We start from the raw sequence: 143,014 nt of genomic DNA, 5'->3' as shown, positions 1-143,014 counted from the left end.
GCTATTGAATAGCATCAACCGGGGGCGGCGTCCTGCTAGCTGTTTGTTGAAGCCTCGTTGTTCATATGCGTAGTTTACTTTCCGCTTGATATGATGAATGACGATAACTTAACTGAGAAATATATCAACTGAATTGTTTTGTAGCTGACACCAAGAGACAACGTCGTTGTTTTAGGAGATTTCAATTTGAGCTTGATTTCCTAGAAACAAAATTCTTATGGTTCCCTTTTTCCGATTTCCTCTCGATCCTTCATCAGTCGGTCTCGGACAAATTATGGACATCGAAAACGAGAACAATCGCATTCTCGAATTATGCTTCATGCAATGGACTTTGTACGGAATGCAGAGTTCAACAAGCCCCATCGCCGCTTGGTCAAAACAGCAGACATCATCTTCCTGACATGATAAGTTTGAATATTAGCCCTTGTCAGCATTTTCGAGACTCTTCTGAAAGCGTTTTGTATGAGTTCAATAAGATTGATTTTGTTGACATGAATGAGTATTTATCACATGTTGACTGGGATTACATATTTCAAGACTGCGTGTCTAATGGAACGTACACACGGTCAAGCAGTTTGACTAACATTAACTCCACCTCTCGTTTATTCAAACATTTATCCAGTTTTACCAACAGCGACACGAACAATCAATTTATTCGACCAACAATATCACACACGAACGACCGAAGCACCAACTCGAGCACCAACCATCAAAAAATATATGGGGGTTTGTGCAACTTCACTACAAATGCTCATACATGTTCGGCGAACCTTGACTCCACCCCGACAACTCAAACCAAAATCAAACCGTTTATTTTTTTCCAACCAGGCCGCCAACTGTCAAATGGTTGTTCGAACAACTTCACACACGTTCAAACAAAGCAGCAACCAAGCGTTTTCGTGGGGGCGGAGTCAATGTTCGTCGAACTGCTTGACTGGTGTGTACGTTGCATAATGCTGCGTACACCAGTCAAGCTATTTGACAAGGCGTGACTCCGCCCCAATCGCTTTCAGTTTACTGAACGTAACCATTTATTTAACAAGATAAACGATGATTGTTGAAATTGGATGATTGAATAAACGGAGGGAGTCAATGTTGAGTCGAATTGCTTGACCGATTTCCATAATGCAACGTACACACCAGTCAAGCAGTTTGACGAACATTGACTCCGCCCCCAAGAAAACGCTTCGGTTGCTGGTTTGTTTAAACGTATGTGAAGTTGTTCGAACAACCATTTGACAGTTGGCGACTCGGTTGAAAAAAATTAAAACGGTTTGATTTTGGTTTGAGTTGTCGGAGGCGGAGTCAAGGTTCGCCGAACACGTTTGAGCATTTGTAGTGAAGTTGCACTAACCCCCATATATTTTTTGTTGGTTGGTGCTCAAGTTGGCGCTTCGGTCGTTCGTGTGTGATATTGTTGGTCGAATAAATTGATTGTTCATGCAGCTGTTGGTTACACTTCACGGCATACAAAAAACAAGGCAGGCTCATCACGTATGTAAACATTCAGTTTGAATGTAAACATGTGACGTCACTGCTATCTTCGCACAAGCTGGACCGAGACGATGCTATACGGTCGCAGCATGCTTACTTTTGTACTCCAACATGTGGCGATAAAATATGCGTCACATTCGAAGTGTCATTTTTCTAACGAGCCTACCTTGGTTTCTGTATACCGTGGTTACACTTGATGGATGTTTGAATAAACGAGAGGTGGAGTCAATGTTTATTTATTTATTTATTTATTTGATAAAACATCAACAGGCTGATTTAAGCCCCAATGATGCATGAGATGAAATATTTACAAACTGTTACAACTTTAACGATACACACAAAATAATAACAATTACACTATACAATTAAATTCGTACAACAATATCACAATTCATGTAATGCTTAATTGGATGAAATGAAGTTTGCGTTTTTTTTTTCATATAACTAAGCCCCACTCTAGTAAATATCGATAGATGTGGTTGATATTGTTAATACATACTATCACAAACAAGTTATAGCTAAATAGGCTTCCATGTTCGTCGCGGAAATTCGACAAATTCGCGAAACATAATATCAATAGGCCAAGTATTAGCATTTAGTGCTTTCCATTTGTAGCTTTTTTCCATAACGATTTTATACGATGTATACAGCAAACGATTTTGAAAATTCCTTCTCGGCGTCAGTTTAACAATGTCAATCTGCTCTGAGTTGTTTATTCCGAGCGATTGTTCAACCATATTACAAACATCGTTCTCCTCAACGCTGCTATCGATATTGGACAAGAAGAGTGAAAAAGTATTTTCGTTCTGCATCGTAAAGCTGTGGACACCTGATGATGAATGATTTATACTCGGATCTCTGGAAGAAGCTCCGTCAATTCTGCAGCCATGCTTGAGTTTCGGGGTAGAGTGACGAGATGGGCTAGGCGATTCGGAATTATTACCCTTGTAATAGTTTTGTTTAAAGAAATTTCAATTTTAAGCCACAGTGCAATTTTGCCCATCCTCATTCAAGTAAATAAAAAATACATACGATTCAAACGTTGCCACCGAGCAATGTAGAGCGCATTTTCTCTACCTATGCACTATAAAAGAGCCGCCGTTCGTCACATCGAGTTCAGAAAGTTCCCGTCGATAGGCAAATATCGACCAGCAGCAGCTGCAGCCGAAAACCCAAGCCTGGGTAGGATGGATTCGCATCGGGCGATCATCGCATCGTTTGCCGTCGATCATCTGGCTGATCGCAGCTCGCAGCAGGCCGTGCTCTCGGCATCGTACCGCATACCCGCCCACCACCAACGGTCAGCAGGAGTCGGTTGGGACTTGTAGTTGTCACTACAACCGAAATTTTAAGAGTAATTAAATAATTTTGCAACATGTGGTGTGGCTGAGAGGGGCGAGTGGTATCATACGCACAACTGGAACCGACGTAAGTTAAAGTGAAATTGTGTAAATGCGATCGGAAAATTAGTGTTTGTTATTGATTCGCAGCGCAATGCGGTCTTTGGAGTTGCTGAGTCAACTCAATTTTGTGTATAAATGCCGTGAGATAGTTTGAATCGGAATAGTTTTGAGGAATGAATAAAGTGTTTGTGGCTCGATTATTAAATTGAATGTGTAGAGAACAGATTCCGCAATAACGGTTTTCGGACCACGACGTGGCCGACTAGCAAGCTGGGCAAATTAAAATGAATCTTGGCAATTCCTTTCGAGGAATTGGCGCAAAAGCCAAGTTTTTAAGCGGAATTTGTTCGTCTTCACTATTTTGATAATTTTATGATGACCGGAATAAACCGTTACACCCTGCGGCACTGATTGATTTGATACTTGTGGCACTTGTACTGTAGAGCTTAGCGTAGACAGAGTGTCAGTAATGTCTGTTAGTTTTTCATGTATCCCAGCAATTTCAACATCGAAATTGATTGCTTTAGTATCACTGCATAGTTGACGGGAAAAATGATCGGTGAACGCATCCAAACAAACGTCGCATAGCCATAGGACGTTTTTCAACGTGCAATTTGCAATAGTTTCGCTAACCCCAACACAAAATGCGTGATATGACTTCATGCAGCTACCATCACATACGACGACAACTTCATCCTTACAGTTGACGGGCGCTGAACATTTCGAACAAACCATTTTATTCGCAGCAAAACAATACGGCACAGTAACAATGGCGATGATGTAGATGGTAAAGTTGACGAGTCGTATTGAAGAGATAGCAAAATTTCGGAATCTATCGAAGGTAATCGATACTATGGAGGTGTGCACAGACGGCGACCTAATAATCCCAGGAGTTCAGCCTATGTTTCGATATTATTCCGACAAATATCACAACGTTTCACCGAAAAATTCTAGTTAGCAGCGAGTTACAGCACTTTCGTTTTCACATGTTCACACCTTCCATCCCATTCCTTCCAATGTTGGTCAAACTGCTTGACCGTGTGTACGTTCCATAATGCAACGTACACACCAGTCAAGCAGTTTGACGAACATTGACTCCGCCTCCAAGAAAACGCTTCGGTTGCTGCTTTGTTTACACGTGTGTGAAGTGGTTCGAACAACCATTTGACAGTTGGCGGATCGGTTGGAAAAAATTAAAACGGTTTGATTTTGGTTTGAGTTGTCGGGGGTGGAGTCAAGGTTCGCCGAACATGTTTGAGCATTTGTAGTGAAGTTGCACAATCCCCCATATATTTTTTGATGGTTGGTGCTCAAGTTGGCGCTTCAGTCGTTCGTGTGTGATATTGTTGGTTGAATGAATTGATTGTTCGTGCCGTTGTTGGTAAAACTTGATGGATGTTGGAATAAACGAAAAGTGGAGGTGTGTACGTTCCATAATTTGGCAGCACCGGATTTGTCCAGAATCATGCTCTACGTCTATGCTATCGAACAGCTTGTTCTTAATGGAACGTACACACGGTCAAGCAGTTTGACCAACAATGACTCCACCTCTCGTTTATTCAAACATCCATCAAATTTTACCAACAGCGACACGAACAATCAGTTTATTCGACCAACAATATCACACACGAACGACCGAATTGCCAACTTGAGCACCAACCATCAAAACATATATGGTGTTCTTCGGATGGTCAGCGGAGAAAATCAAAGTGGACTGTAACTTTAAAACTTTATCGAACGAAAATAAAAACACGTCTTAACACCGCGATTTTCAAAACCTTTTTACATTTTATTTCTCTTCTTCTTCTTACCCATTTCCGCTCTAGTCGAGCAAACTTTACACTACACAAATCGCGTACCCAAAACTCTCCAATACGCTGAAATTAGAGAGGGCGCAAATAATATATTGATTTACATTTTCTTATCTTATTTTAGTGTAACATATGGGGTTTGTACAACTTCACTACAAATGCTCAAACATGTTCGGCGAACCTTGACTCCACCCCCGACAACTCAAACCAAAATCAAACCGTTTTAATTTTTTCCAACCGAGCCGCCAACTGTCAAATGGTTGTTCGAACAACTTCACACACGTTCAAACAAAGCAGCAACCGAAGCGTTTTCTTGGGGGCGGAGTCAATGTTCGTCAAACTGCTTGACTGGTGTGTACGTTGCATTAATAAGCTTAAAAGGCTCAAGCAGACACAATTCACAAGTTCGCGACATATGTACTAAGGCTAATGGAACGTACACACGGTCAAGCAGTTTGACCAACATTGACTCCACCTCCCGTTTATTCAAACATCCATCAAGTTTTGCCAACAGCGGCACGAACAATCAGTTTATTCGACCAACAATATCACACACGAACGACCGAAGCGCCAACTTGAGCACCAACCATCAAAAAATATATGGAGGTTTGTGCAACTTCACTACAAATGCTCAAACATGTTCGGCGAACCTTGACCACCCCCGACAACTCAAACCAAAATCAAACCGTTTTAATTTTTTCCAACCGAGCCGCCAACTGTCAAATGGTTGTTCGAACAACTTCACACACGTGCAAACAAAGCAGCAACCGAAGCGTTTTCTTGGGGGCGGAGTCAATGTTCGTCAAACTGCTTGACTGGTGTGTACGTCGCATAATGCAACGTACACACCAGTCAAGCAGTTTGACGAACATTGACTCCGACGACACTGAAATTCTACTCCACAATGATTATATTAATATGTTAAGAAAATTATTTTGAGTTTTTTAGTGGAATGTCTTCAATTGTCATAAGACGAGTTTGTACTATCCCATTTAATTCCAATTAAATGGAATGGTACAAACTCGTCTTATGACAAGTATATTAACATGATTTGTTTTATTTGGCCATTAGGCCTTTCTGTGGTTAGAAAGACAAAGGGAAGGTGTACTTGCCCATTATCGTTGATCTACGTTGGCTAGGATGCTGCTCAATGAGGAGGGTCCTCCGATGGGAACCGGGTTGTTGAGGTCACGGACCGATCGTTGAGATTTTGGTGCTGGACGAAAGCAAGATTGAATCGATGCTGAACGACGGCGTGTCGTGTGGTTCTTCAGGGAAGGGTTCATAAGGTCTTCGGCTGCACAAAAGGATGGTTGGCATGACGCGGGGGTACCACGATGAACGGACAGCTGGGACCGGCTGTCTTACTAAATCAATTCGGAACAGACTAGGCGTTAGGTGCTTACTGGCGTGGGGGTCGAGACATGGGAATGCTTGTGGAGGAGCTAACAAGCTACAAATTTGAATCAACCAACAATGGTGAAACATTTGAAGTGGTAGAAAAATTTGTGTAACTTCGAATATTAGTGACGTGCGATAGTGATGTTACCCGCGACGTGAACATGCGTATTGCAGCTGCAAATAAGGCTTATTACGGACTTCGTAACCAGCTAAAGTCCTGTAGTCTGCAAACGACAACAAAATTCGCGCTGTATACTACTCTGATTCTTCCGGTGGTTTCATACGGCCATGAAACATGGACGTTAAAGAAGACTGATCGGAGAGCTTTTGGAGTGTTTAAGCGTAAGGTGCTGCGGACAGTACTCGGCGGTATCTGGCGGCTTCGCATAAATCACGAGTTGTATCAGGTGTATAAAGGGCTGGATATTGTTAAACGTATATAGCACGGTAGACTACGGTGGGCCGGACACGTTGTTCGTATGCCGGAAGAATGTCAGGCGAAGATAATATTTAGTAGAGAACCCGGAAGAGGTCGTAGGCTTCGTGGAAGGCCTCGTACGCGATGGCTTTTTGCAGTTGAAGAGGTTCTGAGGGCGCTCAACGTTCAGAGCGACTGGAAGCGATTGAGCCAGGGAGGAGGGTACTCCATTCGGCGTAGATTCGCAGAAGAGCTGTAGCCCATCAAGTAAGTAAGCGCTCAACAACTACTACAGCATGGCACATGCGATAATATCAAAATCATAGTTACGTAGTACATAGTTGAAAGATTATGTTAGATTTAGTTTTTTCATGTATACGTTCACTAGATACAATAGTTTTTTTTTTCATAAGTGTATTTACACACATTTATATAAATATTAGAAATAACCATTTGAAGTACACGAACACGAGTTAAAAAAACTGTCATATTTTTTTTGGGTCATACTGAAGTACTACAACAACTAGTTAGTTATGAAATTATTTGAGAGTAACTCTCAGGAATTCATGTATAGGAGGTGAACGACTGTCGTAATATTTTTCAATCTTTCGGATATACACCAAATACCACCACAACATGTTACGGAAAGTGAACACATTTTATTTCTATTTCATGCTTATTGTTATGGGTGTGTGTGTTTAATGATTGTATATCGTACATATGGTTTGTGCAGCGATTGAAAATTTACACAAAACCTTTTTTTCACATTTTATGGTCGAAGACCTTCGCTTTCCTCTATCATTATGGTTTGGACGCCATTTAATAGTTGTCGCCGTTTTTAATTTAGCTTCGTACTCAAATCACAGAGAACAGACGTTCATCTTCATTCGCGTGCTTGTGTAAAAGTTTGTACTGGTCATTTTAAAGTATGTCGTTATGCCCCCGTTGCGCGGTGCTAGTGTGCTGATAAATATGGTTAAAATTTGCCGTGTTTTACTTTTTAGCGCTAGTGTTCATTCCGAATTGCTCATAGGCTCGCTCCTAGGTGGCAGCACTATATTGTTTATGAAGTGTATGCCAACGCCATCACTTAGTGGAATTGAGTTTTTATGTCGGGCAGCCTGCGTTGGCGACGCTGAGGTGCGATTTAAATCTTTACACACGTTTTTAACGAAATTTTGTTCGAGCATCCATGTCTGTTCTCTGTGCTCAAATCGCACAATGCATTTACAGCCAAAAACACAATCACGAAACACACAGCAATGGGATGGCTTTAGTTATTTCTATTGATTATTGTGAGTATTATGTAATAGTGACAGGGTGTATGCGGGGTTTAGTCCGTAGTTTGTATGTGTTCTATTCTAGTACACAGATTTTGGGGGATTCTCTTCATTCGTTTCGGTGTTGAGCTAAAATTCCATCAAAAAAGTCTAATTGCGCGATTCCCTTGTTTTTTTTATGTTTCAAATCAGTAAGTCTAATTAGGTCTAATTATAGGCATTCGAACGATCTGTTTTATTCTCTTTTGGTTTTTTGATTTTAAATGCATCGCCTGAAAAAGTTACGACACATATTATTTATAATGGTAATTAATGTATTGTATTGAACTATTCAAAATCACTTGCTTGTGAATAAGTCATTTTTTTCACATTTAATTATACGATAATGTGTCACTTGTTTTTACGCAATTAGAATCGGTCTATGGCCGTATCCACCTATATAATGGTAATTAATATGAATGCTGTATAGTTTCGGAGGTACAACAAACACGTACTGATTATTATTTCTTTGGAAATTATTCGCTGGCATTCTTTATGTAGTTGTATCTTTAGAATATGCACAAAAACAAATATTTGTCCATAATCCGTAATCAGTTAGTCGTTAGTGAATTTAGTAAAAAGATGTCGTTGATTTTTGAAAACGATAATGGTAGGTAGCCAAATACTTTCATCAAACAATACTTGGTAAACGTTAAACCAAATATCTCGCCGAAAAAAGTGCCTTTGAAGAAATTCGAAGTTTGTAGCGGTTTACGTTTCTCCCATAGCTATAAGCACCTGGATGCTGCCAGCGGTGGGTAGGGAGCTTTTCTGAATTACACAGAATAGCATAGATGATATGAAAGCAGTCTGAAAGAAAAATATTTTGGAGCCAAATTTGACATCGAAGCTCCGAGAGTTCGTGTACATTCTTAGCAATGTGCTGCCTTGTCAACGACGTGATCAAGAATTTAGTTCTTCTAAGGTGCAATCGATCGTTAGTGCCGTTTCTGATCGCATCGAGTCTTTAAGCGCGCGATGTAGAACAGAATTATTGGGAAACTCGTTTCCAGTTCTTGTTAGACCACTATAGATTATTGTATTCGCTATGGTACACTCCTCATACAAATCACCCAATCGTACAGAATCGCATTTACCTGGTAGACTCAGGGCAACTTTATTTATCGTTCCGCCTACGACGAAACCGTATTAGATTATTTAGTTTTTCGCTTCTTGTTGCTACAAACGACTCTCTTCTGCTTGGCAGGGGCCTGTCGTGCAGCGTTGACCGACTGTTGGATGGGATGGTTGCCACTGGCAATGGCGCCACTACCGCTGGCCAATTGCGACTGCAGCTGCTGGTGCTGATGCTGCTGCTGTTGCAATTGGCCAGGGTCTTGCTGCGTGTGTTACCAGTGGTAAACCGGAAATCAATAGGTCTGAAGGGGATCAGCGTCTTGTTCAGAGACGTCGATCTGAATGACTTGATAGTCCTTCAACATGTTACGCAGGATTTCTCGGAATATCGGTAGATAGCCTCGCTCCGAATTACTGTGGTTCAGCAAAATCACGTGAATATTCTGATGGTTCGCATCCAGCACATCGTGGTGAAACATTTCCCCTGAAATGATAATAACTTTATTAAGATATACGTCGAGTTTTCAGCCTACCCAGAACAAACCTGTAATGTACAAATCAGCCTTGACTCCCTTTAGTACGCTGGTGCCCGATCCAGCACATACAGCAAACGTTCGTATCGGCGACTCCAGGTTTCTATTGACCGCAACGGCTACCTTCAAGTCTTTCAACTTCGTGTACGCTTTGATTCTATCGATGGCTGCACCGAGCGTTAGCTCGCCTTGAATGACACAAAGTCTCCCAGCACCTATCGATGGATTTGATAGGTTCTCTAGAACGGGCTGAGCACTTGCCAACGGCAAGGCGGATGCCAACCAATCATTCACACCGTTGGTGACACTGTCCCAGCTGGTGTGCGGAGAGTACAGAGCGATTTTGTTCTCCAGACAAATCGATACAATACGCTCCTTCCATGATTTTTGAGTGATTCGCTTGAGTGGAGCAAATATTGGAGGATGGTAGGAAATGATCATGTCAGATCCTCTTGCCATGGCTTCGCTCATAACGTTTTCGGTGAGATCATTGGTAAGCAGAATTTTGTTAACGTTCCTGTAAAATATTACACATAATAACACACTCAGTAATAATCATTCACACGAACCTACCTCTTAGTAAATGGTTCAATCAATAACCCTACGTTGTCCCACTTTTCTGCAAGATTCTCTGGAGCGAATTCGTTAAGTTTCTCAACAATCACTGACAATGCTATGCCGGCCATCTTACGAATAATTGGAGATGTGGCGACAACTTTGGTTCGATTCTGTACGGTGGAGATGCTTCCAGTGGATTTATATATGTTGAACATTCACGTAGTTTCTATATCATCACCAGTGGGTTGGACCATGACTGTAAAGGTAAAAATAAGGATAAGTTATATATACTTACTTATATACATGCCTGCAGGATTTGTCGAAATTAAATTCAACATAATTCAGCGAGTAATGATTCTTTCTCGCATTTAGCCAAGACACCATCCTTTTATGGAGTTAATATAGTGTGAAGTACCATTTCCTTAATAACTTCCAAATGCAAGGGTCGATGGTTATAACATTCAATAGTGATCAACTAGGATTTTCCTTCTGTCGAATGCAACTTGTTGCGAGGAAATCGGTTAATGATTACTATATGAAAAGTTGTATAATGTTCTGAAAACTCTGATGTGAATATTGTGGCAGATTGTGATTTGAAAAATGTATTGGAGGTAGCCACTTTCCTTCGATGAGACTCGAGCCCACGACCCTCAGTACGCTAGACTGGTGCCTTTAACCAACTAAGCTACGAAGGACCTCCGTCGGCTTTTGCAATTTAGCGGCTACTGAATGAGCCCGAGATTCTCAAATCGGACCCATAGTCGGAGCACTCACAATCCATTTGTCAAGCCAAAACTTCCACATGATACATGATACTTTTATACCCAGGGGAGTCGATAAAATTTCCTAGATCAGGAATCCTGCTCCGGGAATCGAACCCAGCCAGTTTCAGGATGGTTTTACTTTGTAGCCGCGCATCTTACTGCACAGATAAGGAAGACCAAGAAGGGTTGAAAATAATTTTGAAAACAACATCGTCTTCTTCTTCATTGGCATTACATCCCCCATTGGGACATTGCCACCTCGCAACTTAGTGTTCATTAAGCACTTCCACAGTTATTAACCACGAGGTTTCTACTTCAAGTTGCCATTTTTGCATTCTTATATCATGAGCCTAAAACAACACCATGATACTTTTATGCCCAGGGAATTCGAGACGATTTCCAAACCGAAAATTATCTAGACCGGCATCGGGAAACGAACCCAGCCACCCTCAGCATGGTCTAGCTTTGTAGCCGCGCATCTTACCGCACGCTAAGGAGGGCCCCAATACAAACTTTAAATTAGACACTCTTGCTTTATTGAGATTTTATTGGGAATGTTACTATATATTGTACAGATATGTTCCGTTTTTATCAACACGGTAAGTGAGTTTCAGTTGATAAAATCGGAACAGTGACAAAATCGGAATAATTTTCTTAGATGATGTTACGAAAAATTAACTATTTTCAAACCCTCCTCCATTCATTGTCCCACTTTCTGTATGAGATTTCTTATAAATTGATATGAGTAGTCAAGTCAAGTAGGGCCCTCCTTAGCCGTGCGGTAAGACGCGCGGCTACAAAGCAAGACCATGCTGAGGGTGGCTGGGTTCGATTCCCGGTGCTGGTCTAGGCAATTTTCGGATTGGAAATTGTCTCGACTTCCTTGGGCATAAAAGTATCATCGTGCTAGCCTCATGATATACGAATGCAAAAATGGTAACCTGGCTTAGAAACCTCGCAGTTAATAACTGTGGAAGTGCTTAATGAACACTAAGCTGCGAGGCGGCTCTGTCCCAGTGTGGGAATGTAATGCCAATAAGAAGAAGAAGAAGAAGTCAAGTCAAGTAGTTTAGAAACCCTTTCCCTCCCACTAAAAGCGTGACGTATCTTAGGGACGTTCCCTAAGATAAGGTGGCATCCATTGATAACATTTGACCTGGTTAATCATTTCGGGACGGATGGGTCATATATGCCCAGCGTTTGAGATTGCCTGTGGAAAGTCATCAAAGAAAGCTAGGTCCCCAGTTTCTTCAGCAAAAATGTTCATCAGGATGACGGCTACCCAGGAAATTGGAGGTCAAGTTTGACTATATCCTGAAGACCTAGATATCCAAAATCTTGGGAAGATTTTGCTTCTGACAGCTTGCAGATGAATTTTAAATATTTGGATCCTATACCACATTGTTTAATAAATCTGAACACTCAGTCAAGTTTAGTCATCTTGATCGTTGAGACAGTGATAAGCTGCCTGGAATACGAGATGCTCAATGTTCTCCAAAACGTTTTCTTATTCAGCCCACGGTATCTACCGAATCAACCAAGGCTTATGCAAAATCTTCATCATCGGTATGGTATTCCAAAACGTTCCCAAGTTCAACCCAAAGTATCTACCGAACAACCTTACCTTCTAGCAATGTCCTCAACATCGATATATACCCTATCTGGTTCAATAAGCATGTGCGCACCATGCAAACTCAATTCTCTTGAATTCGAGATGTTCAAGGTACTCCAAAACATTCTTGAGTTCAGCTCAAGGTATTTACCAGGTCAATCAATCAAAGTTTTTGCAATGCCTTTGGCATATACTTAAAATATCCAATATGTAATGTAAACTCAATTTTCTGAAATTACGAGGTGTTCACGGTTAGATCCGGTCCGGTCTAGAATATTTTCGGTTGGGAAACATTCTAGATTCCCTGGGCATAGCGTTCCCTTTATACTTGCCTCACAAAATACATACTCATGCATTGGCGCACAAGATCAAGATATTTACTAGATGCACAATAACTAAGGAGGTGTTTGTGTCGAGCAATTTAGCTGCGGACTTGTTGAGGCGTATAACGGACTTGGATGATTACATAAAACAATACGACTTCCAGAATATTTTTGCCAACCGTAAAAGCCTGTAATGACTAGTATAAGTGATGATTGAAGTCATATAAGCTAAGTGGACTCACTGGAATATCATATCTAACATCATTCATAAGTTGGATCATTGGATAGGTCAAAGTCGTTTTGAAAATTCGGTATTGAAATAATCTGAGATCCATGAAGTTTTGAAGAGATGCATTGCATCGGTATTGATATGTGGAACAGAAATACTTGGAAAATGGTCTGGAAAGACTGTCAAAGTAACCGTGAAAATATTTGAGTATGGCATCATTTGTCTCAACGATTCGATATCGAGTCTCAGAACATCAACTCAAGGAGGGTCCACAGTAGCTTGTAATAGAATTAAGTGATATCCTACCAGCTCGATCGAACTGCTGGAATGTTTAGTGATGCACGGATATATAATTTAGGACTTGGTTGATCGGGTAGATCGCATGTTCGGAACTCCAGGACATTTTAGAGAACAGAAAAGACAGTAGTAGCTTGTAAAAGTAATAAATACTATTCTCGGTTAGAACACATGTTCTGAACTCAAGAACGTTTTGGAGAACCGAAAAAGCCTGTAGTAGCTTGTAGACATAATGAGTGAAATCCAATCGACTCAATAGACCTGCTAGGATGTTCAGTGATGCACGGATACATCGTTCAGGACTTGGTTGATCGGGTAGATCACATGTTCTGAACTGATTTGAACTCAAGGATGTTTTGGAGAAACTGAAAGGCCTATACTGCCGCTAACCGCAAGTCGGACTTATCTGGATATGGGGTCCATATACAGATAAGTCTGACTTGCGGTTAGCGGCAGTATAGTTGCATATAAAAGTAATGAGTTAAATCTTATCGGCTCAATGTACCTGCTAAGATCTTCAACGATTCACGAATACGTCGTTCAAGGCTTGGTTGATCGGGTATATCACATGTTCTGAACTCCAGAGCGTTTTGGAGACCCTGAAATAGTTTACGTTTATTCAAAACTCGATCAATTTATGTCTTATGACCACATATAGTTATTTTTGGACATAAATCCCAGGTTAGGAGATTTTGTTTGTAGACATATTTCCTAATGCATTCGAGAATATTTGGAACAGTTTGGACGGCCTCGAACATCCGAAAAAGTTTCTCAACGATTTTCAGTTGTATCGGAACACCAGATAACAATGTCCTTCGTCCTGAAGTAATGAAGCGCAAACAAACCCGCATCTTGTCTCTTTTCTTTCGATGGGAGAAGTCGGTGAAGAGAAACCTTGTCTTGTTAGTTACGGTTAGTAGTGCTTGAAATACTATGATTGAAATAAAATGATTGAATTTTCTTGTTGATAAATACGGAATAATTTTGTTGAAATCGGAGCGTGATAAAATAAGAGCGTGACAAAATCGGAACGTGATAAAATCGGAACATATCTGTACACATATAATAGCTGTCATTGAGTCGTTTAGTATTTATGACTGATAAACCATTTGATGTGGTGAAACACACATCACATGGTTTGTATCGCAATACATTAAAGGTAATGGTTACTATTGATGATAACTAACATACGATATTTATGAACCCACCGACAACACGATTGTTAAAAAATCCGGACTATTGAACTTTATGGAAACAGAGAACTATATCATGTTAGGGAAAAGTGAAACACATTTATGATGGGTCTGCCGATTCTTAATCTTGGAGATGACTTTGTCCCTAATACAGTAGGCAATACTGCCCCAAGTCGACATATATCCAAAGTTTTATATCCTATCGATCATAATTACTCACACTCGTTTCAAATCACTCAGAGACTGAGTGAAATTGTATTGCCGTCTCTTTTTTCCCACGGAAAAGTTACTCAATTTTCGTAAAAAGTTGAACTACTCAAATTTTGAGTAGTTCCACTTTTTACGAAAATTGAGTAACTTTTCAGTGAGGAAAAAGAGACGGCAATACAATTTCACTCAGTCTCTGAGTGATTTGAAACGGGTGTGCTGGTAATCTCTTCGAAATATTGATGTAGATAGGCTATAAAAGCCTTGGTAAATATCACTTTGGTCTGAAAAACGAGAAATTTAGAAATTATGCGTTTTCAGTTGTTCACTTAGGCTTTGGTCCGATTCGAGAATTAAAATCAAATTAAACTTAAAAATGACAGTTCAAAAATTTGCAAATAACCCTGCTCGCAGAGCAAGATTACTTTTGACAGATATTGAATCATTTTTGATAGATGTTTTGTTGGTTTTGGTGGGTAGCACCAGCCATTCTTATGAGCGGGGGATTTCATAATTTCTGAACTGTCACTTTTAAGTTTAATTTGACTTTAATTCACGAATCGGACCAAAGCCTTAAGGTGATACGGGAAGCACGAACAATCATTAAATCGGCACCAACATTTCAAAAGGGCGAAACTGCTTTTGTCAACAAAAGCTTCTGACGTCGCTGGTGGCCTAATTTGAGCCCACCCACAACATCCAGCACCATTGATTGGAAGAAGAGGATTCGCTGCTTCCACCAGTGGCGTTGGATTGCGTGGGTGGGCTCAAATTAGCCCTCCAGCGACGTGAGAAGCTTTTGTTTACCAAAGCAGTTTCGCCCTTTTGAAATGTTGATGCCGAAATATGATTTTGAAAAAGTATCACCGGCGCGTGCATACTCAATACTAGAAAGAGACAAAAGATAGGAAAAATAAGACGGTGTGTAGTGCCTCCCCGAGTCACCTTAAGTCAAAAATCAACGTTGGCTGTCTTGTCTCATATGGCTATCTTGCCCCACTTTCCCCTACAATGCGATTTGGCACCTATAATTCGATGTCCGTATCTGAGACCCGCACCTAAACATTTCCTTGCCTAGATAATGGCTTTCGAGTTTGATTCCAAATACAAAACATTCACAAGTTTAGTCACAAATTCGCGAAGTCGAAGCAAAATTCTTCACACAAACAATGACAGTTCTTTATGGGATTTTACAGTAGAGCAACAGAGAGGAGGAGATGGCGGCCATGTTTCACTCAAACTCTGACAGATAGCAATGGGATTTCCCATAGGAGGGAAGAGCAGAATTTGCTTCGACTTCGCGAATTCTATAGTCTTACTCAAACGTTTACAACTGTACGAACAAAACATTAACTGTGACCTTGTGTCCTTGCTGATAAAAGAATGTAATGAAAGAAAAAGGTTTTATGAAAACAGGCAAACAAACACCTAATAGGAGTATGTGAATGTGACATCTCTACTCCAAGTTTGAGGTTTTCATCATAGTCTCGAAAAATAAAAAAATAAAGTTAAATAATGCACTAATTTCAATTTTTTTATTTTATCTCAAATGAAAAAAAAATATGCGACATTCCGTCATTTTTATTAATGTTAGGATGAATATGGGAAGTAATTTTTTTTTGTCTTCATGCTTTTGCTAGAAACTGATATCACAGCCAATAAACTTTTAAAACCCCTAGGGTGGGGTGGGGTGTGACTGGCTTGTTGGCTAAAATTTTTCTACAGAAACTCGACATCATAAATCATAAATCTAGTATTTACTGCAAATAATGTACCTATATGACGCCTCATGTCAAGATTCTCTATCAAGCGATATAACTCATAATCTGAACGTGGTCTTAGCAGAACTCCGGATATATGGAGATCCAAACAATTAGTCAACGCATTATATATGTAATTGTTAACTCTAATGTGAAATCTGTATTGTTTACAGTGAGACTTGGTGTGTATCAGCAGAGATCAAACAGCAGCTGCAAATGTTCATCGACCAATGTCTACGTTTTACAATTCGGACCTTTTCACAATTGAATCACGAATGGTTAACTCCATCAATGATGCCATTTGTAAGGAAACACTGGACTGTATAATCCGCTAGAATATCGCATCAGTGGCACACCCAGGGGCTCATGGCAACGAAACCTCAATAAAGGAATAAAGAAGCTCGATAGGAATCTGACCTGAGCCCAGGTCAAGGCTGAAGTAATATCACCCAGGATGGAGATCTCTTACGTTAGCCTTATGTACCTCCACGGGTGCTTAGGACACACAAGTGAGTGAAACAATAAGACCATTCCCGAACATTTATTGTTAGCTTATCGGTAATTGGTGAGTTCGAAAAAATTGGCTACGTACATATACACACAGACATTACCTCAACTGGTCGAGCTGAGCCGATTAGTATAAAAACACTTTATTCTCTGAATATATCCTGTTCGAAGTTAGTTTTTCAGTAATCATAGTCTCCTCGTACGAGAAAGGCAAAACTCGTATCTAATGCTTTAATTTTCACAGTCATTTTGTTTTATATACCATATTATGATTAAAAAAGCAAAAAATAAAAAAGACCCAGAAAAAAAAACAGTGGCGGAAGTTTGATATCAAACGCTGAGATAAAACTTGATTTTTATGTTGTTGATTTATTACCACTTACGTATTGAAGACTTCGTCTACAGCTTGGATGCCAATTTCTGAAATTCGAATGATAATTTAATTCACTTTTTAAATTTTCCACCACCATGAGTAGCCGCAACACTCTTTGTTTTTTACAATTTTATTTTCGCATTTTTCTTCATCGTCTTGACATATCTGTCAGACATCGAAAACACATTCTATAGCAAGCAATAAAATTTTCGAACGATGAACCCTATTTTAAAGGATAATAACTGCATTTCCAAATTGACCGTTATTATAGTTTCATAATGATTTCCGATAATTGACAGCGAGAAAGCAAATTTTGATACATTAAGCATTCATTTTTTTCAACAGTTTTTTGGAGAGATGTTTTTTGCCTTTCTTGTATAAAACACCCAATTTAATGCGCCTAGTGCTGATACTGCCTTTCTCGCATTTAGTCAAGGCACTAACTTTGTATCGTTCGATATACTATTTTCTTCATAACTTTTAAACGAAATGCTCGAACGTTTTCAAATTCAATAGTGAATGTCGAATGCAACTTTTTGCGCCAAATTGATTGAGGTTTACTATTTATATGAAAAGTTGGCAAATGTTTTCCTAAGCTTTTGCGCACACACAAAAAATGGAGTGAAATGATAACTTTGTTGTACAAGAAAGGCAACAAGTTGTACCGAATGGCTATCATTTTATGCAGTCTGTGAAACTAATTTTAATGTTAAAATAGGTAATTAATTAGATTTAGGGTAACATACTTCTGTGATACACTATAGTGATCTACTTTTCTAGTTTTAAGCACATTTCACATTAGCTTTAAGCTCAACTGAAAATTAGAATAATAATTAGGAGTAATGTATTGAAATTCGACAATTTCTGCACTACGTGGCATCTATCTCATCTGTCATTCTGACAGTTTATCAGAAACTTCCGTTTCAGGAGCAGTTACACCGTGGGGCAGTGTTGGCAATAACCCCCTCGTAGTCTGTACTAGTGCTTCTCGTACTCTTCCATCTTCTGCTGTCTTGACTTCTTTGATCTTTGCTCGCAGCTACCCATTTCGCCGAGATTCATCCACCACTAGTACAAGATCTCCAACTGTTACGGCCTTCACTTTGCCGAACCACTTCATCCACCTTGTGTGCATCTGTAGGTCTTCTCGAATCCAGCGCTTCCAGAAAACGTCTAACTGATGTTGTATCAGGTTCCAGGAGTTTTCTCAGCCGAAGTTGGATTGATGAACTGTATCCAGTATTTTGCGGTCGGTAATGGCGGCGTGAGTTCCATTCAATTTGACATTCAAGAGGTAGAAAACATTGGAACTCATCACGTATGCCTTGATCGTTTATTTCTTTGTCGTCAATAAACAAATGTCAACTATTTTCTTTGCCGGTTTACAGAAACAAGTTTTCTAATATCACTGAAATTAAAAAAAAAAACAAATTTACTAATATTAATGTTTCATTATATTTTTAGATTTCCTACTGGATATATTGCAAAATGCCGAAAACCAGAAATGACTAGCTATGTCCTTTTACTGCCTGGATAGACAAAATAATGATTGATTCCAGTTCTATTACCAGGTGTTGATGCTCCAATAAAATGCTAACTCTTACGCTAGGTTGGATTGTTAGGAATATGCTAGCTATGCTATGGAACATGCGTTTCAGATACTGGGAACAAAATTACTTTAAATTTTCTGAAAATCAACTTATTCTGCGTGAAATTGTTTATCGAACAAGTTTGTTTGATGGAGCAAGTAATTATTATAATTACAAAAGGTCTGATATAGATGATCAAACATAGCTAAACTATTATATTATTAGGTACTCTATTTCGATGTAGTTCTAGTACAAGTTCGCCGCAAAAAATCTTACATGGGGGATAGAGTTGTCGAAACCCCCAAAAAATCCTTACGTAATCAGAGTATTTTTTAATGATGTAATAACGTTATACACTTCAACGTTCGATTCGAGTACATACCAGATTCATTAAAATGAACTTTCTAATTAGCGAAAATTTAAGTACATAATTATTATATTTATTTCATATTCCATCAATATTATAAGATAGATGCATTATTTCAGGCGCTTTTCTTATGTATCTTTTACAACCCGTCAAACTGGTATCTGAAACGGGAGCTATGCATATTCCTAACAATTCAACCTAACGTAAGAGTAAGCATTTTATTGGAGCATCATCACCTGGTAATAGAGCTGGAATCAATGATTATTTTGTCTATCCAGGCAGTAAAAGGACATAGCTAGTCATTTCTGGTTTTCCTTCTTTTATCCTGTAGGAAATCTAAAAATATAAAGAAACAATAATATTAGTAAATTTGATTTTTTTAAATTTAAGTGATAATAGAAAACTTGTTTCTGTAAACCGGTAAAGAAAATAGTTGACATTTCTCGCTTAACTTTTCAAAAGGTCCTAAGTAACATTTTTTTCATGAATTAATTTGAGTACTGCAATCAAAAGCTTTCATGTTTTTGTGTTTATTGCGCTATTCAAATTAAATCATGAAAAAAATGTTACTTAGGTCCTTTTGAAAAGTTAAGCGAGATTTGTTTGTTGACTACATAAAATAAACGATCAAGGCATACGTGATGAGTTCCAATGTTTTCTACCTCTTGAATGCCAAATTGAAAGGAACTCACGCCGCCATTACCGAGCGCAAAATACTGGATAGCTGGCTGGCGAGCACCCGAGGAGCTTCCTAGCAGGACTTGGTTTGGCGTAAGGGCCTCTCCTTCTTCCGAGTCTAAGGGTAGGTAGGTCAGTGGACGGCTGTTGACGATTCCCTCGGCTTGTACGACTAACGTCTCCAGTCCTTCATCGTTTAGCTTCCTATCGTTGTTGTAAGCTGACTTTACCGAATGCACCATCCTTTCCCACGCTCCTCTTATATGGAATGCTCCTGGTGGGATCCCGATCAATTGGGTGTCAGTATTTGTGAATGTCGCTGACGGCTCGCCGTGAATCTTTTCCAACTGACGTTGTGCACCTTGGAAATTGGTGTCGTTGTCTGTGTAAATCTCTGCCGGCGCCGCTCGATGACAGACAAAACGCTTGATACATTTCACACACGATGACGTAGACAAGCTATGAACAACCCCTACATGAACGGCGCGGGTGGTGAGACAGGTGAACAAACCGATCCAGTGTTTAACAGCACTCCTTCCCACTTTTACCATAAGCAGCCCAAAATAACCTATTCCGGTATATGTGGGTCGTGAGAATGATGACAACCGAGCTATACGGGGAATCTGCGGAATCGCTTTACACCACTGGCACATTGCTGCAACTTGCTTCACTACTTCACTCAATCGGAAGATGAAGTAGACCTGTCGAACTTCGTTCACAACTGTTTCAGAATTTCCGTGATGGAATGCCCGACAAAAGTCATCCAACATCAGTTTTGTCACCAGGTATTTTCCGGGAAGGATCACCGGATACTTGGCATCATATGGAACATGAGGCGCAGCACCTATTCTCCCGTCGACGCGTAGCACTCCATACTCATCGATCTTTGGTGTCAACTTGAACAAACTCCTCGCTTTTGGTAGATCTATTTATTTATTTGCCGTCAATCAAATGTAGACCAATTATACTTTGTTTTCACCTTTTGTGAGCAGAGCCATTTCGTCCGGGTACTTTTCCCACTGTATACTCCGCATTACTGAATTCTTCGCTTTCTGGAATTCCTTTTGGTTCAAATTCAGCAACTCCAGCTTTCCCCCTTGACGTCTACGCTTGCAGTTGTCAACGAAACGATGAACATAAGACATTAGTGCTGTCCAATGAGAGCTTGAAGTAGCTCGAAATTTCTCCCTGTCCTGCTCATGCCCGTTTGTTGACAAAAAAGAACGAGCAGGACGGGAACAACTTCGAGCTACTTCGAGCTGCTCATTGGACAGCACTATTGTTCCTAACAGACGCCGCCACTTGGAAAACCGAGAGAAATCTATTACGCTTTCTGGAATCTGCAGGCTTTGAATCATGAAACATGCACGTAGCTCCTCATCAGGTGCACTAAGGCAATTAGATGGCCGTGACCAATTCTCCTCAGGGTAGCGGAGGAACTGTGGGCCTTTGAACCACTCATCGGTAATTGTAGGACAGACGTTCTTTCCACATTTGGTTGCAGCGTCTGCTGGGTTCAGTTTGCTGGGAAGCTGTCCTGTACCATTGTCATCAAGGGGCTGCCAAGAACTTCCGGTTGTTGTTCCATGCGAGGAATGTACAATGGACTTAACTCGCGACATTTGTCTTCGAGGCGACAATTGTACATTCTGCTTCTCCATCGGCGTTCATAACTCTGAAGTAAGTCACAGCAGAGAAGGCGGCTTGACTGGCATCGACAAAGATGTGCAGTTGCAGTCGATCGTACGTCTGCGCTGTTGCTTTCTGGAAATAGCATTTCGGTATCCTTAGGTGTCCAATTTTAGGAAACAGTCCACTTGACCCATTGTCAGAATATTTCTTCTGGCACCTTTTCGTCCCACTGCACTTCAGTTTTACAAACGTCCTGGAGGAGAATCTTGCCGTGAATCAGGAATACGCTCAGAAGCCCTAATGAATCGAAAATACCCATCAGGCACTTAAGCATTTGACGTTTCGTTGGCTTCTCTCCGCTGTCGATCACCTACTGAACTTCATCTTTCATCTTCATAGAGAACAATAAATCATCTTCAGCGGTTTGCCATAGCATACCAAGCACTCGGTCACTATGACTTGGTTAAGCAGAGGCTCTTGATTGTAGCCGGCTGCCCTTCGTTCAGTCCACGTAAAACTTCTACACTGTTGGACAGCCAATTCCTTAGATGGAAACTGCCTTTTAGGTGTATTCCTGCGACACTCGTTCTGCCTCTTCTTCACTCTCAAAATTATCGAGCAAGTTGGCCACGTAGTGCTTTTTTTTATCCCCTCAACTGCTCGCGGGAATATATCAGAAAATTCTTCGGCATTCTTATTTTCAACGTACTGTGCCGAGGCCGGCGAACACGTGGACCCGAAAGTTGCCACGTTCATAAGATAAAATTCGAAAGGCTTAGAAGGATCACTCCGGTAAAAAAAAATGGTTGAGAATGATGATCTGGCTCCGCTTTGCCGCCATGTTGTAGATGTCAGGAAGCTCGACGTGGTCGTATTTCCACAGAAGATCCGTTTTATATCGCTCGCCAACACATGTAGTCGTCTGCTCCGAGGTGTCCCTGGCATGTTTGTCCTCCTTAGTCTCCCGCTGTACCGGTGGCTTCGCACCCGCATCCTTTATCGCAAAATATGCCTTCACTAAGTTGTGCAGCTCCTGCTGATCGCAGGCATGGTAGTTCAGCGAAGGCCTATGACCTTTAGCGCGACCGTCAAAGACGTACCATCCTAGCCTGATCTTCACCGCAATTGGCTCGTTCTATCTTCCTTCCTTTATTCGTAGAGGAACAGTGAGCCTCGCATTGTTAACGTCTATCAACACGCGCGGAACTGCTTTGTCGTAGCTGACGATCGGTAAACCTTGCATATAGTTGTAGCTTTGCGACTCTGCTCTGGTAAAGTAAGTTCCTTCACGGTTCGAATGTCATTGAGTGTAAATTTATGTTGATCATTCGCTCCTCTGATTGTGACACGGACGTTTTTAGATTCTGACTCGACCTTGGTAACATTTCATGTCGACTTTAGACATAGAGGCTTTTGCTAAATATCTTGGCTGTGCAGCATATGCACAACACATGTTTCGAAATGGACAAATTGATATGAAATTTGCGAAAAAGAATCCACATGTCTTGGAGGGACTCGAACCCTCAACCTACTACTCTCTAGATAGGCGTGATAACCCCTACACAACAATACCACTTAAAGGTCACGTTTGCGGAAAAGCCATCAGAATCCTAGTACCAACCTCCACCGCGGTTAGCTCTTTTTTCAAATTGAATATCTATCGGATGCTTGATTTGTCGCACTTCCGTGCCATCCAGAAAATATCTATACGATGAAGGATGCAAATCAAAGGTTTTCATCGGGTCTCAGACGGAATTTGGTGAGATCAAACCAATGTTGTTGTATATTATTTTTTGTTCTCTATTGAAATTGTATCGGTGGATAGCACTCATCTATATATTTAATCGTACATTCACTATTATACTATTATCCATCATATAATTCAAAATAACTCAAACATTTAAATATATGTTTACCATTCTTTTTCTCTCCTTCATAAGCTGTTTCGGTTCCGAGCGCTTTCTTAAGCAGATGATAGGACTATCAAAAATTAAAAACACTTGTAGATTGTGGCAGATTTACAATGACCGTGGATATGCTTATCTCTGCAACTCCATCTACGATTTGTGCAAGCAGATGATAGGACTATCAAAAATTAAAAACACTTGTAGATTGTGGCAGATTTACAATGACCGTGGATATGCTTATCTCTGCAACTCCATCTACGATTTGTGCAAGGGTTCCATGCTATGCTATTTATGCTATTGAATATCTTTCGGATGCTTGATTTGTCCAATCTTCACATGTGCTTTACTGTTGTATATACACAGTCAAGCGAGTGCACATTGTTGAAGCAACCGACTCTTAACGGATTCGTACGCGGGTCCTTTCAGGCAACGTTGGAGACGGGCGAATTTTCAGCGCCATTGTATCCACAAGCTAGCGAACTGTTTTCAAAACTGCTGATAAGTGATAAATATTGGCCACCTGAAAAAGTCGGTAGATCGCGAGACATCACCTGACGCGCTGCTAACTGCAAGAGAGAGGGAGTAAATTGATTGGCGATCGGTTGTCCCGACGGTGGGGGGACTTTTCCGAAAGATGTAGTAGGATTCACCGATAACGAAAAATTGATGTTCGGCAGTCCCGCTGACGGGAGAATTAATCCGGTGGATAGAATCGGATTTGCCGGTGGCGGGTTGCCAACACTCGTTCCAACTGGTGGAAAGCTATTTGTCTCGCCGGGCTGCCTATTGGCCCCAAAGGAGGAAACTGTGGCAGATGATGCTATAGTTTCAAATCTATTGATGATTTGTTGGAGGGAATTCTCATGTTCGGTTGGTAGTGGTAAATTTAAGAATGGATCACGAAGTGGCTTACCTTGTGGTGCTACGGGGGGCACAATGGAGTCGATTTTACCTCCTCGTTTTAGTCTTTCCTGTTGAATCGGAACCGTTTTAGGAATCGCGCCAGTGTACTGCTGCTGAACCCGTCTAACGATAATGTTGTCATCTTGTAAATCGACCGGATTTGCGGTCGAATTCCATGGTGGCATGCCAAAACTGCGAGGCTCAGCGATGGCGCGTTTCTGTTGTTTCCAAGGAATGTAATTGTTGTGAACTTTTCAAACTTCGATAACTTGTATATTTCAGAGGTAAAAAACAAATCATGTCAACAGATGGTTAAGTTTATGTCTAAGATATGATAACTGATACTTATTTAATCAATAACATCATCGGAAACCTACTACTTCTCTAAATGCGCAGCAGGCGATCATTGTCCTATTCTGTTGCAGTTTGGGACAAACGCTTATTGCGAGTTGAGTTTGTCCCAACATTTACAAGAGAGGACAATGTTGTTGTCATTGGCAATGTTGTTATTTTACATTCCTTGGTTGTTTCACAAAGCTGGCTTGTTTAGGCTTATTTCCGACTGATGATGCGGATTCACTACTTTTTCCAATCCTTTCTGAATACTATTTGCTGTTTGCCTGATTCGTCAGGTTCTCAGGCAAACCACCGTGTGCGCCCTAGCAGTCTATGAAATTCAGCTGCCACTGCTTGACTCGATCGAGACTGACTTCGTTGAGCTCATCTTCCTACAGCTTATACTTTTCTGATAGAATCTATGATGACGTTGTTCCATTGCTTGTTGTTCTTCAAGCTGCTTCTTTTTTAGTGCCAATCGCGCCATTCGAACGCTGGATGTGATTGTTTGGGGGGTCACACTCAGCGGCATGCAGTGGGAACAGGTAAACGATGCCGGTTGGTGTTGCATTGATCGCAATCATCCTCCGACTCTGAACGATCACAACATATACAACTTGTTGTTTGCTCCTTTTCATCGGGTGATGGGGGGCTGTGGACTTTGGCCGACTGATCCGGATTTGACATGTCGAAAATTCTTAAAGAATTTGTTCAGGGGGTGTAAATTACGGATTTAAGCTGAAAGTTTTATTTTTGTTTATATTTCGTTTCTATATAGTAATCCTTAATCGATTTTCTCGCAACAAGTTGCATTCGAATTCGCTATTGAATTTTATAAGGATCGATTATTGCGTTCAGAAATTATGAAGAAAATGCAGTACCAAACCAGAAAGTTTAGTATCTTGGCTAAATGCGAGAAAGGCAGTATCACTACTAGGTGGTTTAATTTGTTGTTAAATATATAGTCTTTTATATATGGAAACCACCTTTTTTCTAAATTTGAACATTGTTCACAAAACATCTCAAGATTTTTTCAAAATTCTTGAGTTGACTCACCTTACTATGTTGTACAACTCTTAAGGTCTGTCTCATTTGGAGAATGAATGAATGTCTATTCTACTGTGTACCTACCTAATTGTATATTCATTAATCATATTGGTAACGTTGCTTTTCAAGAACAATTCTAGCATGCCATCTTATTCAGCGCCTTCAAATTTGAACTAAGCCCTTTTCCTCTGAAAGGTTTTAACGGTCGGGCAACTTGGTGATTAGCCATCTCACTTTAAAGATAAGAGGATCAGTAAGGTTAACAGTTATAAGCTTCAATTCGTTATGGAAATGAATTCAAAAGTTTCTGCATTGCTTGCTGTGCAATATTAATAACCCTTTCCATTAAAAAATTGTACCACTGAAGCTGGGTTGGAGTGTCGTCATATTGTAACAATAACGCTTTCATATGATAGAGTCGAAATTCAACTTTATTCGGAAAACACCAAATGACCAATATTCTTAACTATTTTGTAAAACGTTTTTAATGGTATACTCAAACATCTCTTTGTTGATCGATTTCAAGTGCTGAATCTCTTTCTTCAACTTTATAATTTCGTCTTGCTGATTGGACACGTTCCCGCCGTTAGTATTGCTGCTTGTGTTATCCAGTCCTTTGTACGTCACCGATTCGCGCACATTATCCTTCACGTCAACTTCCACGACAAGATCGTCGATCTTTTCACTCGAATAGACCATCTTTTGAAATGGTTGAAACTGTAGACGAGGCTTTATCTCTTGGTCAAACATTGCTTTTGGCGTTAGCATAAACTGTGCATTTGTGATTACGCCCTTATGGGGAATCATTCGCAATTGTTGGCGGCTTTTGGAGTGCCATAAAAAGACATTTTCGTCAGCACCTCCGGATAGCAGGGTTTCACCGTCTATCGAAACCGAAAGGCAAGTGACGGCTTTTTTGTGACCCAGAAAGACATTTTTATGTTGTTGTTTCCGGTCCACGTGATACTCCTTAGTACGAGGCGGAGATAGAAGGCTAAAACTGTAAATAGGGCCTTCATTTGTTCCAACAAATACATTCGATTCGAGTGTGTCCATTGTGACGGAAGACAGAGGCTCCTGAAAAACCAAATTCAGGAGCATAGAACCGGATGATAAGTCGTATATTTTACATGTGCGATCGGAAGAAACAGAGCAGAACAAAGCTTTCATGCCTCCCTTTCCAACGTATAAATCCGTCACCGGAAGCGCATGATCAGAAAAGGAATAAAATGCACTGAAAGACTGCTTCTGAAACACCCGAACGACTTGCGATAAGCTCCAAACAAGCACCATTCCGTCGTGCCCAGCGCTCAGGAAATGTGTCCCATCATCCGTAAAACGGATAACGTTCACCGTTTGATAATGTCGGGAAATCGTCGCCAGCATAGCTCCCGTGGCCATCTGATACACGTTGATAGTTTCTTGCACTGCCACCACACAGTAAGCACCATCTGGTGAAACCGCTACCGCCGTGGGTCGTCCCGGTAGTATGAATCGTGTAGCGATAGCTTCATGCCTGTTAATCGGCCAAATGTGTAGCATAGGTTTCACCATATTTCCCGTCAGAATATACTGATCGGATATCGTGGCCAGAGTGCGAGCGCCAGCAGCACCCCCGCCTTTGTATGAAATAAGATGCGTCCCCGTGCGGACGTCCCATACGCAACAACTCCATAGTTGGTCACTGGAATCACTGGTTATTGCTACCTCAACACAATCAGACATTTTAGCTCCTAAAAACTAAAATTATAATAAATTCAAACGAATCCGTGTGAAACTGAAACACGTTTTATACTGCACCAAAATTTTGAACTGAATGAAAACAACAAACTCTAATACCAAAACAACGTGCGCCGCGTGAGCTCAAAAATTTGTGTTTGCGTTTTTCGGACATATCTGATGGCACGGTTAGATTATACAACTCAAACGCAAGTACAAATTTACACACAAGGGAAGACCATTAAATACGTAACGTCACACTTTTTGTATGAATCATTCAAAATTTTTGTATGGTTTACCACACTTCGGGCAAGTTGCCCGGAGCAACCCCCTCCCCCTTAGTGTTACGTAAATTATGGATGTAATAGGCCTTTTCACGAGACGTTTGAAAACAGCTGATTTTATCGTCAATTGACATTTCAAGACAAAATTTTCAAAACGACTTATCTGCTTTTGTAAACAAATGTTCAAACGTCGAATTGACGAATATGATAGCACCCCCACGCAAACCAACACCACCGACAGGTAGCAGACATCTTCAGCTACCTATTGATGGTGTTGGTTTGCGTGGGAGTGCTATCAGATTCGTCAAATCGACGTTTGAATATTTGTTTACAATAGCAGATAAGTCGTAGCGAAAATTTTGTTTTGAGTTCTTTTATGAAAGTGACAGCTTCGGGTTTGCGGGCCTGTTCAGCGGATGTAAACAAGAGCAGCCTCTGCAGTGTCACATGAAAAGGCCTATAGGTCAGTTGGGCCAACTGACAGCCATTTGAACACGTATATTTCGAATCCCGACTGTACATGCATGCTGAGGTGCGATCCACCGCATATTACCCCCTGGAGCACTCCCACGAAAACCAACACCACCAACAATAGGCCTTTTCATGAGACGTTTAAAAACAGCTGATTTTATCGTCAATTGACAGTACATATATTAAAGTGACAGCTTCGGGTTTGCGGGCCTGTTCAGCGATTGTAAACAAGTGCAGTCTCGGCAGTGTCACATGATAAGGCCTATACAGACCATCAGCATAAAATATATTTTAGTTACCAGATAAAGATTGTCACTTCGGTTCCCTTTGTTCTACTATCCGAAACATGTGTCAACTGTCGTCAAATCGTATGTTTTTTTACTTCATTGACATTTAGATCCCCTATCCTCGCAAGCAAAAGATGTTCCGGACAGCGACAATCTTTATCTGGTAACTAAAATATTTTATCAGCATGATCAGCATGCTCAAACCTTAGACGTAATATTCAAACGACCCCTCACCAAATATTTTTCTCAGCCCTGAATCTTGATATCGAAAAAAAAATGACACAACACTGTCAGACGAATTCGGATGACATTTTCTTCTGAACAGTTTTCATTTTCCTTTCGCTGTGGATTGAGTTGCTGATTCTTGTACGAGTGCTTGGATTAGGTGAGTGTTATATTCCAAATAGCAAAAATTACATAATCGCGTTGTTAATTTGAGTAATAACTGTTAACGTTAACATTGTAGATTCAATTGCGTGTTTTCAAATTATACTGATAAAAAAGCATCCAAAATGTCCGATCCGGCCCCACGCCCAATGAAGTTCCCGTACACTTTCTCGGCTCAGATTGCCCAGTTCCCGTACCAGCACTACATCAAGAATCAGTGGATTTGGCGATACTACTTCATCGCTTTGGGCGTTTCTCTCCCAGTGTTCTACAAAATCAACAAATTAGGTAAAATGATAAAAAATTTGTTCTTCACCGCGAGAACGTAACCTTGAATTATTTTGTTTTAGCTAACTCGCCCGGCAATGTTGCAAAATGGGCCGAATCGAAGCGTAAGGAACATGAGGAACATCATTAAAAATATAATTCCATGAATATGGTTTACGTCTATAGCAAAACTACCATCATGTTATAGATATAAGAAATTATCTCCAACGTTTGAAGAGCTACAATAAATATTGGATAATATGAGATGCATTATTAAAATTCAATTAATGCGACTATCACAGCGAATTCTGACTCAAAATTCGGGATACCTATAACGTTTATAATAGCATGGTAGGGGAACTGTTCCGTTTTCTATCTCACTGAAGATATTTTCATCTCATCGCAAAACAAAGAAATACAGCACCAATCTCTTCGCTTCTTTTTGCTAACACGCGCACTCACTGGTGAAAAAATCACAAAAATAAGAAACAAACCAAATTCCTTTTCATTGCTTTGGGTTTGATGGGATGGAAATAGGAGGTATGGATGAAGTACCGAACCGTTCCCACATAGGGGGATTAGTACAAAAGGCCAAAAATGTTCAAGCATACCACAAAAGGTTGAAAACCCTGAAGGCCGAATCATTACAAAATTTCCAATCTTTCCATCAAGAGAACTTGGAATAGGGTAGGATGGGGCAAGATGGGTCACCTAAGGCGAACCCTCAATGCCTCAAAATAGAAACATTTTAATGTATCTTTTCAACGTGGATCTATAAGAATAGCTCATAATCTGTAAGCCAGAGGTATGAAATAACAAAAATTCTACTTTTTATTTCATTTTGAGTCATTAAAGTAGAAGTCTATTTTTTTGTCAACCAAAAAATGCCGGGGCAAGATGGGTCAAACAGCGGGGCAAGATGGGTCACCTTTAAATTCTGCAATTAATATTGTTTTTATTCACAATATTAAATTACACGCAGATAGATGAGTTTAATGCCAATGATGTTACTGAATAAAAAAGGGTTATAAAGCCTCGGATTAAGAAATGGCACTACATTTAAAAATGTCTGTAATTTCTTATGAAAACAAGCCGTCCGGGTATTTCTTTTTTAAAGACAAAAAATATACATTTTTAATTAACAAATTAACTTCATTATGCTCAAAAGTAACCTTAAAATGATTACATCAGCAATGAAAAATATGTTTTGAATACGAACTATGTCCTTTAGTATGTGCTGACCCATCTTGCCCCATTTGCAAGTTCGTGTTAGAATGTCTAATTTTCGATCAAATTTATCTATTTCAATGCAGTTAGCACAACATCGCCTACATTACTTATAATACTAACACTATATTACTAAAAATGTTTTAATTTTAGATTGCTCGGTGAGATTACACGTTTTATAGAAAATGTGTTTCGCATAAGAAACAATGCTGAAAAATAATTTACCTTGTCATACTCTACCAAAATGAAATTTTATCATCAAATCGAGTGACAATAAAGAAGAACCAAATTATTTCTCCTACAAAGTCATAATCTCCACATTAAAATGTATACGATGCTTAAAAACGGCCCTGACCCATCTTACCCCGTGACCCATCTTGCCCCGCCTAACCCTACTAAAAAAAATTACGGTTATTTTTATTATGCTGTCCCATAAAGATGGTCTTCTTTTTCACTTAGTATTCTATTTGCATTTCTCAGTTATTAATTGAAAGCTTTTCTATGCCCGCCATTGTGTGGCCATGAGTATGCATCTTGGGAGCCGAGAATGTTTCTCGCCCGAAGATATCCTAGTCCGAGAATCGAACTCGCCATCGGCAGATTGGCAATCCTACACCTTTACGCACATGGCACAGAGTACAGAACACAAGGTAGGCTCGTAAGAAAAATGGCACTTCAAGAGTGAGTGCTGAGACCGTACAGAACAGCATCTCGGTTCAGCTTGTGCGGAGATAGTTTGTTTGCAAAACCGATTACCTCACCAACACCGATTAGCTCAAACCTTTGTAGGGGTATTTGGCCGGACCATCTATTAGGCGAAGGAGGAGCAAGTAATAACTACAACTAGTCCGTCTGGGTGATTAACAATTAATGATTATTTATTCATAACGAGTTCATGGCTAGCTAAGTACTTAATAACAATAATGTAGTTCTTGATGTTGCTAAGCATCGGCATCGCTTCACTCCTCCTCAACGTCATAGAACTTCAAACCAATTAAGCTGCGAAATAATTCTTGCTTAACTTTTGCTAAAGGTTTCGTCAAGATATCCGCCACCATAGATTCTGTTGGACAATAGTGAACTTGTATTATTCCGGTCGACACCAGCTCCTTCACGAAGTTGTATCTGGTATCGATATGTTTTGTTCGTCGGCTTCCTGTAGTAGATGACAGCATGGCAATACAACTTTGATTGTCTTCATGTATAACTACTGGTTTATCGACATCTTCTCCAATATCATGCATAAGTTTCAACAACCAAAGCAGCTCCTGGCTAGCTTCCGAGAGCGCCACGTACTCAGCTTCTGTTGAGGATAAACTGACGCATTGCTGTTTCCTAGCAGACCAGCTTATGGTACCACTTCCAAGTTTGAATATGAACCCAGAGTTAGATTTGCGGTCTACTTTGTCACCGGCCCAGTCAGCATCAACGAAACCTTCAAGATCTCCTGTTCAGCTTCAAATCTGCCGTTGAAGAGAGGTATCGAAGTCTCCTCTTTGCTTCGTTCCAGTCTGCTTCAGTGGGTTGACTAACCTTGCGTCCTAGAATCGATGCCGCTATTGCAATATCAGGTCTGGTGCAAACCGCAATGTACAACAAAGCTCCAACTAAGCTAAGATAATGCTCGCTTTTTGGCATTCTTTCCTCCTCCATTTGTTGCATATTCGGATATCCTGGGTCCATCGGTATTTTTGACGGTTTTGCATCGCTCATGTTGAATCTATTGGTAATATTACGGATGTATGCTGATTGATTCAAAATAAAACTTCCAGAACTAGTCTTTTCTACTTGGATGCCCAGGTAATTGGAAACCTCTCCTAGACATGTGATACTGAAATGATGCGACAGATAGCGTTCGACTCTTTCGTACTCATCGTTGTTCGGACATACTACGAGCATATCGTCAACATACAACAAAATGAATGACATTACTCCTTCGACGTTCCGTATGTATAGACACGGATCTGCTTCGGATTGTTCATACCCGAGCTGCTTAAACTTTTCAGTTATCTTCCGATTCCATGTACGTCCCGCTTGCTTCAGGCCATAAATACTACGCTTCAGAAGACACACGTCCTCTTGAGATCCAGTGTGATACCCTTTCGGTTGCTTCATGTATATGGTCTCCGTGAGTTCTCCGTGTAGATATGCTGACTTCACGTCAATGTGCTTGACTTGCAAGGTTCGACGAGCTGCAACTGTCAACAGGGTCCGAAGCGTGGTGTGTTTTGCTACAGGCGCAAAAACCTCGTCATAATCGACGCCAAACTTTTGACTATAGCCTTGAGCTACAAGTCGTGCTTTGTAGCGGATTACCTGGCCAGATTCGTTGAGCTTCTTCTTAAAGATCCATTTGCATCCTATTGGTTTTCGGTTGTCAGGTTTTGATACTATTTCCCATGTCGAATTTTCTTGAAGAGACGCAAACTCCTCGTCCATTGCTTTCTTCCACTGGTAGCAATCTTGACTGCGCATTGCCTCATCATACGTACGGGGTTCATCTTGGTGTGTAGAGGCCAGTCGGGTAGATTCTCTATAACGCACCGGTGGTATACCAATATTTGAACGATTCGATCTTCTCACATCGTCAACTTCTACTTCATCTTCTTCTACTGCAGTGTCATAATCATCTTCACCATGGAGTATTGTTTCATCAAGCGTATCCTCATCGTTGGAAGGTTTGTCATCTGCCAGGGGAAACTCCTCCTTAAACTGGTTGGTCGGAACATCAGGAACTCCAGTAGATTGTGCAGTAACTGGTTTGAATAGGTAGAATATAATATTTTTCAGCTGATTTTTAGTTTAGCAAACTTCTTCTGCTGGAATGAACCTGGCATCACGTGACACGACGATCTTTTTCGTTGATAGATCCAGGAAACGTTATCCCTTATGCTGTTGTGAATAACCAACAAATGTCATTTTAACCGATTTTGAGTCCAGTTTGAGCGCTTCTCTTTCGGGATCCATACATAAGCTTGTGACCCAAACAACTGCAGATGATCGACGTCAGGCTTCTCTAATGTCCATAGCTCGAAAGGTGTTTTTGAAATAGCGCTTGATGGAAGAAGATTTTGAAGGTAGCATGCTGTATTTATTGCTTCAGCCCAATACTTCTTTGGCATTTTGGCATCAAGTAACAGACATCTTCCCATCTCTACTAAAGAACGGTTCTTTCTTTCCGATACTCCGTTTTGCTGCGGTGTATAGCTGGTGCAAAACTGCTGTCGAATGCCTTCTTGACAACAAAACATTTCTAGATCTTGGTTTTGGAATTCTCCGCCCTGATCGGATCGAATAACTTTCGGCGGTCTCCCAAACATTGTTTTCATCTCTTGCACGTACTGCTTGATATAATTTTTAGCTTCTGATTTCCGTTGAAGAAAATACACCACCGAGTAGCGCGTAAAGTCGTCTGTGATGGCCATGAAGTATCGACACCCGCCTGGAGAAGTTGTGTTCATTGGTCCGCATAGATCTGTGTGAACCAGGTCGAGTGCTTGCTTTGTCCTCTTCTTGGATTTCTTGGGAAATGGTAACCGTGAAAATTTGCCTTCCAAGCAACATTCGCAAACTGCCTTGACTCCACAATTTACAATTTTGAGACCAGTAACCATATTATTCTTCTCCAGCTCACCAACTGCTCCCGGTCTCTATGGCCAAACTTTCTATGCCACGCATGTGGGCAATTCTCTGAATGATTTGGTTTGCTTTGTGCCAAATTTGCGACTTGAATGTGCTGAAGATTGTACAACCCACCAGAAACGATTCCAACTGCTACTACCTTCTCACCCTTGAATATGCGGCAACCTTGTTCGTCGAAAATAACAGTTGCTCCTTTCTTCGTTGCAGATCTTACCGAAAACAGATTTGATTCAAGATCTGGGACAAATAGCGTATTGCTGAGGGTCATTTCGTTGACAAATCCTTCTGGTCCAATGCACTGAATGCGACAAATTCCCTTTCCAGCTGATTTCGTCTTCATGCCGTTTGCCAGTACGATGTCATCTTTAACGGTTTCGTCTAACGATTCGAAATATTCCTTACTAACTGCCATGTGAGAAGTTGCTCCAGAATCAACAATCCATGAACCTTCCTTGTCACCCTTCTTTGCCAAGAAAGCATATTCTTCAGGGCTGTTACGAACTACCTTCGCCTTGCTGCTTTTGCCTTGTGGTTTCGAATCGTTCTTCTTGGGTTCCTTTTCCCGGCCTTGCACCAATGAACGGCAGTCCTTTTGTTTGTGCCCAACTTTATGGCAATTATGGCAAATGATTTGTTTTTTCGTACCCGCTTTTAATACCGATTGCGATCCTCCAGAACAGTTTCGCTTTGCTATCTCGTCGATTAACTTTGACTTGACCAGATCGAAGGTTAGATCAGCATCCGATCTGCTTTCCAAAGCCGTTGTTAGAGGGTTGAAAGAATCCGGCATGCTTCTGAGGACCATGGCAACTTGCAAATTAGCGTCCAATACCTGGCCCGCCACCGAAAGGCGATCGAAGAGATCTTGCATCTCTGTAATGTGCTTCTCGATGTCCTCGCCATCAGTATAACGCATATCGCACAGCTTCTTGAGGATTGAAACCTTAGATGTGAGAGTTGTGCGCTCGTAATTCCTTCTGAGGTTGTCCCACGCTTCCTTTGAAGTGACTGTGTCCTGAATAAGTTTCCGCTGGCTGTCGTCGACCAGAAGGCCAATTGTAGCTCTGGCCTTCTGATCACCCTTCTTCCACGTCGCTACTGCTGCTGCATTCGCTTGATCTTCTGCTGGGCAAATTCCAGTTACAAATTCCCACAGATCTTCTCGAACCAGCAATAATTCAACCTTGAATTTCCAGCTTGCGTAGTTACTTCCATTCAATCGGGGTACACCCAATTTTTCCAGTGACATATTCAATTTCGAGCAGTGATGGAGAAAATCAAAAACGATTCACTCACGGACAGTGTTTTTTCACTTTGTTACTACTGGTTGCTATGCAGGCCCATAACCTATTAGGCGAAGGAGGAGCAAGTAATAACTACAACTAGTCCGTCTGGGTGATTAACAATTAATGATTATTTATTCATAACGAGTTCATGGCTAGCTAAGTACTTAATAACAATAATGTAGTTCTTGATGTTGCTAAGCATCGGCATCGCTTCACCATCATCATCCCCTAGGTGAATATTATGTCGATAAAACAAATCAATTTTTTTAATTTATTTTACAAATATGAATCAGTTTATGACTTGAAAAGGCAAAATGTGTGAACGGTACCCATTATTTTTGCCGAAAAGCTTACAGAATCCTTCACAGGTACTCAGAAGCCATTCATAATAAACCACAGGCGATAGAAATTAATTCATCAAAATCATTGTTGTTTGTGGTATTATTGTACCGGTCATAGAAATATCTACTACGCTTATTTTTAGTCGCAACGAAAAATAAGCGCCAGAAGGTCGCATAACTAGGGTGACCATATGAAATTTTCCCAAAGGAGGACAATTCACCCGAATCGTAGCGAAAAAGGAGGACATTTGATCAAAAAGGAGGACATAAAAACATCGATCGGTTTTTGTTTTAACATGATTTGTTAGACTTATGCACATTAAAGTTTATTGGAAGTAGTTTTTGTAAGTCGAGGCAAATACGGCATATTCTTCTATTTCATTAACATTACATCTCCAGATGGAACATTTCCAACCCTCATTACTCAAGTGCTTTCCAATTATAAACTGCAACCACCATCTTTATAATAGGAAAATGGTAGCTTCAACTAATTTTAAGATCAACAATGAACAAATGTTGAATATCCTTATGCTGGCCTTTTCGGTGATATTACACAGAATTTTAACAGGAAAAGCTCATCGCATCGCACATTCAGCAATAGATAACATGTCAACATTAAGTTATAAAAGAAACAAACACAAAATGTCTAGTAGACCTGTAAATATTTTTTTCAATGCCATTGAGAATCACAATTTAAGGCATGTGAATGGGTATGATACTGATAACTGTACGACCATTCCACAAAGTTCTCAACTAAATAAATTTAAAACTATTTGCATTTAAACAGAAGAAACCCAAAACTGTTTTGATTAGTTCAGATTTCCATTCCATTCTAGGCATAATTTAGCGACTGCCCTTTGCGTCACATATTCAAGAAACATACCGTGCGATGCGTTCAAAGGGCAATTCGATGGGTGAGAAGTATAATGCATTTTTTCCACAATCCATTTTTTACAATTCCGATTCTTTTTGATATCTGCGACACCTGTATTACTGCAAATCACTGATTTATTTAGGATATTTACATTAAATTTATTCGAAAACTTATGAAGGAAAATATGTCTGATTAGAAACCAAAGAATCATTAACGTGTGCAACGTTTTTTTTTTGCTCCGGATGGATCTCTGTTGTAGTATTGTTTATTAATTTAATAATATTAGAGTAGAATTTCTTCAGAAAAGGTTATTCATGCAACTGTTTTCTCAAAATATCTAAAAAGGAGGACATTCTTGTGCAAAAGGAGGACATCTGATTTTTAATGAAAAAGGAGGACATGTCCTCCTTTAGGATACCATATGGTCACCCTACGCATAACAAAAACATAGGGTATCCAATCCGTTTATAGACAAGACAGGTCACTTTTCAATAGCAACAAACGCACTGCAGGAGGGGTTTTGATAGCTGTTCGCTCTAGTTTCAAATCCCGACTAATCAGTCCTCCTAACAATACATCTGTAGAGCAATTATGGATCGCCGTATCTACTGTTGATGGCACTCTCTATGTCTGTGTTGTTTACATCCCCCCCGACCGAATTAACGACGCAGTCCTGGTCGAAAGGCACCTTGATTCACTTAACTGGGTGGTTTCACAATTGGGACCAAGAGACAACCTTATTATCCTGGGTGATTTTAACCTGAGCTCGATCACTTGGCAGCGCCACACGTTGGGGTTTCTGTTTCCGGTCCCTTCAAGGTCCTTGATTGGCCAGACGTCTCGTGGGCTACTCGACGCGTACAGCACAGCAGGATTGAAACAAATGAATGCAGTCAAAAATGAAAACGATCGAATACTTGACCTTTGCTTCGTTAGCGACGAACTGCGCGAGAGCTGTTCGATTATACAGGCTCCATCTCCGCTCGTTAAAATCGGTCGACATCATCCTCCCATACTGACACATCTTAAGATAAATCCGTACTGTCGCTTCTACGAGCCGTCTGAAAGCGTTTCGTACGACTTTAATAAGGCCAATTTCAACGGCATGAATGATTTTCTTGCACACGTTGACTGGGACGCTATTCTTCAAGACTTCGACGCCGATCTCGCTGCATCGACTGTGTCAAGTATATTACTGTACGCTATTGATCAGTTCGTTCCGCTGAAATCCGTATCCAGTTATTTGGCAAACTCTGACTATCAGCAACTCAACGACCACCTTTATAACGTCTTTCAAAATCGTCTACAAAGTCGACTCAAGACTAACCCTAAAAGTTTTTGGCGGTACGTCAACGAACAACGAAAGGAGTCAGGACTGCCCTCTTCGATGACAGATGGTTTATGCGAAGCCGAAACTACCCACGACATGGTCAATTTGCTTCGTTCCCAATTCAGTAGTGTCTTTACAAATGAGCACCTCGACCCTCAGGCTGTAGCCAACGCTACCAGGAATATTCTCCGTTTTGAAGCCGCTGAGCAGCCGTTCATCGTTACCGACGTTAATGTAATAACAACTAGTAAGGAATTAAAAACCTCCATTGGATGCGATCCGGATGGTATTCCGTCTCTTATCGTTAAACGCTGCACGGATACACTTGCAAAGCCGCTAGCTGCAGTATTCAACCTCTCTCTGACTACCGGAGTATTTCCGAACTCCTGGAAACAATCATATTTATTCCCAGTTTTCAAAAAAGGATGCAAGAGGACTGTTTCAAATTACCGGGGAATAGCTGCGCTAAGCGCCATTTCTAAGCTGTTTGAGCTGATTATTCTCAAAGAATTGGTTCAAAAGTATGCACATTACATATATCGAACGACCAACACGGGTTTATGCCTAAAAGATCGACGACTACTAACCTAACGTGTTTCACTTCCTTTGTAATTCGACAAATGGAGAGTGGCCATCAGGTGGATGCCATTTATACAGACCTTTCCGCAGCATTCGACAAGATGAATCATCAGATCGCCATTGCGAAATTTGACAAATTAGGCATTAATAATTCCATGCTCGGTTGACTTCAATACTATTTAACTGGACGGAGTATGGCGGTTAAAATCGGAGATGACATTTCACTGCCCTTTCCGGTTTGTCCTGGCGTTCCACAGGGCAGCCATTTGGGTCCGTTTTTATTCCTGTTGTATATGAACGACGTTAATTTTGTGCTCAAATGCCTTAAACTATCGTATGCCGACGACATGAAGCTATATTACTCTATAAAGCATCCTCAAGATGCAATGTTTCTGCAACAACAATTCAAAGTGTTTGCTGAATGGTGCCGCATAAACCGAATGACATTAAATGTCGCAAAATGTTCTGTCATATCCTTCGGCCGCAAACATTCGCTCTTTCTATTCGACTACGCTTTGGGAGATATTCAGCTTCAACGCGAATCGACAGTCAAGGATCTCGGAGTTTTGATCGACTCGAAAATGACATTCAAGGATCATGTAGCATATATCGTTTCGAAGGCATCTTCACAACTAGGCTTCCTGTTTCGCTTTACCAAGAAATTCCGGGATGTGTACTGTCTGAAATCACTGTTTTGTGCAACCGTTCGCCCAATCTTGGAGTACTCGTCAGTTGTCTGGGCTCCGTATTACCAAAACGAAGCTCAGCGCATCGAAGCTATCCAGAGAAAATTCGTGCGCTTCGCTTCGCTCTGCGACATCTAAGGTGGAGAGATCCGCTCAACCTACCAAGTTACAGTAGCCGTTGTCAGCTTATTAACCTCGACTCTCTTGATGCAAGGCGTAACGTGGCTAAGGCCTGCTTCATCGGTGATCTTCTACAAGGAAACATTGACTGCCCTACGTTGCTCAGCTTGCTGGACATCAACACTCGCCGCCGTAATCTCCGATCGCACTCGTTCATCAATCTCCCTGCAGCCAGAACTAACTATGGACTACATGAGCCGGTCCGAAGCATGTCCCGCTTATTCAATACGTGTTATTCTGTGTTTGATTTTAATGTGTCGCGAGAAACAAATAAGTGTAATTTTCAGCATATTTTTCGCTCTTGACTATAAGCTAACGTATGTACGTAGTTAATGTATTTATTTTAAGATAGCGGTCATTGGGGTGTCTATTTCACCTGTTGACAATAAATAATAATAATAATAATCATGGTTTGAACCAATAGAGGTAATAGAGGATGATTGTCGCTGCGGTTCCCTTTGTTATCGTTCCCAAACATGTTGGGTATCTATCTGTCAAAACGTACTGATGTAAGATGTTTCTCCAAACATGTCGATGCGTTTTGATACATAATTTTAAATATATTATGATTTTAAATACAGAACAAATTTTTTTCTTACCTTGACGTTGTACCTTGTACTCACTGATAAGCTAAGTTTTCTCTCATTTGTTCCGATTCATATAAGGCACGTAAAAATTAAAGATGTTGAAGGCCATTCAATTGCTCTGGGCCGCTTTCCAATTGTCCTCAGTAAAATTTTAAGTGATATGAAAATAGATAAGAGAAAACATCGATTAACGTCATTTCAAAGGTGATATTCTCACGACGGCCATTCAGAATGGTTCGACGGGTGCAGATGAGAGATCATCAAAGAACGCGAGTTAAATTTAAGATCAATCAATTCATAACGATTCGTTTAAAATTATTATGCGGTTGGTACATTTTTTCTACATTTTAGAAAAACTATAGATGCTAAACTATGAACGATCTTGCATTCCACCTTCAAGCGATCCTTACAAGCTTTATATTTCATTCAGGCACTTTTGAACGTCCATAAAAAAACTTGTTCTCGCAAGAATCCTGCCTCGACCAACCTGGCAGAACGCGCCCCATACCCCTTTCTGAACCAACCAGGGGCAGGGGTAAAAAATACTAGGTGTATTCAAAATAAAATATTGCATCACTGAATTCATTAATTGGCCACATCGAACGTGTTCTTGTCAAAACATTTATTTTTTCATTCCTTAACGCTTCATATTAGAAATTTCTCATTTTTTCCATTTTGAGATAGGCTTCTCTGTGTCTTAATGTATGTCATTTTATTATAAATAAAAAATAAATGTACCTAATGGTGAGACAGATGGGAATAAAACATACGTACCGAACGATCAGGGGACTTGCCCATTTTTCATGTGTGTTTGTCAGGTGATCTAATTTGCTCATGAGCAATTAATCAGCCTTTTGGAATACCATTATGTGTTGTCCTTGTATGAAAAAAGTGCTTCAATGATCTTTATCTAATCCCTACGAGCTAGCTTTAAAATAAACGAAACTACTTGAAAGAGTCGAATCTACTCTTAACATATATCAATACTAAGCCAACGTTTCTTTATATCAAAACTAAATTATGTACGATTTGTAGTTCTTACTTTTTTATAGACCTTCTTTTCCCGCTATTACTGTCTTTGGGGGGCGATTTTGACGAAGCCTCACCGTTCCTCACTGGAGTGCCTGAACTGGATGTGCCATTCTTTAGTGCCGAGTCGTGTTTCAGCATATCGCTCGGCTTGAATGGGAGGGCCAGCTCATTCGATCGTTGCAACACAAAACGTTCCAGGCTCTGACCGGTTCTGAAATTAAAGGAATAAATTTGAGCGCATTTTCGAGGGTTGATCAGTTGTAGTCCGAATAGAATGCTATCGAGGCTTGGCTCTCCATGACACATTAATCTAAGAGTTTTCCTTATTTTGATGCGGTTAAGGACGGATGTTTTGTCAATTATCTTTTTTTGTACCGTAGGATTGTTATAGTCGGGGTGGGTGGTTTCTTTTTAATATTAACAAGTGATTATATCGTATGAATTAGTCTACTAAATAAACACCGGACTTTAGAAATCAGCTCACATAAATGGCATTTTCGGCCAAATAACCCTTTCTGCTAAACACTATTTTGGCTAAATGGAATTTTTGACCAACTAGGTCTGATAAATACCTTCGAATGAGTATTTTTTATTATATGTGTAATCGCTATAAATATTATGGTAGCGCTTGGCGAATGTCAAGCGACCAAATGGAGTTCGGATCAATATGTTATTCGGTCAAGTGGCATCCGGCCAAATGGCGTTACTCCGACTGACTTCCGGCCAAACGACCCTTCGCCTTTTAAATAAATTTTTGTGGAATTTCGGAAGAATGACTTATGGACATTAAAAAGAACTTCCCGCAGAAATTTAAAAAAAATCTTTCAAAAATCCAGTTAAAATTCCGTTGGAAACAGTTTTCGTGAAGCTTGAAAATTCCGAGCAATTTTCCATAGAAATTTTCAAAAATCTGTTTAATTCCTATGGAAATTCCGAAAAGTTTCCTATGAAACTCCCGAAGATTTTCTGAACAATGTTGTGAACATTTTTCCGTTCAAATCCAAAGAATTCTTCAGTTGAAATCCTCATTTTGAACAATTATCCACGGAGACACGCAATTTTCTTTGGAAATTCCGACGTATATCTGAACCATTTTCCCTAAAAATTTGGAATAATTTCCCGCGAAAATTCAAAAAAAAAAACTAAAACTAGAAATCCCTATACCCATATTCATATGGATATTTCAAACAACCTGCTTGGGAATTCCAAAGAAATTCTAAAGAATTTTCCATGAAAATTTTGGTTCGATTATCCGGCGGAGTTAAATTTTTTCAACGCTTCTGATAATCGAGTCCGACCTGTATATTAAAAGGTTCTATTATGGTTAATATCTCCGAAGCAGTTAAAAAAAAGTTAAACAACTCGATGGAATGGTTCACTTTCTGAATTTTAGATGTGGCCATGTTCACAAATTCGCGAAAATTTCAACTACCCAGATTATTGATACGACTGATCTGGGTTTAATATAAGGTTAATTTTTACAGTTTGACGGATTCTAACGGTAGATATTGAAGTGGGTACGATTGATTTCACCGCAACCGTACTCTGTTTTCGGGAAAAAAAATAATTTTCAAAAAGCCTTCCACATTTAAGGCGGTCAAACGCAAAAGGGTGTAAGTGACAAAAAGTAAGTTTTGAGATAAAAGAATGCAATGTTTTTCAAAAAAAACAATCGTTTCATACAAATTGTATGGAGGTTAAAAAATTACTTTTTTCTCTGAATTTTTACATTTTTTTAACCAACGTACAAACTATGTCAAAACGTCAGTCCCATATATTAACTGTCAAAGGCTGAGTCAAGTGCCCTGTGGTGTTTTGCTAGTGCGTTTGAATCCGTACGTCAAACAAGACCGAAAATGTCGAGGAAGCATTTTTATCTATTTTTTAATTTCAAATTAAACAATGTTCTTTTCGATTTGAGTTCTAATCTAATCTAATCTAATCTCATACTTGCGTAGCCAATACTTGAAAGAATCCTGGAAAATGACGGTTTCTGAATTCCGTCATTTTTCTTTTCATATGGCCAGGCCCACTACGCAGCATGTACCGCAGAGATGACTCCTAGATATTGAGCGACTTCAGGAATACCTCAAATCACTTAATAGCTAGGAATCGAGGGAAAAGGAAGAAAGCGTGGACCTCCCGTACCAAACGCCTTCAATAATATAGATACCGAATATATAATAAAAATAGTGTGCGTGTTTATGTATGATGTATATGAGTGTATATATGTATGCGTGTATTTTAGTATGTATGTATGTTTATATGTGTACACTGAAAGTCAAAAGTATTCGTCATGATTTAATAGATATTAATATGAAAACATGATGAATATTCATGTCCATCAGTGTATGTCTGTATGTATGTATAAGTGTATTTGTGTATGTATATGTGTGTGTGATTTTGTGTAGGTGCGTGCGTGTTCAAATAAATTAACAGTTTATTGAAACCTTACCTCTCCTCAATAATACTGACGCTGAACATGTTTGAGCATTCACATAAGCTTGATCGCAATATTAGCAAGGGCATTGCCCTTGAGAATAATCGATCAGCCCTTGCTTGCACGAACATGCACGCGTCTTCAGGATCTGAAGCACTTTTTTACACTCCACACATTTTGTTTCGACCGCGGTCACTGCACTGGTTCTATTGTTCTACTTTTAAGCGAATCGCCGCACAAAAGTAGAGCGCAAAAACCAACCGCACTGGAAGACGGTCGAAACGAGACTCAATGTTCTTTTCGATTTGAGTTCAGAGAAAAACTGACACGTTTAGAATGATTACCTTCATCGTTCCCTGAAAGAAAATCGAATATCGATTCTTCATTTTAGGACCCAATTGGCATGTTACTTGAAAATCAATTATTTTCATTCGTCTCCCTTTCCCATGCTTCTTGCTATAGTTTTGACAATGAAATGTCAATCTCCTTTTGACGTCTATTTTTGACGGTTAACTGCTTTTTAGCTGGGCTGTAGCCCAGTTAGCGAACGCCCTGTCAAATTGCAGCCCAGTTAAAGTTAAAGAGCGCCCAGTTAGCGAACGAATATTACGAATAGAATTTTAGCATAAGAATAATACATTTTAGATATTTTTTCAGCCTTTTCCAGGGAATTCCAACTCCGACACTTCAACATAAGTCTGAATCACATAAGGATGAAACTCATAAGGCTGAACACGAAAGGCTGAGAAAGTTAAAATCTTACATAAGGCTGAAAATCGTGAGAATCCGATTTAAGTGGAAGATTTCACATTTGACGTAAATACCGTGCACGCACCATACTTTGCGCAGTTAAGAAAATTCAAATTTTAATCAACTCGCACAACTTACAAAAAGTAGCTATCCGCCTGAAATAGTTTCCATGCTGTTGGATTATTATCATATTAATGTTCGAGAACTAAATTTGGTACAAAAATTTGTAATAAATAGTAAATTGAACTTCAAAGCAGACCCCTTATTATATGCCTAACTTTGCGCACATAGCTTGGAAAATTTCTAACACGAAGCAAGCGTCTATCATAGAATTTTTCAACCAAATTTTATTTTTTCAACTAATACTACTATTACAAATCATGTTCATACCATTTGTAGGCATATATGAGCATATTTAAGAAAATGAGGATGCCCGGCATCATTTTCTCATGATTCGACATACTTAGTATGTTTTCACGTCTGTTGGTGTATGTACAGTCTCATTTATGTACATTGACCACAGCTAACAAAAGTACTTTTCTGTTCAAACCCTTTTCCGACGAGGTATATCATAAATGTTGAAAATATCGAAGAAATACGAGTTGTGCGCAAAATTAGGTACACTGTATTAAAAAACGGTTCCTAACATTGCGCATAATATATTTTAACGAAAAATATAAATAACAAACCAAATTCTCATTAGATGGCTTCAACAATATTATAATTATTCGATCCATGTGTAATAAGATGTCACCGAATGTAAAAATTTACAAAAAATACAATTTTTCGGGTAGACCGTCACTTATCCAATTGTGCTAAGAACACGCCATTTTGATCATTTTCAATGTTTTCAGTACAAATTTCAACTATTAAAATAAAAAATCTGTCTTTTAACAGCGGCAAAATGCATGCGCTGTTATAATAACATGTATATTGTGCTGACTAGTTGTAATTATATTTCGAAAATCAATTTAAAAGCATTCTATAACAAAAATAACCGCAAAATGCGCATAGTTAGGAGCTGCGCAAAGTTAGGTGCGTTCACGGTATGGGTACAAACTAAATAGATCCCATACTTTCTTGTGACTTCTTCTTCTTCGTATTGGCATTACATCCCCACACTGGGACAGAGTTCATTAAGCACTTCCACAGTTATTAACTGCGAGGTTTCTTTCTAACCCAGGTTACCATTTTTGCATTCGTATATCATGAGGCAAGCACGATGATACTTTTACGCCCAGGGAAGTCGAGACAATTTCCCATCCCAAATTTGTCTAGACCGGCACCGGGAATCGAACCCAGCCACACTCAGCATGGTCTTGCTTTGTAGCCGCGCGTCTTACCGCATGGCTAAGGAGGGCCTCTTGTGACTTCTTGTTGCCTTTTAATTTTTATATGGACTTCTCATTTTTAAGTCTGTACATGAGTACAGCTCAAAAAGTTTTGATGTAACATAGAAAGGGAGCGGCCACAAATTACGTAACGCTTAGAGGGGGGGGGGGGTTGAGCAAAGTGTGACGATCCATACAAATTTTTAAGATGTTTCATACAAAAAGTGTGACATAGGGGGGAGGGGGGTTGAAAATGCCCATTTTTTGCGTTACGTAATTAATGGATCTTCCCAAAGGAACAGGACTTTATTTTAACACGAAGCAAGCGTCTATCATAGAATTTTTCAACCAAATTTTATTTTTTCAACTAATACTACTATTACAAATCATGTTCATACCATTTGTAGGTATATATGAGCATATTAAAGAAAATGAGGCATCATTTTCTCATGATTCCACATACTTAGTATGTTTTCACGTATGTTGGTGTATGTACAGCCTCATTTATGTACATTGACCACAGCTAACAAAAGTACTTTTCTGTTCAAACCCTTTTCCGACGAGGTATATCATAAATGTTGAAAATATCGAAGAAATACGAGTTGTGCGCAAAATTAGGTACACTGTATTAAAAAACGGTTCCTAACATTGCGCATAATATATTTTAACGAAAAATATAAATATAAATATTATGCTTCTTGGTTCTTGTATTTGGTTTTGGATTCTTGCCATGAAGACTTTCTTAATTTTTTTATTCTTTATTAATCTCTCTTCTTCCTTCTTTCTTCCTACTTATTCCTACCTTTTCCTTCTTTTTTAATCCTTTTTTCTTTTTTCCTTCCTTTTTCCTTCTTTCTTTTTCAACCCTTCCTATTTCCTTCTTCCTGTTGCTTTCTCCCTTAATCGTTCTAACGTCTTTCTTCTTAGTTCTTCCTCCACCGTTCTTACTTCTTAATTCCTCCTTCCTTGTTCCTATTTCCTTCTTCTGCCTTCCTCGTTCCTTCTTTCTTCTTCTTACTTCTTTTTTTTATTTTTCTTCCTTCATTTTTCTTTGTTCTTCTTCTTCTACCTTCTTCATTCTTTTCTTTCGCTTTATTTCTTCCTTCTTCCTTATTTTTTCTTCCTTCTACCTTCTTCCTTCCTGTCTTCTTTCCTCTACCTTCTTCCTTTTTTCCTTTTTACTTTTTCCTTATTTCATATTCTCTATTCTTTCTTTATTCTACTTTCTTCCTTTTTCATCTTTGCTTTTTTCTTTACTTCCTGCTTCCTTGTCCCTTGTTGATTTATCTTTCTTTCTTCTTTCGTCCTGTTTTTTCTTCCTTCATATTCCTTTCATTTTTTTCCATTTTCCTTCTACCTTCTTTCTTTTCTTTTTTTTTTCTTCATTCTTGTTCCTTCTTCATTCTTCCATATTTATCCTTTCTTCTTGTCTTCCTTGTTTTTTGTTGCTTCATCATTATTCCTTCTTTCATCTTTATCTTACTCACTCTTGTTCTTCTTCTTCCTTCTTCATAATTCCTTTTTTCTTCTTCCATCTTTATCTTGCTTTTCCCTTCTTCCTTCTTCCGTCTTCTTTCCACCTTCTTCCGTCTTGCCCCTCCCTCCTTCCGTCTTCTTTCTTCCTTCTTCCTTATTTCTTCTTGCTTCATCATTATTCCTTCTTTCATCTTTATCTTACTTTTTCCTTCTTCTATGTTCTTTCTTCAATCTTTCATTTTTTTTCTTCTCCCTTCTTCCGTCTTCTTCCTTCTGTTCTCTTCCTTCCTTCTTCCCTGTAGATTTTTTATTCTTTTCAAGTACACTTCAATCTTTATTTTTTATTCTTTATGCTTTATTCTTTATTACTCATTATCTATTCTTTGTTCCTCATTTTCTATTCTTTATTCATTATTCAACCACTCAACATGGTTGGTACAACAACTCGTATGGTTGGGATACATTTCATCCCAACAATTTAATCTTTTCGATACATTTCAGCCTTTCGAGAATTCAACCTTTTGAGTTCAGCCTTTCGTAGGACACCCCCAACTCTAGGGAGCAGCAACAGGCAATACACAATTTGTCGTGAAGTGTGCTTGTTACGCTCATCACAACAAGCGTTTATCAAAATATGATCAGAATATGACGAGAATTATTTGCCATACAAGTACAAATATCCGGAAATTCGTTGTCATTTTGCTGAATTTTCTTTTCTTCAGTCTAGCGTTATACTTATGTTAGGGAACATCCGCATAATCTCCTTTTAATATACCAGACCACAAAATATATAAATCAATCGAAAAAAAGTAGACTCTGCAAACTTACCTGTATATTTCCGTTTCATCCGTGTTGTATAAATCGCAGTTACGAAACACTAGCTGCACGTCGTTCATCATTTGTTCGTTTATCGTGTACTCGCCCATATTTAATTTCGATTTGATCTTTGCAAAATCCATTGGGTTCTTAATGATAGTGTAGTAATCCGGAACCTCCTTAACGGAAACGGGCCTATCAAATGGCCAAGAATCTTGATGTTTGATAATGTCATCAATTAAGGTGTATAACGCTACATTATTCAGTGGCAGATCTTCGCCAGTGCGTCTACCTTTGCGAGAATTCGACGCATTCAGCTCATCATTGGGCGGCGCGGATCGTCGCGATTTGCTGGGAGGTGACGCCGAATCTTCATCCTCATCTTCCTGTTCCTCGTGATGTCCGTTGGTGAGGGATCTTTTTGAACTTGACCGGCGACCCCGTTTCGCTTTGATCGATAACGCCTCGTCATCACTTGAATCTCCTTCATCAGAAGCCTTACGTTTCGAGATTCTTTTCTTGGTCGATTTTGGCGTTTCCGCAGGTTCTTCCTCTTCAGCTTCATCGTTGAATGTGTTGTCCTCCGCGTCGTCCTCATAATTCTCAAAACTATCATCTACAACGGGACCTGCCGCCAATCGAACTGTCACTTTCTTTTTGGATTTTTTACTACTCTTTGATTTTTTCTTCGAACTGCTCGAATTCTTGGACGACTTTTTCTTGCATTTATCACATTTCCAACTTTTCTTCGGTGTACTCGTAAGCGATTTGGTACATTGTGGATGATATGCTGCGTCGCATGTTGAGCAAACAGCGGATGCATCAACTTCATTGCATTTCTTGCAAACGAGAGTATCCTGTTCCATGATCGATTCATCCATTTCTTCATCAACAGCAGTTTCATCCAGTTCTTGTTCCACAACTTCCTCGGGTTCTTCCTCGACGGGTTCTTCTTCCACAAACACCTCTCGTTTTTTGGGTTGTCTCTTACGTTTGTAGTTCTCTGGCCTGCATTTCGGACAGTACCAATCTCCCTCTGGGACTTGTTTCAATTTGGGCTTTAGACAGTACATGTGACAAGCCCGATTACACTCATCGCATAATAGCGTCTGCTCGGGATCACCCTTCCGGCGGCACATCATACAAGCAATACGCTCGGCTGACCTACTCCACTGAATGGTATCGTACAGCACATTGTAATGTAGGAATAGTTGAGAGTAATTTGTAGCGCTCATGAGGGATTCCTCCCAAAGTGCCAGGTTCTTCTGACCCTTGATGATTGATTTCGTAATGGCAGCCTTGTCTTTGATCTTCTTCTTTGCTCCGAATGGGAAACACAGAAATTTAGGATCAATACATTGTTCAATTTGAAGCAGGGCCGTTGCTAAAGATCGAACCTTGTCTTTGACGATTTCAATTTCTTGCGAAAATTTCACCCAAGTTTTGTCTTCGGAATTGGGATCTTCGCAGTCACCAATAGCCATCTCTGGCAAATCGTAGCCCGGATTCTTGTCATAGATAAGTTGCCTGTCAGCTTCATCGTCAGATTCGTCGTTCTCCATGCCTTCGTCTTGATCATCGGCATCTTCTTTTTTCTCTTTCATAGCCGCCAGTCGATTGCGGCCCCATCGTAGCGGCTCAGCAGACAGTTCCTTGAAGTCGAATTGCTCGAGCACACTGCGCCACTCTTCCCGGTCAGTAACCTTCATGCTGCCCAAGTAACCGACGGAAATTTTTGATTCCAGTTCTAAAAGGTTCTCGCGGATGGTGGTTTCAAAAATAATGCTAGGATCCGTTCCCTGTTCGTGCTTGAAGTCAGGAGAATCGTACTTTTTAATGTACTTTGTGATAATGGACGCGAGGATTGTCTCTCGATCTTCTTTCTTCGCCGTTATTTGGTCTACCGGACAATCTGCAATATGTGCCAGTATGAGCTCTTTCTCGTTCTCCAAATTCTCACGAAGGTTTTTTTCACGAACACCTCTTGGGTTAAGACTTTCAATTAGAGCATTAAGTTCTTCTTCGGTATGATAGAAGGTCCAGACGTGACCTGAAGAAGCGTCGCCATGCACTGGGCAAGATTTTGGATCGGCTGTACACATTAAAAGTTCGGCGTTGGAAGGTATTTTTAAAATGTCATCTTTATTCTCTGACGAACTTTCAGGAGTTCCATTGGCAACAGTTTTGTTTTGATCGAACAATGCTTTAACCTTGAGGCTTCCATTAAGTATTAGTTTTTCAATGACTAATTCTTCTTTTTTAGTGGTATGATTTTCCTTATCATTTTCACTTAGTTTGTTGTTCATGATTGTTTGAGTGATGAACTTTTTTCGCATATCTGCTGGGCATAAGGCCAATCCGTGTATATGCGTAGTAGGTTTATCCAAACATTTTCCGGAGAATGTGCGATCGTGCTCTACGAATACCCCAGGCAAGGATTCAAAGAGCCAATAGCTGCGGTGCGCTCGATCGGATCCCAGATAGATCTGATAATCGAAGAAATCGACTTTGCATTTGTCGATATCTTTCTGTAGATCTTTAATGGCTCGTTCAGTTTCGGCATCCATTTTTACAACATCTTGAGCCATTTTTTCCTCCAGCTCCTTACGCAGAGCAAGCTTCTCTTCGACCGTACCCTCATGAGCAGTGACCTATTGAAAAGCGAGAAAATATAAAATAATATAAAATACCTAGTAAGAAGTGTTTGTATCAAAACCGACCCAAGCGCTTGCAGTTTTTTATGCTTACCTTTCTCTTTATTTCATTCTTCATATCCCACTTGGCGGAGTTGTTGCGCGCCTCACACCTTCTCTTTGCTGCATTAGTCGAAATATATTGCTGCTTGGCTATTTTGGCCTTATCCAGACGTTCTTCTATCAAATCTCTCACGCTACTATAGGTTAACAGCTGGTCGATGAGGCATTTCAAAATTTTCAAAATGTCGCCAACTGGAAGCTGGAATACTGTGTGTGAGTTGAGAGCTTTTAAAATGTGCGGACTGTTCAAAATTATCTGGATACCGGGGTCGTCGGAGCTGTTGTATCCTCCTCTCATAGAGTACCGCCACTTTGCTCCTCGATCCTCAATCAACGCACCGGATGAAAGGAAATGCAGTCGCAGTATTTCGGACACGGTGGTCGAATCCATCGGTAATTCATTCAGTTTGGTGCAGTAATGAGTATAACACCATATGCCAGCTTCAGTCGCCTTCTTGTGGAATGGAATACCATTCTTCTTCATTCCAAACTCAGATGCCGTATCGTACCTAATATACACTTCGTTTTCTTCCTCTACTTGATGGGAGAAGATGGTACTCAGCAACACTTGAAGAATGTCGCTCAACGGCCCATTCACTTCTTTCAGCAGCAAAGCTCTTTCCAGCAGATCCATTGATAGACCATTCGCAAACTTGTCTTTGATCGATAATAACTCCGCAAAAGACGTCATAAACTCCAAAATGTACATAAAATCACTGAAGTGCTTCGAATCGATAATGGTGGTCACTGGTTTGGCCTCCGGAATGACTTTTTGATCGACCAATTCTAGATCCTCTTGAGTGCGGTTGAACTTTTTAATGGCAATTGCCACCTGCTCGGCTAGAATCGCTTTTTGCTCTTCCAGCTGTTTCTTCTTCAAAGCCTCTTTCTCTGCTTTCTCCTTCTGCTTTCGTTCCATCTCTTCCTTTAGACTCTTTTCGGATTTCTTTTCGTCTTCCTCTGTTTTCACTTTACTACTACTCGCTTCGTCAGCCGATTTGTTCAAGTATTTTGTCATACTCTGTTGTTTTCCATCGCTGCCCTTCTTAAAACCTGGCTTTGGACCAGGCTTTTTCTTAGTCTTATCGGGCAAATGTTTCTTTTCTTGCTCGATGCGTTTCTTTTCTTCAGCTCGTTGTAAACTTTTTGAGGTTCCAAAATCTGGCGGCTTACCGAAGAAAATCATTGCGTCTGTAATTTTTTCATCGGTTACGTGTTTCTTGATGGAAGCTTCCTTAATCTTGAGCACTCCGCTAACCTGTTCCAGGTGCAACTTTAGGAACACTTTACATTTGTCACGAGTAGCTAAGCTGCGTTCCCGCTTGATATTTTCTGTAACTAAGGTCCACTCCTTAGGCTCACTACCGTCATCCGAACAAACACGATACTTGATTTTTTCCGTCTTCACTGGACTGTTTTTGTTGCTGTAATGAAACAAATAAATAAAACTGAGATTAAACCACCTAGCATTCCACACTTGATGAATTATTGGTAATTATGGAGCTGCTCGATTAAGGCAGCCAATTTGAGCTACCAAAAGGCGGCAAAGGTGCCGACAACTGACTGGATGGTCTCTCTTACAACCAGCGTAATCAAGTCCAGTGAAGGCAGGCTATTGTTGTTGACTACTGCTACCTATAAGTGCAGGCGCAGATAAGTGCAAATATTGTTTCAATATTCTTTTCTATCTGACACATTCTGAGTCTGATTAAAATGATTTGACTTAGTTTTGGAGTTTCCATGATAGGGATACCTAACTCGTTAGTTTTACAACCGATTTTTTTTATTATTTTTTTTAACAAATAAATTAAAAAATTTAGTAAAAATCAATTTTAATTTTTCATGATTTTTATACCGTGAACTGCCCTAATTCCGCGCACTGTCTAATACCGTGGATTTTATCCAAATTGATGAATGTAGAGTGACTGTCTGTCGTACACATCACATTATTTGGTGAAATACACACATATATAAGAGAACAGAAGAGCAAAACTACAGACTACAGGTACATTTGTGTAAAACTTTCAATATCTTTGCTTCTGTTATTGTACGGTGTTCAAAAAACATGTTCATTTGTTGTAATGCTGCTCTATTTTGCATGCTTCGATTTACGAAACGGATGTGGGCTTCGTTACAGATTACAAATGAATTGAACACACAATGAACTTGCCGGTTCCTAAAGTTTCTGCGCGAATGTGTTTCAGAGGTGAGGACTTAAGTCAAGGCTTCATTCGCGTGATATCAAGATCAAGGTCCAATCACCATAAAAAACAGTGTTAGTGTGCCGTCGGCGGAGTCGACGCGAGTCTGCGCATTGAGAGAACTCAAAGAACTCGATGAGTGGAATCGACTGGAGGAGCTTGAAGAGGAGAACCAGCGAAGGATCTTGGAGCTTGAGCGAAAGAAGATGCTGGAAAGAAGATCAGCTCTGAGGCAGATTATAGATCTGGATGGGAACGTTGGCGATTTTGTGCTCGACAATGACGATTTTCCGGAATTAGGAGATGGCGCGAAGGCTGATGTGGCAGAAGGTAAACTGAAAGAACTGTTTCCGAGAAACCTTCAAAGCAACGTGAAGCCATCGAATCCACGCAAGGCAGAAGTAAAGCAGATGTTATGCTGGAATACCCGACGTCAGTCTTCCAAGGCCATTGTTTGAAAGGGAAGTTATTGCTCATTTATCGGAGGATGAGTTCGATGTCATTCAGCAGAGAGTCTCCACGAAAGTGAAAGCGACTTGCCAAAGTTTAACGGTGCCGCCGAAGAGTGGCCAATTTTTCATTAGTGCGTATGAGCAGGCGAACAAGTCGTGTGGTTTTACCAATGCCGAGAACCTAGTCCGTCTGCAAGAAGCTCTCCAAGGCAAAGCGTTGGACGCAGTACGAAACTGCCTTCTCTTACCTGAAAATGTACCGTTGATCATCGAGAAGCTACGGAAGGATTCGGCAAACCAGAGATTCTATCAACAAGATTGGCTAACACTATCCAGGAAATGGAAGGACCTAAAGCTGAAAGCCTAGAGTCAGTGATAGACTTTGGGAGTGCTGTTGAAGAATTCAGACAGCATCTTGAAGCTGTGGGATTAGCTGATCATCTTAAACATCCTATTCTAGAGCTTGATTCAAGTGGGTGGAGTGGGTGGAGCACAAGCGACGCGTGCAGTCGGTTGATTTGGAAATCTTCGGGGGATTTATGGAAGGTCTTGTGGAAGAGGCGCCTAAAGCTACCTTTGAAAAGGCGGAGGTACATGGAAAGGCTGGGAAAAACGATAAGCCGAAAGTAAAAGGATTCGTCCAATCAACAGAAGGAGGAAATATTTCGTTGAGCTGTCAGCCATGTCTGTCGGATGCGGTGAGGAAACCGGAGCAATCGTTTCAACCACGTTATCGGGAGGTAGAATGCTCCGTGTGCCGAAAATCAGGACATTTCGGGCGAAACTGTCCGGAGTTCGTGCTGGGTCAGATTTTAGAACGCTGGAGGTTCAATGCCACAGTCATCGTCAACAGAATCCAACGGTGTTCTTCCGAATGGCTCCAGTGACCCTGTACAACGGATGGATAAAAGTCGATACCTTAGCTTTGATCGACGAAGGATCAGCTGTAACCTTGGTGAGCAGGAATCTAGCGAAATTGTTACGAGCAGATGGACCGATACAACCACTGCAAATGTATTGGACGAATGGCATACAGCAGAAAGAGAAACAATAGAAGATTGTGAAGATTTTCGCCAGTGGCTCCATGAAGCTGTTTGATCTAGTCGATGCTCGGGCAGTCCAGAAGTTAAAGCTTCCCTCCCACCAAGTAAAAACAGAAGATTTTGAAAATTTCGATCATTTGGATGATCTGGAAATTCCTTGCTACGGAGTAGCATCTTCACAGGTGCTCATAGGAATCGAGTCGAAGGTTGGAGGGAGAGCCCGTAGCTATTCGTTCCCAACTCGAGTTGGTCCTCGTCTGAGAGAATAAGAGCAAAGTTTGCGGCGGAGTCGCATTGAAAGGGAGAGCTCGGAGAGTAAAAGATTGCGGCGGAGTCGCATAAAGCCTAATTGATCGTGAGGCGGGGACTGAAATTTTTTTGTGGTGACAAAATTGGGTCGAAAAAGCGCGATAAAATCTGGGGTAGACAAAATTAAGGAGTGACAAAATCAATACTGTATTGTAGGAAAGATCACAAATATATGGCTAAGCGAAAAATCTGCAGCATGCGGAGGATTTTTAGTGTTCCACAAGAGTCAGAGCTTAGGGTGGCGATCTTGCCCCACTTTCCCCTATGCTGTACAAAAATACACTGCACATCAGCTATTCGTTTCGTTACCTACCTTGACGGTATCACCTCGACAATTTTAGCCTCGCGGTAGACGTTTTCATTGGGATCGATGGCGTCGACCGTTTCACCCTTGAAGTAATGATCCTTTACGTAGCCGTACACATCGTCGAGCATTTCGTTGAACGAACTCCGCTTGGTGTGGGATGCCACCAGCAAGAATGGACCCCGAAGTGCAGCAGGAAACAGGCGGATTTGTTTGCGAGCCTGTTTTTCGGATTCCAGCGCTTCCGCATACGTGAGATTCGTTTTTCCAGTGATCTCACACGTCCAAACGATTGATGAGATGAGCACGACGTGGTGGAAATAGTCTCTGTAGAATGGAGAAAAAAAATTAAAATAAATATTTTATATCTATTCTTGAAGTATGTCTTCATTACTCAATCGTATGTCATTCGATTGTAACACGCTTTCTTTTGAATGTAGAATGAAGAATTTGAATGGTTGAGATTTAAATTGAATTACTTTAATAACAATAACATTCGTTATCGCTAGGCTAAGGAGGGCCCTTGTGAACTGATATTCGCCACAAATTACTGAACAATATATCAGTATTTTGATATCACTATATGATCCACATAGGTATCAAAATATTTTGCTCCATATACCTATTATAATGAAAACTCATTATGGAACGTACACACGGTCAAGCAGTTTGACGAACATTTACTCCGCCCCACGAAAACGCTTCGGTTGCTGCTTTGTTTGAACGTGTGTGAAGTTGTTCGAACAATGTTAAAGTTACTAGATAAAGATTGTCGCTTCTGTTCCCTTTGTTCTGCGGTCCGGAACATGTTGGGTACCAAGCTGTCAAATCGTATGGATTTTCCATCTTTGACATTTAGCTCCCCTATCCTCGCCAGCAAAAGATGTTCCGGACAGCGACGACAGCGACAATCTTTATCTGGTAACTAAAATATCTTTTATTAGTGCTGTCCAATAAGCAGCTCGAAGTAGCTCGAAGTTGTTCCCGTCCTGTTCGTTCTTTTTCGTCAACAAACGGGCATGAGCGTGACAGGAACAACTTCGAGCTACTTCGAGCTGCTCATTGGACAGCATTATTAATGCAGGTGGGTGGCACGACGCCATGTTTTTGCAGCCAACATCTCAGTGTAAAATTCCTGATAGTATGTGTTTTGTTTACAAGCATCACATTTGATTCTCATTGAGATACAGAACTGTCAGTGGGATACGGTCGCGTAATGTTGGCTGCAAAACAAACCTATTGTGTGAGATAGGGATGCCACCGGGCTGTATTAATGCTGTCCAATGAGCAGCTCGAAGTAGCTCGAAGTTGTTCCTGTCACGCTCAGGCCCGTTTGTTGACAAAAAAGAACGAGCAGGACGGGAACAACTTCGAGTTGCTCATTGGACAGCACTATTATTTATAATAAGTTTTCTTTTGTTTTCAGTGATATCAAGAAATGTTATCATTTTACTTTTTTCAAACAGCATTCAGTTCTCTTGTCTGATGTGATTACTATTAACTCGACCACAGGGTCATAAAAATTTGATCACGGTGTCTCTGTGGGGAAATGTTAATTAAAAAAAAATCAGTATATATGAAACACCCACCACGCGAAAGCATATGCTCTTTCATGTCGTGGGTAAATTAAAATGTTCTTAAAATGTGATCAGAAATAACAATATCAAAATGAGTTATCAGCTTGTTTTTATTCTCTGCTCGGGACTCCTTTTATGTATCCAGTTGGACTTGCGAGCTAAGGCGTAGGATTGACAATCTGTAGGTGGCGAATTCGATTTTCGGTCCTATCTAGTAGGGTTCCAATGGGAATGTATGGGAAAAAAAACTGTCAAAGGATTTAAAAAAAAAAACAACATTGCTCACAAGTTTCACTGCCCTAAAATATGACCGCATGCAAAATCGGACATGATTTAGGGGTGCCTAAAATTCGTCAAACTTTTGAAATTTTTACCCATGAAAATTTTCCCAATCGATTTTTTGTTTTTGATGCCAAATGACTTAAAAATGCATGAAACGTGGAGATCTGATGCAATTAAAAGAACCCAGATTAATCCACCTAGCGTTGGTGGTGCCTTTCTCGCATTTAGTTACGACACCAACCTTATATGGGGTTTATACTAGGGATCCTATATTAAGAGATGTGCGAATACTTTTCCAGACGATTTAGCAACGCTGTTACTTTCGTAAACAAACGCTGCTAGCACTTGCCGTGGCGCAAAATGTTGTCGAACATGACTTTGTCCATAATGGCATTTCCAGATTTCGTTAGCTAACGTCCAACAGTGCATTATCACTAAAATAAAAGTGCAATACAAATGAACAAAGTACCATGCATAAACTAGACTACTCCAACTTGCCAATGTAAAACAAATTGTTTATTCGATAAAACTTTTCGTAAAATCTTTTTCATAACAATCACAATACCTTTCAATCCGCAACAATAACAATGTTCATTTGGCTCAGATTCTGACAGCTCTCAATGCTCGATTGGCTCAAGATGGCCGCTTTCGCATATCTCTGAATGTAGGATCCCTAGTTTATACGGTCCGATGTACCATTTTCTTCATAACTTTTAAACGCAATGACCGATCGTTATCAAATTCAATAGTGATCAACAAGGCTTTGTCCCCTGTCGAATAAAACTTGTTGCGAGAAAATCGGTTAAGGATTACTACACGAAAAGTTATCTAATGTTTTTTTATAGCTTTTGTGCACACACATACACACACAAATGGGCTGCAAAATGGTAAGTTGACATCTGGGAAAAAGGGACCTACACAGCTCTGGTCCTCACAAGTTCCAATCTCACGCTTCCACAGGTCTTCCGATGACAATTGACCGCCAGCTAAGGGTTGCGTACTTAGCTGGTAGTGCTGCCTGGGCACTGTTGTCTTTCTGACATCAGCTAGAGTGAGTGGGTGCGACCAACGGGACCATCGTCCCTAACCCCTAATCCCAAGGCGTTAAGCGACCCGTGCCGAGGGGATGCATGGCCAGGAGGGTGAAATAATAAGCTAGGCCTTTAACGGAGCCTGTGGGGTACCTGGGCACCCTCCACCCACAGTAATTGTCCCTTACCGCGTCATGCTGGGCTCTGGCGTGGTGGACCTCTTTTCCCGAGCAACTCGTGGGACCAAAATGGAAAACCAAGTCAATTCTTCAATTAGTGGTAGTAGTGTAGGCGACAACCCCTTCGTAAGAGGTGGGTTGTTCAGGTCTCTGCCTAGGAGGCCAGAGGCAATAGTCGGCAGCTCAGTGCGCAGCGCCAGCGTGGGTTGCTTAACCTTCATCTCGGCTAAAAAAAACGCCGGTAGGGGTTATTCACGGCCCATGGCTTGTGGAGGCGATGAACCGCAAACGCGATGGGCTTTCGGCCTTCGAGGTGGCGACGGAACAGCTGGACGTAATCATCGACTTTGCGTCATCGAAGCATAATATCAGTAAGGACCTCAAGAGGAGCTTGCAGGAACTTCGAAAGTCGATGCTGGACGCTAAGCTGGAGAGGGCGGTCGGTACGGCCAAGTGCGAACCCGTGAAATCCGTGGAGTCGAGGTCTACCCAGACTGAGGCCCAAGGATTCGCGGACTCGAGCAAGGTCGAATCGACCGAGGGCGTGCCAGCGAAGACGGTGGTGCCAAAGTCTACCCAGACTGAGGCTCAAGTATTTGCGGGCACGTCGGGGGTGACTGCTCCAACGGAGCAGACACAAAAACGGGGGAGACAGTCTCCAGGGGATGAGTTCCCTGGGGGCCGCTCCAAAACGCGGAGGGTTACTAGCCCGAACAAGGGTAGTGGGGCTGGGAAGCTGAACCCCGGCCAGGTACCTCCAAAACCGGGGGAGGAAGGACCTGGAAAGGTCCGTACACCCAGGAAAGACGGTGGTAAGGGTTTACGGCAGGCTGAGAGCTCTCAGCCGCACCAGACCAGGGAAATAGAGGGGGATGACGCCTCCTGGACCCTGGTCAAGAACAAGAGGAAACCGAAGATGTCAAGGGCAGGAAAAGAAGGCCCAGGCGTATGAGGGTAGCAACAAGTCTAGGGTAGGCGCCAATCGCTCCAGGGGCAAGAAATTGTCGGAGGAAGTCCTAGGCGAGACGGTCAAGGTGAGGGCACTCACGACGGAGGTGAATCTAAGGGTTTAAGACCTGGATGAGATCACCGAAGTCGAAGAGCTCGTCACGGCACTGCGGCGACAGTGTGAAGTGGAGACGCCCACCGCAGCCGTTCGGCTACGGAAAGGTCCGGCAGGGACGCAGGTAGCATTGGTTCGGCTATATGCAGCGGACGCCTCCAAGGTAGTCAAGCTAGGGAGCGTCAAGGTGGGATGGTCGGTGTGCCCAATAGGCATATACGAGCAACCCGCAGTTTGCCTCAAGTGCCTGGAACCGGGGCACAAGCAATGGGACTGCAAAGGCCCTGCCAGAAGCAATCTCTGCCGACGCTGCGGATTGGATGGACATAAGGCACAATGCTGCACGAACCCTCCCAATTGTTTGATTTGTTCCAGCAAAGCTGCGAACAGCAAGCACCCCATGAGGGGTTTGATGTGCCCGGCGTTTAAGCGTGCTGCAAAATCACAGTGCAGGTAACACAGCTGGCTTTTCGCGCAATGCGTGACCACATGCTTGCCACATGTGGTCTGGACACTACCCCGGACAACCTAGTTCGGAGGATGTGTAAAGATGAAGTTGGCTGGAACGCCGTTTTATCGGCTATCGCCCAAATCGTCTCGGAGCTACACAGAAGGTGGCGCGTGGACTCAAGGATGGCTAGTTCAGGCGCAAATAAGTGGTGGTCCAAGGGATCGGAGTCGGCTTCATGGGTCATACCGGTGGTCATGCTCTGTGGTCGAACTCGATCCTTTTGTCGAACAAGTGGCCGCGCGAAGAACAACATGGTATCGTCGCTTTCGCGGCGTCGCTCAACCGGGCGGGTTCCGAGCCCGAGGACGGAAAGGGGTCCTCGTCAAGGCTGGTGCAGGCGTAGGCACCGCGTCGGCAAGTCCCTTTGTGTGTTGTCGAATAGACCCTGTCGCCGAGAGGTCAATTTGGGGTGCACGCGGCATCATCATTCTTGATACCAGTCGTGCAGAGGGAAGCAGGCGCGAAGTCGACCCTTCCCACCTTCCGAGGACATAGGGCGTGGTAAGCCCACTTGGAAAGCCGGCAATGCGCTGGCATGATACCATGGTGTTCTTCTAAAAAAGCGAGTCACGATGTTCGGTGCTGCAAGGACACGCAGCTAACCTCGAGGGTGCGTTGTGCACTGGCCCCCCTTTGAAGCATTACTTTCTGGTTGTACCGAAGGGACTATGGGCTTGGCGGCAATGGGAACGGTTTAGCGGGTCGGGGATGTAGTCCTGCCTCCCTCGTTTGCTGTTGGAGGTGGTCCCTAACCCCGCACTTCCTGGACAACCCAGGATGTCTGTTGAGCAGATTCCCCCTCCATTGCTTAGGAAGAAAAAAAACACACATACATACACACGGACAGACAGACATGTGCTCAGTTTGTCGAGCTGAGTCGATTGGTATATAACACTATGGGTCTCAGAGGCTTCTATAAAAAGTTCGTTTTCGGAGTGAAATGATAGCCTTTCGGTACAACTTCGTTGTACGAGAAAGGCGAAAAAAAAACAATTTGACATATCGATGTTTTCTTTTAGAACACTTTTGGACTTTTGGGAATTTTTTTCATCGAATTTTAACACCGGACAATACGCAAACGTTTTCGTAGCCAAAAATATCCCTCTATGTAAAATTTGAGCTAAATCGGACATGATTTAGAGGTGCTCAAAATTAATCAAAACTTTTTTTCTCACTAGGGTGAAATTTTGTTTTTGTTTTTTTATGCCAAAGGACTCAAAATGCATGAAATTATGAGAATTAATTTTTTGAAAAAAAATCGACTTTGAAAAAAAATCTTATGGCAAAAACAATTTTTAAAAATGACATTAATAGAAAAAACCCAGATTAATCCACCTAGCAGTGATGATGCCTTTCTCGTGCATTTAAAATATATTGAAAAAATCACTTTAAAAAGGTCAAAAAAGCTCTTTGGGTGAATAGATCACATTTTTTCGATCATTTTTAATATTTTTGCCTTGCCACCATTCAAAAACAATTGTTTTTTGATTTTTTTTCCAAGGGGGACCTGTGGGAAAACAATGATTTTTCAATAATTCCGAAAAGCAATGATCGGGCCCATTTTCAATAGCAAACAATTCCCTGTCGAATGCAACTTGTTGCGAGTAAATCGGATAATTCTAAGTTCTAAAACGTGTGTCTACAAAATTTGTACACATACACATATATACACAAAAAAAAACAGACATCACCTCAGTTTGTCGAGCTGAGTAGATCGGTATATAACACTATGGGTCTCCGGGCTTTCTATCAAAAGTTTTTTTGGAGCAATCATATATTGCGCTTTTTGCACTTTATAAGAGTTTTGCGAGATTTTTTTCTCACAGTCATCTTTTTCTCACACTCAATACACTCAAAAAAGTTTGATTTTCCGTGTATAATATTTGTGTGTGAGTGCTCAATCTGAAAACAAATAGACGTCAAATCATGGCGGGAATCGATTTAGTGTACACGCTTACATGTGACTAATTAGTAATGGGTTATAATTGGGTAAATTTCAGTAACAAAAATCGATCAACCCGAAATGAGAGTGAGTGTGAGAAAAAGAAACGGGCAAATCACAATCTACACATAACTCTTCAAATTGGTGAAATCGGCAATAGCCTTTCGGTACAACTTTGTTGTACGAGAAAGGAAAAAATGCATATGTTACAAATATGCGATCGTGGGTAAATAGTACAATAATTAGCGCAGCGGCACGTTTTAAAAAATACATTATAAAATACAATATGGATTAACTGTCCAGACAGCGCGTCTACAATTGTTTTAGGGCCGATTCCCACGTAGTGTTTTTTCACCAATGTAATATTAAAGTTCAATAAAACTAGTTGTATGTCATACATTGATTTTGCATGCCTTTGTGTAATAATTGTACAAGTACATTTGTGAAAATTAACAACACAATTCACATAAATATCGATGGAAAAAAGCTGCATAATATGGAAATAATGAGGTGTATGAAAACGAACGTTAAGTTCAAATCATCCAAATGCCCAAACTACACCATCATTCCACCCAAACCACCCAACCCAATAAGCAGTTAGCCTCAATGACATGCCTCTTCTTTCCTTCCAAAGCAGGAAAAAATGGCAGCAAACGTAACGAGCGCACGAGAAAGCATGTACGAATGCGATTTTTATTTCCAACGATGAAATTTTTACAACTGTGTTGATGCGAGCGGATAAAGTCATCGGCTTCGGTCTCTATAGCGCGTGTGTTAGTTTTCGTGTTCCACATTTGAAGCTTTGGAAAGCTTTGCTTGAGAGGTTAGCACAAGGGTTAGCATCATCAATAAAGCACGAAAGAAGCAACACAAACTTTAATGCTGTCAGTATACACGGTGCGAAATTTATTCATTGAATGTGGAAATGCTACACACTTAATTTGTTTTACTCAATATTGTGCGGTTACTTGCTGAGTTTTTTTTACTTTATTAAACTGTTTTTTTAATGTACAGATTATATTCAACACCATACTTGCTAAATGGACACGGTCGGTTAAAGTGGCTGGTCCTTATTGCCTGATTTTCTCAAAATTGCACGCGGCGAACCTTTCATGAAAGGTACCGCCGCGCTTTCTGCACCCCGTTTACTTGATTCTTATGGATGAGGTGTATCGTTTGTCGCGGCCGTACCTTTCGACAGTCATTCGCCGCGTGAGGTTTTGTGCAAGTACCCATTTGGGAACATTACAAACGCCGCGCAGTGTATCATATCCAGAAAATCTGACAATAAAGTGTTCGTGAAAGTAGTCGTTAGATTATTCGCTGTTGGTTTGAGCGAGACAGAGTATATGACAAAAAATCAACCAGCAACTTGCGGTTTTTGGTTCGAAATGAACGTTTGTCAGCAATGGAATAATCCATCTAGATTTTCTACTAGATGGCTTTTTGCTGTACTATAAATCTCGCATAACTTTTCAAAAGGGCCTAAGTAACATTTTTTTAATGAATTAATTTGAGTACTGCAATCAACAGAACAACATGAAAACTATTGATTGCAGTGTTCAAATTAATTCATGAAAAAAATGTTACTTAGGTGCTTTTGAAAAGTTAAGCGAGAATTCATGAAAAAATGTTACTTAGGTCCTTTTGAAAAGTTATGCGAGAAATGTAATAGAAATGCATGAAGCCAAATAGGACTTTTGGGAACTTGCAAGTGTTCTTATTGTTAAGTTGACTTTTGTCAATTTATTGGTCAATACATAAAAGGTGCTGTAAAAAGAAAAGTGCATACTTAGGTTTTCCAAATCTGATGCAGACTATCTTTTGAAAAGGGTCAAACTTGTTTTACTGATTTTTTCAAATGGATATAATCGATAAACGACGCTTCCTACAAAAAAGTGTTGTATGGGTGACTGTCGCAAAATCATTCAAACTTTCTAATAAAACTTTTTGAAAAACTCTAAATAGAACCCTACACTAAAAAAATCAATTAAAAAAAATAAAAGTCAATTTGCAAAAAAACGCTCTTTTTGATTTGGAAGAAATTTTGTCTCAAGATAGGTGATTATATTCCCTACCAACCGTCCATACATCGCAAGCCGGGCACTTTTAAGGGAAAAAACTTTTTCTTGACGGAATTGATTTTTTCAGTGTCTTTAAGGGGTGGATTTAACATATGTATACATATATACTCATATTAAGTATTCCTGTACAGTCAGGCAGAGTACAATGTTTTGGTCGTAACTGGTCGCAACTAAAGAAGCTAATAATGGAATATAATATTTTTTTGAAGATATAAACCCCTTTTTAATATTACTCTTAATTTAAAAACAAACTATATTTAGTGACTAAATTAGACAATGTATCATAAAATTGATTTGCTTGGGGTTCTATAACGATGGCTTTCATTGGTTTAATTTCAGATGAAAATACACTGAAAATAATTCCGACAAGAAAAGTTTTTGTTAGAAAACTTTTTTCCTTAAGAGTGCCCAGCTTGCGATATATGGACGGTTGGTAGGGAACATAATCACCTATCTTGAGACAAAATTTCATTTAAATAAAAAGGGCGTTTTTCGCAAATCGACTTTAAAATTTTTAAACTGATTTTTTCAGTGTAGGGCTCAATTTGGATTGTTTCCGATATTTTCACTAGAAAGTTTGACTGATTTTGCGATGGTCACCCATACAACACTTTTTGTGGGATGCGTCGTTTTCTAATATATCCATTTGAAAATATTAGCAAAAAAATTTCAGCTCTTTTCAAAGGATAGTCTAGATTAAATTTGGAAAAACATTTTTGTTTTCATTTCGGATCATCTGGTGATTTTTCATTTCTCATTTTTCATTTCTTAGGGTCTGTCTCAATTGGATAATTAAACTGAAATTAAACTTAAAAGTGACATTTCAATAATTACCAAATAACCCTGCTCGCAGAGCAAGATTACTTTTGACAGATATCGAATCATTTTCCATCGATGTCCTATTGGAATTGCTGGGTAGCACCAGCCATTCTTATAACGGGGTGATTTTTTAATTTTCGAACTGTCACTTTTAAGTTTAATTCTCCAAATGAGACAGATCCTTACTTCTTACTTTTCACTCCTCACTTCGCACTTCTCACGTCTCACTTTTCACTTCTCACTGCTCACATCGGCCCATAGGGGAAAGAAATGGCAGAAATGACGCTTAACTTTTAAAAAGAACATATGTCACCTTTTATTCATGAATTAATTTGTGTACTGCAATCAAAAGCTATCATATTGGTCTGTTGATCGCAATATTAAAATTCATTCATGAAAATATGTTTCTTAGGTCATTTTGAAAAAATAAACTAGAATTTTCAGTGTATGCATGAAATCTTAAAATAGGTACTTTTTAACTCATTAATGGGTTTCTATGTTTCTTTGTGAAGTTTTTTCTTCCGTGTAAGCTGTGTATTCTATGCTGTCAGTGTGCCGGTTTCGAATAAATTGTGTCTTGGGAGAACATAACCTAGAAAATCGATAGCTTATTTGTTACGAAATAAGGATGTCTCATAACTCTTTGAATATTTACTATTTTTTGAGAAGTGCCATCATTATGAAACTCAATAGTGAACAAGAAGAAAACATTCCCCATCGAATGCAACTTGTTGTAGTAAAATCGATTCAGGTTTAGTACTAGAAAAATTGGCTAATGTTTCAATGTGCACACACATACGCACACACACACACACGGACACACACACGGACAGACAGACATTTGCTCAGTTTGTCGAGCTGAATCGAATGGTATATAATACTATGGGTCTACAAGCGCTCTATAAAAAGTACGTTTTGGGAGTGAAATGAAAGCCTTTCTGGTACAACTTTGTTGTACGAGAAAGGCAAAAATTGATAACGAATTTGAAATTCATTCGTAGTTGACATTTGAAATGCCAGCATACTAAGAAGCTAATGAGAAGAAATTTGAAATTCAATCTCAGTAGGCTAATGGGAATTCTAGATTATTCGAACGGTGAAAATAAACGATCATTCAGTGTTCTGTTTTTGAGGCGTGAACATGCGAATTATCCTTCGGTGTTCTTCGCTTGTTTTCGTTGGTAAAAAGCAAGGTAAAAAGGCAAACGGAAGACAGATTTGCTTGGCTACGACAATTTGTTTATCGGCTTTTCTATCGGTCGTAGGACAAACCGTAAGATCCACAAATATTAAATGGATTATTGGAATGATTAATACAGATGTGATTTTCGTTGAATGAAAGCTGCGTATTCTCTTGACCTGCAATTAATTGGAGAGCTCTTTAATTTTTATATGAAACATAGAATTTTTATGCAAACTTGAAACGACTAAGCCAGTTTTTATCCAAATCAACTCGAATTATTGGAGAGCACTCAGAACATGAGATACAACCGAATGACCCGTGTAGAGCAAAAGTAGAGCTTTTTTTGATTCACCCTACTGGCCATACACTCTGAAAAATCTTCACTTCATGTTTACCTGAAAACAAATGTGGTTCTCATCCACCACACTTTTCACGTAAGGTACCCCGGGGCAAGTGAAAATACGGGGTAAGTGGGTACTAGAGTGGGGCGTCATGGTCATTTTTTCAAATCAATGGTTTTTCGAAGCCATTCTGGGTCCTGAATAACTGTGCAGAATTTGGGACCGATTGGTTACTTCCTCGCTTTCCGCATCGCGTTTGAAGTTTGTATGGAAATTAGTATGGGAGAACGTATATTTTTGCATTTCTACTTCTAGAGGTTTCAGTTCATCGTAAACCAAATGGCACATTGCGTTAAAGTATAACCCAAAGGATGCCGAAAAACTTTGCCGAAGAAGGCACGTTGCTGGAACGTCCACGAAAAAAGTTATAACGCTTCGAAGATTGAGTGTTCAAACCATATGCAAAAAATGGTTTATTCTGCCAGCACTGCCGAACTACGTAGACCAATAATTTAACTGAGTGTTATTCCAAAATAATTGATCTTATAGGGCTTTAGAGCTAATGGGAGCTATACGGAATCATTTCACAAAGAAAAAATCCGGCAAGAAGGAAGATGGGTTTTGCCCTTCGATAACCATAGGTTGTCCGGTAGTGCTGGCAGGAACATTGATTTTTTGCATATGGTTTGAACAACCAATTTTCGGAACGTAATATTATTTTTTGTAGACCTTCCAGCTACATACCTTCTTCGACAAAGTCTTTTGGCATCTTTCAGACTATATGCTAACGTATTGTAACGCTCCGTTCGGTTTCTATAAGCAAGCGGCTTAAGCGCCACCTTCTGTTTCCGAAGGACCGCTAGCTCGTTTAATTTCGCCCGGATGAGACTGCCTATTCAGGGCAGGTCTTATTTCAACCAGAACCGAAGTTCACACTCCGACACACAAAATAGATCGTAGGCAATTAACCAAGTTCAAATTCTTCGACTTCAATGTCGGACTTAATCTAAGAAAAATATATACAACCCTCGATGTTCTACCAATCAGGGAAAAGCTTAGCTTAAAGTAGGAATAAACCAGTCAGTAAAGAATTCAATTTATTACGTGACGTTTGATTGTGTAGTGTAATTCTAAATTGGAAGTAATTAAAGCAATTTACAATTCCACGATCGCGAATTTCAATCGATCGAATTCATCGAATCCTATTTATTATTGCAGCTAGTTTATTTGATTCAAGAAAACCTAAGCTAACCCTGTGACGTCACGCAATCTCTAAATTTATCCCTTATTTGATAGATCGTGAGCTACTTGGACAGTTCTGACCTGATCGGCGGGGCTTTTGACGGATTCCCGCTGCGGACGTCCCACGGAGTTGAAAAACAGGAGCTCGGCTCGTTTCTAGTGGCAAAATTGGCCCAACAGTACCCTGGTCGTCACCAGAGTTCGTTGCGGGTTACTTCCAAGTAACCGGTCGGAACAACCCACGTGACTCGCGCGCAGGTTCGAATCTCGGGGTATAGATGTCCCTAGCGAAGTGGAGTGCCGCCGGTAGTAATAATTCGGCTATTCCCGCGGCTTATTGGCTAGCGAGATCACAGTCGTACTCTACGACGGGTGTTACTCGACCTTCAAACAACTATGGCCAAGTTTCGCTTGAGCTCCGGACGGATCCTTGATCCCAGACTAACCGCCCACGTTGTTTGGGCTTCACTGTCCTATACAACGCAGATAATCTTATTGATCTTTGCTCACAATGGTGGATTATTTAGGCTTACCTGAATTACAAATTATTTAATGTTCAATTATTCGAACTCGTATCTCAAAACTTTGAGTTTTCGACAAATTCAACCGCTAATAAGAATTAGATAATAGTAGTTAGACATTTTAATCATAATTGATATTTAAGCGACCGAAACTTACTTCAGATTTAGAATAATTTAATTTAGATTTAAAACTTTTGAAATTTCACTCCGACAAATAATCAACTATTTGATTCAAAGCACTCCACAATTGTGAATAGCCCGACGCGATCCCGATTGGTTTTTACCTAATCTCTGCTGCGCAATTTCTACCCATTGGTTGAATAAAGAGAGATATTCTCTAAATCGTCAAACTATTTCAAAAGAAGTCCTTGGAAAATTCTCTACGACGCAATTTAATATTTAATACGCAATAGATTCAAATTTTGAAATCTTGCTACTTGCTGTAATTTACTACTTCACAACTAGGTGGCGTGCCTTCGGTTCTTGTATCGGAATAAACTTAAAGTTCAATTTACAGCATGGCAGAAAAAGTATGATACCGACGGCTTCATGCTTACGCATGAATACAAACGCATAAAACTGGGTTCACACCAGGTATGTTTCATCATTTTTATCATTTTCATCGATTGAGTTGTTACATTTCGCCTATGCTAATATTTAAAAAAAAATTGAAATTTAAAAATTTCAATTTTTTTTTTTTAACGATATTCTTAAAATTTACGTCACTTTTTTTTTTTTTTGAATAAGCCTTTTTTTTTTAATTGAACGGAAAGATTGAAATATGGATATGAATACGCCTAACGGAATAACTATGTTGATCTGTCTCTACACTTTCCTACGATCTGCTACCAACTATCATACTATCCGCCAAACATCTTATAAGCCTAGATACCGATTACTTCAGAAAAATCTGAAAATTAACTTTGACGAAACCGATTTACTTCTGAGATGTCAGAAAAAATATATACTTATCCGAATCACTCCAATTGACGAATTGGAAAAAAAAATATCTTACGAAATAAATGTTATTCCCGGAATCATACGAAACATTCGCGCCCTAATTCTAATCATACCGGTCAACACAGTCATCCTATATCGACGTTTCGTGAACTGTTTACGATGTACTGTGGAATGAATGCTGTCACTAGTGTACAGTATTCAGCAGATGAGATGTATAATCAAAACCGAAAGCATGTGACGGTAAGAACAAATTAATAATTTTCAATTTTACAGGAAAGTTCAACGACGTATGGTGCTTGGTGAAGAAAAAACTGGGCTATGGTTATTTTTACGGCAATATTACAAAAAAAAAGTGATAAACTCGAACGCATAAGATTTAAGTGATAAAATTAGTGATTGATTGTGTTGGGCTATTAACCACAGGATGATGTCCATTATTCTGGGGGAGAACAAAGGGATATCGTGTGGCAGAAATCGAAAGTTGCTTCGGTCTCGGTCAAGGTCATCGTCTGATCGAGCAGACTAGACAGACGTAGAGCATCGAAGTATATTGTGATTGTCACCAATGCGAGGCGACTAGCTCCTCTAGCATTGGGCAATTTGTAGCGGTACCTCTGCAGAGTGTTTGGTAGATGGACAGTGTTTCTGCTTTGTTGTTGTGCATCCAGCAGATGCCTAATTCGAAGCTAGTATTATCGTACCAGCATTAAGCTACCTATTTGGAAGCGATTGGGGTAACACCAAGACCACTACTTTTGGACTGCATCGTCGCCTCACGAATGTGTATTTTATCGTGACAGTAGTGCAGTCATTGCTGGGGTACAGGCATGTTCAATTATTCAGCCTGTCGTCAACGATCGAGGAAACACAAGGACATCTCAGATCGGACTAAACCGTTGCACCACGAAAGTGTGTTTTGTTTGATTACTGGTTTATGCGCTATCCGGTAATAGGGCAATCATAGCTTGTTGTTCATTGTTTTTTTTGTGAGCTCAATCGAAGAATGGATTTCATTTTAATCAGGACTTTTTTAAAAACGACCCGTGATAGGTACCTGGAATTCTTTGTCCGTCTTCATTTTCAAGGACATAGGTGTTGCTTCCAAGTGCGGATTGTACACGAGCTTGGGAGTATTTTGTTCCAAATTTTCCAACGAAGTGTTTTGCTTTGTCCGACAAATGCATGTTTCGTTTGTAGACAAGATCGCCGGGTTTAAAACAGTGTTTTTCGTTAGATCGTAGATTGTACGATTTTGAATAGCGTTTATAGGCATCCTGGAGGTTGTGGCGCACCAGTTCATACAGCTTTCGAGTCTCTTCGCTTTGATGACTCGGTACTCGGTCGGTTTCAGGGTTCAGTTCCCTTAAATGATCATATTCGGTCCCCGAACTGATCATATTGCGACCAAAGTTGATGAAATATGGTGTAAACCCCGCACTCTCATGGACACTCGTTCGGATGGCCGCTGCAATTTGTTGAACGGAGTCATCCCAATTGCGATGATCCACTTGTTTGTTTAACGCACATCTTACGGCCGTTACAATGACACGGTTTACTCGTTCGGCTGGGTTTGGACTCGGATGATATACCGCAAGATTCCAATGTGTTACTCCATATGTATTCAACAGCTTTTTAAACAAGTCACAATGAAAAACCTTAGCATTGTCGGTTATACAGACCGACGGTGCTCCAAAAAGGTTGAACACAAGGTTTTCCATAACCGCACAAACTCCAGGCGCCGTGGCCGCCTTCATGCACTGAACCAGCACAAATTTTGAGAAAAAATCACATATTACGAGTATCCAGACATTCCCTTTCCGTGATTTCGGGTAGGGTCCCAGGAAATCTATAGATATTAATTCCCATGGCCGACTACAAAGCTTCGGCTTTCCACAGGGCGGGCGGACGTTAGTGTTTGGGACCTTCGATTCCTTACAAACCTGGCAACTGCTACAAAATCTTTAATTTCACTTGCCATTCGAGGCCAGTAGTAGCGTTCACGGATCTTCTCGAGTGTCTTGAGGAAGCCTAAGTGAGCAACCTCATGTATTCCGGCAATCATTGGTCTCCTCTCCGGCAAAGGTAAAACCTCTTTCCATCGAAACGCTGGGTCTTCTGGTATTGTAGAATTTGAGATAAACTTAAAGATTCGTCCATTGACTATTTTAAAATCTAGATATTTGTCTGGATGCTGTTCGATTTGCTGTTTTAGGCCTTCTATGTATGGGTCAGGTAGTTGACTTTCCACGAGGAATATGCTGCGGCTGAGCGCATCAGCCGGGATGTTCTCCGATCCCTTTTTATATTGGAGCTCCACATCGTACTTCGATAGCTTCAGTGCCCATCTCGCAATACGAGGACTTTTAGACTCAATACTCATGGTTTGAAGGAATGTTAGTGACATTGCGTCGGTTTGTACGACGAAGCGATTGCCTTCCACAAAATGTCGGAAATTTTCGATGCTTAGCAGTACCGCTAGACATTCTCGCTCGGTGGCGCTATACTTCCTTTGGGTACTCGACAACTTTTTGAAAAGTACGCTATGCACTTTCGTTCACCGTTCTGAATTTGGACCAAGACAGAACCAATGGCCAAATCGGAACTATCCGTCTCAATGATAAAGGGTTGAGAAAAATCAGGGTTCGCCAAAATCGGTGCGGTTACTAAAGCTTCTTTCAGCTGCTGAAGGGCATCGTTGGCTTCGGTGGTCCATTCAAATTTACGTCGTCCCTTTTTGAGCAGGTCTGTGATAGGTACGGTAATTTGCGAATAGTTTTCAATAAACTTTTGGTAAAAGCCTGCAAGTCCGAGTAATCTCCGGACGTCCTTCACGGTACGAGGGACCGGATAATCTAGAACGGGTTGGATTTTCGACGAATCCATCGACAATGCCTCTTCCGTCAACACATATCCGAGATATTTGATACTTATTTGACAGAATTTTGATTTCAGGATGTTTATGGTCAATCCTGCTTTTGATAATCGGTCAGCAACACACTTGATCAGTCTAAGGTGCTCTTCAAAAGATTCCGAGACAATTATAATATCATCCAGGTACACGTAGACGAATGGCTCTAGGTCATGTCCTAAGACCTTCACCATTAAGCGAGCCATGGTGGCTGGGGCATTTGTGAGGCCAAAAGGCATGACCTTAAAACGGTATAAGCCCTTATTAGTTCTGAATGCCGTTTTGCTCTTAGCATCCTCATCCAGTTCAACCTGATAATATGACTCGGTCAAATCTATGACCGAAAAATAGCGTGCACGTTTGATACGCTGCAAGATGACCGCCATATTTGGAATAGGGAAATCGTCCCTTTTGGTCAACGAATTTAACCGTCGGGAATCTAGGCAAATACGCCATTTACCTGTCGACTTTTTGATTGGTAATAATGGATTAACGAAGTCAGCAGCTCCTTGACACTCTTCTATAACGTCGAGGTTGAGTAACCTTTCAATTTCTGTATCGATGACGGCTTCTACAGCCGGAGACCAGCGGTACGTGGGAACGCGTCTCGGTGTTGCCCCAGGTAGAAGTTCTATGGAGTGCTTTAGAATCGGAGTTCTCCCCAGTCGACCTTCTTGTGTCATGGGAAGTTGCTGAATGGCTTGAAATAATTCCTCTTTTTGGTTTCGAGTCAATGGATGTTCTGTTTCGATTTCGGACACATTTTCGATCAGTTTTGTTGGAATTTCAACTGTTGGCATTTCCAGGCTTTCATCTTCTTCTGGAAATGAACCTGCAGACTGATTGGAGCTTGCATCCGGTATCACTTGAAAACAAATGTGGCCATCATCGGCACCGAAATAATTCTCAATGTAGTTCAGGCCGATGTGTGCTTCTGAAGTCGAGTGACATGGCTCACCAACAGAAGGATCGGACACTAATTGGAAATTGAAGGCGGTTAAGAAATCCATTCCGAAGATCAAGACCTTCGATATTTCCGGTACAACTAAAGTGGGGATCACTTTAGTCACGTTCCTGAACATATATGGCACATTCACGTATCCTTCACAGGTATACGATGTCCTGTCCGCTGTAGATATCTTCAAATTGCATTTTGGATCTTTAATCCGAGGCGATTCAGCAAATTATGAGAGCTGATTATGGATGCGCTGGCTCCGGTGTCCGCCAGTCCCTCAACCTGAATATCAAGAATGGTAACTATGAGATGAGGACATCGCCGGAAGCAGGTTTGGATCACAAATGTTTGATTAAATCGTGGAAATGGGGAAATGGAAACCTTTTTTGCAATATTGGTAGGAGCTCGGTTCCCGGAAATCTCCTCCTCTAATCGTTTTTTGGTTTAGGCTCGAAGGCTGAGCGAAGATCATGTTGCTGGGGACAGCGGAACGCCGTTGTTTCTGGATGTCCACATACATGACAAAATATGGTCTTCTTTAGATCACATTCCCTCCATAGATGACCCGTTTTTTTACAATTCCAACAGAGAGCCTTAGCTCGATCATTGTATTCCACGGCTTTCCGTGTCGATGAGTCCTTTGAACCATTTTGGCCTCTGCGTGCTTGAAGAGCCGCTACTTCCAGATCGTCTGGTGTGTCCTCGAAAAAGGCTGAGTCTTCTTCCTCGACCTGGATCTCATGGACGAGTGGGGTTTTATTTTGTCCTCTAGGATGGTATAAGTTTCCTTCTAGTGCATCGAACCTATAACACAACTGGGCCAAATGTTCCAAGGACGTAATTTGTTCCAATGCCAATCGTCGTTTGTAAGACATTTTCATGTTCTCCACGACAACATCAAACTTTTCTTCCTCTGAAATCGCTTTATCCAATCGCTGAGATAAAATTTTTATATCCGTTAGAAACGCACTAAACAGAGTTCATTGGGACGCTGTTTTCAATTTCGCAGATCATCCTTAATAAAACGATCCCTATTGGGATTGTCGTATCTCATACGCAGATAGTACACCAACGTGCCCACGAATCAAATTTCGATTCGTATGCCGAATACCAAACATACGCGTCATCGCGAAAAAGGAGGTGTGCATGGGTCCGCAACTCTTCTTTTGTAATTTGATACGACCGACTCAACAGTTCGACTTGCCGCAGAAAGTCAACCACAGGTGTTGGATTCGCATCTCCGGCAAACTTGGTCCACTTCTCCAAAATATTACAAGTGTGGTGTGGTAGTCTCCCGCGTCTCGATTCGTTTTGCTCACGATTCATGACTAATGGAGCACTCGAGGTTCCATAGAAAGAGTTGTAGTTTGGAAAGTATGGTGTGCCGCATGTTCCTCTTGAGGATACGGGTCTCTGATGAGACGCTGGATTCTGAAAACTGGGCCCTGAATTCCGGAGAACATTCCTAAAAGCCGGAGGCGTTCCAGAGTTAATTGGTCCTTCTCTAATTCCAGATGGATTATTCGATCCTCCTGAACCCTCCAGTTGTAGTGGAGCATGCAATCTCAGTTGTACCTGTTCCTGTGAAACCGTGGCCCCAGAGATTCCCGATACTTCAGGATCGTGAATACCAACATCAGCTATTTGTTGAGCCAGATTGTTCACCACGGTATCACGGACGATATTCCGTTGTGGCTGATTGCTTAAAAGCTCACGAACGTAAGTTTTCACATAGTTTTTAATATCGGAAACGTGTATATAGTTTAGTGACATTTCGGTTTCATTTCCAGGTACTGCATTTCGAGTCACACCTTCCGACTGCATCGATGTCGGTGGCCTGTTTTCGGATCTCATGGCGGACAGTCCATACGAAATGTGCCTGCCTTCCTCCAAGAGCGGATTTGGCATTGGTCCATTCATAGACCGACCTTGATTTGAAGAAGACGAATAGCCAGGTACACTTATTTGGGAAACCCCTGGCTGCTCTGCTGTTGTAGCTAAAGCCCCCATGGTCCGAGGAATAGCTGCCTCCGTCGCCAAATCTGGCTGAACTGTGGAATTCAGCAAGGGTACTCCATCCTCCCTTGGCAACATGGAGAATCCGTTTAAAGCGGCATTCCGAGGCAGGTTCAGACTATCATCCCGACTGTATCCATCTTGTCCATCGTGGTAGTCGTCCCAGAATGGATTCGTCACGCCGAGCGAGGTGACGGTCTCCCTTGGTTCCGAGGGTATTAACGATTCTCCTGGTCCCGTTGTCAGCTGGGAGATCGCAGGTTGATTCTCAGTAACTCGTTCCAACCGTGTGCTGGATTGAATTGTACGGAAAGGTAGCTGAAATCCTTCGGCCGAAAGTTGAATTCTCGCTGCCTGATTCAGCTCCGCTTGAAGATTGTTTCGTGCTGGGAAGCGACTGTCCAACGAAAACCTAGTGTCCGAATTCGGCCAACTGGTGGAGGGATTCGTCGTCAGCTGGTCCGCCCAGACGAGACGCTGCGCCCGAGCAGGGTTGACGTCTTCCATTTCGCGTTGAAGACTGTAATCTTCTCCAGGCCCAGGAGGTGTAACCAGAGTCCTCTGAGAGTCCGAGGTACGATTCATATTCATGAAATTATTCACTCTGTAGTCTCTATCAGACATTTCACCCAATTCACAATCAGTTCACTTCAAATAAAATTAAGAGATATAATATGACACCACTGGTAAAGCAGTATAATAAGAAAATGAAAGAGTATCCTATTTTAGTTACAAATAATCAAATCCAAATTCAAATTACCGTATTGTTTTACCGAATTATTCACACTTTTATACAGTTAACCTAAATTACTACCGACTAAATTCAATTATACCAATTACTTAATCTTACGTTCAATTCCAGTAAGGCTTACCAATTAGTTGAAGAATTGTACAAAAAAAACTTTTTCAACAGTAGTAAGTTGAATTCCACAAAAGGCCTAAGAACCGTTAAACGGCCCCACGTTGGGCGCCAAATGTAACGCTCCGTTCGGTTTCTATAAGCAAGCGGCTTAAGCGCCACCTTCTGTTTCCGAAGGACCGCTAGCTCGTTTAATTTCGCCCGGATGAGACTGCCTATTCAGGGCAGGTCTTATTTCAACCAGAACCGAAGTTCACACTCCGACACACAAAATAGATCGTAGGCAATTAACCAAGTTCAAATTCTTCGACTTCAATGTCGGACTTAATCTAAGAAAAATATATACAACCCTCGATGTTCTACCAATCAGGGAAAAGCTTAGCTTAAAGTAGGAATAAACCAGTCAGTAAAGAATTCAATTTATTACGTGACGTTTGATTGTGTAGTGTAATTCTAAATTGGAAGTAATTAAAGCAATTTACAATTCCACGATCGCGAATTTCAATCGATCGAATTCATCGAATCCTATTTATTATTGCAGCTAGTTTATTTGATTCAAGAAAACCTAAGCTAACCCTGTGACGTCACGCAATCTCTAAATTTATCCCTTATTTGATAGATCGTGAGCTACTTGGACAGTTCTGACCTGATCGGCGGGGCTTTTGACGGATTCCCGCTGCGGACGTCCCACGGAGTTGAAAAAACAGGAGCTCGGCTCGTTTCTCGTGGCAAAATTGGCCCAAAGGTCGTCACCAGAGTTCGTTGCAGGTTACCTTCAAGTAACCGGTCGGACCAACCCTCGTGCCTCGCGCGCGGGTTAGAGACTCGGGGCATAGATATCCCCTAGCGAAGTGGAGTGCCGTCGGTCTTAATAATTCGGCTATTCACCGCGGCTTATTGGCTAGCGAGATCACAGTCGTACTCTACGACGGGTGTTACTCGACCTTCAAACAACTATGGCCAAGTTTCGCTTGAGCTCCGGACGGATCCTTGATCCCAGACTAACCGCCCACGTTGTTTGGGCTTCACTGTCCTATACAACGCAGATAATCTTATTGATCTTTGCTCACAATGGTGGATTATTTAGGCTTACCTGAATTACAAATTATTTAATGTTCAATTATTCGAACTCGTATCTCAAAACTTTGAGTTTTCGACAAATTCAACCGCTAATAAGAATTAGATAATAGTAGTTAGACATTTTAATCATAATTGATATTTAAGCGACCGAAACTTACTTCAGATTTAGAATAATTTAATTTAGATTTAAAACTTTTGAAATTTCACTCCGACAAATAATCAACTATTTGATTCAAAGCACTCCACAATTGTGAATAGCCCGACGCGATCCCGATTGGTTTTTACCTAATCTCTGCTGCGCAATTTCTACCCATTGGTTGAATAAAGAGAGATATTCTCTAAATCGTCAAACTATTTCAAAAGAAGTCCTTGGAAAATTCTCTACGACGCAATTTAATATTTAATACGCAATAGATTCAAATTTTGAAATCTTGCTAGGTAATTTACTACTTCACAACTAGGTGGCGTGCCTTCGGTTCTTGTATCGGAATAAACTTAAAGTTCAATTTACAGCATGGCAGAAAAAGTATGATACCGACGGCTTCATGCTTACGCATGAATACAAACGCATAAAACTGGGTTCACACCAGGTATGTTTCATCATTTTTATCATTTTCATCGATTGAGTTGTTACAGTATTAAGTCACGTGATTGATGATAAATTGAAGCCACTAAGAGCAAAAATGTGAAACAGTGCGTTTTCCCATACTAATCTCCATGTAAATTTAAAACGCGATGCGGCATGCGAGGTTGCAACCAATCGAGCCCATATTTTGCACAGTTGATTGTGGTCCCAAAACGATTCAGAAAAACCTTGATCTCACTTGATCGGATGAAGTTTGCGTTTTTCCATACAACTGCGCCCCACTCTAGTGGGTACTATGGCTGCCGATTAATCGGTGAACGTTTTTAATGGTAACAATGTTCTAGAAAGATGAAGCAGAATTATCAACGAATTCGCCTGACACAAAAAAATTTGGAATCAAAACCATTTGTGGCACCATACTAATGGTATTGTTTAATCATGACTTTAAAGTATCGGCAATATCTATTACTTTTATTTTAATTCAATGGATTTCCAACAAAATAGTCGTTTCTAAATTCATCATTGATGTGGAAAGTGAATATTTTGAGCAATTAAATAATTGTGTGACTTCAAAAACGATTTAAAAGTTTTGATTAAAGCCAAAACGTGTAATTTTCACTTTCCCTTGATTTTTAACATACATGGGGCAAGTGGGACATATTAGAACAACATTTAGGATAGAGCCATTTTATCTGTTTTTAGATTGTTGTCTAGTAAAAAATAACTTCGACAATAATACAGTCAAACCTCAATGAGTCGATGTTCTATGACTCGATATCGACTCATGGAAGCAAATTATTCCATACTAAAAAATATTTTCTGGGTTACTGTGATGGGCCCTCCAAAGAGCTTTCCAAGGTTTTACTACTCTACATTTCGATTTTTCCATGAGTCGATGAGTCGATGAGCCACGTCAATTACGCCTGCAAGCGTGCCTCCACAGCTATAGCGGCATTGTCCCGGATGATGTCCAATAGCTCTGCGGTTTATGCCAGCAAGCGCAAGCTTCTGGCTAGCGTTGCTCTGTCCATACTGAGGTATGGGGGGCCAGCTTGGGGCACGGCCCTGCGTATTAACTGCTACAGAACGAAGTTAGAAAGTACGTATAGGCTCATGTGCCTAAGAGTTGCGAGCGCGTACCGTACCGTGTCGCACGATGCACTTTGCGTCATCACCGGTATGATGCCTATCGACATAGTTATCGGTGAGGACATAGAGTGCTTCGAAATGCGCGGCACGAGAGGCATCCGTAGGACTGTCAGGTTGGCCTCAATGGTCAAATGGCAGCGTGCGTGGGACAGTTCCACTAAGGGTAGATGGACACATAGGTTGATACCGGAGATAGGTACGTGGGTCAAGAGGAGCCATGGGGAAATCACTTTCCACCTGACCCAGGTCCTTACAGGCCATGGTTGCTTCAGACAGTACCTACACCGATTCGGACACTCGGCCTCGCCCGAGTGTCCGGTGTGCGTAGGTTTAGAGGAAACGGCGAAACACGTGTTGTTCGTGTGCCCGCGTTTTCGCACAATGCGTGACCACATGCTTGCCACATGTGGTCTGGACACTACCCCGGACAACCTAGTCCGGAGGATGTGTAAAGATGAAGTTGGCTGGAACGCCGTTTTATCGGCTATCGTCCAAATCGTCTCGGAGCTACACAGAAGGTGGCGCGTGGACTCGAGGAATGGCTAGTTCAGGCGCAAATAAGAGGTGGTCCAAGGGTTCGGAGTCGGCTTCATGGGTCATACCGGTGCCCTGTGGTCGAACTCGATCCTTTTATCGAACAAGTGGCCGCGTGAAGAACAACATGGTATCGTCGCTTTCGCGGCGTCGGTCAACCGGGCGGGTTCCGAGCCCGAGGACGGAAAGGGATCCTCGTCAAGGCTGGGGTAGGCGTAGGCACCGCGTCGGCAAGTCCCTATGTGTGCTGGCGAATAGGCCCTATCGCAGAAAGGTCAATTTGGGGTGCACGTGGCATCATCATTCTTGATACCAGTCGTGCAGAGGGAAGCAGGCGCGAAGTCGACCCTGCCCACCTTCCGAGGACATAGGGCGTGGTAAGGCCACCTGGAAAGCCGGCAATGCGCTGGCACGACACCATGGTGTTCTTCTAAAAAAGCGAGTCACGATGTTCGATGCTGCAAGGACACGCAGCTAACCTCGAGGGTGCGTTATGCACTGGCCCCCTTTGAAGCATTACTTTCTGGTTGTACCGAAGGGACGATGGGCTTGGCGGCAATGGAAACGGTTTAGCTGGTCGGGGATGCAGTCCTGCCTCCCTCATTGGAGGTGGCCCCTAACCCAGCACTTCCTGGTCAACCCAGGATGTCTGTTGAGCAGATTCCCCCTCCATTGTTTAGGAAGAAAAAAAAAAAATGAGTCGATGGTCCCTTCAATATCGACTCATGGAGGTTTGACTGTATATCATATGGATCTGAATCAAATGCAGTTGATATCGTTGGTTTAGTTGTTAAGAAGTAGTGTACAGATTGTGTATTTTACTTTCTGAAAATTATCTCCCTCATGTAAAAGAGCAATGGTTATAACTATGCAAAATTTGCAAACAATCTACCTATTCTACAATAGATCAACAGGTTTTGTCTTGTGTTTTGTTATTTTTAAACTTCGCATCAGATTAACAGATTTTCAGATAAATAAAGTGCTTAAGACATAAATTGGCCATTTCGTTCTATTACAAATTTACAACACCGCCTGAATAAAAACATTCCTTTTGAAGTTTTAATTTATGTAATAATTTGTGTTAAACAGAGAAACATTCATTCGAAAAATGAACAAAGCTTTGCTTATCTCTTCCATCTAACACATTTGGTAAGAAAGTAAGCTAATGTAAAGCCAGACAACAGACAATTAAATGGTAAACCGGCTGTTGTCTTGTTTTTATATCTGCTAACATTGTAATCCCTTTCTCTTGCCAAAAACAAGAGTCTGACAAGCAATAAACCTCCATCCATGATCTGAAAAACTACGACTCAGAAATTACATTAACATTATATCTACATTCTTCAAATTAGTTTCGTTCGATAGTATAGAGCATAATAGGTCCCACTTGCCCCGTTTGAAGGGGTAAGTGAGTCCCACAAGTAAATTTATTTAAGTCACTACCAATATTTTTGTAACTGAATAAACCAGGGGGTAATATGCGGTGCATCGCGCCTCCTCTGCATGTAGTATGAAGCAAATGTAAATAAACAATCTCACATTTTTTTCGTTAGTCAGCAGTAGTGTAGGTTAACCAATATCCTACAAGATTCCAGTTCGAAAAATGTTACACTTGCCAAGCGGGGTGGCCCAGAGTGGCCCGCCTTTCCCAAGCGGCGAGGCCCGGATAATACATCTTAGGTAGGCTCGATTTGTTCGTGGATGACGGGCTTACTCCCCCCCTGGAATAAACGGCTTACAACACGTCTACACTTCAACAATGGAAGCATATAATGATGTGTGGTTAAGGCCACTCCTGACGGAATCCAAGATTAAAAGTGTTCGCGTTTTCGGGGCCACACCACTCGATTCAGTGGCGGCGCAAAACTGTCATTTTTGTTGATTTAGCTTTGCTGCGTCGCAGCATGCGTGAAATAATAAAAATGACAGTTGTGCGTTGCTTCCGTATCGAGTGGTGTGCCCCCGAAAACGCGAGCACTTTTAATTTTGGATTCCGTCAGGAGTGACCTTAATGTCCTGAAATACCCTGTTTTCTAAGTATACTTTAGCGATTTTGCTGAACTAGCGTTTTTTTAGAGTGACCTGAATGGCATGTAACCTGAACAAAACTTAGCTTAGGTGAGTTACGTGATTTATCAAGTGAATCTGACTGGATTTTCCAGTACTAATGACGTGAAGTTTGAAAGTAGTTACGTGTTTGATCAGGTGAACTTTACGTGAATTCTACGTACCGGTTACGTGAACTTTTAGTGAAAGCTACATGATATCAGGTATGCTTTGAAATATATTACAAAATTGTTTTGTTTTAAATGAATGCAAAATAAGTTAGTAACTGCCAGCAGCCGTAAATAGGAAACCTCTTCGCGTTGCTGATGCGCTTGATGCGTTGAAATGCATTTGATGCAAAATGATGTATTTAATATTAGACAAGGAATGCTGTCATTCGGCAATTGCGCTTCGGAGTTATCGCTAAAACACTGTTGGAGAACAAATCAACGAATGTCGAATGAAATTTATCAGATTTGGACAGAAATTTTGAAACTAGATTCTTTCTCAAAAATTGCTGCTATTTCCGATGTTGAACCAATCAAAAAGTAGTCCATCCTTGGACGTTAAAATCTGAAATAAAAATTTTATGCTAACGCTACCGAAAAACTGTAGTTCTAGACTTCATGTAGCTTAAACTTCTTCCAAATCACTTTTCTACGAATCTTCTAAATTTCATGAGATTTCCGTTGATATTTTTTCCAAGGAGGGAACTGCAGGTTCGGAAAATTCTCGCCTAGTTGCACCTAAAATATCCTTTACCTCTGCGAAGCCTAACTATGTTTAGGTTATGTATCATTCATTCTTACGTGATTGTCAAGTCACTTCCACGTGAAAAGTATGGTGGATGATAACCACGTTTGTTTTCAGTTTTCTTCATCTGACGTGAAGATTGTTTACAATGCTGGTTTTCCGTAAATGCCGAAGCTGCAATCACACTAACACAATCTCACTTAAGTTGTTTACGAGTACATACAAACATATTCACCAAGATTTTTAGTAAAAGTTACGTGAATTTCAGGTGAGCATTACTAACGTCACGTAACAATCGTCGTTTGTTCAAGACAGTTCAGTTACGTGATTTTTCACGTGAATATGACGTGATGATTATTTAGAGTGTAGTGTATCCCTTGAGGAGGCAAGTTTCCAATTAATAACTGTAAAAGTTCTAACTTTTAGAACACTTTCAGAACGAAAAGAATAGCAAGAAGAAATATTTCCTTTAAAAACGTTGTTCATTTTCCTATCATTAAAAAAGAAAAAGAAAAAGAAAAACACAAATTTTCAAGAAAATTTGGATTTTTAGCGTTCTTGTAAAAACAAAAAAATCACAAGAGAGTTACGCACTAGGGTTATACCTAATTTCCCTATTAACATTTGAGGAAATTAAAAACCCGACAAAAAATTGCTAATATATATCTTCAAGTGAAGAACTACACGTAAAAAAAAATAATGTTATTTATTATGTAGTAAGATTTCTAATACTTTTTTGCCAAAGCAGTCGCTTAAGGTTCTGTATAAGAAAAAACTTATACATTGCATTACCCACATACATTCCAAAACTTATAATTTTCATTAACTTATGAAAATTATTAGCTTTTTTGTATCGGGTCTTGTATTAGGTTTGTATTAGGTGGCATAATAAAGTGTATTAGTATATTCGAATAGGTTTTTGCTATAACGTATAAGTCTTTTTTGTTAGGGGTCGTTCAACAATGATGTCAAGTTTTAGGGGGGGAGGGGGTCTAAGATTTTGTGACAGTGCACATACTAGGTATACCAAAAAGCGTGACAGAGGGGGGAGGGGGGTCTAGAAATCTCAAAAAGTAGTGGACGTCATACTTGAATCATCCCTTACGTGTAGGCAAGCTGAGATTTGAAATAGTATAAACCTATAAACCTTATTTTCGAAAGAAATACGGTCTCACAACAAACAATTCTCGCGTGATTTTTGAAAACGTCGTAAGTCCAAAAGAGAGGCTCTCTTTATTTACTTTCTCTTTCGATTATTATAAAGCCATACTAACATTTACATTAGATTTTCCAGTACCGATCTGAAGAAAATTTTAACAACAAACAAATTTTAAACTAGCCTAGATATTAGCAAAAGAGAGCGTAATGAAAGAGAGTCTCTCATTTGGACTTACGACGTTTTCAAAAATCACGCGAGAATTGCTCGTTAGGCATTACCTATTTTTCATTTTTTTACTTCGCTAGCCCATATATTCTAACTGAATAAACACGTTTAAATATAATTTAAACTAGCGAAAGAAACCCAGCTTTGCCCGGGTGTTGCAAATGTCACAATGAACTATTTGCAGCACCGCACTCTAGATCAATTTCGATGCGATTGTTATGTTTTCCTCAACAGCTGACCAAAAAGTGTATTCTTAGGATTTTTTATCTTTCCTCGTTAAATTCACCACCTTTTCGTATGTACAAACCTTGCAGATCTCAAAACGAATCGATTAGTGAGAAAATCTTGTAAATCGGTCAACCCGTTCGTGAGTTAACCCTTAAAGGCGCAAAGCGATTTTTTTTAGAAATCGTCGGAAATGTTTTTAACATAAATAACCATTGAAATCATTAACATTAAACGTATTTTCGGTTTGTTGTTTTAAAACAACATTGCGCATTTAAGGGTTAAATCGTCAGGAAGGACACCCAAACTCATTTTTATTATATAGAAGATGTATAGACTTTCATATGATAAACGATGTTGTAAATATTTTTCGATTAATGGCCACCATCCTTTTAATAGTGGGTATGTAACAATCGCGGTTAATACTTGCTACGGCACTCCTACCTTAGCTTAAGCAGACCAATCGCTAGCCTAATAAGTAATGAAAGTAGGCAGTTATGTATTATCGAACCCCTGTTCAATCATGGGTATTACTCGAAAACTAGACAAATACCAATGATTGAATGTGCTATGAGATTATGAAATTACCCAACATGACTTAATTACACATGTAGAGCGCAAAGTTCTACGTTCTCAACTTCGCTTCCAAAAGCGTGATATAACTGCCCCTCGTTGTTTGAGAAACGCTGAGCCAAAGAAAGCCATCGCAGGAGCCCAGCGAAATTTCATACATTTAAGTCACTGCACGAAAAGTAGGCCGCCAGCTGATTCCCATGAAATTTTCCGGGGTCAAATTCTCAACCGAATATTGTGAGAAACGAATTTTTCTGCACTTAATCGATGGGCCGTTAGTTATTAAACCGAAATATTATGGAATATGAATGTAAAACTTCAAAACCGAAGAACCAGAGCACTTGGAATTTGGCATTCTGCCTCTGCGTAGCGAATGGGGCGAGAACATTCGGAATTTCATTTTTCACTAGCCCACGAAAGATCACTGGCTGGAAACGTTTCAATAAAAACTTACTCATAGTTGCTGAAGATCTCGTTTGTGGTCTCGCAGTAGAAAACTTCATCGCTGTCGCGAAGTTTTTCCTGCCCGGACACTTTCTGGAGCAGCTTCTGCCGTAGGAGAGGCATTTTTCTCCTGGCTGCAGCAACTTATCGACACGAATTTTCAGACCTGCTTCTTCGGAGATGGTGGCTTGCTGCGATATACCGTCTGCCGTCTTCCTCCCGTACTTTTCAATAGCTGGCTTGCTTGTACACTTTTTTGCCTTTTTCCCTCTCAACTGCTTGTCAAAACGAGATGAGTGGCCGGAATCAACACACCAACACACTGCCACCGAGGGTTCTCACGTACCAAACTTTTTCGCTCACGCGGAGTGTTTCGGAAACGTTGTTTACGCGCGCCTTCAACTGACAGAACAGTTCTTTGAGCTGGGGAGGCGGGAAATTTTGAAACACAATTTCACTACCAAAACACAACTTAAAATGCTTAATAAAACATCAGTGATACGTTTAGTTGTATAAATATTACGTTGAATATTACTTGAAATGCGAATTTTAAGGTTTTACCACAAAATAAATTGGTTTTTGATCAACGCTGCAACCGCATCGCCAGAACAAAAACGCAACGAAAAAAGAGAATCGTTTGACATCTGGTCACTCACGATTTTTCGATGAGTGATCATTGATATAAAATTTTATGGGAGAGTGACGCAAAATATTTGAATCTAAACTGATATTTGAAAATGTCTTATTGCCGAAAAATAAATAAAAACGTGCTCCGTCATTCAAGTAAAATTAATTTACAACTATTGTCAGATTTTCTGGATATGATACACTGCGCGGCGTTTGTCACTGAGGAAAATGGACGTACGATTTTCAATAAAACGCCTTATGAAAATTTGCCACAAGGAATCGGTATGAATTTCAATATGTTGCCTTATGAATGATGATTTTCATTTGAAAAAAAGTGAAGTGCGGCAGACTGGATTCGAACCATGGATGTCGGGGTCGGGAGGACGATATGTAGACCACACGCCCATCGACGCATGGGTATTCGAAGAGGTAACTGCGTATAAAGGTGCCGTCAGACGTTGCAAGCAAATCACTCGCAACGAGCATTTTGCTCGCAGAAAGTGACAACAGTCAAAAATTTTCCTGTTTGACTACACTGAAAGTGATTGCATGCAAACAAATGACAACTCGTAAGCAAACGCTCGCTTGCAATGTGTGACTGCTAAGCGTTAAAAAATTTCAACTCGCAGAAACGAAATTGCGCTTGCTAGTGCAGCACTAGCAAATTTTTCGCTCGCAAAAGTGAAAACATTTTCAGGTGACAGTGTTGCACTGCAAAAATTGGAATGAAATTAGATTTTGTGGCCGAAACACAAGTTTTTCGTTTTTGTTTATATTTGCATGAGAGTAAATCTGACATTTGCTCGAAGTAAAAAACTGCTAAGTGTGACTGCAATTGCGAGTGCTCTCAGAAATCATTCCCTCGCACGAGTGATTTGCTTGCAACGTCTGACGGAGCCTTAAGAAGCACTGATGGTGGAATAATCCGTCAAATATTCATAAGGCGCCAGTTATGAATTTCGATAGTCCAGTTTGCTGAGTGTAATGTTCCCAAATGGGTGCTTGCACAAAACTTCACGCGGCGAATGACTGTCGAAAGGTACGGCCGCGCCAAACGATACACCGCAATGCTCTTCACCCATAAGAATCAAGTAAACGGGGTGCAAAAAGCGCGGCGGTACCTTTCATGAAGGGTTCGCCGCGTGCAATTTTGAGAAAATCAGGCAATAATACTAATGAATGACACACTGGTGGTATAAGTACCATGGTACAGTAGCCCTTCGATAACTGCAAAATGTTTACTTTTCAGTTAACGAATGCCGTTCGATAACTGCAACGCATTCTAGATGTCAAACGGTTGTCAATCGACGTCAGATGCAATGGAAGTGATCAATGTGCAGCGCAATGCAGCTGTCATTAAGTTTGACATCAGTTTGAAGTTTAGCGGTCCGATAACTGCAAAACTGTTGCAACTATCGAATTGCAGTTAAAAAGCATTGCAGTTAAATGACTTGCAGTTATCGAACGTCTACTGTACAAGAATCTTGAGATGAGTAGCATACCAATTATTGTTTTTATCAAAGATAGTCTTGGAATAATTTTCTCATTTCGCACTTCAAAGCAACGGCGGCACCTTGGGCGGCACTGTATGGGGACGTGCACCGAATGAACACAATGACGTTTGAGCGGTGCGCTGTTTACTAATGTCGTTTTCGTTTTTGTGGTGTAGCTACACCGGAAAGTGCATAATTTTGCACCACATAAACGAACATTTTCAGTGCAGTCCCAATAAGATTGCGAAAGTATGTGTGACATCGGTCATCTTCCATGCTTCTGTCATATTTGTTTTTATTCTTGCTGCCTGCTTTGAAATATGTATGTTATTACAATAATTCTTGTTGGGATTAACTTGAAATTGTATGAATAGTGTCACTCTTATAGACATTTTACTTTTACTTTCTGTCTGTTTAATTGCATCGATTATCTAAAGCTGAACACAGTACTCACTGTCTGACAGATCATGAAAACGATGCATGATATTTCAAAACGAATCAAATATTGCAAAATTTCACGGCCAATGATTCATTAAGAGCTTCTTTGTTGTTGATGGAAGTATTAAAATATGCAAAAGCGTATTCCAATTAATCACAATACAAAACTACAAGTAGATTGATTTTTGGGTTTTCATTGGGAATTCTTGGGCCATTTCAGGTTTTTAAGAAGAATGTTGGATTCTTAGGGAAACGTTTGTTTGTACTAATCTTTAATTTGCTATTATATAACAATGCGGTGAACTTCGGTTCGTAAGAGACATACATTTTTTTTAGCACTCACAAATTGAATGGAAAGTAGAATGCGTTATAAATGAAATTGATCTCCAAAGTTTTCCAGTTTTATAAAATATTGCTTTGCAAAGATATTTATTAAACGAATTAAAAAAGCTCGAATCAGTTTATACATTCTAAGCTCGATTCTAAACTAATCTTGTTATACATGTACATTCGTGATATGCTGATTGAGCTAATAGCCGTTTAAAATTACGCCATTTATTATAATAAATATGCTAAAGAGTAACTTGATGCCCATCCACATACATTCAATTTTCAATTCCACTTGTACACGATATTAATTAAGATTAATGGCGTAATCTGAATAGGCTATAACACATCGCCTCATCTATTGAATTTTATTTCTAAGAGGTGACCTGTCAGCCATTTGAACATATGTACTGCGACTTAAACATTACAATTCACAAATTATGTTCAATTATGCTAAATATGCTCAACTACGTTTTCAATTCCATGGATTAACCAGCAAAGGCTCAACTAAAAGGTGGCCCATGTAATAAAATGTGAGCTAGCAAAGCAAGATAATAAAAATAAGATAATAAAAATTAACAAAATCTCAATAGATCAAAGCTGAATATTCAAAATCTGAAAAGGTTGTAAAAATCCTTTGCAAATACCAAAAACTTGGAATTCAAAAGAGTTTATGGAATGATTCTTCACCTCAAGCTAGTTGATTTTTCCAAAAGATACTTCGAAGTACAAGTTCTGATGTTGGTTAAAAATTTTGGAACTATTTTCAAGTTCCACAAAAAAACTTGGTTATTAGAATAATTTCATGACTAATAATATATTCAAACCGATGGTCAAGGTAACGAAAGATAAAATTTAATAGCAGGAACATGAATTAGTATACAATACAACTGGTTGAATGTAAGCAATTTCTTTTACCTTGATTCATCGCCTAACTTTTATAAACTAATCGATTAGTAAATGTCCTTCGCTGTTTTTAATTATCCTTCTCTTATGACATACATAAAACTACATTTTTATTTATTTTGTATTAGATAAATAGAATTAAAACGCGCAATTACCATTCCCACTTTATTAAAAAAATCTAACTCCAACGCGCACCCGGTACATCAAAACCGAAGCCAAAACAAAACAGAATTTGACAGCAACAAGCACGTGGCATGCGGCTGTATTGGTAACACCACCATTCGAACAAGCTACACTCTCGATTTTATGCGTGCTACACTTTCCGTACGGTGCACGAAAAAGTGGGGTTTGAGTGTAGAGCGAAAACCAAAAACGAACAATTTCAGTGCAGAAAGTGTACACCCGGTGCAGCTACACCGCAAAAACGAAAACGACATAAAAACGAACACTTCTTTATCCAGCTTTCCACGCTCACCATAATGGCGGATGCTATAAATAGTTTGACATTAACTGCTTCCTGACACTGAACTGAAATTTTCATCTAAGCATGCATAGATCTTATTCGTCCCCAACGACAACCACAAGTTTGTTATTTTTTCATCAACAAGCAAATCTACACGAGTATCAAAATTGATTATTTTTATATTTGCTCTTGATCTAAAAACATTTTAACTATTGAATGCTTTATTTCAGATATTGTATTGTGTGTGTATCGCCATTGGAGCGAAAAACGGAAGAAGTATTCAACGCCGGGGCTCACTATTTCATGATATTTCTGTTGCAACATTGCGGCGACACTCGATTGATGGCCATTCAAATGAAAACTCATGATGATTATGTTTCTTTGTAGTAGATTGATTGATGAATTGTTCAAATTTTCTTATAGTTTGAAGTGATTTTGTTTCTAAATTTTACAGCATAATTTGAATACATTCGAGTGTTATTCAGCATTATTCGGGGTATATTATAGCTTTTTACTTCAAACCGACACATACAGTTGACATCCACAGTGCAAAAAGAATGGCTTGTTACCTTGAACGCCAACAATGTCGGCAGATTGTGACAGAAAACATACGGACTAAATGTTAAATCCTGCTGTTACCGTTGCCGTTCCGTTTCATTGCTTCCAGGGCTTTACTGCTGTATAGAAACGTTACAACCCAAAGTATCTCACTCGATACTTTTGTCCTGCCAACTCCTGTATGACATTTTGTGATAAAGGGGCATGCAGAAGCAAGAGTGGTGGAGGAAATATTTAGTTGAAAACTGACGAGTCGTTAGTGTTTCATCTATACGTAATACCTATCTATCAATTGATTGGAAATTTATACAAATTGCGCAAAAGTTAATCAAGAATTGCTCCAGCGTTCCGCAAATCACGATTTGGACTGAGTCCAGGGAAACATTCAGTAATCCGGTTTATAAACGTTAAGATTACAATCATCTATCGGGAGCCAAGCCTTACGAGCTTTATTTACTCTGTAGTCACTGTCCCTAGTCTCAAAGGAATATTGCGCACATTTTGTTTTTTGCATGTATCCAATAAGACCCAAAACACTAATCGATCACAAAGCTCACATCAAGTTGATAAATGGCGTAATTTTAATAGACTATCAAGTAAAAAAAATCGTTTCTTATAAATATGTGAAATACTTTTAGTCTCCTTCTATAGACTTGTAGACGAAACAATGAGTTGTAAGGGTATCCAAAGATCTGGAATAAAGTAAAAATTAGCAATATGTAAACCAGAATAGTTATCAAAAGTTTTGAATTCCTGTATGAGTTTTCTTGTTGATGGAAAATAAATAAACACATTGGCTGTTATTGGTTACTGAGAATGCTCAAGCTTACTTCGACGAAAATTTCAGTTCAGTGTTTGGAAGCAGTTAACGTCAATTTTTTTATGGCATCCGCCATTATGGCCAGCGTGGAAAGCTGGATACATCGAGTTCCTTCAAAATGAATGGACCAACACACTTAAACAGAGCTTCTGACTTCGGTAACTTATTTTACAGATCCGCTCTGTAATTTTAGGATTTACCGTTGTTCCGGTAATTTTTCGTTTGTTGACATCGATTTCTACTGAACTTCGGTGATTGGCATTCTCCCCACTACGAGCTGTCATAAATTTTACCGAAAAATAATGTAAATTGGCAATTTACAGAAGTTTCGGTAATTAACTCGTTAAATTACTGATCGTTCGGTAACGTTTGACGTAACATCCAACATGGCATCTTCCTTTTTTGCGCAGCTTTGCAGCTCGATGACGGGAAGTGGAGAGTTTTTATGTTTTCTTTTCTCGATTTTCACATTGCGTACGAAGGTAAGTGTAATATAGTTAATAAAAATAGTGTAGTGCCATTACGCTCTTATTGCACATCATTCCCCTACAGTTCAATTCAACAAGTTTACTCATCCGTTGCTGATCTTCGACGCTTTTTCGGCGACCTGACGACCACCGGCATGGCGTTTCCTATATTGTGTATTCCAATGTGTGGTAGTAGCGGATTGTGTTAAAATAATAATCGGAGATGCGAAATGAAAGCATGGATTATTTGAATGAGATTTGAATTTCTAAATCGAAGCAATCGGCGTTCGAATAGTAGGCGCCCATTAGCACACGAATATGAACTCGATTGACAGAACAAAACAAAGAACGAGCAGATAGTAATTCGAATATTGGGTACATCTTCTATGTATCACTAGAGCTACTCGTTCTGTCAGAGCATACATGTGAGTACACAGCCCATGATAATTCAGATATTCGACGGATGTCCTAAGGATATTCGCTCGGCCCCGACATGGCGCGGTTGGTAGCTGGTCATGATTCGGGGTATTTTTTTGTGTAAAAGAGAGAAAGTAGGAGGAGTAAGAAAAAGAGATAAGAAATGCTCTCCGGTGGAAATAGACGGAGGAGCAAAGGTACAAGATGACATAAAAAAAGTAGAAAATAAAAACAGAAAAATGCGATGAAAGAAATTGAGAAATGCTCTCCGGTGGAAATAGACGGAGAAGCAAGAGTACAAGATGGTCTAAAAAAAACGGAAGAAAAAAAGAAAACACAGTTTTGAACTTTGGTGGTGATGGACAGAGTACAAAAAAAAAAAGAAAGAAAGAAAGGAAACAGTTGGCCTTTGCCTGAGATAGACGTAGAGCCACAAAAATAATATAAAATGCAATGAAAAAGAACGATGGTTGAAGATTTTCTGAATTTGTTGTTTGATCGATGTTTTTGGGACAACATGACAAAGAATTGAAAATTCAACAAAGTGTTGTTTTGCGATTTTTTAAACCAAATACAATCATAGAAAAGAGTAGAGGTGAGCGGGATTGTGGTAGTAGCGGATTGTGTTAAAATAATAATCGGAGATGCGAAATGAAAGCATGGATTATTTGAATGAGATTTGAATTTCTAAATCGAAGCAATCGGCGTTCGAATAGTAGGCGCCCATTAGCACACGAATATGAACTCGATTGACAGAACAAAACAAAGAACGAGCAGATAGTAATTCGAATATTGGGTACATCTTCTATGTATCACTAGAGCTACTCGTTCTGTCAGAGCATACATGTGAGTACACAGCCCATGATAATTCAGATATTCGACGGATGTCCTAAGGATATTCGCTCGGCCCCGACATGGCGCGGTTGGTAGCTGGTCATGATTCGGGGTATTTTTTTGTGTAAAAGAGAGAAAGTAGGAGGAGTAAGAAAAAGAGATAAGAAATGCTCTCCGGTGGAAATAGACGGAGGAGCAAAGGTACAAGATGATAAAAAAAAGAAGAAAATAAAAACAGAAAAATGCGATGAAAGAAATTGAGAAATGCTCTCCGGTGGAAATAGACGGAGAAGCAAGAGTACAAGATGATCTAAAAAAAAAAGGAAGAAAAAAAGAAAACACAGTTTTGAACTTCGGTAGTGATGGACAGAGTACAAGGACAAAAAAAAAAGAAAGAAAGAAAGGAAACAGTTGGCCTTTGCCTGAGATAGACTTAGAGCCACAAAAATAATATGAAATGCAATAAAAAAGAACGATGGTTGAAGATTTTCTGAATTTGTTGTTTGATCGATGTTTTTGGGACTAGATAACTAACATGACAGAGAATTGAAAATTCAACAAAGTGTTGTTTTGCGATTTTTTAAACCAAATACAATCATAGAAAAGAGTAGAGGTGAGCGGGATTGTGGTAGTAGCGGATTGTGTTAAAATAATAATCGGAGATGCGAAATGAAAGCATGGATTATTTGAATGAGATTTGAATTTCTAAATCGAAGCAATCGGCGTTCGAATAGTAGGCGCCCATTAGCACACGAATATGAACTCGATTGACAGAACAAAACAAAGAACGAGCAGATAGTAATTCGAATATTGGGTACATCTTCTATGTATCACTAGAGCTACTCGTTCTGTCAGAGCATACATGTGAGTACACAGCCCATGATAATTCAGATATTCGACGGATGTCCTAAGGATATTCGCTCGGCCCCGACACAATGGACGGACGGAATTATACGGTTTTCTTCAGCATTCGTACTATAGTTACTTGCAAGAACCAAATGCTCTAAATGTCGGCGCCCTCAAATTGCAACGGAAGACGTGTTTACGGTTTAGATTTATCCCTTTTTAAATTGAATGCAAATGCATTCCATATCGTGCAAATAAAATTATTCATTCGATGTCCAACAGTGTTTTTTTCGCCTCTCTGCCATAAAACAAAAAAACTTAAAATTAATTTCCTGCCACGTGTTTAGTAATTTACAGTTTTTCGGTAACGTACTACCGAAAAGTCAGCAAAGACAATTTACCGAAATGCTGGTAAATTTGACATATGTGCTGTTCGCAACATTTTACCGTCCGATCTGTAATTTTTTTGTTTACCGAACTCATTACCGAACGTTCAGCTGTTGAGAATTCGGTAAATGAATTACCGACTTCGGTAATTTATTCTAAGTGTGAACCAATAAGCAAAAACCGCCGCTATGAAATGAACAGATCGCGCCACCGTAGACATGTTCTGTCAAAAGCACACGAATACAGTCGGGATTCGCTGGTTGGGATTTTAATACTTGGGTCACTTTTTAGTTGGGCATCCGCTGGTTGGGCCATGGCCAAATTAAACAGCAACCGTACGTCAAAATTCAATGTAAACACGGAAAACGGGATTGGGCGTCACTGGACATCATTTGTGATGCTCAAGTCGAAATACACGTGTTCAAATGGCTGTCAGTTGACCCAACTAAAAAACCGAATTCGTTAGTTGGGCCGAGGTCGTGGCCCAACCAGCGAATCGCGACTGTAGAAATATGCATAAACAGTGCCGAAGTTGTTTTGATGCGATGAGTGCTAAATAAGTTACCTTGATTGATCCATTTCGGCACCGCTCAAAAGTCAAATAATGAACCAATGCGCTCCATATGCATATTTCTATTTGTGTGTTTGACAGAACATGTTTATGGTGGCGCGATCTGTTCATTTCATAGCGGCAGCTTTTGCTTATTGATTGGTCCATTAAATGCATTTTCATGCACCGAGTTCATCATTGACTTTTTCATTCATCGAGTTCATTCAAGTGTTCATTTTTAGTAGCGCACAGCGCACCGCTCAAACTCGGTGCATCGAGCGTTTTGGTTTAGGCCCGATTCATAAAATTTAAATAAAATAAAATGTTTTAAATGTTACGCTATTTGTGATCGGTAGCTCACTTCTCATGAAAACTGCAGAACTCACCAAACACACTGAAACAAAATGGAAATAATAGGAAAATTTTATAGCTACACGATTGTCAAACAAAACTGTCATCTCAAAACAAAAGCGAAGCAGAAGAAGCGAAGCAGTTAAAAAAAAAGAAAGAGTGGTGCTAGAATTATTAATCACTGCGAAAAATTATTGCGAAAACTTGGAATTTGTGAAATTGAATTTGTCTCGATTGATTTTCTAGTATAATACGTTGCCTACTCTTACAGTTTGGTGAATTTTCCGTGCTGTTCGGTCGAATCTTGGCCTTGAAAAGCGAGAGAAAAAGTTGCAAAAAACGGGCGTACATATGGAGGAAGAATGACTCACGGATAAACAAGAAGTGGTGTTATTGATTTCTTCCGGGAAGTTACGGATCAAAGGATATCTGCTGGTGGTCATTGTCCAGTGAAGCACATTGCTCTATAATCATCATTTCTGCGCCTAATACTCGGAGAGACAATGGAGATTTTTCAAACGGAGAGTCACTACATCTTTGTTCGTAAGGAGAAAAGCCTATGGTGGAATCGAACGACATCAGAATTTCAGATCAAATGTGGTGGGTGTTGATTTTTTTTTTCTTTGTTTACAAATCGCGAAATCGATAATGAATTAGGGTAAATGCTCCAGCTTTTGATATTTATTAATGTTAATTTAGATGAGAGATTATGATTTATTTATTTTGCTATGCCTATGTAATAATAGAGATTTATTTAATTTCAGGCTGGGATCTGTCCTCCGTCGTTGACATCGAGTGTATCGGAATCACGCACGGAATTATCGGAACTATCACCCTGCAAGGTGTCCTTGAGCCTCATTTGATCATCATCAAAGAAGCGGTTCCAGTAGGAGTTCTGTATGCACCTCATTTGGTGTACAAAATTAAAAGTATTTGTATTTTGGGATCCGAGGAACCCGACACTGTGCTTCTTCCCTGTTCCAAGCACAGTACAACAACCAGCATCAAAACAATCCCTAGCGGAGTTTCCGGAGGGCAGTCCACGCAGGCAGGATTCGGTCAAAATGCAGCCTCAGCGGCATCACCTCGCAATCGTTTGTTTGAAAGCTCCGCTCTGGTCAATAAAACCTGGGGTGCAGTCAAAAGTGCCGGAAGCACCATCAAGAATACAACGGAAAAGGCCGCTGCCATTGCGTCCAGTCAGGTGAAATCCACTGTCGGAATGGTCGTCAAGGATCCGGTTCGAATCGAGAAGCGCGTCATGGACGAGCTGCATCGGATTTTTGACGAAAGTGACAGCTTCTACTATAGTTTAGACTGTGATATTACCAATAATTTGCAACGAAGAGGCGAATCTCAAGATGATCGATTCTACTGGAACCGAAACATGCTGAAGGACATCATCCAACTGAATGATGACAACTGGGTGCTACCCGTCATTCAAGGATTCGTTCAGGTCGAGCAATGCGTAATTGGGAACGAATGCTTTACTCTCGCGCTGGTATCTCGTAGATCGCGGTACCGAGCTGGAACTCGGTACAAGCGTCGGGGCGTCGACGAGGATGGCTATTGTGCAAATTACGTTGAAACAGAGCAGGTGCTATCGCTACGACAACATCAAATATCGTTCACGCAAGTGCGCGGCTCGATACCGATTTACTGGAGTCAACCTGGATATAAATACAGGCCGCCACCCAGGCTTGATCGAGGTAAGTTTCGGAGTAACATATTTGGCATACCGACTGATGTCCAAAGCAAAAGCAATTTTTGGCTTTTCCAGATGAAAACGAGACCCGACTAGCATTTGAAAAGCATTTCGAACAGGAACTGGGGATGTATCAGTCGGTTTGTATCATCAACTTGGTGGAACAAAGCGGCAAAGAAAAAGTGATTGGGGACGCATACGCCAATCACGTGGTTCGATTAAACTCTGATAAGCTCACTTATGTGACGTTTGATTTCCACGAATATTGGTAAGCTAAAAATGTTCGATTAAATGTAATAAATTATGTCTAATGCGTTGTTCGACAGTCGAGGAATGCGTTTTGAGAATGTGTCATCGTTGATCGAAGCTCTAGCTCCGGAGGCAGGTTCTATGGGCTTCCACTGGCGGGATAGCAACGGGTCGATTTGCAACCAAAAGAGCGTTTTCCGCGTCAACTGCATGGACTGCCTGGATCGAACCAACGTGGTGCAAACGGCGCTCGGGAAGGCCGTACTTGAATCTCAGCTGGTCAAGCTTGGTCTGGCGCCACCGTACTCTCAGCTGCCGGAACAGCTGAAGGTACCATTTATGGTACTCTGGGCAAACAATGGTGACGTTATTAGTAGGCAGTACGCTGGAACTAACGCTTTGAAAGTAAGTTTATGGTTCTTGGTACCCCAAGTTGAACTAAACATATTTTGTTTAAATTCAGGGCGACTACACTCGCACGGGAGAGCGCAAAATTAGTGGAATAATGAAGGATGGTATGAACTCCGCCAATCGGTAAGATATGGGAAACTATTTTCTTCAACTGGTAAGAGGGTTAACTAAGCACAAACAGGGTTGATCTTAAAATCATTCCTAATTCATCTTTGCAAGCATCGTTTAATAAAGAAACTTTGCGTAATGCAAAATTTGAAGCCTAAGACGTTCAGCGCCACTTTTGTTACTTGTGCATTTGAGACAGAGACCGTCTTCAAATGAACAAGGTACAGGTTGTCATGGGAAATGTGATCCGTGAATGATTTGCAGAAAAGTTTGATTTATTTCCTGATAATTTCTTGCTATCGTAAAATACGTTACAGTTATAAAACCAGTGGATTATTGATTAAGACTCTTGAATTCTTTGTTACTAAATTAGTGAGTCTATCATGCAAATAATATTAAACCCATGAGGTGAACCGGTCAAGGGCCGAAAACCTCATTAATAAAGACAATAAAAAAAAAAAATTAAACCCTATGGATTCGCTTATTATGAAACATATAAAATTTCCTCGGTTAGATAGAAATATCAGTCCCGTTTTCGGATGATCAATAAAAATTAAGACCCTTTAATAATATTATATGTCATAATGTCATTATGCACGGCAAATGCTGGGTAAAGCATATTATTGGTACTTCGCGTACCTGAAAGAATAAAATAGATCCCATCTCGCGGTCCTTAGCTTCTTAACTCGCAACTACTATCCCTACCTTCTCGTGGTGCTGGCCGGGATACGAGCAACCTTAGGGAAGATCCGGTAACCAACCTCGGTGGGAACTATGGTCGTATGCTGACAGGGAAGAGGGGGCTTGCTCCTCTCCGGAGGTGCAAATCTTACGGAGCGTCTGTTCTCCATGTCAGGATCGGCTCACAACAGCATCTGTTCTTCATGTTAGGCGGCTGATCATCGTCCGAGTGCCAGCGAGGGACTGTAAGTGGAACTGTGCACCATGGTCAACCGGGAATAAGGAGGAATGGTCCTCCGAAAATTTAGGGGGTTTGGTGTCAGACCCCGCAAGCCAGCCTTAAAAAAAATAAAACATACGCAACGAACAATCAACAAGAGAGTACGGACCGGAACCATCGGCGAAGATCACTGCGACGAAAAGGGACTAGCGATTGGAAACTCGGTTCGTGGAACTGTAAAGGCTCCCCCAGACATAAGCGATTTCATCGCCGCGACAACTAGTCGCAGGGTTTCTATCGTTGGGTCGCTGCAGGCAATGTTCTGTTTTCGCTTCCATACCAACGGCGACAGAATCGCTGTCGCCAAGCGATAGAATCGCGTCGCGTGTGTTTGGGGGAACCTTAAATCTCTCAACTTCATCGGGAGCACACGCATATTCGACGATGTGCTCAAGGACCGTGGATTCGGCATCGTAGCGCTGCAGGAGGTTTTTGGAAGGGATCAATGGTGCGAACGTTTAGAGGTAATCATACCATCTACCAGAGCTGCGGCAACACACACGAGCTGGGAACAGCTTTCATAGTGATGGGCGACATGCAAAGGCGCGTGATCGGGTGGTGGACGATCAACGAGAGAATGTGCAGGTTGAGGATCAAAGGCCGGTTCTTCAACTTCAGCATAATCAACGTCCATATCCCACACTCCAGAAGCACTGATGATGATAAGGACGTATTCTACGCGCAGCTGGAACGTGAGTACGACAGCTGCCCAAGCCACGATGTCATAACCTTCATAGGAGATTTGAACACTCAGGTTGGCCAAGAAAAGGAGTTTAGACCTACTATTGCCGCCTCCAAGAATATGGCCATTCGCAGCACCTACTTCCAACACAGCCTCCCGTATCGGTACACCTGGAGATCACCACTGCAGACAGAATCACAAATCGATCACGTTCTGATTGATGGACGGCACTTCTCCGACATTATCGACGTCAGGACATATCGTGGCGCTAACATCGACTCTGACCACTATCTCGTGATGGGTAAACTGCGCCCAAAACTATCCGTCATCAACAATGTTCGGTACCGACGAGCACCGCGGTACGACCTAGAGTGACTGAAGCAACCTGATGTCGCCACTGCATACCGGCAGCATCTCGAGGCAGCGTTACCCGAAGAGAGTGAGCTCGATGGGATACCTCTTGAGGACTGCTGGAATACAGTTATAGCAGCCATCAACGACGCAGCGGAGAACAACGTCGGGTATGTGAGACGAAGTCGACGGGACGATTGTTTCGACGAAAAGTGCAGACAGATTCTGAAGGAGAAGGACGCAGCGCGGGCGGTCGCGCTTCAGCAAGGTACCCGACAGAACGTGGAACGTAAGTTATATACGGAAGCCGAGACAGCAGACCCGCCTTTTTCAGGAAAAGAAACGCCGCCTGGGAGAAGCGGAGTGCGAGGAGATGGAACAGCTGTGCCGTTCTCAAGAAACACACAAGTTCTATCAGAAGCTCAACGCATCCCGCAAAACCTTCTTGCCGCGAGCCGAAATGTGCAGGGATAAGGATGGGAGCATCTTGACGGACAAACGTGTGGTGATCGAAAGGTGGAAGCAGCACTACGAGGAACATTTGAATGGCGCTGAGAGTACAGGCAGTGAAAGTCAAGGCAGTGGAGGCGATGGCTACGTCAGTTCGGCGGACGATGGAAGCCAACCAGCCCCCACCTTGAGGGAAGTTAAGGATGCCATCCAACAGCTAAAGACCTATGAAGCAGCTGGTAAGGATGGTATTGGAGCTGAGCTCATCAAGATGGGCCCGGAAAAGCTGGCCACTTGCCTGCACAAACTGATGGTCAGAATCTGGGAAACTGAACAGCTATCGAAGGAGTGGAAGGAAGGGGTTATATGCCCCGTCTACAAGAAACGCGACAAGCTGGAGTGTGAGAACTTTCGAGCGATCACCATCCTTAATGCCGCCTACAAAGTGATATCCCAGATCATCTTCCGTCGTCTGTCACCATTAGTGAATGAGTTCGTGGGAAGTTATCAAGCCGGCTTCGTTGACGGCCGCTCGACAACGAACCAGATCTTTACTGTTCGGCAAATCCTTCAAAAATTCCGTGAATACCAGGTCCCAACGCACCATCTGTTCATTGATTTCAAGACGGCTTACGACAGTATAGACCAAGAGCTAGGGAAAATTATGGACGAGAACAGCTTCCCTGGAAAGCTTACTAGACTGATCAAAGCAACGGTGGATGGTGTGCAAAACTGTGTGAAGATTTCGGGTGAACACTCCAGTTCGTTCGAATCGCGCCGGGGACTCAGACAATGCAATGTGATGGACTTTCGTGACTGTTATTCAACATTGCCCTAGAAGGTGTCATGCGGAGAACCGGGTGTAACAGCCGGGGTACGATTTTCAACAGATTCAGTCAATTTATTTGTTTCGTGGATAACATGGATGACATTGTCAACCGAACATTTGCAAAGATGGCAGAACTGTACACCCGCTTGAAACGTGAAGCAACAAATGTTGGATTGGTGGTGAATGCTTCGAAGACAAAGTACATGCTTGTGGGAGGAACCGAGCGCGACAGGGCCCGTCTGGGAAGCAGTGTTAAGATAGACGGGGATACCTTCGAGGTGGTCGAGGAATTCGTCTACCTTGGATCCTTGCTAACGGCTGATAACAACGTTAGTCTGGAAATACGAAGGCGTATCATCTGTGGAAGTCGGGATTACTACGGGGTTCAGAAGAAACTGCGGTCAAAAAGATTCACCACCGCACCAAATGTACCATGTACAAGACGCTGATAAGACCGGTAGTCCTCTACGGACATGAAACATGGACAATGCTCGAGGAGAGCTTGCAAGCACTCGGAGTATTTGAGAGACGGGTGCTTAAGACCGTCTTTGGCGGTGTGCAAGAAGACGGTGTGTGGCAGTGCATGCTGCAAGAATGCCGGAAAGCAACCCTGCAAAAATGGTGTTCGCTGCCGATCCGGCAGGTACGAGACGGATTGGAGCGCTGCGAGCGAGTAGGAGTGATTAAGTACAAAACGACTTGGCGAGCGTGGGGCGCATTCGAGGATGGAGAGGTGCGGCCTCGAACCGTGTACATATTGTGGTGTTCAGTTGTTGATTCAGTGTTATCTGTTTAGATGTAAACTAAATAAATGAACTAAATAAATAAATAAATGTATTAGATCGCGTCGGCAGAACGAATCTTATTGAAACTTTTTTCGCGTGAATTCAAAAGCGCAATGAGTTCAAATACAAGTTCAGTCCAACACTGCTAGATTTTAAGCTTGCGGCATTTAAGGCGACGTTTGTCAAATGTCTGGAAGGATATACTAAAATAGTTTCCAAATAAAAAAGTTGAACTAAAATGTCTTTACGATGTGCTTTTTACAGCTTGCAATAATAACCCGCCTACGGGAATGGTAGGATAACTAAAGTATTTGTTTCGCTATTTTCTTTTTTTTTCACCATGCTGACCACTAATCCCCCAACAAAACAAAAAAATCCGAATTGCATTGATTCTCATCAGCTACTACATTCAACACTTCGCGGATTCATTCCGGCAAAGCTGCATCGACTTGATGCTCGGCAAGCTGGACCCCTTCGAACCGCTAGTAGAGGATGATGTTTACGATGCGTTGCTGGGGGTTGCGACAACCGCGCTTGTACCGTCACGTGGCGCTCCCTTGGAGTACTACAATTACGGGTTGATGAACGCGGAGCATATACTGCTCGAAGAAGCTATCTGCAGTGCGAGGTTAATCCTTTTACACTTGTGATCATGATGGATAAGGCCACGGAAGATATTGGTGCGACTAGTAAAAAAACAGATCTTCAAAGTCGTGCCTTTATGTTCTTGGGCGCCATAATGTAACCATTGTGGATTAACGTCTCTTCAACGATTCCTCCCTTCTATTCCCAGTTACTATTTGGCCCGATTTAAAGATACGTACCGACAGGCCACGATAGACATGATGCTCGGGAATAGCGTGTCAGCCGAATCGGTCAACGCTCTCGGCGGCCAAGCTGGTGCGGTGGATGAAACGGACGCATTGGAAGGAGCGGAACATGCCCGGCTGCTCGTAGAAGATTGCCGGCGGTTGCTGCTGGGCACAACGCAACTGCCGGTGGGCGCATGGGGCCTCATAGATGCTGATCCGAGGTGAGTGTTTGAAACTCTTTTCTATATGATTTAGTAGTTAGCTCATAACATGATATATGTTACGTAAGCAGCACTGTTGGAAATAGAGTAAAACATATAAACAATAATGTGACATAGGTACCCTATAGTGAATCAATGGAGCTTACGTGCATTGTGCTGTTATGAGAAGATAATTGTATACTTATATTTTGGATATTGTATTTTCTCTTTCGTTTTCTTTTAATTTTTCAGTAGTGTTGAGGAAAAGTAACTCATATGTAGATTATTTATATATTAACTGTTTATATAATGTTTGATGTTGATATGACTTTGATTTCAAATTCCTAGTTTACAAACTGTCATGATTTAGTTGATATATGTATTGTTACCAAATGACCATTCCTATTTTGCTTAAGATCGCTTTTAGTAGAATCAATAGAAAAAAATAGAACAAAACACCTCGAACAGATTACGAATATCTTGCATTAGTGGATAATATAAGGTGATATCAGTGCTTAAGAAGAATGCTATCAGTATTGCTGCTTGTACCAATGTTGAATTGTGGATGAGAATATACGTTATAGTTGCAAATACTTCATTGTTTAGTTTTCATTTCACCGATTATATGGCTTCCCTTGTGCATACTTTCAATGTTGTGCATGTTGTATACCCTTTTTAGTTTTATTTCAGTTTATAAAAATATACACCTGTATTCCTGTTCATACTATGTTTAGAATATGTGCTTGCAATATGTTATTTGGCTTCGTTGATGACATTTCTCTTGTTGATAATTTGAACAACATATTAAGTTTGTAGTCTGGACGGCCCATTGCCTTCTAATGCGTTTTGGAATTAAAGCTGGCTGATATTTTATTTCACGTTTAACATAGTGATGAAATGATTCGAATGTAACAAGTATAGGGGTGTAATAGGATTAACAACTTTTCGTAAGTTTCGAAAAGGAAATCTATCTAGAACTCTATTTGTCATGGGCAACGAAAAATTATTCTTGGAATTTCTGTAATACAAACAAAAGTAAATGGATTATCAAGTGAACCTTATAGCTACATCGGTAAATACACGATATTAAAAAAGGTGTTGGGTTCGATTGTCGGTTTGGTCAAAGGTTTGGACATGTTGGGGCAATCATGGCAGCCCACGATTGATTTAGTAACGCATTTTTATATAATACTATCTAACAGTTCAACCCATAAGACCTAGTTTTATTCGGGATCAGGAACCTGAAATTTAAATATTGGAGTAAGCCATAACTTATTAGAGTGGCCCAAGCTTATATGGAAAAAGTGAAAAGTCTGGAATTTCAAACCTTGCACCCTTAAATGACAGTTTGGGGGTCCCAGAAGCTCCCCTGAAAATTTCAGCTCATTCGGTCCAGTGGTTGGCGTGCGCAAATGACTCAAAGTTTGTATGGGAAAAGTGATCCAAATGTATGAGGAAACGCAACCGTTTCAGTTTTTTGCTTCTAGGTGGCGCTGTAGTCGACGGATTCCTGTTGTGGACAAAATGTAGAACCTTTTTTATATAAGGAAGCGACTGGTGAAGACCGGATGTAAATACCTTTGAAATTGGCCAAGTTATAAGCATCCAAAGTCGAGGGCGTCGAGCGTGTCCCCCAGGGGTGGTTAAAATGAGAGCAACGTACCACCGAGCAATTTAGCAACTCTTTATAGTCTTGTCGTTGCTGTTGAATATTGAGTTGGTTTTCAAAAATTCAATCAAATGTTGTGTTTCATCACCAAGGATCTCAATAATGTTTTCGTCTACCATATTTTCATCAAAGGATTGATCCATAGTAGGCCATGCCGATTTAAATTTTATAAAAATACTTGAAGAAGGGCCTTTTGAAGGAAATAGTTTTTCCCAAGCTGCTGTCATCAAAACTTCGGCAATATGATGCCTACACGCCAGCCATAAAAGATCTCTGCCAATCCGCTTCTCGATTAGGGTACAAGCGCCTTTTTTGATTCCTGTATTTGCTGCTGTTGTATCAAATCCCATTGCACAGATGCGATCGCTTAGTTCCCATGCATTCATCAATTTGCAAACTTCGTTTGCCTGTCTTTCACCAGTTCCAGAAGACAATTTTGGGACTCCAAGCAGCTGAACATTTGCTCCAGAAGATACCAAAACTGGCAATCTTTCTACTTTGTCAGTACCTGAAAAGAAAAAAAATCAGATGGATTCTTTAAAAAAAAGTTAAAAATATATTACAAATAGCTTCTTTTAAAAAAAAAACAAATATTACCAAATGTAATCTAAAATTGTAGGAAAGAAATTTCAAATAACAAAAAAAATCTATCGGTTACTTCAAATCATGCTTAGTTAGAAGATATCCAAAAATCATAACACAGAATAACACATTTCAATGCTATAAAAAATACTCAAATATATTACCTGTGAGATCTTGAAGTAGCTTTTCATCCCAATGTACAACAAGTGGTCCATTTAGATCAAAATTGCTTTGGATATTTTAAGCAATCTCTTCGCGATATTCGGGCCCTTGAGATTGTTTGTCTGCTAACGGTAAAATCGTCTGAAAATAGATAAAGTTGATAAAGATTTTGTTTTAATTACAAGATACTATCAATATAATAAAATTAAACTCAAGAAGAAAGAACAATACAATAAAAGTACTGTTAAGGAGAACTTACCTAAGTTTAGTCCAGCACTTGTTAAAACCGCAGAAATAACATACATTGCATTTCGGTCGCTTAGTCCAATACGGTCTAGGGTGGCAGCTAGTATAGGAGTCATTATTTTTGATTTACTTCGCTCGGAAAACGCTCTACTAGTGGAGGGTTTCTTCTGGAAGCAAGACATAAAAATATTGACATATAGTAGAAGTTACCATCTTATTTGATTATATTCTTACCTCCTCTATCAATAGTAAAAACGCTGGTAGCTGATTGAGATTCCAAGGAAGGCTCTGGTTCCGTTGTTGGTTCTTCTTCGATTTTGCCTTTTTTAACTCTCGCAAAGGCAGATCCAGACCTTCCAACTTCCCTTTGCAGAATAAGGAACTGTTTATCCTTATCGTTTTTAATCGAATTTAATGCATTTCGTCGAGCAATGTCAAACAATCGATCCAAATTATTAATGAAACTAGACTCTTGCTTTTTCTGTTTATCTCCCGCGTGAGAAGATTTTTTGATAATTGCACGCATTTTGTTAAATAATTTTAGGAGCTTAACAACAGCATTGTAGTGTTGCATTAGAGGAATGTAGTGGAACTTTGGGACCCGTGTCACCAAGAACAAATAATGTGTTGGTCAATGTACGGTTAGAACAATAATGATTTTATTAGCGATTCTCAAATACAATTTTACCTACGGGAGACAGTCGAAGCCAGTGTAATTAGAGAAGGCCATTGGAGACAGCACAACTTAGTAAGTGGCACTAAAAATGTGTGCATTGCAATTTGAGGTCTCGGACTAAAATTGCTGAGACTTCATTGATGTCAACGAACGGCTTTGAGCGTTCGTTGTACATCGATTGAAAGTGTGAGAAATTATTAAAGGGTATGATGACATGTGTTATGCACATGCCACACCATCCCCCTATGGAAATGAATGGCTTCGATTATCTCTCACAAAAGTATGGGTACAGAATATCAATAGCAAAACCATGTTTGATTAAAATATATTTTATGAAAACAAATTATGCGTTAGTTAACTATATATAGAAGGGAACTTCTATGATCTATCATTCCTCCCCCCTAGGCAATATTTTCCACAAAATTGTAACAACCTTAGTAATGTAGATACTAGCTGAATCAGATTGGCATCTCATTTTTTTTCGTTTTATTTGTTCTTTTAATTTTTTTCCGTTTGTGAAGTTTTCATGATATTTTTGTATACTACTTGTTTTTTAAATTTTAATTCAATTTGATATAAATCTAAATTGTACAATGGTATTATTGCTAAATAATTTAATAGAGTTAGACTTTTTTTATATATCAATTCAAATAACGTATAACTTTCAATTAAAATAAGTTTTGTTGAATGTTTGGTGTTGTGTTATAAAAAGGAACAAGAGAATCAAAGCCATTCACGCTATTGCTTAATGATGTTTTTGATTTCTGTTTCATTTAAGACTTCAATTGGGTTTTTATAAATTATTATAGCAGTCTTCCTAAATATCGTAAAGTCGTTTTGATTTGGGTTTTTTATCAATGTATGAAAAAAATATGTCATTTGTTTGAATTGCAAGCTACTTTATATGTGTATGTTTTGAAGCAAAGTATTTTTTTTTTTGTTGGGTGTAGTTAAAAACATCATCATTATCACCTGGTAACTGTAATTATTCAAACTGGTAACTGGATTATTCAGAACAAAAATATTATTCTTTGCATTTATCTAATGATTTGGAGAAGGCTATTAATAATTTGGAATCAACGTCAATGCTAATAGTCCTATACGTAGACATTTTGGCTTCTATATAATTATATATAAGTCTGAAATAAGATAAGAGAAATGCTTTTCCATTTGTAACTGCTTCGTACACATGAAGTTGATCAGGCTTCTGTGTTTGAACGTTGCAATGAATAACATTTTCTTGTTTTTAAAGAATTGAACTGGCAATTAAATCAATTTAAGCGTCTAAATATGAGTTTTTATAAAGCATCTGGAGAAATTCAATCGACGTATATCATAATCATTAGGATTAGGAAGGTTCTCATAAATTTTATTCAATTTTTATTTCTTCTGTAGAATTCGTAACGTCTTACAAAATATACAATAGAAAGATTTATTTTGTTATGAACAAAATAATATAATTAAGGACAGATGTGTCCGAATTCAATCATAGTTAATAAATATACAAGGACATTTAAATTGGTTTTATAACACGCTATCAGTGACAAAATTACTTTTGCCGATAAATAAATTTTCCTACACTCTATGACGTCCTTCTGCTCTTCATTGAGGCAGGCATCCGGGTAATAATAAAAAAAATAGCGTGCGCAGACTAATCTGGTCGCTTTTCAAATAAATTTAGGCGTCAAACATAAGAGCTTGGCCATTACTTCTTCCGGGCATCCGGTATCCTTTTGATCCGGGCATCTGGGGCAATATTAAAATTTCATCAATAAATATATAAGTGGGTGCAGGCCTGCAAACCATTTTTCTATTATTCTTAAGCACCCAGGCATTCCTTGCTATGGATTTTAAGCCTTTTCGCATAGCTAAGGAGAATATAAATATTGTATTTACTAATTCTAACAACCTCCTGGGGATTTTAAGCCTATTCGCCCAGGGGTTGAGTCATAAATAATAAAATTTAATGGTTTTTTTTTCGCAATTCTGGGGATTTTAGCCTTTTCACCCATGAGTTTATAGGAAATAATAGATAATGCAATAGAATGGTTAGATGAAATGTATTATGAATGCACATCGATAATAATAAAATGACATATAAACGAGATGAACCCGCTTCGGGCTGAAATTTGCAATAATTATGAGAATAATAATAATAATAATAAAGGAGATATAATTTACGTTATGCATCAATATATATATTTTTTTTGTTTGAGTCACTTCCTCTGATTTGTTTTATTTTGGTTCATATTATTTCTATTAAATATTTTGTTGTTTAAATCTATAATTTATTTTTATTCAAATATTTATTTTAAAATTGATATTGTTTTTTTTTTTTATTTATTTTCATATTACTCTCACAACACCACAGTCACTAAGTTATCAATCATCATTTTATCACGCACACATTATCCGAATTTATTTTGTAACTATTGTTTTTTTTTTAGTTATTTACTTTCGCTGTTGTTCAGATCAACAATTTCTCTTGTTATTTTTTTAGTATTAAAGTTTGATTGAAATTAAAATTAAGAAAGGTAGCTTTCGCAAATGTACTTAGTACACTTATCATGTTTTGTTTGAAACTATTGTTGTCTTTCTCGTATATATTTTTTGTTCTACTAAAAAAAATGATTCAAATTTTGAGCGATATTCTGATATGATGCAAAAGCAAAAGAATTAAATTGAAAATTTTATTAGTCTTTACATTTTTAAGGAAGAAGGGAAAATAATTAAAACTTATTAGAATACTATCGAATTGTTCTATGCAAAACGCTGAAATAATTTTATCTTTATTTTACTGAAATTGAGATTTTTGTTATTAATTTTGTTTAGAGTTATGATGATTCGTACGAATCATTATTTGTTATATTTGTAGAGTATTGTAGATATTTTTTTGTAGTTAAAAATTTTATTTGAATGTGTAATATGTTTAATAAGATGGATACTAATTTATCATATTTCGAATTGAAAGATTTAGTCCATTTTTTGTTACTGCAATACTAATGAAAAATTATTGAAAATTATCTTTATTATAAAATTGTTTAGTAAAACACTAAAGCATTATATACATCTTGGAAGGGTTTTGCTACTATAATTTGAAAGTATAATTGATAACAGCATTGAGTAAAAACTATTAAAAAAACTAAAAAAAAAACCAAGGGAAAGGTGTAGTGAAAAGTATTTAGAAATAGGTACGTATATTTTTAAAAGTGATTAATTAAGTGATGAATTTATTATTAGAAAGAAAAAATCACTCAAATAGACATTAGTATAAAAAGATGTTTCAGCCAAGTGCTGCAAACCTAAATATGTAATAATGTATAAAAAGATTATAAGGGAGTATAAGGAAACAATTAGTTATATAAATAACTTCTTTTTGCTAATTATTTGCAACATGGGAGCTATGAGATAAAGGACCGGAGCAGTTACCCTGTGTATTTTTTTGTTTGTTTTGGTTTTGGATTATTGTAAATATTTTTCATACGTGTTATGATTTATTAAAGTTATGTATATGTTTTCGTTACATATTTCATATTTCATTATTTTATTTTAATTATATATTATGAGAAATATAAACATATTATTTTTGCCCTCAAGAATACACAAAGCCCGTGTCGCTAGGTTGGACAAATAAAAATCTTGTTTCAATTTTTTAAAGACTGCGTAGCCAGAAGTTGAAATAAGAAATTACCAAGAAAGGAAAAACAATCTGTTTTTACTTCGTTATATGTAGAAATGCAAAGGTGAAAAGAAAAATTAGGAGTGTAAAAGTTTACACATTTTGAAAACAAATGAAAATTTAAGATGGGGAAATATATGCATTTTCAGGCTAGAAAATTATACATTGCTTATGCCAGGTTTGTTTTATTATATTGTAGTACAGTTTGGTCATCATTTTTAGTACACACTGGCAACGGATTGAGTTGGTATGGAAACCATTCTCTTAGTATGGATAGAATAGCTCTTTGAAAATTGGACTTTCCGTTCTTATGAGGAACACTTTTTCTTATTGATATTCAAAACATGTATAATAGGATGTGGAATAACATTATTGGTGAATAATCAGTAGCAGATTAAATCGATTCAACTGTTAATATATTTTTACATAACATAGTCAAATCTGAATAGAAACAGTATTTTTGCAATTGTGAAATTACTGACAATAGAAATGTTAAAATGTACGAATACGTCTTTAACTCAAAAGTGTAGATTTTTATAAGTGCACTAAATGCATCAAAACGTATAAATTCATGGGATCATTTTTTTATTATGAAAATTTAAATATATATAAATATATGTTTTTTTTTTGCAAACTTTCTTTTTAGCTAAATTTGGTTTAGAAATGTTGGCGATAAAGTCCCATGAAAAATTAAATTTAAACGTGGGCATTTTATGATTTTAAAATGATAAAATAGTAAATTATTGATTACTTCCAACAGTATTTTAAAATATTGTTTTACTTATGTTGTTATTTTCAAGCAAATAGCATTTGAAGGCATTTTTTTATGTAATAAAAATGTCGCTCGACGGTTAGAAGATAGAAGAAGACATACTTATCATATCTATTAAAATTACGCGTATGGTATCCTAGCGATGTCCAAGTTACCAGAAACTTTCTCCATGGGTGCTCGCTGGTTTCACGGGTCTTCCTTGCGTGCAGTAATTCATTCTTCCGCAGGCAGCTGGACGTCTCCACGACGCCGACACTCAATAAGAGTATTCACAGGTGAACCATATGTCGTCGCGAAGGCACTCGTGTTTTCCGTGTGTCTAGCGCCAGCGAATCTGATGAACCCAAAACCACTTTGCACTGTTCGGTACACTTCCTCAGCACTTGACTAAAATATCATCGATGCGTGCACTCACGTGCTGTTGGGGCCGCTCCTGGTTGCCGGATAGCCCTTTGTTGGGGCCGCTCCAGGTTGCCGTTTAGCCCTTTATAGATCAATCACCACGGGACGACTTCATATGACATCTTTGGCTATAATTCTTAATGTATTGTCCACTAAACGCGCGATCTTTAATGTCTGATTTTCTTTTTTCAGCTTAACATTTTCGATATTTGATTACACTACCATTAATAGATTAAAATCGCTGAAATAGGTGAAATTCGCCAAACTGATTTGTCAACTGTTTTTCTCCCAGATTATACTTTTTCATTGCACACACGAATCACGATCACTAGCACGAGAAATGAAGCTTTTTTTCTCCACAATTTATAGTGGCCGACGGGGCGTCAGACCCCGCCGGCTCACTGGTCTTGGACACTAACGATCCACTCTCAAGTTTGTTTTTCGACACACTGCTATGATCACTTTTGATATGTTTTTTCACCTGTTAGTTTTAATGACTGCCGTATTCGGCCACTTGCTCACGTGTCGCCATGTAGTGGAACTTTGGGACCCGTGTCACCAAGAACAAATAATGTGTTGGTCAATGTACGGTTAGAACAATAATGATTTTATTAGCGATTCTCAAATACAATTTTACCTACGGGAGACAGTCGAAGCCAGTGTAATTAGAGAAGGCCATTGGAGACAGCACAACTTAGTAAGTGGCACTAAAAATGTGTGCATTGCAATTTGAGGTCTCGGACTAAAATTGCTGAGACTTCATTGATGTCAACGAACGGCTTTGAGCGTTCGTTGTACATCGATTGAAAGTGTGAGAAATTATTAAAGGGTATGATGACATGTGTTATGCACATGCCACAGGAATTCTATATTTCTCCCAAAAAAATTTAAGTTCAGTTACTACAGTTTTAGCAGCTGGTTTTATACTCAAGTGTTGATTTTTCATTATGAAACGCATAAGCCAACGGCCAAGCACATCACCGTTTGAAGGCAACTTTACACCTTTAAAACTTTCAATTGGGACAACAAGTTCCATACTTAATTCTTCCTCAGATTTTGAATCCATTTTATGTATTCCACTTGCACGATCAAATGTCACTTCACAAAAGCAAGAAGCACATTGTTCTTGCAGGACCAGTGGTTTTGGAGATACAACGATTTGAAGAGTGAAAAATTAGTTACGTTATTTCGAGGTATACCTGTAGAAATAAAGAGCTTTTATTTGATTTGTTAATACAACAAATAGGCCTAATGATTTGGGAGTTACAATTTTATGAAAAACTAAAATTCCTGAAATGATCGATTTTTCTGAATACCCTATATTGAAATTGGTCACCATAAAGGGGAAACAATAAAATGGGTCCAAAATTGTTCTATAAGGAACGATCCTACCAAATATAAAATAATTTTGAGGGATCATATCAATAATGTTGGAACTGGATGGCTGTATATTTTTATTTGAGGCTAACAAAATAAATGGAAGAAGTACTTAATTTATTTCGTGTATTTACATTCACGCTTCGAAAATTGAACTCTAAACTATAGCATAAACCAAACTTGACCAAATTTTGAGTTCTTCAATTTATGTCAATTTTGAGTAATTTTTTTAGCGTGTTAGCTCGAAGATAAAACGACGCCAGAAAATTGCGAGATTAAACATCGAAAAATATCCCGGACGTTGCTCTCATTTTAAACACCCCTGGGGGACACGCTCTAAACCCTCGACTTTGGATGCTTATAACTTGGCCAATTTCAAAGGGATTTACATCCGGTCTTCACCAGTCGCTTCCTTATATAAAAAAGGTTCTACATTTTGTCCACAACAGGAATCCGTCGACTACAGCGCCATCTAGAAGCAAAAAACTGAAACGGTTGCGTTTCCCCATACATTTGGATCACTTTTCCCATACAAACTTTGAGCCATTTGCGCACGCCAACCACTGGACCGAATGAGCGGAAATATTCAGGGGAGCTTCTGGGACCTCCAAACTGTCATTTAAGAGTGCAAGGTTTGAAATTCAGGATTTCATGCATTTTGGGCCAGTCTAATGACTTATGAACAGTCGTACGAATTGTTGTACATTAGGCTATGGGCCTATTCAACGCTGACGATTACATATTACACAAAGATCGAAATAACAACAAAAGGTTCTAGGAATGCGGAAGCTCATGGTTTTTCAAGTTTAATCGGGATTGAACGATTGTATGGATTGTTTGAAGACTTGCCTCGAACAGGAAGATCTATGAGAGGCTGTTAAACCAACGAAAAAAATGCTGACGGAACATTCGAGGATGTTGTCTCACTATGCCGGACTCACTAGGCGAGTAGGACTCCTGCGTAAACTGGTAATGATGCTGCAAGTTCCAAGAACCACTGACTTTTGGATGCTATGTAGGTTATGAGATAGTTCCAGCTCTCCTAAGGATCTCAGAAGAGACTTCGGGACGATTCCAGTTGCTGAGATAACAACCGGAATTACACGCACGTCCTCCAGGTGCCACATCTGCTTCAACTCCTCCGCCAAGTCGTGGTATTTCGTTATCTTATTGGAGAATGTTGTTTGGACATTATGGTCTAGCGGTACAGCAATGTCGATGAGGGTTACCCGCTTCCTTTATCCTTTTGTCGTAGACCACAATATCGGGACGATTGGCACGAATGAGGACATCCGGCCATGGCCCAACCAGCGGAGGCCCAACTAAAAAGTGACTCAAAAAGTTACCAGCGAATCCCGACTGTAGTAGGTGACAAACTTAACCAAGTTGTGCTTTAATGCATGCTGTTGGTGCACAATCTTGGCTACTTCGTTACGACGACCGATATAGGCTGAACATCCGGACCCGATATGGAAAATCGGGTCCTGGTACAGCCCAATTCCTGGTATACCGGGTAGCCTCACGTATGTCTTGGGCGGTCACGTTGATAGCGGTCATGTCTCCAATTCCACCACAATATTGCTCTTCTTCTGCTATACACATCCCATGGCCGTTGTGTATGACGGGGTTCTCCCATAGATTGGACCAAAACTACGTGACTTCTGCAATCTCCGGAAGGATCTCACCAAAGTCGGCTTTGTCGTTTTGGATGTTGTTGTAGAACTGCCTTTCGTTGATGTTGAACATTCGATTTTGCACCTTCCTCTTCGAACATTCTCTATAACGATCCTTTCTGTTGAACTGTCTTTCTGCCTCAGTGAATGGATACACATTTGATCGACACAAAGTTCCATTAAGAGTTCCGCAAGGAGCTGTCCTGAGTCTTATGCTCTACAATATCTTCACCGCTGATCTTGTGATGTTATTATGATGTTATTATGATTATGATGTTACGATAATGGTTTCGTCGCTTCGGGAGACGCCTCATCCTTCGTAAAGGGTGTCCACGATGAAATTGCCACACTATGAAATTGTTCTAACTTTTTAACCGTTGGGTAGAATTTAATGAAAATTTGGGTGGATTTAGTTCATAGCGCATTTTAAAGTCCTGTGATCAAAACTCGCGGAAATGGAATCGAAAGAACAGCTCGTGCGTGATAAAAGCTTGCGCATTCATCACGAGAACAAGGATCTCTCGCATCGTTCGCATGTGAAGGCCGACTTCAAACAGATCCCCGGCAACCTGTTTTTCACGGCCAAGGATAAGTTCAGCGTTCCGGAGCATGTCCGCACTCAGAAGATGTCCAAATTTGCGAAGAAATTCCTGGTTTGGCAAGCCATCTGCACGTGCGGGAAGCGGAGTGCACCTTTCGTGACCCAGGACACGATGAACGGACAGGTGTACATGAAAGAGTGCCTCCAGAAGCGGCTGCTTCCTCTCCTGAATGCTCACAACGTCCCAACAATCTTCTGGCCCAGGACACGATGAACGGACAGGTGTACATGAAAGAGTGCCTCCAGAAGCGGCTGCTTCCTCTCCTGAAGGCCCACAACGTCCCAACAATCTTCTGGCCGGATTTGGCCTCATGCCACTACTCTAAGGACGGGCTGAAGTGGTATGTGGACAATAAGGTCAATTTCGTGCCGAAAATGTTCAACCCTCCCAACACTCCGGAGCTCCGCCCCATCGAGAAGTACTGGGCGATTATGAAGCAGCACCTTCTTAAACGACCTAAGGTAGTGAAGACAGTCGAGGAACTGAAGAAAGTATGGGTTTACATGCAAAAAACGGTTGATTCACAGGTTGTGCAGAATCTTATGGCCGGGGTTAAGGCCAAGGTGCGGGCATTTGCGTATGGACTGTAAATAAAATACGAGTAAAATGGTAAAATGAAGTTTAATAGTTATTTTTCAATCCCTGAAAATTTGATGGCAATCGGATGAAAACTCGAATTTTGCGAATCAATTTTGTGTGTGGCAATTTCATCGTGGACACCCTTTAAAATTAAAACTGCGTAAAATCAAAAGAGGTTCAGAATGCCATCGGAAGCTACAAGAAAAAGTGGAAGATAGAAATAAACGCAGGCTACTCGCAAGCGAAGACCCCAAAAACTTCCATAAAGCGAAATATCTGTTCTATGGTCGGATGACTATCTTCAAGCCATCTCTACCCCATACGGTCTAGAATATTAGAATTTAAAAATTTTCTTTAGCTATCGCAACACTATATGCTATTCCAAGGTATTTTTTTAAAACTTTCTCCTAAAATCGCCAACATTGTATATTGAACCAGCTCATCCAATCTCCAATTATTTTTTATATATAGCTGCTGAAAGGAATTCCATAACTCAGCTCGAAATTATTGTTACCAAATAACGCTAAAACTGCTCGCTGCGCACCTCGCCTTTTTGTGCACGTAGAATCGTTATCGAGAACCTTTTCCACTAAGTGATTGTTCGCCATTCTGCAATCGCAACAATAAGTCCGTTTTCAGTGTCTCGTACTTAACTCGACTCGTGTTTGTGCGTTGGCTGCCATATCTGGTCTCGATGGATTGTATCATATCTGGTTTTGTAGTCGATGAATAGATGATGTGTCAGAACGTTGTAATCGCGGCATTTCTGCAATCTGTGCAATTCAGCGACCACCTGGTCCGTGGTAGTGTGTTTGCCCATGAATCGCGCCATATGTATTGCTCAACGAACTCTCTTGTAATTGGTGCTAGTCGATAACAAATCGAACTGCTTTCATACTTTGTTTTTGATTTATGGATTCATATAGGAACTATTAGTTGAAGAATAGAAACAGTTACCCTAGTTAGTTCTATTTTTCAGAAATCAATAAGGTCGAGGTGATTCGAAGTGTTGTCATGTGTCAGATGCCTTCGTCTCCATGATTTTATGACTCCATGATGACGGGTGTTCAGCTCCTTCTCACACTCTTGTAGTTATCGCCTTTTAAAATTATCTCACTTTTTCATACGACTTTGCCATGGGTGTTCTAACCCAGCTGTTTGACCTTCGTAAGACACCATTTCAGTTAGCAGTTAACATTTAACAGCATTGCAGTGTTTCAACTGACTTAGGTAACTGTTATATAACTCTATGTTACCTGAGTTATGGCGTATATCGCTTTCGAACGCCATAAGGTTGATATGCACCAGTTTGTTTTTAATTGAAAACAAATTTTAACTTATTAAATTATTATTTTTAATTATTTAATTTTAACTATGTGCGACGGCTCGTAAAAATAACTGCAATAAATTTTAACTAGTATATAAATTATAAAAAATCGCAGTCTATATAGAACATCTCTTTAAAATTCCTGTTTTAGATCTTATATAGGAAAACTACAAGCACGCTTGGAGCACGAACATATTACAATGTTACAACGAATGTTGTTCAATTTTCATGGCGAATGCTTGTCGTGCTGTTCGTTTTTCCAAAGGTATGCAGAATAGGTTACATTTTATTATGTATTGCTGAGTTCAGATCAGACGGGCTGTCCCCATTCATTATCGGTGTCTTGGGTCATGAAATCTTATCACCAACAACTGTATCATAGAAAAAACCCCTACACAAGAATATAGGTTTTTCGTCTTTCACGTGTTATCAATCGAAGATAGCTATTGTGGCTATCTATCGAGATTTGTATATGTAGTTAGTAGCCTTTTTAATCTATTTTTTGTGGTTAAAATTTAGTTTTATTTAATCATTATTATAGCATAGCATAGCATATGTGATTGTACAAATCGTGGGTACAATGCTCAATTGAACGATCTACTGTATATTATCGCAAATTGGTACTTGGGATTAGTACCTTTTCCCATACAGTAGCAGTTGTATACCTGGCCACGTTCTTACAATCACGGAAGGAAGGGAAGGAATGTAAGTTTAACATCTACTATTGAAGATGCAGGGAACTCATACTACCTTCATAGATGTCTCGGGAAGGAAAATTTGTGTTAGTGGGTATAAGGTGAATAATAGGGAGCTCTATTCGACAATATAGAGCGTTTGTCAATAACAGTATATGCTGAAAAATTATTAAAATATATTCATTAATTTATTTACGAACCGTCCTAAGCAGAACAAAGTAACCTGGATCTTACAAATGTTTCGCATCATGTACAAAACACGTTCAATCGCACACATATTCACCGAACTTAAAAACAGAACCACAATCGCGAATTTCACGAATGTTCAGCGTCCTACTAAAAAACGTCCGATCGCGCACCAAATGTTTACTCACTCGACCGCGTGAACTATGTGCTTACTGAGCAGAAACAATAGAGGTAATAAACTATAGAGGAAGCTTGTCGCTGTCGTCACTGGCGAAACATCTTTTGCTGGCGAGGATAGGGCACTAAATGTCAACAAAGGAAAAATCAGTACGTTTTGACAGATAGGTACCCAACATGTTTCGGGACGATAACAAAGGGAACCGCAGCGACAATCGTCCTCTATAGTTTATTACCTCTATTGCAGAAACACGACAAAACAGGCACTGATTGATTTGTATTTCGACAATCAAAATCGGTCCGCGGATTATCTGCTTACTGCAGAGGGGCGACAACGGATTTTTTTCATATTGAGGTCTCCAAGCTGATTTTACCAACACTATCACAGAGTGATTTTTTTTTCGCTGCACACTGAATCAAAATGAAAATTTTCATTTTCACCTGATGTCTAGTTAAAATTTGCGATATTTTTCTTAGTGTATCAACGGATTGTTTGTTGTTTTCTAACAGCAAACAAGAAAAATATGACAGTTCTAACAGCAAACAAAAGAAAATTTTGTAAACACGGCACCAACACTGATGGTGATGGAGAGGGTTATGGAGTTTGGCAAGTATGACAGTACCCTCTTATTTGGCGCATAAATTTATACTCCAATGTCAAAATGCTCATATACTATCATAAATTGTGGTGGTATTTGTAAAAATTTGTATTGTTTATCGCTTTTACAAGAGAGAGTGGTGTCAAAAGCACATATTAAATTAAAGATCGCACCGAACAAAAATACACCAAATCCGTAAATATGTAGTGTTTTCACTTTATTCCTTACGCGAAATATGCAGATAAATAATTATGTTGGTAGAAGAAACTCTGAGCTGAGCAGAAACGGTTGTTTCTTGCATTATCCAAACTTTGTGCGTTTCAGAACATTCTCACTCACTGCAGTGTTTATTTTTCATAGACTACGGCGTAGTGTTAGTGCCGTCGGCATTCGCTCGATTGGTGGCAACAAATATTTGACAGCTTAGCACCCGCCTGGCTTACTGAGCAGAAACACGACAAAACAGGCACTGATTCAGTTATATTTAATCAATATTATGTACAGATATTTACAAGGAAATTGAAAAGTTTTCATAATTATTCTCAATCTAGTTGTAATTCCAAAGCATCTACATCAGTTCTACCGTCACCGTCATTAACAAAGCCGATGTATTTTACAAGCAAGCGGAGAATCTCCCTTCACGCAGCTCTTCCTCGTGAGGTCCTCGAACGTCAGTCTCCTCCATCCATTCCATTCGTGTAGCCTCTGCTGTAGGACCGTCCAGGCCGGACCGATACGAGTGTAGCTACAGAATTCGAGCTTTACGCTATAGCAGACATATTTTTTGCTGTTTGTATTTGTTTTTGTTCAGCGGGTCGTTCGGTGGGAAAACACGTTCGAAGGCAAAATCGTCCCCGTTGTAGGCATTGCCGTCGTTATCTGCTGTTTGTTCTGAGAAGAGACTCGAAATAAAAGACTCGAGAAAAAATCAAACAGATTTGCCTTGATCGCTTGAGGCTCGACGACGATTTCGTTTTCTCCCGTCTGTAACTGCGTGATCGTGGTTTTCTTCTCCCCAGCTGAAATATTGGCATCGGCTCCCCTGCCACGTGCGTCTTGTTGATGCGCATAATCATGTGGGAGAAATTACGCTGCAGTTTCTCCTTCCAGCTGGTAAGGACGGTGGTTATGGTTTGTGGCTGTTGATAATAGCCGTCGTACGCTAGGCGTAGTTGCGTATAGAGGTGCTGGTGCGCGTCGTGGAATGCTTCGAAGACGGTTCGAGATTTCCACTTGAAAAAGGACTTCATTTTTAGCTTAGCGCACGACAGTCACCATGCTATCAACGACCCATAGTTTCTGCGTTGCCGGGCTACTTATATCGGAATTCTTTTCAACCTTTTCTTCGATTAGAAAGATGCGGTCTATGACGCAAATACCACGGCTCACGTAAATCCGATCGAGTCGAGATCGCGCGTTTCGACATGTATGAAGCCGGCATCACGTGGACATAGTTTCTCCCACACATCATGTAGCTGCAGCTGCTGTACTGCTGAAATCGTCAGCTACGATGACGTTCTCGGTGTGGTGCCGGAGAACTCTTCTCTAGCAGCGCGCTGTGCAGTGCCGAAGGGAGCGTAGACGTTGCAGATCGTCGTGTCGTTTGCGAAAACGACAAAGTCAGGCAAGGTATGGTTCCTCCAAGCACACACGACGCGATTCTATCTCTTGGCATACCGTTGGTATAGAAACGTAAATGGGACAGTGCCTGCAGCGACCTAACGATAGAATCGCGGGGATGTCTGGGGGAGCTTGAAAGCTGTTAGTTCTCGACTTCCTGCAGACAAACGATATCGAGGTTCTGGCTGCTAATAAAGGTTAGGAGCTCGTTGAGTTTCATGGGGAACGTGATCGGTCCAATGTTAATAAATGCGAGGTTATACGACGTGAGAGCCAGTTTTGGGAGAAAGTCCACATCGTACTCGCCGTCACTGTCATTACATCTCGGTTTCTTGTCGGGCAACCGTCCTCGGCTTTGGCTACCTCTCGCCGATGTGGACGAGTCGTCCGTGTCGTTGCCGGCGGTTCGAGCTTTCGATCGCATCGCGATTGCTGGCTTTTTGAATATGTCAGCCAAGACCTCTTCAGCGGTCTGTGGTTGTGTGTGCAACGACGACGATGAGCTGCGCGCGTATTTTTTTTTTCCTGGAGCTCCGTAGCCGAATGGCGTAAGTCCTGCGCGCGTGCTCCCATTACTATAGCGCCACCGTTTTCTGTCCCATCGGACGTAGTCCCTGCTGCCTCCCGTCAGTCCCGTCTTCCATCCTATTTACCACATTTGTCAAAATACTCGTAACCGTGGATGCAGTTGACCTCTAGAAACATCAAAACAGAGACTAACCTACAAGCAAGCTGGCGGTCGTTATCGCTCGCGAAAACTGGATACGTTTAACTCAAAATTGTAATAAATCATCAGGAACATTTAATAAAGATCGGAGACGCAGCAAATTACAGTATAAATGTGTTCATGTTGTAGTGAGTTGCAGTATTGATAAGCTATACACTGGGGTCGTCATTTACACGGGTTTACTTTGCCTGATGATAATAATCTTCCCCCGGTTGTACGAAACATAAAAACATCAAATAAAAATCAGATGGTATTTGAAAAGTTATGGAAATTTATGTAGACCGATAAATCCATGCAAAAAGCGAATGCGGTACAGTCAAAATAGGTAAACTGTGTGAAACGCTTATTACGCGTTATTCAAACTATGTTATTTGGCTATGCTGCATGAACTGATTTTTTTTGTTATTTTGTTAGTATGTACCTTGCTTTGCTTAATGTAGATAGGCGCGTTCTAAAATTCAATATATTGATTGAAAAAACTAAAGAAAAGTTTAAATATTCAACCGATTTTCCATTTCCATCCAGTACTGGCGACCCCAACGAAACAGAGGTCGACACTATCCTCATTCTGACCGATGATGGCTACATAGTGGCGGAGTATGATTCGCATCTGGATAAGATCGTCCGTTTTGAAAACGTACCACTGAGCAACATAACCCTGATCGAGCTAGGTCTCTTCCAGCACAATAAAATGTTTCAAGGCCCAGCACCGGCTCATCTGTGCATTCGTTTGAACTACGCCGTTGACGGCGTAGATGGCTATTTCCATATGTTCCGTTCGCCAAATATACGATTCTTCAATAACGTTGCTGTAGTTATTAAGAAAACGGAAGAAATTACCGAATCGCTTACGGCGATTGTTGACCTGTTTCGTATTGCACTGGAAAATCAAGGACGGGGTAATGTCCCCTTTCAATGCGGGGGAAGTTTGCAGCGGAGAAAAAGCCGGACACTCCTATCGGTTCCTCAGGGCATCCCGCGGAATCTTTCCGAATCTCAGTTGGTTCAAATGGGCTCGAAAGCCTTGAGCAACGTGGCGGGTCAGTTCTCCAAAATAGGTCAAAGCTTGAATCCTACGAAAATTGGTCGATCATCTGCCGGGAAGAAGCCGAAATCAGCCAATCCTGTTCCGTACATACATACTGCACAAATAGCCGATGAAGCCGAGCGTAGCAAGTTCACGGTGGGATCGCGAAGCTCTAGCCTGAAGAAATCCGAGGGTTCGAGCTCGGAATCAGATGAAGCGGATACAAGTATCTATGAACCGGACGATGGAGAACTAGTGCAGGAAAATCCGCTGTACAACGAAAATGTGTTTCTGCCCTCGGTGGGAATCGTTATGGGTGGTCCGGGGTCTGGAGGTGGTGAGGAGAATGCTGCTGCCATGCTGATCGATAAGGACAGCTTCGCGAAAATGTCATCCGATGTGTCGACTATGTCGATATCGTCCGTTACCGATCATATAAATATGCCTGCCGGAATGCTCGAATGTGCTTCACCGATACGGGGCCGTAGCCCTACACCGGAGATCAGAGTCGATGGAGGGGCAACGGAGGCAGGGGAAAGAGCCAACTTCGAGGGAAGACCTGGAAAGTATGTGATAATTTAGAAGAATGCGATTAGTAATATTAAAACGAGTTTTCGTGTCTATTTCAGGGACCTGAGTTTAAATTTGACCGGCAATCAAAGTGAGAATGCATTCAAACAGCTGAAGAAACTGACAAGTCCGCTGTCGAATATTGGAAAGGGATTGCAGAGTTTGAGTGCAAACTTTGATCCAAGAAAAATTTCCGTTAAGGTAGGTATTAAAAAATATGTTGATGGAAACTGTGTAGATATTGGAAAAATAAACATTTTTGAACTTCCATAGAGCAAGATGTTAGGCCATTCAGTCGAAGGCCGTTTGGCCGTATAGTGGAAATAAAATTGCTCAGATTACGAGTATTAAGACACCGTGTCGTGTGGTAAGACGCGCGGCTACAAAGCAAGACCATGCTGAGGGTTGCTGGGTTCGATTCCCGGTGCCCCGGCAATTTTCGGATTGGAAATTGTTTCGACTTTCCTGGGCATAAAAGTATCATCGTGCTAGCCTCATGATATAGGGGAAAGTGGGGCAAGATGTCCATCCTAAGCGGTAATTCTTGTAAAATAGTGAAACTTTTCCGAATTCTACTGATTTGTCTATGAAACACAATTAATATGACCTGTCTTTGGCATAAGTATCAATTAACACTGATTAATGACGTTTGAGTATCTTATAAACTGGTTTTAAAAAAAGTGTTTTTATGATGCCTATATTTATCATATGGGGCGAAATGGCCACCCCCTCGGGGCAAGACGAGCGAGGACCAAAAATTATATCAGAAGTATGCTAAATTTATTTAGAATGGGTGACACACTTCTTGCACTTCTAGGGATTATGTTCAAATGATGTTTCGTTTAAAAATGTCGTATTCCATGTTAATTTGTTGACAACTGGCTCTACGACAATATCTGAATTTGCCTGAAGATTTTTACGATTCCATTCCATCCATTCTTTAAATCATCTCTGATTCAGGCAGAAACTATTTTGATGATTTTTATTAAATGCATTTAAGGGTTTGGCTATTCGTAATCCTGGAGATGACCTTGTTCCTAATAAAGTTTGCAATACCGCCCCAAGTTGACATATATCAAAAGATTTATAACCTATCGATCATAATTAGTGTAAATCTCCTCAAATTATTAATGTAGATAAGCTATAGATTTAAAAGCCTTGGTAAATATCAATTTGTGTTGAAAATTAGTAATTTTGACCTCAAACCTTAAATTATGTATCATCAAAATTACAGTCGACTCTCTACATCTCGATGTTCTTTATCTCGATATCTCTCCCAATGTCGATGGTTTCCTCAGACCCTTCAATCTACATACATTTGGGCTTCCTACATCTCGATAATCTCCCTATCTCGATATCTCTCTATCTCGATGTGTTCTGATCATATTTTTCTCAGGATTCACTCTCCTTATGTCGATATGATCAAATTTTTAGGCAACTAGACCATCTTTGAACAATAACAAACAAATCAACAACAGGAAACGATATTTGTTTTGTTGTCGTTTTTCATAGCAACTAGCTTTTTTGGATCTAGTACCCATTTCAATTTTCCTTCCATTCCTCGATATCTCCCTATCTCGATGGTCCCTTCAATATCGAGATGTGGAGAGGCGACTGTATAAGAAAATTCGAATTTCAATTAAACCATCATAAAATCAATATTTCAAGAACAAGTGAGGTTGTCAAATTGCGTTTTTAGGAGTATAGCCATTTTACGTTATTGTTAGCCATTCCTTGTAAGAATAATGTGAATATAATGCTCACTTAAGTCATAATCAACGTTGGCTGTCTTGCTCCATAAGGCGATCTTGCCCCACTTTTCCCTACGAATGCAAAAATGGTAACCTGGCTTAGAAACCTCGCAGTTAATAACTGTGGAAGTGCATAGTGAACACTAAGCTGCGAGGCGGCTCTGTCCCAGTGTGGGGATGTAATGCCAATAAGAAGAAGAAGAAGACGAGTAGCAAGAATTGCGCAGCGTGAAGTGAGAAGTTAGGAATAAGCCATGTCACACTTCTCACTACACATAAGAAGAAACAAGTCAGAAGTGGCAATTGAAAAGTGAGAAGTAAAATGTAAGATGTGAGAAATAAAAAGTAGGAAGTGTGAACTGAGAACGAAAAAGTAGTGAAAAGTGAGAAATGAAAGTAAGAAACGAGAAGTTAAAAGTGAGAAATGAGACGTGAGAAGTGATAAATTAAAAGTAAAAAGTCCCTTTTCTACTTCCTTTCTTCTTTTATCCTCTTCTCTTCTTCCTTCTTCCTTTTACTAACTTTCTTTTTCCTTCTTCTTTTTTCTTTCGTGTTTCTTCTTTCTTTCTTCTGCTTTCTTCTTTCTTCCTTCTGCCTTCTTCTATCTTGCTTCGTTCTTCTTCCTCCTTTTGTCTTGTTCATTCTTTCTTCTTTCATCATTCGTCTTTACTTTTCACTACTCACATCTCACTTCTCGCACTTAACCGATTCAATACGGATGGGTCATATATGACCCAAGACGAAAATCAGCTGTCAAAAATCAGTTTTAAGAGATAGAGCCTTGCTTTCTTCAGCAAAAATGTTCAAAATGACCTGTTCCATCCAGGAAAAATATTGCACAGGTCAGGTTACGGGCACTAGGATGATCTAGAGCAACCAAACTATCCTTGAGTTGTAATTTTGATGTTCTAAGGAATCAACACCATACTTTAACATATTCTGGTTGAATAATTAAAAGTGAAATGCTTTATGATAAAATTCTGCGCCTGTCCAGTGGTATAACAGATCTTTTTCAATATTTACGATACTCCAAACTGTCCTTGAGCTCAGATCTTAATATTCAAATCAATCAACATGAAGATCTTCGATGTCCCCACTAGTTTTATGAGTTGGAATAGCTCCACGGTACGTCATTACAACATTACAAACACAATACAGAATTCGTTGAACATCTACGACACTCCAAACTGTCCTTGAGCTCAGATCTTAATATTCAAATCAATCAACATGAAGATCTTTGATGTCCCCACTAGTTTTATGAGTTGGAATAGCTCCACGGGACTTTGTTACACCAATATAGACAAACTACAGAGTTCGTTCGACAACTACGACACTCCAAACTGTCTTTGAGTTCAGATCTTAATATTCAAATCAATCAACATGAAGATCTTCGATGTCCCCACTCGTTTTATGAGTTGGAATAGCTCCACGGTACGTCATTACAACATTACAAACACAATACAGAATTCGTTGAACATCTACAACACTCCAAACTGTCCCTGAGCTCAGATCTTAATATTCAAATCAATCAACATGAAGATCTTCGATGTCCCCACTAGTTTTATGAGTTGGAATAGCTCCACGGTACGTCATTACAACATTACAAACACAATACAGAATTCGTTGAACATCTACGACACTCCAAACTGTCCTTGAGCTCAGATCTTAATATTCAAATCAATCAACATGAAGATCTTCGATGTCCCACTAGTTTTATGAGTTGGAATAGCTCCACGGTACGTCATTACAATATTACAAACACAATACAGAATTCGTTGAACATCTACGACACTCCAAATTGTCCTTGAGCTCAGATCTGAATATTCAAATCAATCAACATGAAGATCTTCGATGTCTCAACTATGTTTATGAGCTGGAATAGCTCCACGGGATTTCGTTGCACCATTATAGACATATGATAGAATACGTTGACCATCTACGACACTTCAAACTGTCCATGAGTTCAATTCTTTCAATTCAATATTCAAATCTATCAACAAGAAGATCTACGATGGTATAGCATGAATTTACCGCCAAAAAACGTGTATGGCGAAGGATATCTAGGGAAGATCCATAAAGTACGTCAAGCAAAACAATTACCATTTTCAACACCCCTCTCCCCTTCGTCACACTTCTTGTAATGAACCTCTAGTTTTTTTTATTCGTCACGCTGCTCAGACTCCCCCGTCCCAGTAAGGACGCACTTTGTGAATGGTTACCAGTCTACTAAGTATTTTTTTCGATGAAGAAGATTTTTATTAAGAAACGTAATCATTGAAGCAGTATTCCAAAAAGTTTACCCATAGTGTGCTGCATGTTTTCAACAATGTACCCGAACTTAACGTGTCGATTCTAATCTGATTGTTTTTGATGATTTCAGGACTAAAATTGAAGTTTTACTGAAGCCCCTTCATTTGACAATCTCCCAGAATCACATCAAATGGTTGCAGAGAAACTGAGAAATAGATTTTTTAACAACATGTCTTAGATATTAAATTTAATTCATTTTGGGATAAGTATGGTGAAAAGCGTTTGAAGTGAAATTATTCACACGTAAATTACTTTACTCTTACATATAAATGTTAGTCTTAGTAACAACCACTTTCGTGCGATACTGGAACCAATTATATTGTGGATTGAATGTGTTGCGAGCTTTATTCGATTCTAGGTACGCAATCCTCATTTATTGGTTAGACTATCATCTCATGATACCATATGGTGGTTTCAATGCTTAAATAGAAATGTTAAACATATCTTACAACGTACGTGATCATATAGAACCTCAAGCTCAACCTCGAGCTCCGGTCATCAAGATACGCCGTGGTTCCCGTAGACCAAGCGAAACTAAAGAACAAAAAAATTTGGATGCAATGTTTGTGATCATAACACCATGTTTTTTTTTGGAAACCTATGAATCACTCTGTTGGTCTTGTAGACCTCCAATATCTGAGCTAAAGAATGCTTTGGAGTATCGTGGATATTCTGGGTATGTTGTATTATGTATATACTGGTGTAATGATGTCAAATGGATTTCATCAACTAACACACAAGCTCGGAAACCTATTAATCACTCTGTTGGTACTGTAGACCTCCAATATCTGAACTCAAGAATGATTTGGAGTACCGCAGGAACTCTGAGAATGTTGTGATTTGTGCATACTGGTGTAATGATGTCCCGTGGGGTTGCTCCAACTATCACACAAGCTCAGGACCCTATGAATCACACTGTTTGTGTTGTAGACCTCCAATATCTGAACTCAAGAATGGTTTGGAGAACCTTAGATATTCTGAAAATGTTGATTTTTTTATATACTGATGTAATAATGTCCCATGGGGCTTCACCAACTAACACACAAGCTCGGAAACCTACGAATCACTCTGTTGGTCTTGAAGATCTCCAATATCTGAACTCAAGAATGATTTGGAGTACCGCAGGAACTCTGGGAATGTTGTGATTTGTATATACTGGTGTAATGATGTCCCAAGGGGCTGCTCCAACTAACACACAAGCTCAGGACCGTATGAATCAATCTATCGGTGTTGTAGACCTTCAATATCTGAATTCAAGAATGGTTTGGAGTATCATAGCTATTCCGGGAGTGTTGATTTTTTTAAATACTGATGTAATGATAGGCTTCTACAACTAACACACAAGCTCAGGAACCTATCCATCACTCTGTTGGTCTTGTAGACCTCCTCGATCTGAACTCGAGAATTGTTTGGAGTACCGTAAATATTCTGGGAATGTTGTATTTGGTATATACTGGTGTAATAATGTCCCATGGGGCTTCTCCAACTAAAACACAAACTCAGGAACCTATTAATCACTCTATTGGTCTTGTAGACCTCCTCGATCTGAACTCGAGAATTGTTTGGAGTACCGTAAATATTCTGGGAATGTTGTATTTGGTATATACTGATGTAATAATGTCCCATGGGGCTTCTCCAACTAAAACACAAGCTCGGAAACCTATGAATTACTCTGTTGATCTTGTAGACCTCCAAATCTGAACTCAAGAATAGTTTGGAGTACCGTTGATGTTCTGGTAACACTGAGATTAGATAAAAAAAATGAATTATGTCTCAAGTACCATTTACAACTTCAAAATAGGATTCAGGCCCCGTAAAACGCTTTGTTGTTTATGTAGATCATCAAGACCTGAACTCAAGGAAGGTTTTGGAAGCCCTAGATGATCTCAAAAAAATATTTTTTCCCATATTTCAACTTTTTCATGGATAGCATCCGTTTTTGAAGCAGTTTGTCCAAAATTTATGTTGAAACAAGACGAATAAAAAAAACGGATTGAATCGGTTAAGTTGAAACTATTTAGAATCCAAATAATTTTCACCTCACATTCTCAGAGGCGCCAATCTCAACAAAGATACAACGAATAACTGTCATCTTTTTATTTTAGCTTTGCTGCGTCGCAGCAAACGCAGAATAAAAATATGACACCTGATCGTTGCTTCATTATTGAAAGTGGTGCCCTTGAAAACGCGAGGTGGAATAAAATTGGATCTCGAAAAGTTCGTCCTTAATAAGAAAACAAATTTGAACTTTTCGACTTTTACTTTTTCGGCCTTACATTGGCATTCGGTCAAACGGCTATCAGCTAAATGAAACTAAATCATAAAGTAGAGATAATGATTATTTATGCTTGTATTGGCTATAGGTAATTTTAAAATCCTTCTAGTACTGTAGGATTGGCGATCATCTGATCTTGCACTCTTCCACTTCCAGTTCCACTTGCGCTTAAATCTTTGGACATATGAGCAAGATGTGTTACCCGCTAGCTACCAGAGCTAGGAAACGAGACAATTGCAGGGTCAATTACTTATCTGACCAAAGAAACTCATTTTCAACTCACCGTCCGTGTGTTTCGCGACTCTTGCAAATCAATGGAACAAAGTGGTAACAACGTCGTCTACAAACAACGTCGTAGAAAAGGGACTCAATTCTACAACGTTGGTCGTCGACTTTTCCACTTTTCTGCTGCCCACGGGAAAATTTCGCTCAGACCACAACGGGTGAGGCTTGGTGACGCCTTATGAGTCCGAAAAGGGTCGAAAAGAGTGGAAAACTGTGGTGTACTAACTAAGGGAAGGCTTGATTCTTAAGGAAATGCGCTACTCATCGGTTTACATTTAGTCTGGAGGGTGAAAATGGGTCATCGCTCTCACCAACAGTGTGGAGGTCTGATAATAAGATCGTTCAAAAAGGTCTCTTATAATTTAGTCTTCTTGCCCTTAGATATACATTTTATTTATTACAAACCAGACAGACCAGACCACAAATTCCTGCATAATGATGTTCAGAAGATTTATTAAACGTAGGAGAGCTCCGCTTGAATGATTGGACGGTCACGTTCATGAATGCTTGGATACAATAGCACTCTTCAACGCTGCTCACCGCTGTTCTTTTGCTTTATGCACCTGGCTCCGGTCTTATCTGGTTGGACGCCAAATGTCGGTCAATATTGGAAATAATTCATCCGACTATTTCTCGAACCTTTCTGGAGTTCCACAAAGTAGCACCCTTGGAGCATTGCTATTCTCGCTTTTAACGATGTAACCTTTATTTTGCGACGTGGAGGTATGCTACTGTTGTTTGCCGATGACCTTAAAATGTATGTAGTTGTCCGAGACCTCACTGACTGCTATGAACTACAGAACCTTCTTGAAATCTTCAATGGCTGGTGTACTCGGAATATGATGGTTCTAAGCATTCCTAAGTGCTGTGTCCAGGGAAACAATATTTGAGCAACGCCTAACAATATACCCTTTGTCGTCAACAGAGTTTGTTACTGACAAACGCACCTAGCGACAAACCTTTATCAGAACCCGAGTCCCGAACACAATATGACAAGAATCATTTGCCTTGCATGCTCTGAAATTTCCGAGAATACGATGCTAATATTGTAATCATTGTTGGATTCTCGAATATTTCCATAAAAACAGAAAGTATGATAGCATACAACCGAAATTTGCTCTAGAAATAATGCAAAATAACGGGATGAAAAGTTAGCAACAAGATTGTCTTATTTTTTGTTGCTGACAAAAATTTTCGGATCTTTGTCATTATTATCTCCGACAAAAACAAAGCTTCGTTGTTAGTCCTCTTTTGTCGCTTGTTTCGCAAGCGCATTTCCAAAAAAAATGATTCCCTGGCTGTGTCATAAGTTTCCGACGAACAACTAATTTCGTGCAGTTTGACTACAGTATTGCTGGTTCTCCACTTCAACGGGTTGATCATGTAAAAGACCTAGGAGTTATTTTGGATGAAAAGCTTACCTACACCCGCCACTTCTCAAATACCATCGATAGAGCCAATCGCCTGCTTGGGTTCATGTTCAAAATCTCCAATGAGTTTCAAAATCCGTTGTGTTACAAAGCGTTGTGCTGCTCCCTGGTTCGCTCAATACTAGAGTTTGCATCTGCTGTTTGGAATCCCTACCAGGCTGTATGGAGTGAGCGGTTCGAATCTGTGCAAAGAAGATTCGTCAGATATGCTTTGCGCAGCCTTCCATGGAATGACCCATTAAATTTGCCTGCCTATGCTGATCGCTGTCGTCTACTAGGGTTGGATACTCTAGCCAAGCGGAGGAATGTTGCTCAATGTGTTTTTATTGCCAAGATTTTAACATCCGAATACGATGCTCCTGAGTTGCTGTCGAGAATTAGTTTATACTATAGACACTATAGGTTCCATAGACGAGCGGAGGAACGGTTGGGTCATTTCGATTAAGTGTGTTTTTCCACTTTTTCACAGTGTACCACGTGAATTTGACGTCACACGCTCCGTTGCTTGGATTGCAATCGTGACGTCATGCTCGTTTGGCTACACTGACTGACAGTTCGTTTGGCTACACTTGCCTTCGCCTCAGCTCGTCTATGGAACCTATAGTGTCTATAGTTTATACGCACCTGTCCGAACGCTTTGAGCGCGAGCGCTGCTACACGAGGAGCCACAAGCAACTAACTATGCTGCTAACAGTTCCATTGTCGCCATGATTCATCGATTCAACGAAGTGTCCGACGAATTTGATTTCCAGATTTCAACATCCAGATTTCGCTGTCGTTTGCTGAGCCGTATGTAATGTTTTTAATGTTTGACCACAACTAGATTTAAGAATTTCATGTAGACAGCACAGTCCGATGAATAAATTACAAATACAAATACAAAATACAAATACCGCATGGGAGGATCGTTGAAGATGGGTGGTATAGTCGGTAAATGTAGCGATGAAATGAAGTATTCAGTAACAGCGTAAACGATGAGGTGCTAGGACAGTCGTCCAGTTGACCTATGTTCCATTGAAATCAGCGGACCAAGAAGCTTTGACACCAACGATTTTCCTGTTGTTCGGTTCAGGAGCTACCAAGCAACCAATGGTTGATCAGTCAAGTAGCAGAATCAGTTCTATGGAACAGCTGGAACATCGCTAGAGAACGTAGTGGTTTGAAAACGTGAAGCCAATGGAGTCAGGAAACTTAGTTGCGATAATAATTGTGTGGCAGTGAAACAGCATTTGCCGTTTATTGCTTACTTACTTGATGGGCTACAGATCTTCGATGAACCTACGCCGAATGGAATATCCTTCTCCACTGGACTTAGGATAGGATACGAAGTACCCAGCGTTCAATACGCGGACATTGACGAGATCGCGCACTGAACAGAAATTTAAATGCTTTGCAATCCGTTATAAGCAGAAACTTGGTACCGTCAACTGGGGGGAAGATGATCATTGAGGTGAAGATGATCATTTGATGTGTCAGTCGAAAGTGTCAATTTTTTTTATGAAACGGTAGTCAACAATATTCTCCGTTCAAGTAATGTTACCGCTAGGTAGAAATCCGAGTTTTTCGATTATAATCATGAAAATGTATTTTGTGGAAGAAAGAGAGAGATAGTCATAAATGACGCTATTTTCGTTTCAAATATTGACTTCTTAGACTTCTTTACGTAGTAAATTCAACATTCATACAGATAACCTAGTGTATTTTGACTACTAGGTCATAATGGTTTTAGTAGAGCTGTCTTGATCAACTTCACCCCAAACCAGATTATTCAAAAAGTGTGTGATAATTTATTTTATTTTAATAAATGCGAACGCATTTCAGAAAACTAAAGTTGTTGATTATTGCAACGTATAGCAGTACTTGTTTTAGAAATATTTGTTTCGATTTAAAATGTAAACACACATTGTTATTGCATGTTTTGTCTTAAAAATGATCATCTTCCCCCCAGTTGACGGTACCCAGAATATACAGACTAAACTTTTCTACACCCCGTATAATAGCTAGTGCTTCCCGTTCCGTTTAAAAATAATTTCGTTCTACGTCAGTGAGGAATTTATTTGCAATCTTAATAATTTGATTCGTTTTCCTGTAGCAGCGCTGCTTCTAAACCTTCCGGACTGGCATCTACGATTAATTTGGTACCGTTCCGAAAAACCCAAGATATCCAATTTCGCTGATTGCTTCCTCTATCGTTTCGAACGATTTACGTTGGGTTTCTTTCCATGTGAGTACAACCTCTTTACAAAGAAGTGGGCCCTCCTTAGCCGTGCGGTAAGATGCGCGGCTACAAAGCAAGATCATGCTGAGGGTGGCTGGGTTCGATTCCCGGTGCCGATCTAGACAATTTTCGGATTGTAAGCCTCATAATGTACGAATGCAGAAATGGTAACTTGGCTTAAAAACCTCGCAGTTAATAACTGTGGAAGTGCTTAATGAACACTAAGCTGCGAGGCGGCAATGTCCCAGTGGGGGATGTAATGCCAATAAAGAAGACGAAGAAGTGATCTTAATGGCTCTGTTTTAGGTGCTAAATTTGGAATAAGGTTTACTTACCACATATGTTTTTAAACTTAGAAAACTCCTGAGTTGTGCTACGAACCTCGGCCTTGGAAATGTACGGATTGCTTCAATTCGGACTCCGGACTGACACCCTTTTCGCTGCGTACGTGCCCTAAAAACCAAGTTTCCTTCGCTTCGAATATACATTTATCATTGTTTAAGAGAACGACATATGCTTGTAATCTACTTAGAACAGCTTGAAGACGCTTGTCATGTTCTTCTTGTGTTAACCTACAAACTACTACATCATCCATACGATGACACCTTCCAATCCTGCTAGAACTGACTTTTGGTCTTTTAAAAGATCTCAGACCGATTTTTGACAAATACGGCATGAATTTTTTTGTTGAACATCTTGGCTGTGCATATGCGCAGCACATGTTTTTGCACGTGTCTTGGAGGGACTCGAACCCTCAACCTTCTATTATCTAGATAGGCGTCATAACCCCTACACAACAAGACCACTTAAAGGCCTGTTTGCGGAAAAGCCATCAGAATTCGAGTATCAACCTCCACAGCGGTTAGCTCGTTTTTGCAAATTGAATATCTTTCGGATGCTTGATTTGTCCAATCATCACATGTGTTTCACTGTTGTATATCCACATTGTTTATTATCGAGAACATCACTCTCTATACCCCGAACAATGGGCTGGGCAGATTTGTTTTCACACTCTATGAGGTGAGCTGACAACTAAAGAAAGGTGGGTTTCACCAAATAATTTCGATTATTTTACACTCTGCTCGGGAGCACAACTAACACCGAACAAAAGTCTTCTATATCTACAGGTTGAAAACAATAAATACATTACTTATAATTTTCTGCTGCATTTTGGTCGGGAATTTGGTCCGCGGAATTTTTCTTCAAGTATTTTTACATATGCCATGTTTTCGGGACTTTAGCACGGAAGATCATAATATTTTAAATGCACGGGGACCAAAATACTTAAGGTGACTTGGAGTTGGAGGCGCTACAAACCGTGTTTTTTTTTCAATATTTCATCTTGTTCTAGGAATCATCAGCAAGTAAGCAAATATATGTACTTCAATTCAATACCCTAAGCTACACTGAAAAGCACATTGTGGCCAGTACAATTTTTATTATGCTTAGACATCGAACATGCCGAACATTTGGAAGCCTTGCTCGTATCCGTAACTTTTGGATCTTTTTCTTCTAAATTTATCTTACAGACACCAGTCCTACCGGCTCGCAATCTGGAAACCCAAACGGCCGAAATACGAAAGCTGGAGGAAAAGTGGGACAAAGCCCAATGCCGAAGCAAGCTGATAGCTTTGTAAAAGCAGATACAGAGCAGAGGACTTCGCCGTTTACCCTTGCTGATCACTGTTTAGGAAGTTCTTTTGTTGAGCGTTAGTGTTCAGAATTAGTTGGTTTTTCTAGCGATTGCTTAGTTAGTATGAAACAGGGAGACTTCGGTTTCAGTTACTAGATCTGATTGAAAATTTTGGATTATTGTGTTTTGAAGAATATTGCACTGTTCTCGTTTCCAAATGAGTTAATGAACAACAACGATAATCATAAGCAAATGATTTATATCCAATAAAATACAACTAACGCATAAATATTTAGACCAAAGATTTATACTACTTGTACTGTTAGCTGAAATTTGTATCCTATACTACGAACGAAATTGGACCATTCCTGTTAGTATTTCCCAGAATGCCATATGCTTCAGTTTGTCCATCTGGTATAGTACTAAGTCGCCAGGGATGCTCGCTTAAATGCAAGCTAACAGCCCCTTATCCAACGAATGTTTCAATCTATGTGGCAAATAATGTTTAGGAAGCTTGTTGCTTGTTGTTTTAGTTCATTTAGTTGTTCCACATAAATCTCCCTATAAACTACATATAACCTGAGAGTTATATCAAAATACCAGATTGTATGTGTAATGATATTTATTCCAATCGCCTGTTTTACATAAAGTTTTTTTTACTTATTAGATTGCATTAGGCAATATTTGAGGATCATCAAAATGGTTGAGCGTTCTTTTTTGATGCATAGCAACGTTTTTATGCATACGTCAAGTGTAATCGTTATTGGAACTGAATGTACGCTACGCATCTCGTATTAGAAGTCAAGGACGTTTTCGATCATTTAGTACAGGCCTGCCCAATATTTTCAAGCCACGGGTTAGCTTTCAGAATTAACACAGCTGGCGGACCCGAAATTATTCGAATGATTTTTTTTTTACATATTTTCAAAATAAACAATTTTTCTTTTCCATTTTTCCAGAATGACCAAGAATTTGTTAGGGAAAAACTGAACACGATTGAAATAATCATTTTTTTCATTTTCGTTTTCTGTTTACGAAACAGGTTTTTTGGTTGATAATTTAATGAGAAACTAAGAATTGTTGACTACACTCCAATACTCGACACATATTGATTTCGCAATCCTTGACCGAAATTCGCAAGCAGGATTTAAATTTTTCATCCTGGACTTCAATTTCACATCCTGGACAACTGTGCACGTGCAGGCAATGTATCACCCAGGTAACCATTAGCACTATATTTCGACTTTTCGGCTATATAGGGATATTATAGAGCCAGTATAAATATTGTAAGCTCTGTGATAGCGTCATATTAGCATGTACGGCTTATTTTAATGCTTACGATTACCTGGGCAGAGTTTATTATCCAGCACAATTTAGTGTCTGTAACAAACCACAATGCAGTAGAACCTATGCGAGCATCCGCTTCTGCCAGAAGTGAGAATCATTCGTAATCTCTCACTGTATAACTCCACGATTCATTTATTCACATATTCTTTGAATAGTGGACTATCCAAAGAATATGTGAATCAGAAAGGTGACGAAATTGGTTTGGTAGGTGTGCACTTTGCAGTCAGCAACTGATGATAGTATTGAACACTGATGATCCTACATTTATGTGTCTTGGGTTCATCAAAATGAAGCAATCTTCAGCTTCTGAACTGAATAAATTATTATCAACGTATTCTGAGGCTTCGGCAAATATTGGATGTATTAACACCGGGGAACCTCTGAATCGAATAAGTTGCTGAAATTTCTCGATCGCAGATAATTTTCCAAAGTAGCTTGATCAGTAGTACTTCACGATTTTTTTTTCGCTGGACCATTAATATTAGTTATACATTAGGTTAATCCACAACTTAAAATAGCTTCGCTGGAATGAAGTATTTACCAAAGTCAATTAAAGAACGCATTATTATACAAAACTACACAAACATAACAATAATTAACGTATTAGAGATCGTGATATATCCATTTTAAAAAGGCTACCAACAGTAAGTCGCGAGTTATCAGCTTTTACATAGGAAATTTGGCACAAATAGCAGCAGTAGGAAGTGTTGGGAGTATAAATACCATCAAACCGTTTGTTTTCACGAATCAGGCCTACAAAGCATAGCAAAGTGAGTTAGCTGCAGTTTTGACGCTTCCTTGAAATATTACTTCAGCTGCAATAGCATGTTTATAGTCGTGTAAGTTGTTGATATTATTCCAATGTAAACCTGCATGGATATCCCCTTTTTTCGGTAGCACATGGAACATCTAGCAAATAATATCGTACGCTGTAGGAAAACCTATACCGTTGTGTAATCATGGGGCATGCCACACAATCCAAAAGCAATATTCAAAACGTAGCTGCATACAAAATTTTGTTTTAACAACGCTAAAGCAATCCGAAAGCCATATTTTATACATGTTATATAATAACCAAAATATCTTATGCGCAAGAACATTACACTATATATAATGCCGGAAACGGAATCTGTAAACAAGCATTAGATTGGAATGCATCTGGACATCTCAGCAGAGGCACTCCCAGAAGCTCAAAACAGCGCATCCTCCATAAAGAAATAAAAGAAGTCGACCGAAATCGAACTTGACAACAGGTTAAGGCGATAGTTGGACTTCGTTTAGGATGGAGATCTTTCAAGTCAGTCCTTTGTTTGCAGGACACGTAAGTAAGGTTCATTCACCTCCTCCAAGTACCGTCCGCCATCTGCACCTCACCATAGATGGTACGCAGCACTTTCCTTTCGAAAACTCCCAGTGCGCGTTGGTCCTCCACGAGCATCGTCCAAGTCTCGTGTTCATAGAGAACTACCGGTCTAATAAGTGTGTTGTAGATAGTCGGTTTGATACGGCGGCGAACTCAATTCGATCGGAGCGTTTTGCGGAGTTCATAGTACTTACGATTTCCTCCCATGATGCGTCTCCAAATTTCTCTGCTGTTATCGTTATCGGAGGTCACCATCGTCGGAGCCCAAGTACACGAATTCTTCAACCACCTCGATATCGTCACCACCAATACAAACTCGTGGTGGTTTGCTTGCATTGTCCTCTCTTGAGCCTCTTCCTATCAAGTACTTCGTCTTCGACGTGTTGATGACTAGTCCAATCCGTTTAGGTTCGCTTTTCAGTCTGATGTAGGCTTCTTCCATCCTCTCAAAGTTACATGCCATGTTATCAATGTCGTCGGCGAAACCAAATAACTGGACGGACTTCGTAAAAATCGTAACACTCGTGTCAATCCCTCCCCTTCATATTACTCCCTCCAAAGCGATGTTGTATAGCAGACACGAAAGACCATCACCTTGCCGTAACCCTCTGCGCGTTTCGAAGAATGCCTCTGAAACTCGAATTAAGCAAATCACCAGGTTCATCGTCGCCTTGATCAACCATATCAGTTTATCCGGAAATCCGTTTTCGTGCATTAGCTGCCATAGCTGGTCCCAATCGATTGTATCATATGCGGCTTTGAAGTCGATAAATAGATGATGTGTGGGCACGTTTCTGCAATACCTGCCGTACGGCGAACACCTGATATGTGGTAGAGCGTTCACCCATAAATCCCGCGTGGTAAATGGGACACACGACACCTTCCAACCACTCCTGCGGCAGAACCTCATCCTCCCAAACCTTGGTAATTACCCAGTGCAGCGCTCTAGCCAGTGCCTCACTACCGTGTTTAAACAGCTCTTCTGGTAGTTGGTCAACTCCAGGGGCTTTGTTGTTTTTCAGCCAGCCGATCTCCTCCTGGATTTCCTGGAGATTCGGAGCCAGAAGTCGTATGTCCTGCGCGCGTGCTCCTAGATTCGTTACCATACCGGCACCGTTGTCTGCCCTATCGCCATTCAGGTCCACGGCTCGGAATTCACGTTATTCGGATCTAGGCCATTGGACTTCTTGAATAGCGGTCACGTTCACTCCAACCTGCTGCAGTTCGCGAGCCAGAAGGCTCACTCGTCCAGGTTCATTTGAGATTGACATTCCAGGTACCGAGTTTCCAATCATAATAATAATAATAACTCTAATTAATGATTTTGTGTGTGTTACTTCTACGTGAAGTTGAACGATTTACAATGATATGGAAATGCTAATATCATCTTCCAAACTTAGACGTACATGTTCATGATAGAATTAGAGGCGAAAGTATAGAATTGATAGTTCCGTTAGGATACGGCAGGCATGAAGAATGTTTTTATAGAAGTCGATTTGAAAGAAATTCTATCATGAACATGCACGTCTAAGTTTGGAAGATGATATTAGTTATTGTAAATCGTTCAACTTCACGTAGAAGTAACACACACAAAATCATTAATTAGTGTACTATCCTTGGTGGGGCATCCACCAATTGCAAACAGCAATACACTTTTTTGAAAAACAAAAAGAGTACTTTGGGTCAAAGTGAAATACTTGTACTGTTGGATTTCTCTGAAAATTATTCATTCATGTTGTTCAGGGTTGGAATAATTCCCAGACAAAATTACGTCCATTCGAAGTTTACTTTAAAAGAAACGGTAAATTAGAAAACTTAAGCTTCATTGATATGGAAATGCTAATATCATCTTCCAAACTAGATGCTTGGAAGAAGAATTTATAGTTCCGTTAGGATACGGCAGGCATGAAGAATGTTTTTTTTATAGAAGTCGATTTGAAAGCGAGCGGAGGGCAATATTTGTGATGGCACATATCGCACGACCTTCCTTCTGCCAAGCTCCCGTATAAAGGGGGAGGGAAGAATATCAGTGTGGAAGCTGATATATCTCCACTGGCAAAAGGAAGCTTCATTAATCAGAAGTAATGACCCACGACACAAAAGCTGTTCACTTATTCATTGGCTTCGTGGCCGTGCGGTTAGTGACGTCTATCATCTAGACGCATGTGCTGTGGAATGTGGGTTCGATTCCCGCCCCGGTAAGGAGAAAACGTTTCGTAAAGCGGAAAGCTCTCCACTGGTCCACTGGGTGTTGTGTAAATGTCCTGTCCGTTGTCTCATGCTAGATGTTAAGTGTTCAGCATGTGTGATCTCTGGTCTAAGACGGTGATTCTGACTTTATAATTATAATATTTATTTCAAAATTAATTGACTTTTTGATGCAGTCGATCGATTTTACAAAAATTACTTTTGTGACTAAAAAGAACTTTGCAAGTCTGTGCAATTTCAATTCAAAACATGGCTTAGAAGTAGAATGGCACTTTTTTGTAACATCGCACGGAAAAGCCCATTGCGAAGCTATTGGTGGCACTCTCAAACGAATGCAAAACAAGCAAGTCTTGCCAAAGATTTTGGAAATACTATTAAGACTCCTCGGGAGTCCTCCAACTCAGATGAAGACCCAAAAGTCTTCAAATTGTTCGAATAAATTTACAAATTAATGAGTATTCAAGTAGAAATAAGAATTAAATGTAGTAACAAATAAAATTGAAGAAAAAATTAAAAAAATGCGAAAAAAGTTATTATTCTTTGAATGTGTGTTCACCCGAAATCCTCCTAATGAAATTATCTACCGAACTTCATCGTTTGGAATCAAAATGTTTTTCTGATAAAAAAATGCGCCCTTTTCAAATGTTGGTGTACATTAATGTTAGATAATGCTAAATTGCTTCCTAAACAAATTTTCATACGTCCAAAATGTGTCGTTGGTTTATGATAGCCTGCTGATCATATCTCGCTTAACTTTTCCTTAACTAAGGACCTAAGTAACATTTTTTCATGAATTAATTTGAATAGCGCAATCAACAGAACAACATGAAAGCTATTGATTGCAGTATTCAAATAAAATCATGAAAAAAATGTTACTTAGGTCCTTTTGGAAAGTTAAGCGAGATATATTTGGCGTTGTAGACATAACACACGCTGATAAATTTTCACTCAATATGGACATATAAAAAGTTTTTGTTAGAAAAACTTTTTTTCCTTAAATATGTCAAAGGAACATTATTCCCAGAAAAGTTAGATAATTAAAAGATCTATCTGCAGAAAAAATTTCATCGATTTCTGAGATGAGTTTTTTTTTGTACATAATATCAATTTTAATTTTTAAAACTAAATTTTTTCAGTGTACAAATCGGTTTTTTATTTTTTGGATATTTTTCCGAAAAACTTCAGGGAATTTCACGACAATCCGTCATACTATACTTTTTTATAGGTCTTGTCATTTCAGAGTTACATCGATTTAAAAAAAAAATCATGAAAAAAAATTAGGCCCTCATCAAATGTTACTCTTGACAATTTTTGAAAAACTAAGTATGTAGAGTGGCTTAGAAATACCATATCTTTATGCCCACCAAGTTTCGTTCGATTCTGAGATGGTACTGCCAACCGCTGGCCGAGTTGGCGCGATATTCGTCACATGCAGAATTTGCTGGTTTAACGATTTTTAACAGTGCCTGACGAAAATCAATTTTTTCAACAGTTTTGCGCCATTAATCTATTGGTTTAATAGTTGGACAAAATCTTAAAGAGTTCGTCGATCGGTTAATACCAAAATCTCCAAAATCGGTTGGAAGACGGCTGAATTATATATTAGCCCATACTTCATGACCACTCTTCGTGACGGCCTCATATTTGAATTTGCAAAATGATCCCTATCTTCCCGAAGGACGTACTCCTACGTCAGAACATTTGCAACTATTTATTTAGAAAATCTTGGCGGATTTTTCCGCAACAAGTTGGATCAGACAGGGGAAAAGTCTAGGTGAACACGATAATACATTGAGTTCAAAAGTTGGGTGTATTGGCTAATTACTGGACAGAAAGTATTATTAAGGTGATTATAGAATAAAGCCAGAAATCGGCCATTTTGTAAACCACGTGCTTTTCCAATATTTTTTTCAAGCGCACCAGATGAAAGAACCATAACGCGTATGGGGCTGAAATAATGGTAGAACGTTTGCTTAGTTATGCTGAACAATCATAATTTGAGTTTCGGCACTGTACGAAACCTATTACGCCAGATTTGGGCTTTTGGAAATGTATGAAGATAAACGTGTGGTGAATTTGAAATTCACCACGGGCTTCATTCTATAATCACCTTAAGGTAAAATAATTTGTTGATTGTTATAAAAAGCAGGAAAGAGATATCATTAGTGAAATATTAGGCCAATTAATTTTGAATGATAATCGGAAAATCATTGTGACTGTAAATTCCAAAAATGCAAAAAAATATGAAATACGTTTAGATTGTTGAATATGGAATACTCACTCTAACGCTCGTTCCCTATATCGAACAGTAACCAAAAGCACCTTCCATGCTCTTAAATTGTAAGCAAAACTGTCCCCAATGGCATATCAAAAGTTTGTCCACTTTCTTTATGGCGACTATTTGGACCTACTTGGGCAGCCTTATAACTATTCTTGAAAGTTTGCGGGGTCAGGCTTCCGAGAAGTAAAGCATGTCACACTCGATTTATGCGATGACACAATCTGTTGAGTGTATTCTTCCTTCTCCACTCAGCTGTGTCTGTCTGCAAGGATATTCTGCGATGCGAAGTGGTATGTGGAAATCCATTTGAATGAATAAATAAACAAGCCGATACCATGTGAACGAGTCGGTTTGGGAGGTAAGAAAGGAAAAAAAACTTTTTCCTATCCCTAAACTCCGGAAAATTAAACCCAAAAGAATGTTTCCCTGTCGTTCGGGAGAGATTTTCACCAGATCGATCGCCAGTTGTGTGAAGGTGTATCTTGGAAAATGTGTCGAGTGGTGAAGCCGGCCGAGACACATGTGGTGCAAATGGTGAAACGATGATAGCTCTGTCCGCTCTGCAGAAAGTCAACTCCGTACAGACGACGGACGACTGTTGGCGAATGCGCTCCAAAGTAAACACTATTTTCTACCATCCCATCTTCTGGGAGAAGTAAAGAGCTGATTTCGAACGGAACCACTGCAGAAGCAAATAAATTATTTTCAAATAAGCCAAACGAATCAATCTTATCCTTGATTGATTGCTGATGGATTGTGGTAAGAGCATATTGAAGAAGCGTTTGTTATGTCGATCCGGGAGCTGGAAGACTAACATTTTTCAGTATATATATGAGACTAATAATTTTCATTAAGTTGTTTCCCATCGCAATAATATGAAATTTGGCACTATAAACGGTTTTAGGTAAAACGAACTGAAACCTTTACATTGTTTTTCTCTTGTGGTTAAAACGCCACTGAATCATCGCTGAATCTATTTTACTGACAAAATTTGGAATAGACCGCGACCAGTGAAAACGGTTTTATATGTATTTAGAAAGTCCAGGCGTGCAATAATTTTGGGAAAAGTTAAAATTAGGCTCTTTTAGATCCCCTTGTTAAGCCAAATTGAGCAAGGGAGAGAACCGTTTTTCGATGGTTGAATCTATATTTGTAAAGAAGCGCTTGAAAGCAGATAAAAATCTCCTTGCCATAAGACGAAGAAAAAAAATGATGAAAAGGGAAAGCACGTACACCATCCCCAACCGGTCAAAAACTAAGAAGGCAAATAAGCTCCTAATATCCGGAAAAGTGGATGAGACTACGCCACATTGGAGGGGCAATTCATTTCACGCTTCTTTACTGAGCGATTTGCTCTTGGTAATCTACGCCCAATCGAAAATTGTGTCCACAAAATCTACAAAGGAAAGCTTATTATCACCCTTCTTATTTTCGTTTCAGTTAGAAAGTACAAATGCACTTCTTTACACGATTTTTTATTCTCTGTTGCATCTTAATTTAGTAGTTCAACAAATTGAATTTTGGCTCAGTTTTGTTTTTTACTGAGTGAAAGTTCTTGAGTATTCCTTGAGTATTATCTTTTAACCTGCGCTTAATTAGGTAGCGCCATAATCAGTATAATAAAAAAAAAACCTCATACTAATTTGCATGCAAACTGGAAATGGCTTGTGCTAAATCAATTTTTATTCAAATCAGCTCAAATTTTCGGAAGACACTCAGAACATGATACAGAATCAGATGAGCTTTGAAGCGCAAAATCGATTTTTTGAACCACCCTAATTGCTATTTGAAAATTTAGTTACAACAATTTTCTGCACGAATGTAATAATAAGTTTTTTTTACTCTCGCAATTCCCCTTACGAAAAGGAAGAGTCTAGACTTTTTCGCCAGTATCCTATCAAGATATACGTAGTCAACGTTTAATCTTCATACATTTCTAAAAAAACTCACACTTACAGTGTTCGGGTTGATTTGACTTATTTCAGTTATATCTTTACCAATTCCACATGTTTATACATATAGGGTAACCAGATTTTGGACCCTCCTGGCGACATTTTTCTGATTTCTGAACAAAAAACAAAACCGCTGCAATTTCTCCCATTGGCTCCAGGAAATTAACATTTTTCAGCATCTATTTCACTTGTTTCCCGTGCGAAAAAGCGATATTTAGATGAAATTTCGAGGAAATTAGCTTATTCAAGAAGGCGAGCGTTACAATGCGTTCCGCTTAAAAGTATACATCACTGAAAATCTCAGAACATATACATTAAGTTTTTGTCGAAATTGTGAATTTAAAACGCAGGAATCTTCTCATTGATGCATGCCAATCGAAAGATAAGACTTGGCTTCGACTCAATTGACCAGGGTAAATTAAAAATTCGACTTTGGAGAGACTAAATTGGGGGTGTCCAAAATGTGTACATTTGGGGGTCCAAAATATGTTGCACTGTCCAAAACGAAGAATATTTTCATTTCAGAAAATGGGAAATTTCACTGATTTATCAATAACTGAAGTTCATTTCGAATGTCTATTTCATAAAAAAGACTTTCTTCTTTGAAATGGTGTCATTTTCGCCCATATCGAACCTGTGTTTCAATAGATATAAGCATATATTGGGATGCACTTCCTCTAGGGGTCCAAAATAGGACAGTTACCATACCCAACCTAATTTCCTGCTCATAAATTATCCAAAATTGGCCTCAGATTGTTGATTGGCCAAGCCTACCTTCTTTAAACGTTGGAGGAAGAATTGACAGATGCACATTTATATGGACGAAAATTGCACAATAACACCGCGCAACAACGATTTGTTACTGCTTTATCAGATAAAAAAACAACTTAATTCACCGAGTGGTGATGCTGCCTTTCTCACATTTAGCCAAGACACCAACCTTATATGGTGCTTAAAAAAAGGAGTGGAGTGCTTGCACATAGTACTTGGGTAGTAGACGTGCTTTATGGAAGCGCGATAGTTTTATTTCAATTAAGTGCGGATATGTCGCCAGTTTGGTGGTTCTTGTGTTCGTTTTAGTGCTATACACGGTTAGATGACTTTACCCATTAATAGGTACTATGTTATTGTTGATATTATTCCCACCGTGAAAAATTCACCCATTTCCTCGAAAAAGTGCCACTACCCATTTTAATGAGTAGTGGCGCTTTTTAAAGAAAATGGGTGAATTTTTCACGGTGGGAATAATATCAACAATAACATAGTACCCATTAATGGGTAAAGTTATCTAACAGTGTAGTGTTTAGTGTCATGTTTGACAAATGTGCAATTCTGCAAATGGGCATGAAGTGGTTGAGAAATCGCGTTTCTAAAATGGGAAGATCCATTAATTACGTAACGCAAAAATTGGCCATTTTCAACCCACTCTCCCCCTCATGTCACACTTTTTGTATGAAGCATCCAAAGATTTTGTACTGATTGTCACACTTCGGGCAACCCCCCTTCCCCCTCTAAGCGGATATGCGACCACCTAGCAGAATCCCA

The 143,014-nt window shown here is 39.9% G+C and overlaps 6 protein-coding genes and 1 long non-coding RNA gene across 12 annotated transcripts; 3 read left to right on the top strand and 4 right to left on the bottom strand.

Moving 5' to 3' along the window:
* Positions 1-8,926: 8,926 nt before the first annotated feature.
* LOC134205393 (NIF3-like protein 1) lies at positions 8,927-17,445 on the bottom strand. The gene is made up of 4 exons (XM_062680625.1): positions 17,290-17,445; positions 10,030-10,270; positions 9,468-9,973; positions 8,927-9,407 (listed from the first exon to the last, which is right to left on the bottom strand). Exons 2-4 carry the CDS (start codon positions 10,227-10,229, stop codon positions 9,217-9,219), a joined length of 897 nt encoding a protein of 298 aa, XP_062536609.1. The 5' UTR covers positions 10,230-10,270; positions 17,290-17,445; the 3' UTR covers positions 8,927-9,216.
* Positions 17,446-26,151: 8,706 nt separating this feature from the next.
* On the bottom strand, positions 26,152-27,578 carry LOC134207861 (WD repeat-containing protein 18-like). Its single transcript, XM_062683816.1, has one exon. It carries the CDS (start codon positions 27,461-27,463, stop codon positions 26,201-26,203), a length of 1,263 nt encoding a protein of 420 aa, XP_062539800.1. The 5' UTR covers positions 27,464-27,578; the 3' UTR covers positions 26,152-26,200.
* Positions 27,579-28,732: 1,154 nt separating this feature from the next.
* LOC134205394 (uncharacterized) lies at positions 28,733-29,417 on the top strand. The gene is made up of 3 exons (XM_062680626.1): positions 28,733-28,884; positions 28,966-29,174; positions 29,237-29,417. The coding sequence occupies exons 2-3, from the start codon at positions 29,012-29,014 to the stop codon at positions 29,302-29,304; spliced, it is 231 nt and encodes a 76-aa protein (XP_062536610.1). The 5' UTR covers positions 28,733-28,884; positions 28,966-29,011; the 3' UTR covers positions 29,305-29,417.
* An 11,154-nt stretch (positions 29,418-40,571) lies between these two features.
* Positions 40,572-84,667, bottom strand: LOC134205391 (bromodomain adjacent to zinc finger domain protein 1A). 2 transcript variants are annotated; one of them, XM_062680623.1, is made up of 6 exons: positions 84,604-84,646; positions 84,053-84,465; positions 54,805-55,122; positions 50,479-51,910; positions 47,743-50,381; positions 40,572-41,128 (listed from the first exon to the last, which is right to left on the bottom strand). In XM_062680623.1, the coding sequence occupies exons 2-6, from the start codon at positions 84,163-84,165 to the stop codon at positions 40,924-40,926; spliced, it is 4,707 nt and encodes a 1,568-aa protein (XP_062536607.1). In that variant the 5' UTR covers positions 84,166-84,465; positions 84,604-84,646; the 3' UTR covers positions 40,572-40,923. The 2 variants fall into 2 exon arrangements, with proteins under 2 accessions (XP_062536607.1, XP_062536606.1); XM_062680622.1 differs by having other exon boundaries at positions 84,053-84,667.
* LOC134207850 (uncharacterized) lies at positions 68,736-75,032 on the top strand. The gene is made up of 3 exons (XM_062683804.1): positions 68,736-68,770; positions 73,908-74,112; positions 74,184-75,032. Exons 1-3 carry the CDS (start codon positions 68,741-68,743, stop codon positions 74,324-74,326), a joined length of 378 nt encoding a protein of 125 aa, XP_062539788.1. The 5' UTR covers positions 68,736-68,740; the 3' UTR covers positions 74,327-75,032.
* An 8,966-nt stretch (positions 84,668-93,633) lies between the features above and the next one.
* Positions 93,634-134,673, top strand: LOC134205389 (phosphatidylinositide phosphatase SAC2). 5 transcript variants are annotated; one of them, XM_062680620.1, is made up of 10 exons: positions 93,634-94,126; positions 94,291-95,235; positions 95,307-95,499; positions 95,558-95,885; positions 95,944-96,014; positions 100,458-100,685; positions 100,851-101,090; positions 119,345-120,412; positions 120,476-120,617; positions 132,215-132,351. In XM_062680620.1, the coding sequence occupies exons 1-10, from the start codon at positions 94,030-94,032 to the stop codon at positions 132,320-132,322; spliced, it is 3,420 nt and encodes a 1,139-aa protein (XP_062536604.1). In that variant the 5' UTR covers positions 93,634-94,029; the 3' UTR covers positions 132,323-132,351. The 5 variants fall into 5 exon arrangements, with proteins under 5 accessions (XP_062536604.1, XP_062536600.1, XP_062536601.1 ...); XM_062680616.1 differs by lacking the exon at positions 100,458-100,685 and having other exon boundaries at positions 93,637-94,126; positions 132,215-134,673; XM_062680617.1 differs by lacking the exons at positions 100,458-100,685; positions 119,345-120,412; positions 120,476-120,617 and having other exon boundaries at positions 93,644-94,126; positions 132,215-134,673.
* LOC134207843 (uncharacterized) lies at positions 102,461-103,562 on the bottom strand. Its single transcript, XR_009978431.1, has 3 exons — positions 103,485-103,562; positions 102,648-103,246; positions 102,461-102,579 (listed from the first exon to the last, which is right to left on the bottom strand). It is a non-coding gene; the product is annotated as an uncharacterized LOC134207843 (long non-coding RNA).
* Positions 134,674-143,014: the final 8,341 nt, after the last annotated feature.

Source organism: Armigeres subalbatus, chromosome 1, assembly GCF_024139115.2.
Source record: "Armigeres subalbatus isolate Guangzhou_Male chromosome 1, GZ_Asu_2, whole genome shotgun sequence".
In the NCBI taxonomy this organism is placed as follows: Eukaryota; Metazoa; Arthropoda; class Insecta; order Diptera; family Culicidae; genus Armigeres; species Armigeres subalbatus.
This window is presented reverse-complemented; position numbering and strand designations above follow the sequence as displayed.

What these genes read in the sequence shown, in the direction of transcription:
- LOC134205393 (XM_062680625.1), bottom strand. Translation starts at nt 10,229, where the DNA reads ATGTTCAACATATATAAATCCACTGGAAGCATCTCCACCGTACAGAAT. An exon ending in ATTGAACCATTTACTAAGAG is followed by an intron (nt 9,974 to 10,029) that starts GTAGGTTCGTGT and finishes AATATTTTACAG; the next exon opens with GAACGTTAACAAAATTCTGC. An exon ending in GGCTGATTTGTACATTACAG is followed by an intron (nt 9,408 to 9,467) that starts GTTTGTTCTGGG and finishes TTATCATTTCAG; the next exon opens with GGGAAATGTTTCACCACGAT.
- LOC134207861 (XM_062683816.1), bottom strand. Translation starts at nt 27,463, where the DNA reads ATGTCTGATTGTGTTGAGGTAGCAATAACCAGTGATTCCAGTGACCAA.
- LOC134205394 (XM_062680626.1), top strand. Translation starts at nt 29,012, where the DNA reads ATGTCCGATCCGGCCCCACGCCCAATGAAGTTCCCGTACACTTTCTCG. An exon ending in CTACAAAATCAACAAATTAG is followed by an intron (nt 29,175 to 29,236) that starts GTAAAATGATAA and finishes ATTTTGTTTTAG; the next exon opens with CTAACTCGCCCGGCAATGTT.
- LOC134207850 (XM_062683804.1), top strand. Translation starts at nt 68,741, where the DNA reads ATGTATAATCAAAACCGAAAGCATGTGACG. An exon ending in AAAACCGAAAGCATGTGACG is followed by an intron (nt 68,771 to 73,907) that starts GTAAGAACAAAT and finishes CTCTAATTCCAG; the next exon opens with ATGGATTATTCGATCCTCCT. An exon ending in TTGCTTAAAAGCTCACGAAC is followed by an intron (nt 74,113 to 74,183) that starts GTAAGTTTTCAC and finishes TTTCATTTCCAG; the next exon opens with GTACTGCATTTCGAGTCACA.
- LOC134205391 (XM_062680622.1), bottom strand. Translation starts at nt 84,165, where the DNA reads ATGCCTCTCCTACGGCAGAAGCTGCTCCAGAAAGTGTCCGGGCAGGAA. An exon ending in GAGATCTTCAGCAACTATGA is followed by an intron (nt 55,123 to 84,052) that starts GTAAGTTTTTAT and finishes TCCATTCTACAG; the next exon opens with AGACTATTTCCACCACGTCG. An exon ending in GTCGAGGTGATACCGTCAAG is followed by an intron (nt 51,911 to 54,804) that starts GTAGGTAACGAA and finishes GTTTCATTACAG; the next exon opens with CAACAAAAACAGTCCAGTGA.
- LOC134205389 (XM_062680620.1), top strand. Translation starts at nt 94,030, where the DNA reads ATGGAGATTTTTCAAACGGAGAGTCACTACATCTTTGTTCGTAAGGAG. An exon ending in TTTGATTTCCACGAATATTG is followed by an intron (nt 95,500 to 95,557) that starts GTAAGCTAAAAA and finishes GTTGTTCGACAG; the next exon opens with TCGAGGAATGCGTTTTGAGA. An exon ending in CAAGAAAAATTTCCGTTAAG is followed by an intron (nt 120,618 to 132,214) that starts GTAGGTATTAAA and finishes TTTATCTTACAG; the next exon opens with ACACCAGTCCTACCGGCTCG.